At 41.3% G+C, this 107680-nt stretch overlaps 3 protein-coding genes, 1 long non-coding RNA gene and 1 pseudogene across 5 annotated transcripts; 2 read left to right on the forward strand and 3 right to left on the reverse strand.

Annotated features, from left to right (window-relative positions):
* Positions 1–11558: 11558 nt before the first annotated feature.
* Positions 11559–20651, reverse strand: LOC146623133 (metalloreductase STEAP4-like; annotated as a pseudogene).
* A 22906-nt stretch (positions 20652–43557) lies between these two features.
* On the forward strand, positions 43558–49983 carry LOC146623134 (uncharacterized). The gene is made up of 11 exons (XM_085365706.1): positions 43558–43785; positions 43974–44036; positions 45874–46299; positions 46506–46566; positions 47146–47281; positions 47506–47601; positions 47829–48121; positions 48410–48633; positions 48919–49119; positions 49234–49423; positions 49676–49983. Exons 1-11 carry the CDS (start codon positions 43684–43686, stop codon positions 49981–49983), a joined length of 2100 nt encoding a protein of 699 aa, XP_085221832.1. The 5' UTR covers positions 43558–43683.
* A 502-nt stretch (positions 49984–50485) lies between these two features.
* On the reverse strand, positions 50486–52601 carry LOC146623135 (uncharacterized). The gene is made up of 3 exons (XM_085365707.1): positions 52374–52601; positions 52123–52185; positions 50486–51771 (listed from the first exon to the last, which is right to left on the reverse strand). Exons 1-3 carry the CDS (start codon positions 52473–52475, stop codon positions 50659–50661), a joined length of 1278 nt encoding a protein of 425 aa, XP_085221833.1. The 5' UTR covers positions 52476–52601; the 3' UTR covers positions 50486–50658.
* Positions 52602–61019: 8418 nt separating this feature from the next.
* znf804b (zinc finger protein 804B) lies at positions 61020–107406 on the forward strand. 2 transcript variants are annotated; one of them, XM_085365710.1, is made up of 5 exons: positions 61020–61074; positions 61667–61978; positions 93721–93858; positions 101612–101742; positions 102602–107406. In XM_085365710.1, exons 2-5 carry the CDS (start codon positions 61826–61828, stop codon positions 106581–106583), a joined length of 4404 nt encoding a protein of 1467 aa, XP_085221836.1. In that variant the 5' UTR covers positions 61020–61074; positions 61667–61825; the 3' UTR covers positions 106584–107406. The 2 variants fall into 2 exon arrangements, with proteins under 2 accessions (XP_085221836.1, XP_085221834.1); XM_085365708.1 differs by lacking the exon at positions 61020–61074 and adding an exon at positions 61462–61506.
* On the reverse strand, positions 68758–70057 carry LOC146623137 (uncharacterized). The gene is made up of 3 exons (XR_014906573.1): positions 69810–70057; positions 69304–69459; positions 68758–68851 (listed from the first exon to the last, which is right to left on the reverse strand). It is a non-coding gene; the product is annotated as an uncharacterized LOC146623137 (long non-coding RNA).
* Positions 107407–107680: the final 274 nt, after the last annotated feature.

Here is a 107680-nt window from a genome sequence, read left to right on the forward strand (position 1 = left end):
TAATGGTTGGATGACAAACAATTTCTTGCAGATGAATGCAGACAAGACTGAGTGTTTGATTTTTTTTTTTTTTTTTGCCTGTCCCATTTTCTTCTTTAGCCATCAGAATTGTTGTCTGAAGACCAACATGGATACCCAGTGGATTTACTTTGCCAAACGGATCACCACGGCTCATCATCCAGGCTCCAGACACCCAGAGGCCCCAGAGTGCGAGAGCCCAAGGAGGACCACCGGAGGGGCATCCGTGCCACCCTCCTGGAAAGAGCTGAGGAGAGCCCCAGATGAGAGGTCACCCAGTAGCCACGGAGAAGAAGCCAGAGGGGGCTGCAGTGGCGTGCACGCCGGCTCTGCCAGCAGCCAGTTGTGCCAGAGTGAACTGAGCCGCAGGCCCGGAGGCCCGAGGGCCTCTTTTGCCCCGGAAGAGGCCTGACCGAGCAACAGGCACCAGGCCCCGCCAAGAGTGTTTAATTTTTGCCCCAGAGAGCATCAAGTCCCAAATTAGTCCACGTCTGGGTCCTTTCTCATCCTCAATAAAAGCTACCGCTCGGAATCTTGGGATCATTTTTGATCAATCTCTGTCTTTTGACGCTCATATCAAGTCCTTGACCCGCTCCTGTTTTTTTCATCTAAGAAACATTGCCAAACTCAAGACTATTGTATCCAAAGGCGAATAGGAGATGCTTGTCCATGCTTTCATCTCCTCTCATTTAAATTACTGTAACGCACTCTTTTCTTGTCTGTCTAAGGCTTCCCTTAATTGCCTCCAAGTGGTCCAAAATGCCACAGCAAGGCTTTTATCCCACAGTCATAAATTCGCCCATATCACCCCTGTGTTAAAATACTTGCATTCGCTTCTGGTTGAGTATAGATATCAGTTTAAAATCCTCACTTTTACATTCATGTCCCTACAAGGTGAGGCTCCCAATTATATCAGAGCTTCTCCAACCCTAGTCTCCAAACCGGATCCTTAGATGAACTGATAGTTGTCTTCTAACCATTCCACGGACCCGTTTGAAAACGAAGGGGGATCGCGCTTTTCAAGCCTTGACTCCAATATTATGGAACAGTTTACCTCGCCCACTACGCACCATCAACTCTGTAGCTACTTTTAAAAAACAGCTCAAAACACATTAGTTTAGACAGGCATTTAGGTAATATTCATGTGTAGCAAGCTGTTTTATTGGATGTGCTACTATACCCTATTTATATAGGGAGTGCAGAATTATTAGGCAAGTTGTATTTTTGAGGAATAATTTTATTATTGAACAACAACCATGTTCTCAATGAACCCAAAAAACTCATTAATATCAAAGCTGAATGTTCTTGGAAGTAGTTTTTAGTTTGTTTTTAGTTTTAGCTATTTTAGGGGGATATCTGTGTGTGCAGGTGACTATTACTGTGCATAATTATTAGGCAACTTAACAAAAAACAAATATATACCCATTTCAATTATTTTTACCAGTGAAACCAATATAACATCTCCACATTCACAAATATACATTTCTGACATTCAAAAACAAAACAAAAACAAATCAGCGACCAATATAGCCACCTTTCTTTGCAAGGACACTCAAAAGCCTGCCATCCATGGATTCTGTCAGTGTTTTGATCTGTTCACCATCAACATTGCGTGCAGCAGCAACCACAGCCTCCCAGACACTGTTCACAGAGGTGTACTGTTTTCCCTCCTTGTAAATCTCACATTTGATGATGGATATCCTGCTCTCCTTGTGTGTGTACGCTACACAATTCAGCAGTAGCCTAACTCCACTTGAAATAACGCGCGAAGTCAGGATGTAGCGTCCAACTCCTTTTAATTAGCAAGTATTTCCTCATGGAGTAAAAAGACGGTGGTGTCGATGGCACAAACAAAAGGCAGATGTCGCTGGATCAAATTTCCCCACATGTGATCCGCTAGGAACTAAACAAACATGGCTGACATCCTGTCACTTCCTGAAACTGGTTTTCAAAATAAAACGAATTTCAAAATAAAATTAGCTCATTGCAAAGAGCGCCTATATTGCAATAAATTAAGAGCGGAACACTCCCCGTCTGGTATCTGTTAAGATGCCATATATCAATATTCAAACCACAACATAACCTTTTCAGTCCTGGTTCTTTAAAACCATAACAACCTCCGTTATAGGCCTGAGGTACACTTTGGCCACTCCGTCTTTGATGACCCGGATCTCGATCTTGCGGACCTTTCCATCACCACCAGGGAAAGTGTTTGTTACAAGAGCCATGGGCCAGTCGTTCCGGCATGTACTATCATCTTTCATCAAGACAACATCACCTCTTTCGATGTTTGGGCTGGTTTCTTGCCATTTACAACGAAGTTGCAGTGTCTGCAAGTATTCGCGTTTCCAACGATTCCAGAATTGGTCAGCCAATCTTTGCACTTGGCGCCACTGTTGTTTATACAGGTCCTTCTCAGTGAATGTCCCTGGAGGAGGTGGAACACTCTTCTTCTGAGTGAGAAGCATTGCTGGGGTAAGTATCTGAGGGACGTCAGGATCTGAAGAGACAGAGACAAGCGGTCTGGAGTTGATGATGGCCGTCACCTCCGCCATCAGGGTGCACAGGACTTCGTGGGTCAAACTGGAGGAGGGAGTACGCATCAGCATTGAGTCTAGGATTCTCCTTGCAATTCCTATCATGCGTTCCCACGCACCGCCCATGTGCGAGGAGTGAGGTGGATTGAAATGCCATGTACATCCGCGATTGTTGGTGTATCTCTAAACTTCTGACTTCGACAAAACTTTTTGGAACTCCAACTCTTTGCAAGCACCAACGAAATTGGTTCCACAGTCTGAGTATAGGTGTTCAGAAGGACCTCGGATTGCAAAGAATCTTCTCAAGGAGTTGATGAACGAAGAGGTGTCTAAAGACTCTATCACTTCTATGTGGACTGCACGTGTGCTCATGCAAGTGAAGAGAACGGCCCAACGTTTACTCTGAGCAATACCTCCTCTTGTGCGCCTGGCTATCACGGCCCAAGGACCGAAAATGTCCACACCAGTGTAGGTAAAGGGTGGTGAAGTGCTTAGTCTCTCTTGCGGCAGGTCTGACATCTTTTGTTTCTCTCTTTTCCCACGAAGCTTTCGACAGGTGACACATCCGTGAAGAACAAACATCGCTTGCCGCCAACTAGCCATATGCCAGCAGCTCGAATGGCACCTTCTGTGATGGTACGACCTTGATGCTCGACCTGCTCATGATAGTGTTTGATGAGCAATGTGGATACATGGTGTTTGCCTGGCAGAATGACGGGATGCCTTTCTTTGTCACTTAAGTCAGCTAATGTCAACCTGCCTCCAACCTTTAGCAGACCATCTGCATCTATGATTGGGTTGAGTTTTGTTAGAGCGCTTCTCTTGGAAACATCGGCTCCCTTGGAGAGAGCATCTAGCTCTTCAAGGAAAGAAGCTTGTTGCACAGCAAGAAGAATCACTGTAGTTGCCTTGGACAACTCGTCAGCTGTGAGAGGTTTAGGGCACCAGTGCCAACCATTACATCCGTTGGTTCCTCGGCTGCTTGCCTTAAAAGAACAAACCACATGGATGAGTGTTGCAACTCCTCTCCGTATGGACTTCCAGGAAGAGAATTTTGTGAATCTCTCACAACCCAGCAACTTGTCCTTTTGACTTGTAACACAGGTTGTAACTTGTGGTCGTATCTCAACATCTGCGTCTGGGTTGATAAGCTCAAAGGTCTCATGTTGGTCACTGCTTGGCTGTGACTTGTATAGAAATGTTGGACCCGTGAACCAGTTGGTTCTGGTGAGCTGTGAGGCTTGACCGGACCTAGAAGCATGGTCAGCTGGGTTATGCTCCGTAGGTACATACCTCCACTGATTCGGTTGTGTGGACCGACGGATTCTCTGGACCCTGTTGTTGACATACACATAGAAACGTTTGGACTGATTATGAATGTAGCCCAGCACCACTTTACTGTCACAGTAGAAGGTGACTGCATCAATTTGGATATCGATCTCTTGAACGATAAACTCAGCAATTTCTACGGCTAGCACTGCCGCACACAGCTCCAGTCTAGGTATGGTAGGTTCAGTTGGTGGTGCAAGTCTAGCTTTTCCAAGAATGAAACCCACATGAACCTGGTCGTTTGCATCTGTTGTCTTGAGGTACGCCACCGCACCAATTGCTTTGGTTGAAGCGTCTGAAAAGATGCGTACCTCTTTACAACAGGCATTGGAACAGGAGGTGGTGGTATACGCTCGAGGGATATGAAGATGTTGCAGTTCTTGAAGCGAATTTTTCCATGTCTCCCAAACCTTACATTTGTCCTGAGGGAGTGGACTGTCCCAGTCAGTTCCATCTAAGGTCAACTCTCTCAGCAACGACTTGCCTTGAACGGTCACAGGAGCGACGAAGCCGAGAGGGTCAAAAAAACTGTTTATGGTGGAGAGAATCCCACGTCGTGTGAATGGCTTGTCACTGACTGACACTTGGAAGGTGAATGTGTCCCTTTTAACATCCCAACTCAATCCAAGGCTTCGCTGTGTGGGTACTGCGCTTCCATCTAAGTAAAGATCTTTAATGCCCTTAGCATGATCTCCTGCAGGGAAGGCTTTCAAGACGTCAACGCTGTTGGACGTGATCTTATGCAGTCTCAGGTTTGACTCAGAGAGAGATGCTTGGGATCTCTGTAGCAGAGAAATTGCCTCTTCCTCTGTGGATGTGGAAACAAGACCATCGTCTACATAGAACTCGCGTTCCACAAAATGTCTGGTGTCTGACCCATACTGCTGTTCTCCTTCCTTTGCAGCTCTTCTGAGACAGTATATTGCCACAGCTGGAGAAGGACTGTTGCCGAATACGTGAACCCTCATCCTGTATTCAACAATGTCCTTGCTGGGATCATTATCTCTATACCGCAGAAAGCGTAAGTAGTCTCGGTGGTCTTCTCTCACGACAAAACAATGAAACATCTGTTCGATGTCAGCCATGATTGCTACTCGCTCTCTCCTGAAACGAATAAGGACTCCCATTAGACTGTTACTCAAGTCTGGTCCGGTGAGTAGCACGTTGTTCAGCGAGATGCCATTGCATTGTGCGCTTGAGTCGAAAACAACTCTGATTTGGTCGGGTTTCCTGGGATGATAGACCCCAAACATCGGCAAATACCAGCACTCTTTACCTTTAGGGAGTGGAGGGGCTGGTTCTGCGTGATTGTTGTAGAAAATCTTGTGCATGAAGGCAATGAACTGGTCCTTCATCCTTGGTTTACGCTCTAGTGTGCAAAGTAATGAGAAGAGGCGGGTCATTGCTTGCTCACGATTGTTGGGCAAAGGTGGTCTGAGGGGCCTGAAGGGAAGAGGAGCCACCCAACTATTCAACTCGTCCTGAAAAACCTCATCACCCATTGTCTGCAGAAACTGTTCGTCCTCTATGGAGAAGGCACGCTTGTCATCATCCGCTGTTCTTGCAAAGACTGTGTTGCCGAGTGAGTCGTCGTCCATTGTAGTGCTACGGCAACTGTGTGAGAGTCCCTTGACTTGACTGGAGTTGACCGTTTGCTTGAGATGGATGTGGCTCGTACAAGGTCTGAACAATGATGACCTTCCGTCTTCCAGTATGTTCGTTCTATAACAGTGGACAATGGGCTTATGAACCTTTCCCAAACACACATCACCTACTAAGACCCATCCAAGGTCAAGCCTTTCAGCAAAGGGTGCATCACCAGGACCGTTGATCTGCTGCCTCACCTTGTGAACCTGGAGAATGTCTCTCCCAAGCAAAAGAAGGATCTTGGCATCATTATCAAGAGGTGGGATTTTGCTGGCAAGGCTCTTGAGGTGCGGGTGATGGAGGGCAGCTTCAGGTGTCGGTATCATCACGATTATCTGGTAAGTCATCACATTCGATCAGTGTTGGTAGCGCAAGGCTAACTTCACCATTTACTGCTTCGATCTGATAGCCATTTGCTCTCCTGCCGGAGGTTGCGGCTAAGCCAGCACAAGTTTTCAGGATGTAGGGGTATGAGCCAACTTCGATTCCGAATAAGTTGAAGAACTCTGACCTGGCTAGAGACTTGTTGCTCTGGTCATCGAGCATAGCATACATTTTGATGGCTTGTTGTGGGCACTCTTAAGGATAAACTTTAACAAGACATATCTTGGAACAAGATTTTGACCTAGTGCAATCGCCACAAACTTCAGTGCACAGAGGGCTTGCAACTGGTTCTGGGATGGTGTCCTCTTTTCCCGGCTCCCCGCCGTCACCTGTTCGGGGACTTGAGGCCTTGGTTGACAGTTGTGGTGGACCAGGATGAAGAGCTGTGATGTGCTTGTCACTGTTGCACTCATCACATTTCAGGACAACTTTGCAGTCTCATGCGAGATGAGATGTGGATGCACAGCATTTGAAACAGACGCCTTGATCTTTCAAGTACATTTTGCGTTATTCAATGGTCTTTAGCCTGAAACCACGGCATTTCTTTAAGGGGTGGGGTTTTTTAATGGATGGGGCAATGCTTGGATATATCCTCTCTAGGATCTGGATCACTTTGTGGGCCCTCAGAAACGACTTTGGTCGTATGAACTGAGACTGGGGTTCTTAAATTTGTGTGGCGTGAGATAGGCTTTTCTGTGACAGGACTGCTTCCAGAAAGAGCAAAGCTGGGATCGTTTCTTGTTTTAGCTTGATAGCAGATGAAGGAAGTGAAAAATGGAAAGGGGGGATAACCAACCTTGTAGTCCTCTTTGTATTTTGAGCCTTGAGTGATCCATTTTTCTTGCAGGTTGTATGGCACTTTTTTCCACGATGGGTTTGATGCCACGGGCGGTATCCAGGTATGCTAAGCCAGGCAAGTAGCCATCCTCTTTTGCTGAAAGTAGTTCCATCAATAGATCTCCAAGATCCCTTAACCTGTAATTGTCCTTGTTTGTTATTTTAGGAAAGCTGTCCAACTTCCTAAAGAGAGCACTTTCGATAACTTCTGGAGCACCGTAGCATTCATCGAGCCTGTCCCAGACCATTTTGAGTGCAGTATTTGGGTTGTCGATATGAACTGCTCTTAGGCGCTTGACATACACAGAAGATTCCTTCCCGAGCCATTTTAAAAGTAAATCCAGCTGTTCGCTTGCAGTAAGGTCCAAACCCTTAATGGTATTGGAGAAGGCAGATTTCCATGCTCTGTATGACTCTGGATGATCGTCGAAGTGGGTTAAGCCAGTGCTCACAAGCTCTTTTCTTGCCAGGTACTTCGCCATGTCCATCATCACTGAAGACTCTGGAGGGTATGTATGAGAAGTGTTGAGGTACTGAGGAAAAGTTAGCTCTGGCTTAGGGTAGGGCGTATTGCTCTTTTGTTCTTGCAGGAGTCCCTCACTGTTAACTTGGAGGCGACCATCTATGTCTGGCTGAGCTGATGGGATAGAGGTGTGAGCGGTTTGGTATGCATGCGTTACCTCAGAACTTGGTTGTGGCTGGAAAGGTGTGGGCCATGAGTCTTTCACGATATACTCTTCTTTAATGATGTACTTAGCCAATGGTGGAGGGCTCTTCTCAATGAGATGCTCTGATATTGAGAGATTGACTGGTTCATTGCGTTGGTTAAGCTGCATAGTTTGGTCTCTGATATAGTCGCTTACACGTTCATGTGTACTCTGCACCATAACTGGGAGACTTTTCCAACTAGGATGTGCTTCAACCTCTATCTCTGCTGCTGCTTCCAAAACTTCTGCTTGGGCAATTGCAGCTGCAGCTTCCTTTTCAAGATTTAAGGCTTCGAGATTAGCTTCTAATCTTGCTTTGTCGACTTTAATGCTGATCTCTCTCTGTGCGAAGGCAACACGTGCACGAGCAGCTTCTGCCTTGGCTCTCGCGTGTGCTGCTGCTGCACTGACGTTTGATCTGCTTGAATATCTGGAAACTGAACCAGTGCTTTTAACTGATGCTCCGTCTTGAGGAGGCTTTGGTTCTTTAAGTCTTGCACGTTCGGGGTGTGCTTCGTCCATGTTTGTTAACATAGCTTGCTGTCATAGAGTTGTTTTGCCAGCCGCTAACCGTCTTTTTACTATCCTGCGCTCCTTGTGTGTGTACACTACACAATTCAGCAGTAGCCTAACTCCACTTGAAATAACGCGCGAAGTCAGGATGTAGCGTCCAACTTCTTTTAATTAGCAAGTATTTCCTCATGGAGTAAAAAGACGGTGGTGTCGATGGCACAAACAAAAGGCAGATGTCGCTGGATCAAATTTCCCCACATGTGATCCGCTAGGAACTAAACAAACATGGCTGACATCCTGTCACTTCCTGAAACTGGTTTTCAAAATAAAACGAATTTCAAAATAAAACAAAGAGCGCCTATATTGCAATAAATTAAGAGCGGAACAATGGACCACAGGTTCTCAATGGGGTTCAGATCAGGTGAACAAGGTGGCCATGTCATTAGTTTTTCTTCTTTCATAACCTTTCTTGCCAGCCACGCTGTGGAGTACTTGGACGCGTGTGATGGAGCATTGTCCTGCATGAAAATCATGTTTTTCTTGAAGGATGCAGACTTCTTCCTGTACCACTGCTTAAAGAAGGTGTCTTCCAGAAACTGGCAGTAGGACTGGGAGTTGAGCTTGACTCCATCCTCAACCCGAAAAGGCCCCACAAGCTCATCTTTGATGATACCAGCCCAAACCAGTACTCCACCTCCACCTTGCTGGCGTCTGAGTCGGACTGGAGCTCTCTGCCCTTTACCAATCCAGCCACGGGCCCATCCATCTGGCCCATCAAGACTCGCTCTCATTTCATCAGTCCATAAAACCTTAGAAAAACCAGTCTTGAGATATTTCTTGGCCCAGTCTTGACGTTTCAGCTTGTGTGTCTTGTTCAGTGGTGGTCGTCTTTCAGCCTTTCTTACCTTGGCCATGTCTCTGAGTATTGCACACCTTGTGCTTTTGGGCACTCCAGTGATGTTGCAGCTCTGAAATATGGCCAAACTGGTGGCAAGTGGCATGTTGGCAGCTGCACGCTTGACTTTTCTCAGTTCATGGGCAGTTATTTTGCGCCTTAGTTTTTCCACACGCTTCTTGCGACCCTGTTGACTATTTTGAATGAAACGCTTGATTGTTCGATGATCACGCTTCAGAAGCTTTGCAATTTTGAGACTGCTGCATCCCTCTGCAAGATATCTCACTATTTTTGACTTTTCTGAGCCTGTCAAGTCCTTCTTTTGACCCATTTTGCCAAAGGAAAGGACGTTGCCTAATAATTATGCACACCTGATATAGGGTGTTGATGTCATTAGACCACACCCCTTCTCATTACAGAGATGCACATCACCTAATATGCTTAATTGGTAGTAGGCTTTCGAGCCTATACAGCTTGGAGTAAGACAACATGCATGAAGAGGATGATGTGGACAAAATACTCATTTGCCTAATAATTCTGCACTCCCTGTAGTGTTTTATTGTATCGATTGATATGCTTTTATACCTGTTTTATACCATTTTTATTGTTTCGTTTGATATGCTTTTATTCCCATGTGAAGCACTTTGAAAAAACTTCCAGTTTCAAAAAGCGCTATATAAATAAATGTTACTTACTTTACTAACTCTGCCTCTCTAAGATGCTCTTTTAATTTACTGACCTGTTGTTCCATTGTGAATAAAATATGGGTCATTACGTTGTTTGATCTCATTTTACAGTCCCAACGTTTTTGGAACTGTGGCTGTACAAGTCAAAGGCAAACCTCATGATTTATCTGTAAGTATCGGCTCAGTCAAATTATCATCTTCTGTGAGTTAAAGTTAAAAGTGTTGGTATTGCACACTCCTGTGCGCACAATTTCAAATATCTAATTTCTGTATGTGAATAGTAACTAAAATATAATGACGGCTGAATGTCTGTGGATGTCCAATTTTGCAGAATTTGTCATTTTCCGAAGTGGTTTTAATGAAGAAAAAAGGACCTAATGAATAATAAAAACAAAATCCTTTGCAGAAAAGCTCTCATAAATAGACCATAATTTCTTAATTAAATGCATTTTATTCTGTCACAATTCTGGGATACATAATTTACATTTCTGAAGTCCCCATGCTATTTTGTTATACACCTTTCATTTAATATCTAGTTGTACATTTCACAGGTGGAGCTTGAATGTCAGTGATCTCTGTATTAACCCACAATTTCTGCAGCTTATTTACACTCACACAGGTTTAAGCCTTCAAGGCTAGACACAAATAAAGTTATTATAGGTTTCAGGGCTGTCTAGGTGTGTAAAATTAAAGATGAGAGGAAATGAATTATGTAAGTTAGCTTGTTTCACAGCTATTCTGCTCTGCATGTTGCTACATCTTAATTCTTTCCAGAGGCAATACTGGAATAATGGAATAACTCACACACCAACACACGCACACACCAATGCACACGAACAGCAGGCAGTTTGGTAAAATCGGTTCACTGGTAACAGGAGGCTAATACAATAGGAGAGGATGTAAGGGATTACAGATTGTGTATGCAGATAATGCTGTTAGATGCTAGATAACAGGATGTCTCTGCCTAAATGTTCTGCTTTAGGCGAGAGGCACTGCGTTTTCTTTATATAGCACCAGAATTTGTCATGGCGACAGCTACTCCATCTTCTTCTTTCCTTTTTCTGTCTCTGTATCATTAGGGTTCTGCATACCAACCTCTTCTAACCATCCTGCACCTGTTCATCAGCCATCACTATTGAGTTTCCCATTTCTGCTCATCATCTGTTCAAATCTAACTGGATCTGCTTTCTCAGCAATTCCTCGGTAGTAGTGGGTATTTTGAGGGCAGCCTGCATGTTTTATTACTACCTACCTGCTTCAGCCGGGTAAATTTGCTGGTGACTGTAACACTGCACTAGACCTATGGTAGTAAAGGTGTTTGTGAATCTGCTTTTGACTACAAAATCTGTTGTTCCGCCCCCAAGTTAAGTGCTTCGTGTTTTTATTTTGTTTTTTCATATAATCTGCATGCAGAAATCCAATTAACTTACTCACCTTCATGCTGTGTATGTGCATCATAAGCATGTGTGTCTTAGTGTGCACTCTGGTGTGCTCTTGAGACGGAGGCAGGTACGGGTAGTGAGATATTTGTGTCAGAAAGCAGGGAGATCAATAACATCCTGAAAAGAGAGCAACCTCAGGGATACAATTGCTCCACTTGAAGGGAAAGGAGAGTGGAATACAGAAACTATTGCCTATGTTTATCAAAACAGTGGATTTCAACAGGGGATAGCAATCTATTTTTCAGCACATTTGGTGAAAAAGATACAACACAAACATCTGAAATGTGTTGGGGGGTTTCACTCAAAAAGAAAATACGCATTAAAAATATTTATATCAACAGAAGCATGTCAATTTGGCATAAACCTAACTTTTCTCTCAGTATTGCAAAGTCAGGAACAGGCAGGATCAGACAATAACTCACCACTGGAACCACTGGTCTTTCTTTTTCTTTACTTTGTGCAAAATCGAAACGATTGTTATGCTATTTCATTTTCCCTACTTTATGATTGTCTACAAATGAAAAATAATATAACATGTCATTGAAACATTCAGCAACCCTGGATCACATGTTAGTGGCTTTGAGTTCACCCATCTCATCCTTTAACCGGTTGCGTTCCCAGCCTTGGCGAATGCGCATGAGCGGACGGTTCACGCAGGGGAGGACGAGGACCAGCTTGAGCACCAGTGTTACCGAAGGAACAATTAGACAGAGCATGGAGTCCGGAGGAGTGTACCATTTATACGTAGATTTGCGAAGGAATTTATCCCAGGCATAAATGTAGCAATGTGCAGTGGAGAGAAAAAGAGTCAGGTAGCCCAGCGTCGACTGTGGGGAAAAAGAAACACACACACACACACACAATGGTAAAAATTAAAGATTAAATACAAAAGAGTTCAACAAGAAGACGATAAGCTTTCTGTTATCTGTTAAATAAACATGAAACTAGTGTTGAGTTTATTAAGTAGGTAATAAAAATTTTATTTCAAGCACTTTGTGATCAACATCACAAAGTGCTTTAAAATAAACTTACAGAGCATAAAAGCAAAAGTTAATCAAACACAAGTAAAAAATATGGGTTTAGCTTAGCTTAGCAAAAATACTGAAAATGTGTGGAACCTTTGTCCAAAGGTAGAAGGTTTTTTAAAAAAATCAAATTAACTGGTGAGGTTTAGAGGCGCTCAGTTTTGTTGTGACAGTATTTGCTTTCTCCTTTTGTCATGCTACTCTAAGCTAGGATAAGTCAACTCTAGGCTGGTACGAGCAAATTTACCACACAGACAAACTAATGGTATCAACTGTCTCATCTAACTCTGTGGAAGAAAGAGAATGAGAATGAGCTATCTCCCAAATTACCAAACTATCCTTGGAAATGCTTTATGCTGAATTTAAGACTGACATGCACAGACGCAGACATAATAACAAACAACCTAGTGCATAATGTGCCTCCATTTCCATGTTTTAGCATTTGCAATAAGGGCAAACAGCAGAGAAAGCAAACAGTGCTATTGCTATGGCGCAGTAATAAACTGTGCCCCTGTGTGATGACGATAAGGGATCTTGCACCTACTTGCACCTTATTAAACCAGTGGAGAGCAAATATCATATTACACAGTGTCCTAGCATTTTTGGATATTTGCTTGTATTCAGGGCTTTATATTCCCATGTTGACAACAGTGATCACAACTAGAAGCAAAAAGTAAGCTTATGTAAGCATATTATTGTTATTTCATGTCTTATTTCATAACTCTCCTCACTAGATCATAAGAATTAGTTTGACTTTCACCTCCATCTCTGAGTACCATTCGCTGTCTGAGGTCTATCTATGGACCTGACCTTTACACAAATGGGCCTGTGACCTGTATTAAAAATCTTCTCACTGGAGGATTATACCAGGTATCATAATTCTATTTAATGAATAACTTAACATTTAAAATCCTTGGCTAAAGTCTCTCTGTGTGCCTGTGTTAGGCGGCTAGTTAACTAGGCTCTAGGGAGACAAGTGCCAGTGACATATTGCTATATTGCTTTTACAACACTTTAATAACTGATAAAAATCTAAGAAGTTCTAAATGTAGATTATCTAGAAGGCTCTAAAATATGCCTTTACTGATATGAAACACGTGACTGATAAAGCATGAGAATTTAAAGGTGTGCATGAGAAAATGCACATTCACACACAGCACATACATGTGAAGGACTGTGCATTTTTATCTGCACTGACCTGAACAAAGCTGAACTCTCTCCAGCTGAGAGTGCCTCCAACAGAGGGCAAGGATGTTAGCCCCAGCAGGACAAAAAGAAAGAAGCCCAGGATTCCCAGTGCATATAATGAGTCAGTGCGCCATGCGCTGGTATTGTCAAAGTAAAGTGGAGTGGTAGTATTTTTCTTCACCTACAAGGAAGAGAGAAAAGTGGAGGGACTGTTATTGCAGTGAATGTTCTACATGTACATATAAGCTTTATTTAATATTTTTCTTTGTGCAGGATTGCAGAAACACTCCAATCAGTTTGCACCAGCCTGCTGCACTTTACCTCATTCAACACATTGGAGATGACTCTTTGTCTGTCAGAGTAGCGGGCAGGAATGATTAATGTGTAGATAGCATGGAGCAATGCAAAGCCTAGTGCAAGAAGACCCAACTGTTTCCTGCACAGCATCTAGCGATCTAGCCAATTGGGGAAACGCCTGGAACATAGGAAAATGAGTTAGGCACTTTACGCTGCAAAAATCATGCCCTTTTTTTTTTTTTACATTGTACCAGGAATGAAAATGTTTATGTTTGATGCCTGACCTGTACTTGGTCCCTCTGTAGAGCTGAAGGAACCCAGCTATAGCTCCAGGGAGGTAGCAGAGCGACAGCATAATGAGGGACACAACTGGAGTGATCTGACACATGGAAAATAAAAACACAATGAGAAATGTAAAATACCGTTTTACGAGCAACTAAACAAAGAGGAGCATATCTTTACCTTGTTGGCCAGGGATATCATTATGCGGTAGGAGATATCTTCATCATTTTCCACATATGCATAGATGATATCTCTAATGACCAAATACAAGAAAAAGAAGGCAGAGAGGCCGAAAGCCACGTACAAAGGCATCCTCCACTCTGGGAACAGCTGCAGAGGAAAGTCCTCCACCTCTTTAGCAGCTGACAGGGACCCTTTGTCCACAACAGTGAGGCCTAGTTTGGTGGCCATCTCTGCCACATCCCGTTTTGCTTCTCCATTGTTCCCACACAGGTACACCTAGGGCATAAATAGAAATAGTCTATAAATGTGTATTTCTCCAAAGGCATATAGAGCTTGTCACAAATATAAAATTAAAATTTTTTAAAGGTTTGAAAAATTCTCACTAAGCTTTGCACTGCAGGTTTTATCAAAGACTCCTGAAACAGGAATAAATGATGCTTTTGTTGGGGGCTTTTCAGCCGGCAGTCTGGTTCTCTAATGAGTATTAAGGCAGCAGGACAGCATATGTGCGACTGATTCAAAAACCTACACCTTCTGCATTCATGTCTGCAGGCAGGAGAATTTTTACCAGTGCAACAGCACGGACCATTAATCTATTCTTAGTCGTTTCTGACCAAAATGGAAGATGATGCGGTTTTAGCTGTCTGTGAAGTTTCATCGTGTCACTAATATTATCTTTTCTTTGCAGTTACAAACTGTATTAGTTGGTAAATTGATGAAAGCAGATTCTAAAATAATAATATGAATATTAACATTTATTAAAATTTTTCTCTCAACACTTTCTTATGATCTGTGTTTCTATTACTAATAGATGACTCACCTGATGCGAATATCTAGTGAATGACTGCACAGCTACACCTACATTGTGTGTCCACAGAATTACCCTTGTTTTATCTGTCACCCACCGCTCCTTCAGTTTTTTGGGAAGAAGCCCCTGAAAATGTATTACTAGGTAAGCACACGTGCCTACTTTATATACATATGCTGCTCAATATGTAATCCCATTCTAGATCACAGCATGGTGAAGCTTATTACTGCACTCACAGCTCTGTGATAAGACGATTAACTTGTTTGTAAAAGGCGAGAACTAACGAGAGCTAGAGAGTGTGTGACAGAGAGAGAGCAGTTTGACAGGCATATAGGAGAGTCAGTGGGATTGAGCAGTTTTCCCCAGGTGTGTGTGTGTAAGTGGACCGGGCAGCCAGCCATGTCTCCCTACATTACTGCACCAGGGGACAGCCGACAGACTAAATCTCCATCTGAATGTAAATGTGACAGAGCCACAGCCCCGCTGTGGATCTAATCAAATTGCTGGCTGGGGAATAGCACACACTTAAAAGCATGAGTGTGTGTGGATATATACTGTAACTACATATGCGCTGATAAAGAAACACACATTCAAACACACACACCCTCTTTTCTCTCACAGCTACCTGTTTTCAAAGAAATAGAACACTGCAGTGGTGTGTGTGTGTGTGTGTGTGTGTGTGTGTGTGTGTGTGTGTGTGTGTGTTTGGTCTCCAGAGGTTCGAGCATGTTTGTGTTTCTCTTTGTAGCCGTGAAACGGAAGCTGCAATAAACACTGGTCTTTCAACTTTGTAAGATCATGAAGTGTGCTTGTTTGTGTATTTTTACAAGCGCTGCCCTCATTTTCTCTCGCATTGTTATGGTAAGACAGCAAAATCAATAATCAGCAGCAACAAAACTGAAATCAATTGCTTCCCTAAATTTTGCACGGCGTATGTTGAAGCAGTCTCCTGTTATTAAGCAGTTCAAGAGACATTTTTTCCCATCGTAAAACAGAAAATGCTGAAAGCAGATGTTATTTTGTAGTTTGAAGTCAAACATTTCTCATGGTGATCAGATCAATTTAGTAATCTCCTCTTTCTGTTACTGCTTTGTTTGTATCTTTATTCTTGTCAGCCATAGCCTTCCTTAAGGCTCAGAAGCTTCCTGACTTTGTTTTGTCTTAAGCCAGCTGACATCTTTTTAACAGATCCCTTACTTCTACTCTTGTCTTACCTGTCTTCCTGCTAGAAGTCCATTCTGCAGGGCCCAGGTGGACAGGGTGTTAAGGCCTTTAACAACGGCTGCTTTAGGGACCAGCCTAGAGAACACACAGAAAGGACTTTAGTTGCTATTGTTTCTTTTACAAAGACGCCCAGGGGAAAGAAAAAGTCTCAAAACGATGAGAATCAATGTTTCCACTTCAACCGAATGGATACACAGCAGGCTCACCTGTCAAGGGAGCTGCAACCACTTGATTTGTTTCACTTCTTTAGGATTCAGTTTAGAGTTTTGATCTCTCATTTTCCAAGAGGTCTTTAGGAGCATTTTTCCACAACAATGTCATTCTCACATAGATTTGTAATAGGCACAGTTGCAATGAAAGAAAAAGATATCTTTGACAACAAATAAAGATTGAACAAAAAAAGGTTAGGCTCCCTTGGTGAACAGAAGGAATGACTTGCATGCACAGTGTATTCATGAATGAGAGACTCTTTTTCTTTTCCATACTTTTGAGGGCGTATGTTACCTCTGCAAGTAGACGGCATTTGCTTCCATGTACATGTCTTTCTTCAAGTTGCTACTGAGGTCCGCCAGCACCTTGAAATAAATCCATCAGCATTGATTGAGTAGAGAGAAAAAATAAAGTAGTTAGAATATTTGTCATTTATTTCATGCACATCCTTTTACAAAAATCATGTGAATGATTCCGTTAAGATGTGAACAGCAGAAAACACTGACATTACACACACATAAGGTGTGACTGGATAACGTTGTGTTTTTGTGTAGCACCTCTTGTCCACCCTCCTCACTCTGTGTATTCATTTCCCATGATTACATGTCAGTAGCCTCTGGTTCTTTCTCCTGTATTTTATGCTTTCTCCTCTCTCCGTACCTTTCTGGAGATGTGTCTCAATCCATAGCTGCTTGGTTTTGACCTGTGGTTACTGTCCCTGCAAACCTGCTCACTGTTTGTTATTTTTCAAGTGCTCATTTTTTTTTTCTCTCCACTCTCCTGTCACCCCCGACCGTTTCAGACAGACAGCCCCTCAGCCTGAATTTGGTTCAATCAGAGGTTCTTCCTCAAGAGGGATTTGTTCAGTGTCTTTCTGTAATACTGTAAGGTCTAGAGCCAACTAAACCGCCCTCAGATAACGTCACAACAACACACAAATAAATTACTAATAATTTTGTCTCTGATTTGCTTTCCTTAAAAGTTTTTGTTTCCACTTCAAATATTTCTAAATAATGGGCCATTTTGATCTGCTTGTGTTTTTAATTTCCTGAGTTATTTTTGTTTATCATGGGCTAAAATGTAATATTCCCACATGTAACTTGGCCATTGTTTTAAAATGAGAATAGTTATTATTATTAGTAGTAGTATTACACTGTGCTGTTGCATGGCATTAGTTGTTGTTAAGATTTAATCCTTAATTCATGCTGCAAATAAAAGTTACAAAGTAGCATAATCATCTTAGCAGGATTTAATTGATAAAACAATGCAAACCTAAAAGTAATCATTTTTTCATGTCTTTTGATCTGTAACAGAACTAAAGTAATGCTAATATTTAATGTTTTCTTAACAATTCAGAACATTTACTGAGGAAAATGTTGTGGTTAATGTCTTGAGGACAAACTGTTCCACAATCCAACTGAGTGCAGAGGTGTCAGAAGATGTTCAAGCGAAGTAATAAACTTCCGAGATCTTGAGATTATTTTATTTAAAAAAAAAATTTCACAAATCACTGTCAAGGATTACCTACATACGCATACAAAAGCCCATTTTCAGACGTCCTCTCTCCTGTCTTACGGCGGCACTTTGCTTTATCCAGTGTGAATATGTTTAAAGTATTTTGAGACTGTAATTGAAGCTACGCAGGCTCAGATTGACCAATGTATTGCTTCTTTAATCAGCTGTGCTAACACCAGTTAGACCTTTAACATAATGAACTTGCATTAGGTAATGCTGTTATCAAAATGAGTTACAATTAATCAGTCATTGATTGTCAGACCCATGATTTAGATAACATGTGTCTAAAAATTATTTCCTTGATATATGAATGACACAGCAGTTAATATTTATATGTTCTCTCAAATAACATGAATTATTGCTGACAAATCGCCATGATAATTCCGTGAAAATGTCATTTTTAAACTCTTGCTATCATGTTTCACATGTGGGAACAAATGTAATAACCTATGTGTACACAATATGTTAAATATTGTTTCCAGGCCAGCTGGCAAATGAAAATGTAGAAATGTTTATTCACAGAAAGAAAGAGAAAAAAAAGAGTTTAAAGGTGTTTAACACTTAGACCCCCGGAGAGCAGTCATTTTGGTTTTCTACCTTAGACCCCCGCGGAGTCATCATTTTGCGTTTCTACCTTTAAAAGCCGGAGAGCAGTCAGTCAAATGCTGGAGTCATTCATATGTATATTAGGTCGTTACCTAGGAATTCTGGAGGGAGGGGAGTGGGGGTGAGTGATTGAGGGGGTGGGGGAGTGGAGTGTTTCAGTTTGCCATCTTAGGGAGAAATCAACACATGTCCTTTGTATGTCCTTTGTTGCTGACATTTATTGATGAAAACAGTACAAAAAACCAACCATTTGTACACATATTTACAAATAATGATAAAAAGTGAGTGAGTACATTTCAACATTTTCAGCAATCACTCACAATCCTGGCACTGCCACGGTATCTGTCGTCTGCATTTACCACATGTGTACCTGTAGCAGTGAACACATCGCACAGTGGCCTGATTTTTTTTGCATCTGTGTTTGACCTGACACGTGGCCCTTTTTCCAGGGCTCGGTGTGGAGGGTTGTGTCCAAAGCAACTGATCTTTTCTTGCCTTCTTCGCAGCTACATGAGAGCGAGCCAACTCCCTTGCAAGCTCCACCAGGAAGTCCACCCGTCTTTCCTTCGTCCCGGTGCATGCTTGATACAGCACATGTGCATTCAGTGCTGCCATGTCAATCATGTTATAAAACACGGCGACTGGCCAGCGCCGTGTTCCTTTGCGGACAGTGTACTCCCGAACCATCTGGTCCATCACATCCACGCCACACTTTGTTTTGTTGTAAAGGGTGACAGTGTTTGGCTTCCTTTTGGTAGTGTTATCAGTCTGAACCACGCTGTGCATGCTGCTAAGAATATAGACTGTCTTCTTCCGTTTGGCCGCATACGCCGTCAGCGTGGCAGCAGAGGTTGAAAACACCTAAAAAATAAGATAAATTGTTATTTCCATAGCCCTTTTACACACAATGAAACACATAAACATAGAACCACAAAAGACCTGCAACATACCTGAGTGGTGAATTCATTGCGATCTGTCTGTCTAGTGGATTGAGGAATTTCCCTGCGAATCTTGTTGACTGTGCCGAGGATGGTGGTTTTCCGTCCAAGAAGTTTTTGCGCAAGTGAAAGCGATGTGAAAAAATTGTCCGTGGTAACATTTCTGCCCTTGTCTAGGAATGGTTCCATCAGCCTCATTACTACATTTTCAGAAAGTCTCTCCCCAGTGGGACGATTGGGGTCCTTGCCAAGATATGGGAAGACATTGCAAATGTACTTGGATTTTAGGTCGCAAGCCACCCAAAACTTGATCCCAAACTTGTCAGGTTTACTTGCAATATACTGCAGGAAACAGCACCGAGTCTTTGATGGGAAAAGCTGTTCATCAACGGTGATATGTAGACCAGGGTTGTAGCACGTGATGCAGTTGGTGACCAATGATCCCCACACACTGGAAATTGCAGCGAACTTATCAGTCTTTGCTCGATTTGCTCCATTGTGGCATCAATCAGACCACTGGTATAATGTTGAAATGTACTCACTCACTTTTTATTATTATTTGTAAATATGTGTACAAATGGTTGGTTTTTTGTACTGTTTTTATCAATAAATCTCAGCAACAAAGGACCTACACCCATGTGTGTTGATTTCTCCCTAAGATGGCAAACTGAAACACTCCAAGTTGGTGACTTTTGGAGATTTATTTCCCTGGATGATTGAGAATGCATCAAGATGAAACACAAAAGGAAGTTCACAGCTTTTAGCAGCTCCCCCACCCCCTCATCCACACACCCCCACTCCCCTCCCTCCAGAATTCCTACTTAACAGCCTAATATACATATGAATGACTAGCCAATTTAGCTTCCACTTCCACCATTTGACTGCTCTCCGGGTTTTATAGGTAGAAAGGTAGAAGCCTGGGGATGTTAAAGATTTAAAGGTGTATCTTTTTTTATTCCAATTTTAACTTTGGACTAACCTTTCTTTCAAGTTGAGGTGCCATCTTCTCCAGAAATTCATAGTGTTCTCTGTGAACACAAACGAAGATCATCTTGGCAGACCGGGCTGATTCTTCATGGGTCATCACCTCCGCAAAACAAAGGACAGAACATGTTTGAGATACGTACAGTAATGTTTCTAAATTTAAAAACTCTATTCAGTTCAATATAATGCCATAAGTCATACCTGAGCTCCCTCAGGCAAGGGGCCACAGCTGTGAGGTCTGCGGCTGCCATACACCACCCTGTAGCCGGATTGGAGCAGACACAGGCCCAGAGAGCGTCCTAAGTCCCCAGTCCCAAAGATACACATCAGCTCAGGCTCAGGGCCATCTCCCGATGCCAGTGGATGCAGCATCGCACCTTCTGTCTTCATGTTCTCTGATATTTCTTTTTCCACACTTATGATCACACACTGAGATTGGATGGTCAGTTTTAGCTGTGTATTTATAATGTTTTGGAATCTGACCTATACACTGCCTCTCCCACTTTGTGCGTGATTCTTCTTTTAACCGCTTTAACCTCTGTGTGACATAAGTGTGTGTAATGAAGTTATTATAGCTGTTTATTACATCTGCAATCAACATCTGAAATCGCATGTGTTGGAATGCAATATAACTCATATCTGTGTTTTGTTTTTTATGCAATGTGAGTCAGCATTTTATCCATGATTTCTTTTGGATGTATATTTAGTTTATTTTTATATTGCTTGTGCTCATCAGCTATTGGCTGATAGAGCAAGACTTTGAACTCTAAATTAACTGTACGGGGAGCCATCTGCACTCTGCAGCAGTAACATTAACCTCAGATTCGCACTTTTTTAACATTTTATTATTCTTAGAAACGCCGACTGCTTCATCTACCTAGTTCAGCCAGAATTTGACTTTTACATTTGGTAATAATAGTGCTGCCTTATTCTATTTCTTCTGTTTCCACTCTAGACATGATGCCATGTGGGAAATCCCGGCCCACAGATTCATTATCATTTCAAAACCCGCTGTTCCAACCAAACAACCGGGAAGAGAATTTCTGCAAATTTAGTGTTCATGTCCCCATGGCTTAAACATCTGCAAAGTTGTGACACGAACAGACTCAGTAGAGCAGAAATGAAGCTTGGCACATATGTAAGTGTTTTGCGTGTGGCTGCTTTGCTTTGTATGAATGCATGGGTCTGTTCGCAACTGTCAGTTGGTGTATATATGTGTGTGTGGTCGAGCGTGTGTGTGTGTATCTGTGCACTGAAATGGGTCAGGAGGATCGGAGCTGAACAGAGTCCCAGCTGTGATGTGAGGTACCAGGGGAGTTGGCTTTGTGTAGACAGAATGACTACCTGGCTATAGAAATGACACACAGCATCACATCAACTTTAACTATTTGCACAAAAATATACTCATCTCCATAAAAGCAGCCTCATTCAAATAACAATATACATACATATAGCCAGAAATATTTATGGCAGACAAGCAGCCTGTTACCTCAGGAGCTTTTACACTCAAGTCCATAACCAAAGCGTTAATGTCTACCAGGGGGTATATCGCAGCAAAATGAGAAACCATTTTATGCCTAACCTTTAAGGCATCCATTCACTTGTAGCACTGTTAGAATAGACCTGATAGCAGATTCACTCCAATGACTCATTTACTAGCTCTGCCTCCAGGACAACTCTCTTTTCACGTCCTCTTCTTTCTTTCTTTTTCTCTTTGCATCGCCACTTAGCCCTCTCCTCCAAAGTCTGCGTTCTTTCTGTGCACTCAGTTCCTAGTGCTCTCCCACCTCTTAGCCAAGCTTTCTCTAACTTAATAATTATTGAACCCACCGAGTAAATTAAACCTACGTTGGCTTTAATTATGCTGTCCAAGGCCATGACTGTCTATCCGAGAAAGTTAGGTAACCTTCAAGAATAGTTCTTCCCACCTAACGTGATCAGTTTAAGTTTTTCCCACAACTCTTTCAAGTAAGTATTTCATCATTAGTGACTGTAAATAGCTCTTGATATGTTTGTCTATATATGTGGTTGATTTGCCTATTCATGTTTTATAGATTCCAGAAAAGTGTGAAATTCTCACGTGTCATTCACATGGGGCAGCAAATATGTCCCTGGAATAGAAGAAGAGAAACAGAGCTGAAAGAATTCATCACTTTATACTCTTTTGAAGTGACTAAGCAAAGACAGTTAGTGGCAGTGTTGCCAAGTCCGTAATTTCCCACAGAACTGGGCTACTTTTGAAGTCTTGCCACAGGGTGAATTTATGGTCCACTTGTTGGGTAGACCTAATTTGCATGAAAATTACACGGATATCTATAAATAACCACACATAAGTTACATGAAACAATGAATTTATACTCAGACCCTGCTAAATCAACCGCAGATCAGATCAACATGTAAACAATTCCAGCTACATTCAACCACGCACAGTATGCCATAATTGCCGCACAGCGTGGGCACTAAGCTAGTTTTGTCACAGTCGTGTCTAAGGAAGGGAAATGAAAGAATTAAGCAATTCCAGTTGTATTATTGATATCAGTTATTATCAGTTTGATTACTTATTGATTTTCTTATAGATTCTCAATGAGTTCTCTCACTTTGAGAGTGACCATCAAGCAGCAGATCAAACACATTTGTGCAAATGAATTGCATAATGTGGGTCAAATGTTTGCACATGTTGGAGGTACTTATTCTGATCAGCTTTGAGGTTGTTGCTCAAAAAATTATTTAAACACAAAACAGTAATAGTGAGTAATTCAGTAATTTACTTAATTAGTCAAAGGAAAAACTGGTTTTGTTACCTGTTAAAGTTCAGGGTCTGGCTGCTGGGCAGGGGTCAGCTTTCACTCAGCTAACTTCACTCTGGGTTTTTGGCTAGCTTAGCATTAGCATGCTGTCTGTGCAGATGCTTGCAAAGACTCAATTTTATTTATATAGCGCCAAATCACAACAACAGTCGACTGTTCTTCTGCGCATGAGTGGAAATCCTTCGCAGCCAGCAACGGGGAGTTGGCAAGGCCATAGGGTTGCCAACCGTCCCTTAAAATACGGAATCGTCCCGTATTTCGAAACAAAAGTACACGTCCCGTGTTGAGCTAATAAGGGACGCACTTTGTCCCGTAATACAGTGAGAATCAAAAGTAGTCTATAACTTTTAATGGAATTAACGCTTTGTTTGAAAACATAATTCCCAGCCCCTCTCCTGCTTTGTGACCAATGAGCTGACAGCACACTTACGAGTATGACAATTCAGATTACCGCTCATCTCATTGGTCAAGGAAAGGTCGCTTACGGAGAAAATACCGGAAGACAACAGATGACCACAACAAGAAGCATGGCCAACAGGGAAACAAACGCCGACACTGCGGTGCAAGTCTCGGACGACAGTACACCTAAAGCTGGGCAAACACTGTGCGATTTTTTCAGTCACGTTATTCAGCTCCTGCTCAAACTGCACGATTGACTCGCAGGGGTTAGAAGTTGGTAGGTCACGATGCAGGGTCTCACACTATACCGCCCGATGCTCTGATGCGACCTGAGTGCTCACACTGTGCCTCCATAAAATGAAGGTTATAACAGAAAATCTGTCGCGCTCTCTCTCTCCGTCTTTCACTCACACAGACACGCACACCACCACCATCAACTTTGCTAAATTGCTAATGAAAAACATTGATCGGGCAGCTGTGATTGAGCAGCAGTGTAGATCCAACTATTTTCACGGTTGTTGTGTCGTGATAATTTCTGAGGCCACATCGAAAAGGCTCGGATGAGCTTTCCAAAGTTCTACAAGTTGTACCTCCATCGCTTGTGTCCAGATCACACGCTGCACTGCCGTGTTGCGGCGTCTTTTTCGCCGACATTTGTGTTTGCGCGTGAGCAGTGTGACAAACTGCGGTGACACCCTCCCGACCAAGCGATTGATGATCGGGAGCTGGTCGTGAGGTGTTAATCGCGTCTCGTTACCCCACGTATACTACACGATACACGACGCACGATGAAGGCCAAAATCGGGCACGACTCAAAAATCGGCTCAAAATGGGCCAAAAATCGCACAGTGTAAGCCCAGCATTACACTCACACAGACACACACACCACCACCATCAACTTTGCTAAATTGCTAATGAAAAACATTGATCGGGCAGCTGTGACTGAGCAGCAATGTAAATCCAACTATTTTCACGGTTGTGTGCCTCCATCGCTTGTGTCCAGATCACACACTGCACAGCCGTGCTGCTCCATCTTTTACACCAACGTTTACGTGTTTGCGCGCGAGCAGTGTGAGCGGCTGTGGTGAGACCCTCACGAGCGATTGATGATCGGGAGTTGGTCGTGAGGTGTTAATCACTTCTCGTTACCCCACGTATACTACACGATGCACGATGAAGGCCAAAATCGGTCCGATCACTCAAAAATCGGCTCAAAATGGGCCTAAAACCGCACAGTGTAAGCCCAGCATTAGAGCAGCAATGTTTGTTCAGAGAAAGGGAAAAATGGGAAAAGGAAAACACCTGGCTGGAAAAAGTTAATATGGGCATGTGCAGTGAATATCAGTGCTATGTGGCCAGAAGTGTGATAATATAATTTATTTTGTGTAATAAACAACTGTAAGGATAGATGATTACAACAAATAGATGACTAATACATAAAAGTAATACATAGATGAATAATGATGATGAGTTAAGATGCGTAATCATGGGAACAAGCGGGTTTACAAACAGGAACAGCTGATTAGCATTAAGCCAATTGTACTAAATGCACTAAATGTGCACTGTTACAAGAATGTTTTTCTTTCTATTGCTTTCTATTAATTTATATAATTTTAAGTTAAGCAGGACAGAGTTCTTTTAAAGAAAGATTTACTTTTATTCTCAAAAGTTAAGCATGACAGGCTTCTGTTTAAGAAGGAGACCTGTTTTATTGTGTTAATGTTGTCATTTTGAGCTAAAAATAAATGGCTAAATGATCATTTGTTTCACATATGTTCATATCACAAAGAATACACATCTACTTAAATCAAATTCAAGTCAAATGGTTAAAAAATTAATTTCACACACAAAAAAAGAGCTAGAAAATTCACCACACTGGGAAGGGTGAAGACAACTGGGTCGCCCGGCCCTGGCCACGAGGTGTCCCTTATTTATTTTTCAGGGAGTTGGCAACCCTACGAGGCCAGCTCGCACCGGCATCTGCAGGAAGAAGACGTGACTGAAGAGGAATTCGCTGTCGTCCTAGGAAGGACAGCATGCTCCCCGTGAGCTCGAGAGTGGTACAGCACCTTAAGAGCGATGTATTTCCCTTGGGTGGGGGGGATGCCGGAAAAAGGTTATCACAGGACGGTTGGACAGCGGACCCAGCAAGGCCACCACGTGCTGATATTTCATGTCGTCAGCTGAAAAGCCACGGGGAGCAAACTGAGCTTCAATGTGCACGAACCACGAAGGAGGGTCATGAAGCTAAAAATCCAGCAGCTTAACTGCCACAGCAAAAATTTTAACGTGCAGCTTTGTAATCACTTTCGACATAAATGAAGACAGAAAACTGAAGTTGGGCTAGCTGGTATATAATGATGTGCTGCGTGGTGGCTAGCTACACAGCTATGGTTAGCACAACATAAACACAGTGAAGCTTGAGGATGAACGCTAAGGTTTTTCCACTCAATAAAAGTTAACCTGAGAGTTCCCGATGATTAGGGACAAATGTAATTGCATGGCAGGATGCTGTAAACGGACCAAACTTCAGTCAGGAGAACAACTGCAATACAAGGTTAGTCATTAATATACTGCTGCATGGGCTGGGCCATAGGTACATTGTAAGGTTTTAAAAACTGAGCTTTAAAAATGAAAACTGATGATAACAACCGAGAGAAGTCGACAGTGGTCACTGACTTTTTTGGGGGGCTTTTTCACATTAAATAGAACAAAATTCAAAGCATTAAACAGGTTAAAAACACAACAGCCTTAATAAACGCAGAGTAGTTTGCACCCGGAAGCAGGGTTCATACGTCATCACTTAAAGATTGGATATCCCAACTGCTGTGGATGTTTTAATGCAGTGCAGTTGTTATTATTAAAACTTGCCACATCCTGTTTATGACAGTTAAAATAAATAACATTCATATACGAAACAAAATTGTCTCATGTAAACTGTCTGTTTTGTTAAATAGGCCTATACTACTGTACTTTAACATTGGTCATAAGGGTGGTACTTCAAGAGCCATATAGTTTATGAGGTGGTACACATTGTAAAAAGTTGAGAACCACTAACCTACACCAAATGTTATACGGCCTATAAATAAAATTGACTTTACAGTCAACACAAAAAGGTTCAGATATTTTTCATGGTGCATGCATGAGATATATCTTTATTTCCCCCAAATTAATTTATGTAACACAATTCAGTGGGCTACATATCGAACTCAGAGGACAGAAGAAACAAACTGAAAGCAGCTGATTGTAGCACAAGTGCAAGCGGAACCATAAGTGGAATTAGCAGGCAGGCCAACAATTCCAAAGAACTGAACTACTCAGAAACAGTTCTCTTAAGAACGTGAGAAACCTCAATCCCTTTCATGTTCTGCTAAAAACATGACAGTCGTATACAGAAGCAAAACTGAAACACAAGACTCAACATTTTTTTTATATAAATCTTTACATATGCAGACCTAAACATTTTAAAGACAGTATTAATGTGTTATAAAAACAAATGTGTTATGCAGCATTGCTTGAATATGGCCGTGCAGGTAGTCTAATGTAGTGTAGGGAACTTGCCGCGCAAATTTGCGGTAAGACGATGAAATTTCACAGGTCTTTGCTGCCTACTGCTGTCAGACAGTACAGCGTGGACTCTGCAGACGACCAAACACGCGCAGACAGACAGACAGACACACACACACATTGCATACACAATTGTAACTCTCGCTATGTCTCCCTGATGTGCAATAGTGCCAAGTGCAATTTTCCCTATGTAACAAATTATTTTATTCTATTTTGCACAGTATTTTATTCTTTTTGTATAGTACTTATTCTATTATATATTTTATCCTTTTCTTTCTTTCTTCTTCTTTTATAGTATGTTATTCTGTTTATCCTATTCTTTCTTTTTTCTTTTTTTTTCTCTAAATTTTTACTGCCATTGTACTTTCTGCCCTGGCCAAGAAAATTCCCATGCGTAGAACTAATAAAGGTTTATCTTATCTTATCTTTAGTACCTTAGCCACATGTATACCAAATAAAGGACACTGTGCAAACTTAAAGATAGTCTCAGTTGGTATATGGTTATAAAATACATAGAGTAATTACACATTCATGGCTCATGCTTCAGGTCTTATGATTCAGAAAAAGGTTCCAATATTGTTTGTTGTGGTGGTTTAAGTTCAGCCAGTTCTGTGAACTTTTAGAGGATTTTCACAGATAAAAATGCTTTGCCTCTAACAATACCTAAAGTGGTAAGTAGTTAAACTGAACAAATCAGTAAACCTAGGTTATGCGGGTGGTCAAACCAACACTGTTCCTTAGTTTGGAACTACAGTGGATACTCATATTACTCACTCATCCATCGCACATTAGCCATGGACATCTGGATTAGAACTCCAAAATTCAAAACCTAAACCATACAAACTCACATTGCTGCTGAGTCTCACTGATATGATGAAATGTCTCAGACATCCATTGGAAGAAGTTAAACTAAACTGTTGTGTTGTCTCTGTTGTATGACAAAGCAAGCACACGTAAACTTTTAATTGCATTTTTAAGGACAGTCTTTCTGCTGCAGACAGATTTTCTAACCATGTGAGTATTTTGTGCTTTTTCAAAAACATCTTGCAACATTTAACCGTAATGCGCTCTGGGACATGTTTACATCGAGCATATGCTGAGCCTTCAATTTATAAATGTCAGGGTAGAGTTGCAAATTACAGCACACGTGAGAAAGCACATTCAGATTCTTCCAGTGTTATCTGTCACTCTGCAGTGCATTAAAAACATGCGTATAATAGTGAGCGTTGAACATTTGTTTTGCCAGCTTAATGGACAAAAATAAAGAATTCACATTTGCAAGCAAGAGTGAATGGCTGTGGTGGGAATTACTTGAGATTACAGCTGTTTCCAGGCGTCATGAGGCACGCACAATGAGGGGCAGTTGTTAAAGACAGTTTTCAGTGAGAGTGCGCCTATTATACATAGTGCCATGGTGTTACAATGAGCAGAGAACAGCCTGTAAGATAGATGAGTTCTAAGAGATTTCTGTTATGGCAATGCATTACATATGAGATTCATATTGAGGCTCTGACTGAGCTCAGGTTTTGAGGTTGTTGAAAAAGCAGTGGAAAAAAAGTGGTAGGAAGACAGACACACACTGGCTATACGATGAGACACAAAGACAGAAACATAGGGAGCATAGCAGAGAGACTCAGGCACAGAAAGAAAGACACCAAGAAGAAGAAATTGAAAAAAATTGTGTTTCAGTAGAACAAAGATGCTTGTTACAACCAGTTTCCCATAAGTATTCCCAGAAATATTCTATAAATATTCCATTACCAGCTTTCCAGACAGAAACACTTGGGATGTTCATTATGAAACACTTAGAGTAGGTTTAAGGAGAAAAAGAAACACTTTGAATGAAAGTGCACCCTATTTTTTTTAGATGTTTGTCTTTGATGAAGTTGCTGCTTTAGGGCTGTTGAGATAAATGAATAGTGCGTGTCCTTTTGTATAGCATGTACACATATGGTGTGGGTGTTCTGTTATGGGTTATGTTTGTCTGTCCAGCTCAACATGTTCACTGGTGTAAAGAAATGTTCATGTGTGTAAATTTATAGTCAATATTCCATTTTTATCATGTCTACAACAGGCCTACATGCATTATAGAAGCATCTCAACTCAGAGAGCCTCATCCCCTATCTCTGCTTTAACAGGATGAGCCCTGACTGTATGTTTGATGTTCAGAATCTTATCTGGCAAGCCAAGCGTCAGAAATCAGAGGCTGGGAGGAGCTGCATGAAACTGCAGATTTAGAGATTTTCCTCTTTCGTCCGGCACACATCGCTGCTGAATTATATGGCCTTGGTTATTTCAGAACTCAGGCTTTTTAAGAACAGAGGGGACTGGGACACTTTGAAAATATCTCCAGAAAGACAATGCTTGCATGGGATTGTCTTATCCTCTCCTTGGATAGCAAGCTTTGATAATCTTTTTGCCTCGTTTAACTTCTTTTCCTCCCCTCCACCCTGCGCCGTTCTTTGTGTGATCCAAGATAGAAGAAATTGAACAGTCTTTTTCGGTTTACATGCTGAAAAGGTTGAGATTAAGATCTCCAATGTATCTGTGTCATTCTACATAGTCATATCTCCACAAACAGCTGTGGTCTGCAAATAGCATGCATCCCCACTGTTCCTCCTTTGTGGCTGAAGGGAAATCGACAGCCCATTATGAGGCTGAGATAGGCCTAAAGAATTTTTCGCCTCATCTCCTCAGCCATACCTCCAGTCAAGTGAAAGAGCTGACAAGGTAGGAAAAAGCTGACACGGAAGTCTAATTCTGTAATGATGAAAACCTCATAGTCATCAGAGGTGCAGGTTCCCTACTCTGTATTTTTTAACGCAGGTGGTGTGCTGAGGGAAAACGACAGAGAGTCAGGAAGCATGCAGTATGCTCAGGTTCACAGGCAATATGGTTGTGAATGGTGATGAGGCAAACTGTTGTTGCTAGGTACAGTTTCACAGCAAAGCTATAGTTAACAAGGCGACAAGAACGTTCCTGACAGCCAACGATGGCATTTGTTCTAATTTCCTTTCAAACTACCCTCTGGGTCGCAATGCCTAAATGAGGTTACTGATGATTGGTGCAAAAAATAATTATGAGCCAACAGTCCTCTTAGATCAGCAGCATGGTAACCATGTTTGTGTATGGCCCTGACTGGCAGTCAAGATCATAGCTAGATATCTATCCTTTTTTCCATGTAGAGTTATATCGGATTAGTGACTTTTTTTCCCCGAGTGTCTCATCTGTTGTTGTTTGTATTTATTGATTGATTGATTGATTGATTCTTTATTTTGAACATGTTGAAAAAGTACAACAAAATAGAATTAAAAGAGACAAATGAACAAAGCAAAACAAAAGGAAAACGAGCGTCTCATCTGTTGTTGTTTGTATTTATTGTTTTATTATCGTGAAAAGCAACACAAAGCTGTGGCATTTGTTTGTGTATCCTTTTAATTAATAAGGTCTCTTTCAAAGAAGGTTAAATCTCTGCTTTCTCCGGTATGTGGAGATGATAGACAATTTCCAGGTGATATTTGAGCTGTAGCCAGGAATGACTGCCTGGAATTGTCTTTTAAAATATAAAAATTCTTGAATTAATACAGACTTGTCAGTTCTGGTGTTCTCTGGCCAGCATTCATGCCACCCACATTTTTCAATGATGAAGACATTTAAGTACAAAGAAAGTTCTTGCTTTGAGCACCCACTAGAAACTCAGAGCTAGATGGATGCCCAGCACTCATCAGACTAGAAAACAGAAAACCAAGAAGGACAGGGGGCTTCAAAAACAAACAGAAATACATAAAATAGATGTAAACACACAGCAAACAGATAAACAAAGTCATTTTCAGATTTTTTTTAAGGGGAGTTGTTAAGCATCCTTTATTCTTTTAGTTTGATTTGTATCAGTATCCACACCATAAGCAGGAAACACAGGCTCTCAGTGTATTTCAAGGTAACTTTATTGTGCTGTGGAACCACCACAATATGTAGCTTAAGGGTGTGAGAGAATCTCAGATACACTGACTCAAATACAGCAAACCACAGTATAAACTGATGTTTAGATTCATGTTTGAACATTAGTTTATAAAGTGTGTTTTTCTTCCTTTCTTTACCTCCGGCTGGTCGAGTCATATGGTCTTGCCAATCCTGGTTTTGCCAGAGGGTTCTTCCTGTTAAAAGGGAGTTTTCCCTTCCCACTCTTGCCAACTGCTTGCTCAAAGGGGCTTCTTTGAATATATCGATGTTCTCTATATTATGCTCTTTACCTTACAATATGAGATTCCTTGAGGCTGTTGAGATTTGGCCCTATATAAATAGAATTCAATTCAATTTGATTGAATTGAATTTGGAATTTATGTTTTAGATTTATTTTTTTGTCTCACTTCATTAAAATTAAGCTTACATAAAAATAAGAGACTTTCCCTTCTTTGTAAGTGTGCACACTTACTATGAAACATGAATGTACTCATCAGTTTATACTGTGTTTTATTTGAGTAAGCGTATCAGCTGATATTTTGTCACACCCTGTTAGCAGCGTTTTGTTGTAAGTCCAAACCACACTACAACAAAGTTATCTCGAAATATGCTGACAGTCTGCAGTTCCTGTTTATGGTGTAGAGAGTGCACACAACCCAAACTAACAGAGTAAGAAAATGCTTAAAAATCTCTCTAAATCCCTTGAGATAATCTGGAACGGCCTTTGTTTATATGCTTGTTGAGTGTTTACATCTATTTTATGCATGTCTGTTTGTTTTTGAGGCCCTCTGTGCTTCTTGGTTATCTGTTTTCTAGTGTTATGAGTCCTGGGCATCCATCTAGCTCTGAGTTTCTAGTGGATGCTCAAAGCAAAAGCTTTCTTTGTACTTCAATTTCTCCGTCGCTACAAAGAAAATGTGGGTGGCAGAGAACACCAGAGCTGGAAAGTCCACTAGTGTCCTGTTCTCTTCAAAGATGAGAGCAGACTCACACTGAGTACATGTGACAGACATGAAAGAGACTGAAGACACCGCTGCAAAAATAATGCGGCCTTCAAAATCATCCAGCATAACTGGTTCGGTGGTGGATCAGTGATGGTCTGGGGAGGCCAATCCTTGGTGAATGTCAGTCAAGCTGCAAGGTGCTCGGCTGTGAGCACAGGTCCTGTTAAAGGTTTCTTCTGACAGTTTGGTCAGAAACATACACATGGATGTGCTGCCCTTAAATTACCCCATCTCTGTCTGTCAAATTTATATATATATGTCTGTGTGAGAGAGAGAGTGTGTGTGCATATGTGCGTGTGTTAATATGTTATTCCCAGTAATTAACAACTATTCAGCCTTTCCATGTTTCTAGCGACCCTGGAGAAAATACAACTGTACAAACTGTCAGCGCTGATAAGAAACACCAGATTCTTGCGCATTCTGCAGTCCCGTGTAGGTTTTTAATAGAAAAGGAGAATTATTCATTGTCTTCTCAACAAATCTGTTATTTCTACAAAACTGTACTTCTGATTGCCATTGCGTATGTTTCTGTGATGTTCTATTGTGTTTCCAAATAGCAGATGGCTTGCTGGCAGCGATAAGAAACACGCATTTAGCAGGTAATGAATAAATAAGGATGATGATTGGGGAGTAATATCTAATATTCATATACTGCCAAACTGCCATAACAAAAACAACATTTCTTCACTTATTTCCGTGTGCATGTGTGTACAAAGAGGCCTGAGTGTCTATCATTCCAAAGAATTTAACTTGCTGCGGATGCATAGATAACATTAAATGTAAGACATACTTGTTATCCGCATTTGTTATTTTATGAAGCTTGCTTAGTACTGAAGTGCAAATTACAAAAAAGTTGTTAAGAATTATAATTCATGCAAATAAGCCTATGGCCTTTTTCAAACTCTGAGCATGTGTAGCATGAAAGTCTGTGATGGACAGAAAGATGGTGCATGTCCTTGTCATGCAGGAAGATATATTTTGAGAGAAGCACAAATAATTAATGACTTGTGGCAATCAAATATTAGGGAATTCAGGCATGAATCATGAATGAAGTGTGTATGTGTGGATAGGTGTGTGGGTTTGTGTGTCCTGAGGTAGCGTCCTTGCTGCAAAGCTGTGGGAAAATTGCAGAGCTTGCAAACCTGAAATGGCAGGTGTCGGCAGGCTGAAAATCGCACACTGGATGATGCATTGTGTGCGTGCGCCTGTTATTTTGTATTACTGACATTGAGGGAACCTGCCTCCTCATGACATAAATCATTCAATTCTGGATGAAGGTTAGAGTGAGGTTAGGTTTTGGTTAAAATTAGGTTTAGGCAAGTCACGATTAGTGTTAGAGTAGGTCTTCTAGTAGGAACCCGTGTGTATGTTTGAGAGAATGGAAAGACAGAGTGTGTTGATGCAGGGAATCGACACACTCGTACTGTGTGTGTATTTGATGAGGAAAACATGCTGTAGAGAATATTTTGCTTTAAAATGAAATCTATTCAGGAGTGGTGCAGAATCATGCAATTCAAATGTGTAATACCTGCAGTATAATCATATGAGTGTGTATTTGTGAAAGAGCGAAAAAGAGACAGAGAGTTAAGGGGAGTGACAGTTTGTACAGCAAGTGCAGGTTAATTGCTGTGTGACCATGCTGAGAGCAGTGAACTCTGACATGCTTGGAGTCAGGCATAGTCCTTTCTGATTGGCTTACAGAGAAAAAAATCTATAATTACTCAGAAAAGCCTCGCTGATAGCCTTCATAATCAGCAGAAAACACTTCAGAACACATATATAAGCAAGGCACAGGCACTCACAATGTTGACAGGGCCACAGCCCCATTATTTTTGAAATAGAGTAACATGACAGACATTAGTTTCCTTCTAAATTCTAATTACTTTTTCACCTTTTCTGGATAGATTATAACCTTGCCACTGGACACTGTAAAGATTTAGACATAACCACCTTGACCCACTCACTGGTTTGGACCGTCCAGCTGACTGTGTCAGAACACCTATCAATCAGTGCTGCCACAACCTTAATGCCAGTTTCTAGATGGATGATTTTTTTATATATTTTGTTTTAATCACAAAACTCTTTTATACCAGGCTGTAAGCTGTAGGGATGTTTTTCGGTTTGTTTTAAATTACTGCTGCCTTAGATTTATTTTCAGTGCTGTAGGTTGCCCTCTGTCTCACACTGGCGAAAACTATAATGCTAACAATCACATATGTGTGGGACAGAGTCCTCATAATTAGCTTCATCTCTACAGAAGTGAATATGGTGAACAAATATTTCCCAACATGTCAAATAATTTATTTGTGAAAGGAGTACCTTTGTGTTAAAAGAGCACGTGCTTTATTGTGTTTTTGCTAATGTGTCTGGGTGTGTGTCCGCACGGTCCTAAAGCCATTAATCCCTCCAGCTTTGTCCAGGTCACGTATCGTGTCAGGTACCCATGGAGATTCAAAGAAGGAGCCAGTGGAACGTCTTTGTGTCAGCAGACGAGTATAATTAGACTTCCTGAGCTATACAATGACATTTAAGTATCATCCTTTTTTGGTGTGTGTTTCACCACAAAAAAAGAAAAAAGAAAAAAGAACAGAGTTAATGATCATATTGTATTGTTCTGCCCTATTTTCATGTGTACAGACACAAACACTCACAGTAAAAAAAAGCCTCAGAATGTGATTCACCCTTTCTATAGCATGTCTGAAGCTGGTCATAATCTTACTTGACAGGTTATGACAGAAACTATGACAAGATATCATATCACTGTGGCCGGCAGACCCCAAACACAGACAGCCAGACTGCACTCGATACTAAACGGATGAGGGAAAATGCAGCAAATTTTATTGTCCTGTACGGTGACGTTGTGCTCTGAGCAGAGTGCTGCTATGCCACACCGTGTTGCATTGTATGGTAATTTTTCATACTGTATTTGGTAATGCTCTGTGCATGTTTGGGGAAATTGTTTTCTATTGTGTAGGATTTTTCTTTGTCCTGCAACCAATTTAGTCCTGCAGCTGACATGACCCAAGGACTTCTGTAAATGTTGATGTTAGCAAGACCCAGTAGTCCTGTGTGTAGCTGTACACGCTTTCTCTTTTAATGTGTGCGTGTATATGTGTTATCGTGTCTGTGCGCCTCTTTTGGCATTAATGCCACGGAGGAATGTGTGAGAGCTGTCAGAGAACATCAGGTTCCTAAAATAGACACTTCCCTTGGGAAAAATAGGAAGAAAAAGAGAGAGAAATGATAGAGTAGCTTTTCACAAAAGCTAGCAAAAAGCCCAGAATCAGGAGGAGAGCCAATGATTAATTATAGATTACAAATTATAGTAAAAAAGCAAGTGTATACATGCACACAATAAATTCCCACGCACAAACATACTCATATTTTACATCTACATCACAATACGTCCTAAATTTCTAAATAGATTTGAATACAAAGCACAGCAGTAAGTTCATTTTGAACTTTACAAAACAGCTGAAATACTAATATAATAAAGTAGGAGGTAATAAAATTCCTTTGACTTTAAACAACTGACTTGTAAAAAAAGAGGAAAAGGAAAAGTTTTTCCAGAAAGTATTACTCACAGTATCAAAAATATAAACAGGTTTTGGCATAAAAAAAACATACTTAAAGCAAAACTTTGAAGTGGACAGCACTTTATAGTATGAGCCCTATAAATTCAGACCCTACTTTAGAATTGAGCAGTGAAAAATTGGTTAAGACAAGATATTTACAATTTATACTTAGAGGAATTTAACTGCATGTCTGACACTGCCGAATCGACCAGCCATCCCAATGTGAAAATTACAGAGAATAACAGCATAATTCTTGGACTTTTCACTATACTTTGCACTGTGCTGCATGTCGTAAAGAATAGATCACGTCATGTCTGCACTATTATTTTAATCTGAGCCAGAGGTCTGATCATTGTCAGCTTTATGGCCTTCCTACTGACAAAGACATGACCTATGGCCTGCCCTGCCCCAGAGTAAGACACTTCTGCAAAGAGGCGATGCCAACAAGTTTCTCTGAGTTACAACAGTAGCTTTGTGATTGTAATAGATTAACCGAATGCAAACTGCACTTCACTAGGTAAGGACCACAATGTCAAAAACAACTAGACAGTGTTTAATGATAGAGAATGAAGAATAGAAGGTGAGCAACAACTTAGGCCTGAGTCATTAGTTTGGTGCTGGTATTAATGAGGATTGTCAGCAGCTGTCAGACCAGATAGATCCCCCTAATGTGTAAGGAGGAACATGGGGTAGGGGTACCATCTGTTTTTATAAATGGATGGTTCATTAAAATATGCTACTTTACTCTAAAAGAAACAGTCAAATTTAGAAGTTTTTTTATAATCAGTTTGGGGGTTTTCTTAGTAGTTTCTCTGAAGATAAGTTTTTATTGTCATTGCACAGTCATACCTAGTACTGTCCCACGTCGGCATTACGCACAACACAACACAGTAACTTAACTTAATAAATAAAAAGAATGAGTGTATGTTTATTGCACATTATTACTATTATTGTTGTTGTTGTCTTTGTTGTTCTTGTTATTGCCCCCATCAAAAAGTCGAGGGAGGTAGCCAATCAGGTAAGCTGCTAGCTTTGATTAGGGCTATTGCCCTGTTGTAAAACTGAAACTGCCCATTTGAGATCACAAAGGGTTGTTGTAAATTAAGAAACATGAGTTTGACAGCAGTGCAGTAAAAGAATGAAAGTGATTTTGCTGCTACAAGCTTTGTCCTTCTGTTGACATTTTTTTTCTCCTGTATGAAGCGGTTTCTCGTGATGTCATAACACGCATTGTCCAAGAGTTGTAGCTGTCGGTGGCTAGGGAAAAATGTGCATTCCTTGACCAGGTGGCAAGTGGTTTCTTGGGGAGATGAAGGGAGATGTTCACAAAGAGACTGCTGCACCTTCAATGTAACTTTCGACACTGGCAGATTGCTGAAGTGACCCATAGTTTGTATTGTAATCCTGCAAACAGTGTCTAACTAGTAGCCAAGTGCTTTTAAAACTTGAAAGTGTGGGGGAAAAATTACGTTTTGCCTTAGCGCCACAGCAAAAAACTTTGTTTCACACTTTCTATAGTTTCACTAGGGTTCTGCAATTAATTGGCGAGTATTTGCAGACAAGTCATCAAACTACAGGTGACTGTGGAAATCTGCCAGCCATCAAACCCAGAAAATATTTGGACATTGAATAGTTGTTGGCTGAAAAATCTAAACTCTCAACTGGCTAAATTGTAACTTCAACATAGTGGCACGATTGCGTCACAATTAGTCCACGATCATTAAAAACGCAAACTTATTTTGAATCAGTGAATGAATATGTATGATGGAGCAATCAACTAAAATTAAAATGTATTGAAATTCTAAATGGGAAGGAGTGCTCTGAAACAGATAATGATAATAATCATTATCATCATCATTTGGGTTGCTTACCACGCCCTATTCAAAGCAGTTAGGGATGACGATTACTTAGTACACTCTCAGGAATTGTGTAATCCATCACTGTAAGCACTAATTCAGCACTATTTTTGCAGAACCTACAAAAGCGTGATAATGCATCACAGGCTCTTCTCCTCTGATTTGCATGTAAATGAAAATACCAGTCAATGACAAAGAGAAAAAATTGTGTCAACGTGATGTTCAAGGTGATGGATTAGAAAACTCGATACATTTCAGGTGTCTGCTTATTAATTATCATATTATTAAAAAATGAAAAGAACTATGACACTCTCACCCCCCAAACAACAACAGCAACATTTGCAAAATGTTATTTACTTTCATGTAAATATAAAATATTTAATTAAAAAAAAAACAGTGGTGTTGTCCTTTAAGATCATCTGCTTTGGCAGCCGTTAAAAGGCGGGCCTTCTTTTATAGGGAGAGTGGTGAATAAGCTGCAGTGACTCGTGGGTCAAGTTAAATATCAGGTTGCTGAGAGTGAGTCATGGTTTGGTGACAGATTTCATAATGCTTTCCTTCACTGTATCCTTGTAACAGAGATTTAGCTGTTTGGAGATTGTTGTTTGAAGGTGCGTTCAACATTCTTCATGTGCCCCTCGTGCTTGCCCCTCGGGTCTTTGCCCTATCAGGTCGGTATTTTCCTTTTTTTTTTCCCCCATACTATACCAACACTTTGTCCCTGAAGTTTTAGGTCATGTTATTTTCTTCTGCTTTCAACTTCAGGATCCCCCCATAAGTATAAATTATGCAAAGGTGATTTTATACTGTGAATATTTGGGAGAGATGTTTTTAAAATGACAAAGATTATTCCGCCACTGCAATAAAAGACACATGAAAGATAGATATGTGGTGTGTGTGTGTGTGTGTGTGTGTGTGTGTGTGTGTGTGTGTGTGTGTGTGTGTGTGAGAGAGAGAGAGAGAGAGAGAGAGAGAGAGAGAGAGAGAGAGAGAGGGAGAAAGGGGAATCAATCGTTAAGTCATCACACTACTCTATCAGGCAGTTGATGAGAGAATAGAAGCCCCCTCCTATCTCCGCCTTTCCACAGCAACCCTCTGCTTTCCATACAGGAGTGGTGGATAATTTAAAGATAGACCGATTGCACAGAAGAGCAAGAGGGCCGCTGAGACCTCATCTCTGTTCTCCCTGCTCTGACATAATTAAAATAGTAACTCCATGAAATCCTGCACAGGATTCTTCCAGCCACACTTACTCCATCAACACAAATCATTTCTCCGATTTAATAACTCCGCTTAACAACACAGAAAAGATGATCTGTGAAAGAAACACAGTATTTTATGGACACAGTCATGGCAGCCATTTAATTGCTTTGGGCAGGTTATTGAGAGATTCACTGTCTTGCCGTGGTCTCAGTTTAATCAATGCATGATTCTTAAGAGAACCGTTCCTTGAGTTATGCACTGTACTGCTGTACTTATGACAACCACAAATTGTGTTTTTGTCACTATTCATGTTTGCATGTTACCTCAGAAGACTGATTCTTTTGAAGTATAACTGATCACAGGTTGAAATAAAACTGCATATGTAATGTTTCAGTTTCTTTTAGGTATAAAATGAACTGGGTTGCTGCAGGGTTACAGCAGCTCTTTTTGCAGGGCGTTTTTCTTTTCCTGTTTTTTTTTCTGAGGATGTAGGTTATTTTACATTGTGAAATAATCTGTTTTATTTTCTAGGTATGACAACAGCAAACTCACAAGGGGTGTTTTTAACATCGTTTTGAGGAAAAATCTTAAAAGATTTGACTATTTTGTGTTTTTTTTTTTGGAGGGTGAAAGAGTAGCCAAAGACTAAGTTCCCTGGTGCTATTTTTTTCTTTCTTCCTCTTAGTCCCTGGACCATTCTTGGTCACCTAGGGTGGCTCTTTTCAGCCTCTTAGATAGACAGATCAATTTTGTCTGACACTCAGTTCACTTCATGTTTTTTTGAGTATCTTCCTAGATTCTTTTCCCCTCCCTGTCATACCGCTACCATTCCCAGTTTGCCTCATTGTAATCCCTCGATGTCTCCCTGACTCTCATTTGCTCTCTCTGCTTATTTTCCACTCTTTTTCTCAGTCTTTGGATGTACTTCCTCTTCTAGCCTTGAGGTGTGTGTGTGAGAGAGAGAGAGCAAGAGAGAGAAAGAGAGAGAGCCCTACAAGAGCTTTTCTAAATCCCAGGTAAGAGCAGAGCTTTGCTGTGGGAGAATTTCATTTCACCGCCTCTCATCTTGCACAGAGAGCATGAGGATAGGAGTCTCCCCAGTTATGAATCCAATAACCATTATCTGTGTGTACCCATGTACGTTTGTGTGTGTGTATGTGTGTGTATGTGTGTGTGTGTGTGTGTGTGGGGGGGGGGGGGGGGGGGTGGCTGTGGCCTGTTTACAGGATTGGAGGTTATTCCCATAAACTCAAACTGAAGGTCAAGAAGTAAACGGAAGAGAAAGACAGAGAATAACAGTGGCTATGTGTGAGCTGCTTTTGAACTCAAGTGTATGAATGAGAAGATCGATGACTGAGCATGTGAGGGGTGAGATTAAGGGGGCATTATGACACAAGGCCGTTGACAAATAAGCAAGCTTGATCTTACACTTATACACATACACACAAATGCACGCTGCAGCTGAGTGGAAACGAGTGTATTGAGTTAGAGAGATGGGGTCAGCTCTAAATCATTACAGGTCACCGTGGCAGGGTTGCTACCAGATTAGATTAAAGTCCAGCTGATAGACCCAGCCATGCACATTAAAGGCCACGCACAAACATACACACACACACGCTTGTGCATAGAGTAAACACAGAAGTGGAAACCCTAGCACATTAATCACTGTAAGCCTGGATGTAATGTGCTGTGATGGAGCTTTGGTTTCTTGTACAGTGAGGCAGCTTCCTGACCCCTGATCAGTAAACAGCCGTACAACAGATAAAAGCAGCATCTGTCCCAGTGGAGCAGACTGTTGGGAAACCAGCCTATTAGGAAGTTGAAGAGACTGATTAGATTAAAGCAGGCTGAGTCGGGTCACTGTACTGGTCCTCTGGCTCCAAAAGCTTTCACCACTGGGATGACACACTCCAGAGCTAAGATACACAGATACAAGCTTGCGCTGAATTCTCTGAGAAATACAATTCTTTTGTTGAGATTAAAATGTGTTTGTGCGTGCATCTGGATGGAAGAAAGGACAAAATGAATAGAGGAGCAGCTGCTGTTTATCTGCATGGCATCTCTCCTTTTAAGCACAAGCATAAGAACAACACTATAAAGCTCCCTTGGTGGGCTATATGTTACTGCAACATACTGCTCTCTGCACCAGCTGCACTTCTCTGTTTCGAAAGAACAACAGAAAGAAAGATGGAAATTGTTTCTCTCGTTCCTTCTGTACTCCCTGTCTTCCCTTATAGACCCTTTCTATCGCTTTCTAGTGCAGCAAAACGCCAGTCTTTCTCTCTTAGGTGGTGGATGTCTGACCTTCAGTGATGAATTCACCATTTGCTGCCAAGTGGATCTTTAAGTGTGTCCGTGATTCACATGACCTCACTTCCTCTGACCCTACTAGGCATTCTTTGGCGTGGCTTGCAGCCAAGCGCAGAGGGGCACCAAGCCAGGCCCGATAAGGGCTTCTCCAAATCAGCTTGGACCGCTATGATAGCTGTCCTCCTTACTCACTCCACTCTGTTCTAACCCCCCTTTTCTCCTCTCCACCTATACAATTACTGATGTGGGGTGGCGCAGCCTCTGCGCTCCCTAACATCGCATTTAATCTTAACTGTCATTGCTTTGAAGTACAATAACTGTAGATGAGAGGACTCTTGAGTGTGCTCCCCTGTTTGATTGAAATTGGCCGTGTGTGCTTCCTCCGTGTGTTTCACACTGTCCTCTGGGACGAAGCAACGACCCATCAACAGACCTTATGTATTATTTACACAGTACCACTGATATTCCAATAAATAACCTAAGTGCCATTCTAAACAACTCTCTACTGTCGCAAACAAGAGAAACATATTCATGTGCTTTCAGGCAGCCAGACACAGCAGCATCTTTTGATGTAGTGAATAGCATTTTGAATAGGGCTCCACAATGCCGAACAGGTATGGGGTTGATCGATGCAGTAAAAGTTCATGGCACACATGCAGTGACTTGCAAACACAAATAACAAAAGGAGAGAAATTTACAAAACGGGCCGGGAAGCCAATGGATGTGTGTCCGAGCAGACACACACTCAGGACAGATAACGACCCATTCTGGATTTGGTTTTGTGTATGTCTATATCAGTGCTAACTCTAAGGCCATTACTTTCATCTGCAGGAGAATATATGCTAATTAGCTTCCAGGGAGTAAGCCAGGGGAGGTGAGAGGGCTGCAGAGGGGGAGTAGGGGGCAAAAGAGGAAAGTGGAGGTGCTGGGAGGATTTTGTGAGATATGTGAAATGAATTTCTGGTGAAGTGCATTAAAAACTACATCTTCAAACTTTTACCCACCGGAACATGGCAGAAGGAGCTTGAGCGAACGTATGCAAATACAGATGCAAACGCGCAGTGAGAAACTAAATGAAAAATATGCGCAAATAAACGTACACACTTTCTACAAATATGTATGAGTGAGAGTTGTGGTCTCATTAATAGCATTGGAACAGCAGCACACCTTAATGATGCCTATCTTTCTTAGTGCATCTGCCTCTGACATGATTTCACATCGACTGCGGGGCCAGCAGGGTTCAAGTCAGGACAGAACACTACTCATACTCTGACCATATATCACACATATCATCCTTTACCAGAGAGTGACTAATTGACCACCGCCCATGATATCAGGTCCGCATCTAAGTCAGGTTGTCAGCTCAGCCAAACCAAAGTCTGGCCCTTGTCCCATATTTTACCCTCCCCTCCTTTTTTCGGGGTTCTGTCTCAGTGGGCGCTTTTGAAGAGATTTGACTAGCTTCTTATTTCCTATTCTCTCTCGCTTAAGCATGAGTCTACACCTACTTTGCTCAAGCATGAAACCATACCTAAATATAAATCATTCCCCTTTCTTTTTCTGTCATTCTGATAGGCCTTCCACAGGCCTTCGAATTTCTTCTCTTTATTTTCTCCACCACTCCAATTCCGTTTTTCTGTCTCTCATATTCTCCTTTTCTTGCTCTCCACCTTACACAAACACAAGTATAATAAATTGTGGCAGTGGTAATTACATAGAACCCACCAGTAAATTTCACTTCCATTTACATTTAGATTAAGGAATATTTCATTCCCATCAATCTGCAGTGAAAGACCAATGTGTGCATGACTTTGCCCATATGCAGACGCAACTGGGAACTGGGAATTTTTTCTTTACCGCTGAATGTATTTATTATTATCTGTGAGCATGAGTGTGTGTGTTGCCACTTACAGTACCTAAATGTGTGCGCATAAACTATGCACTTGTATGGGGCGCCGTTTGTAAACTGAAACATGCCGAAATTAACAGCAACATTTTTCCACATTTAGCTCTAAATCTTACAAAAACATGTTTTTTCGAGTCATTTTTTACAACATTTAGTATAATATTTGTAACTTTTCAAAACAGGATTTTAAATGTTAAATCTAAATGCTAAATGTTAAATGTAAATATTATATTTAAATGTAAATGTTAAATGTTAAATGTAAATATTATATTTAAATGTAAATGTTAAATGTTAAATGTAAATATTATATATAAATCTAAATGTTAAATGTTAAATCTAAATGTTATATATAAATCTAAATGTTAAATGTTAAATCTAAATGTTATATATAAATCTAAATGTTAAATGTTAAATCTAAATATTATATATAAATCTAAATGTTAAATGTTAAATCTAAATGTTATATATAAATCTAAATGTTAAATGTTAAATCTAAATGTTATATATAAATCTAAATGTTAAATGTTAAATCTAAATGTTATATATAAATCTAAATGTTAAATGTTAAATCTAAATGTTAAATGTTAAATCTAAATGTTAAATGTTAAATCTAAATGTTATATATAAATCTAAATGTTAAATGTTAAATCTAAATGTTACGGGAAACTAAATATTTAGCTAATATGCAAATTTATTGTACGGGTCAACGGAAATACCAAAATAAAAGCTTCAAGAAAACCTCCCGCGCTAAAGTGTGCCGGTCGCGGTCAGGTTCTGTGTTTGCGCTCCTCTTACGGTCACTTTTGACTGCCATGAGCTGCTTCGACTATTCCCTACCAGCATGTCCAGCGATTTAGCTGAAAACATTGGAAGAGCCGTTTTGTCGGCCATCCAACGATTCAGCGGTAATGCACCCTCGACCTCACAAACGCCGCAGCACTTGGTAAGTTTATTGTATAGCATTTTGGACGGGTTGATAGCAGTGTTAGCAAAACTAGCAAAGCTAAATTACTTAGCTAGTCCTCAATTATTTCATTTGGTAGGCAGCAGACAGAGATCGAACATCATACAACTCTATTTATTTATTTGGTAGGTAGGTAACAGTCGTTCTTGATGTAAATGTTTCCTTAGGAATCCAGCAATGCACCTGGACCAAGTAGACCTGCCGTCTCCACTGGGATACCATACTGCTCGGTAGGCCTTCTTACACATATCATTTAATTCATTTATCATGAAATTTCCCCTTGTGGGACTAATAAAGGTATGTTATCTTATCTTAGCTGACTGGTTTTGATATACAGTCAGGTTCATAAGTAGTTGGATACAGACACATTTTCTAATGTTGCTTCTGTACATTACCAGAATGAATTAAAAATGAAACTACTCCAATGCAGTTGAAGTGCAGACTTTAAGTTTTAATTCAGTGGGTTGGACTAAATGAATGCATAAAAATGTGAGAGGGAAAAATTAATTTGTAAACACAATCCTATCATTTCAGAGGCTCTAAAGTAATTAGACAAATTAAATAACTGAAAATAAAATGATAATTTCTATTACTTTATTCAAAACCCTTTGTTGGCAATGACAGCCTGAAGTCTTGAAGTCATGGACACCACCAGATGCTGGCATTCCTCCTTACTAAGGCTCTGCCAGGCCTTTACTGCATTGGCTTTCAGTTGCTGTTTGTTTGTGGGCCTTTCTGTCCTAAATTTAGTCTTCAACAACTGAAATGTATGCTCAATTGGGTTAAAATCCAGTGACTGACTTGGCCATTCAAGAATATTCTATTTCTTTACTTTATTAAAGTCATGGGGTGCTTGGACTGTATGTTTTGGGTCATCTTCCATCTTTATTATTAAATGCTGCCCAATCAATGTGACTACTTTTAGCTGGACTTAAGCAGACAAGTATGTATCTGAACACTTTCAGCTGCTTCAGTCCTGTGTCACATATTCAGTAAACACTACCAGTGCCACTGGCAGCCATGCACGCCCAAACCATCACACTGCCTCTGCCATGTTTTACAGATGATGTGGTATGCTTTGGATCATGAGTCGTTCCACCCTTCTCCATACTTTTTTCTTGCCATCATTCTGGTAGAGGTTGATCTTGGTTTTATCTGTCCAAAGAATGTTTTTCCAAAATTTAGCTGGCTTTTACTAGATTTTTTTTTTTTTTTTTTGTTAAGTCCATTCTAGCCTTTCTATTCTTGAGGCTTATGAGTGGCTTGCACCTTGCAGTGAACCCTCTGTATTAGGGCTGTTCGATATGACGATATGAAAACATCTATCATTTCATATTATACGCTATCATTTGTTCTGTGGTGTCGCAAAATAAATTTTACGTCAATATTTTTCATCGTTTTGATGGTCACTGTAGTGGCTGTATTAATTTCTTAATTTTCTTTTTTCTGTTATGTTCTCTTTGACCGCATGTTGTCTGTTCACAGTAAAATTTTCAAAATGCAAACACTACGTCTCAAATCAATTCCAGGCCTTTTATCTGCTTAATTGGTAATGACATCATCATTTTAATATGGATACCCTAAATTAAAGCTTAGTCTGCACATCATGTCCATGATATAATTTTGATTGGAATATGCTTCAGTAAACGGGCAACAAAATAAAACTTGTTAGGGTCCAAATACACACTGACCTAATTGCAGGCCTTTGCTACTCTAATTGAGTGCTCAAAGCACTTTATACAACAGATCTCATTTACCCATTCACATGCACAGATTAATACAAGCACTTTTTCTGTCCAACATTCGCACACAGTCATAGTCGGATAAACTCATTGGGAGCTCTAGATTAGAGCACCTGGGAACTGAATCACCAACTTGACCAACAATCACCAAATGCTAATCTACAAGATACAAAAGGTTCAGTTTTCTGTGTAATGGGTAGACAATAGTAAGATGGTCTGAGTCTACAGTTTGTTTGTTTGTTTTTAATGAACAGATAACAGAAACCTTACGGATGTATTGTAATGCATAGGTGTCTATCTGTATCTGTGTTTGAATTCATTTCAGGTTCCTCTTCCATCAGTTCCTCAAGCTCATGCTACGCGCTCACATTTTGTGAGAAAAAACAAGACCTGCAAACACTATACAAAAGATGTTGTGTGCTTGCCCTTGTCTTCAACATCAACGTTTCTCATACCGAGAGGAGATTCACGAGCAAAACTAGCACAAGATGGCCTTATTGGGAAGATCTCCTTTACATCTGACTGGTCTGAAGCACAACTTAGAGAAGAAATAGCAGCAATCTTCAGAAGAACATTTGCACTGTCAACTGGCCAGACATTCCCTTTTGAGTATTTGAGTACAATTAGAGGATGTAAACGACTAATGAAACCAAATGTTTCTAGCAGTTTTCTTTGGGGTGGCCAAGAAGTTGGCTCGATTTGTTCCACCACCTGCCTCTATATAATGGCAGGGATACAAAAACCTGCACAGGTAAACATTTTATATTGCAGTGCAGAAATATTTATTGTCTAAAAAGTGAGTCTGTTCCCTTAACATAATTTTATTAATTGTATTAATTAATATTGCAATTTCAGCAGGTGTAAACAGTTTTTAGTGCAGCCATGTGCCTCTGTGTTACCAGTGATTTGGTGCAACTGTATTTGATTTTATGTAGAACATGCTTTCTTTTCCCTCAGGAGGAACCAGAAGAGCTGTCTGATAGTGACTTTGAAAGTCCAGTCTGCCGGAGAAGACGAGGTATGTGATGTGAATGAAAACCTAGTGAGGTTCTAAGCTCGATGACCAGTTAGATTTTGTTACTGCAGTGCGTAATAATTCCTGGGGGGTTTGTTTGATGAGAGCATCGTTAATTTGTCCGATTGGGGCGATCGTGGCTCAAGAGTTGGGAGTTTGCCTTGTAATCGGAAGGTTGCCGGTTCGAGCCCCGGCTCGGACAGTCTCGGTCGTTGTGTCCTTGGGCAAGACACTTCACCTACCGCCTACTGGTGTTGGCCAGAAGGGCCGATGGCGCGATATGGCAGCCTCGCCTCTGTCAGTCTGCCCCAGGGCAGCTGTGGCTACAACTGTAGCTTGCCTTCACCAGTGTGTGAATGGGTGGATGACTGGGTGTGTAAAGCGCTTTGGGGTCCTTAGGGGGGACTAGTAAAAGTGCTATACAAATACAGGCCATTTACCATTTTAATGTTTACGAATTATCACAGGTGATTACAGCCAAGGAGGAATATGTGCCCAACTTTCACTTAAACTAATATAAGGATATATAAAGGCTGTTAACATTATGAAGCAAGTCATGCTGACCTTCTTTCCTTTGTTCAGTGCATCATGCGTTGTCTACAACACCAGGTGAAAGTGAGGCCAAGCATCAGGAAACAGAGAGCTGCATTCAAGAGAGTGAAAATGAGGGACAGGCAGAGGGACAGCAGATGTTTCCATATAATGTGGCAGAATTTGTGTAAGCTGTTGTCTAGGGGTTAAAGAAATCCTTCATTTTAGATGTTGTTTAGGATATTGTTTTGATGCAAGTTTCCAATTTGCATGTTTGGGGTTTTTTTGCTGAATGACTGCAACTTTAGGATTTACATTAAATTTTTTTTTTTTTTTTTTTTAATGATGTAGTGTGAGAAATTCTTCAAGGCTGACATGTTTTATGATTTCTAATATCTCTTATCTACTTAGCCCTATTTTTCTGGAGGAAGATGAAGCTCTTGAAGAGGCAATTCAGCGTAGCCTCCTAGAAGAGTCTGATAGACAGAGTGAAGTTCATATTTCAAGGTAAGATTTGAAAGTAACCTTTGATAATTGAATATTTTATTTGCATCTTTACTTGCATCATTTTTTTGCAGTTACACAATTACAAAGGTAATTGCTCATTTCTGACTAATTTAATATGGACTATCACAACATAATTATATGTTGTAACTCTGTGCACTTCAGTCAAATGTACAGCAAATTTCCATTTTTCCCCAAGATCTGTTTGTCATTGTCCCTTTTTTATATAGGTCTTTTAAGAAGCTCAGCAAAGAAGAAATTGAAGGTCTTCTTAGAGCTCATAGTGAGAAAGTCATTACACCAGGAACAAGACAACTCCATATCAGTCGAGCCAATGTGTGGTCGACTGCTTTGCGTCAGTTCAAGAGACCCAAGTTTGCAGAAAGCTGTGAGATGCTTTATGTCACATTTGCAAGCGATGAACATGATACAGAGGAAGATGCTGCTGACCTTGGGGGGCCAAGGCGGGAGTTTTTCCGTTTACTGGTGAAGGCCATCTTTCAGGACAGTGGTGCTTTTGAAGGTAATAGGATTTCACAGTCAAACTAACTAACTTACTTACTTACTCAAGGCCTAAAGGCTTGTTGACGACACTCGTTTTTATAATGTTACAAACGCAACAACCACCTGATCTGAACATTGTTTGACAGAACATTAACAAGTTAATAAATGACTACAGATAATAAATCTGTTATGTTCTGTGTGTCTGAAACAGTAAAAAAAAAAAAAAGTAATACATTTTTGTCTGTCAATCTCAAGATATCAGTTTGGGGTCTGTACAGAATATACTTTTTTGTGTGTTATTTTTCAGCTACACCAAATGGATGCACACTGAAATTTAACATCCTACACTTGCAAAATGGAGTATATCGAACCATTGGCAGGATGTTGTCCACGATAATAGTGCAAGGTGGAGAAGCACCTGCCTTTCTCTCTCCACATGTAGTAGACTACATTGTGTCAGGAGACATTCTTCAAGTACACCTAACACCGGATGATATAGGTGACCCTGAGTTAAGAGAGAATCTGAAAAAGGTGAATTGCAATATTATAACAAGAATATTGTAATATTTCCTATATTCACAAGTCTTCTGGTCTTCTTTTATAATATATAATAAATACACTTTTGGTTATTAGAGGCAATTCCATGTATTATATTTTCAATTTGTTTCCTTTTTGTTAAAAAAAAAAAATATTGGTGAAATACAGCCAAATAAACCAAAACAAAAACGTTTCGAGTCCAATTAAAATGAACCATCTGCAGTATTTGTGTACACTGGTAAAAAACAAACATTTAAAGTGTTTTTCTTAAATATTTAGGTTGTAAATGCAACAACTCAACATGATTTGGAGGAAGCAGTCAGCTGCTGCGACTCATGGCGATATCAAGTTGAAGGTCTTCCACTCACAGTCACCATGGCCAATAAAGATCTGTTTGTGAAAAATGCAGCTCTATACCTTGCAGTTCTGCAACGGCAAAGCTGTTTCGATCAACTAACTGATGGCTTGTCCTACTATGGAGTGAGATTTATATTTTTTCTGTATCAATTGGTCATTATTTTATAATCATTTAGAGTGAGCTACTTTTTATATTTAAAACTGGAATTTAACCATTATTTAAACTTTTCTGTCTAGATTTTATCACTCCTGAGAGAGAACCCCAGTTTGCGTGTTCTGCTTGACCTATCGGGGGAGGACAAAGATCTGACAGCCAGTTTAATTGCTGGGGTTCTCAGGCCAAGCTATTCTGTCCTTGGGAGCAACAGAAGAGTTAGAGAGGAGCTGATGGTGGTCAAATTTCGGGAATTTCTCCAGTGTGTCGAAAGTAAGCAGAAATTCACATAATGTAGTCTGGCCATGAAACAATTCGGGACACTAAAGTAAAACTTTGTCTTTTTATGTCACATGCGCGCACACAAAACAGGAATAAAGATGTATGATAGCTTACAACTGACAAGCAAGGCAAAGACAGAACCTCTGTATTTTTTATAAAAACATTAGCCATCATTTAGTTGTTAGCTCAAGCTTTAACTATTTTAGTGTCCCCAGGTTAACGGTGGTTTTTCTTTGTTTTTAGATGAAGAGCTGAGAGACTCACTTGGAGAAAGGACTCTTACCAAGGATGAAGAGGCATTTGTGAAGGCTTTGAGGCCTGGTCACATCTTGGCTTTTGCCACCGGGAGCAGCAAGGTTCCAGCCATAGGTTTTCAACCAGCTCCTAAAATAACATTCATTCACGATGAAAGCAAACATCTCCCGATTGCACACACATGTGCAAATGAGCTTCAGCTTTTTGTGAATGAAACAACAATGGCTGATGATGATGCTTTTCATTACTGCTTCTTAGTAGCACTCATGAATGGAGCTTTATTCAGCACCATCTAAACATGTTCCAAAAAAAGTGAAATTAAAATGGTGGGTTTGTTAACTCTAATCCTGTTCATTAATTGTAGTTTCAAGTAACTTTGCTTCATACAAGATAGTTGAAATGTAATAATTTTCAAAGCTTCAATAGATTTATAAAAATGCTAACTCTGTATTTTCAACGACAAATCAATAAAGTCACTGGTGTAATACAATAATTTTATTAAGCTTTTCTTTTTTAAACAAGGACACTTCAAAACAGTTTATGCACAGAGTATACTAAACATGCTTTGTAGAACAAGCCAGGATTACTTAGACATCTAACAGCAACATTTATTAAGACTATTGCAACTTTACAATGATTAAAACAATACTGTAGATAATCTTGTGAATTGATTTAAAGACTGACTGTTCCGTGTTGATAATTTCCACTGTTATACTGTATTACAGTGTGAATTTGATCTTTACTTCAATCTGAATAACTGGTTTTACCCATAAACTAAAAGTGGTTGTAGCCTTCTGAATAGCCTATGAGTCACTGTCAGTCATTAACTCTGAGTCCTTATGTGGCAGGAGGCATCACTGCTAGAGGGGAGGGGCTTCTGCAGTAGTACAAAAACTGCATTTGCTGTACAGCATTTAAGAATATTAAGTGTCATCACTCTTTAGAACATCACTGGTATCCTGTGGTTGAGGTCACACATTTACAAGTTTGTTAAAAATATACTGCTGTGTTCGTTGAAACAATGTTTTACCATTATTGTTGTCTTCTTCAAAAGGGTGAATGCTTGTATATAGCTCTTGTAAATCGCTGTCATTTAATGGGACAAACCTACTTTCAGAGTTTGACAAGGAGGGTATGGAGACCTCTGCTGTAGAAAGTTCTGGGTTGTGACGATGAGACACATGAGTTCCGCAGGCAAAAAGCTGGATGGGAGTTCTATTACCTTCAGTGGAAACAGAGTGATTGTTATATCCAGCTTTGAATTCCTTCAAAGTGCGGTTGATTCGTGGTAGAAACACATAATGAAGGCAAAATAGGTCTGTTGCATTTTCTAAGTCTAGGATACCAAGTGATTCCAATTCATAAAATATAGGTGCATAAATGCGGCTACAGTTGTTGTTTAAGTCTCGGTTGAAACGCTCAATCCTCTGGTTGTGCACAGAACTTCCCATTAAGACAGAGCTTTCACCCCTGCTTGCTCGCATGTCCTCCCAAATCTGAGCATTCTCTCCTCCGTGATCAGTCCTGATATGCAGGGGTCTGCCAAATTGTCCAACAGCTGCAGTAAAGAGGGCTTTCACAGTCTCAGCTCGATTATTGCTGGAGCACCGAAGAAACATCAACATCCTGCTGTATCCATCTATTGCACCATGAACAACAAACTTCCAACGAATCAGTTTGTGATTTCCATCTATGTGCCATATGAAATTTGGATGAGGCACAGAATATACTCGCCGAGCAACTGCAGTTCTTCTCCTGGATAGAACACCAGCCGAGTCCACCCTCCGCAGTGACTTTCTTACGCGCCATCTTTGAACCACTATGTTTTTGGAACGCAGATGACCCATCAGCATCACTTCTCCAACATTTGGATGTTCAGTTTTTATCTGGGACACTATCTGATCTAACTCATGGTCACTGATTACATTGAATTTTGACTCTGAGATATTATAGTCTTGCAGTAACTTATACAGAGTGGGCCTGGAGATGGAAAGGATAGATGCAGCTTCAGTAAAAGATGTTTTCAGGGAAAGAACATTTTCCAATTCCTCTTTGGAAATCTGAAGCCTTCCTTGGTAACCATCCTAGAACACGGCACAGAAAATCTCAATGAGCACAATTCTATAACAAAAGATGGGTAATTTGAGGCAATTGTACTGTGACAGATTAGCTAGAGTAATATTTTATCAATAGTTTTAAAATATGAAAGTGAGCAATCAAAAGACACTTCAGAGCAAAAACAGTAATAAAATATGACGTAAAACTTGTGAATGTTGTTGGTGGTGATGTGACACTGCTAGTGATGGACCCCTAAGAAGATGAAATGTATGTAGAATCAGAATCATTACTTTGACAGGATTTAATTTAAGGTGACATATTACACCAAAGAAAAAACAGAAATTAGTCAGCTAAATGATATGTGTAAGAAGGCCTACCGAGCAGTATGGTATCCCAGTGGAGACGGCAGGTCTACTTGGTCCAGGTGCATTGCTGGATTCCTAAGGAAACATTTACATCAAGAACGACTGTTACCTACCTACCAAATAAATAAATAGAGTTGTATGATGTTCGATCTCTGTCTGCTGCCTACCAAATGAAATAATTGAGGACTAGCTAAGTAATTTAGCTTTGCTAGTTTTGCTAACACTGCTATCAACCCGTCCAAAATGCTATACAATAAACTTACCAAGTGCTGCGGCGTTTGTGAGGTCGAGGGTGCATTACCGCTGAATCGTTGGATGGCCGACAAAACGGCTCTTCCAATGTTTTCAGCTAAATCGCTGGACATGCTGGTAGGGAATAGTCGAAGCAGCTCATGGCAGTCAAAAGTGACCGTAAGAGGAGCGCAAACACAGAACCTGACCGCGACCGGCACACTTTAGCGCGGGAGGTTTTCTTGAAGCTTTTATTTTGGTATTTCCGTTGACCCGTACAATAAATTTGCATATTAGCTAAATATTTAGTTTCCCGTAACATTTAGATTTAACATTTAACATTTAGATTTATATATAACATTTAGATTTAATATTTAACATTTAGATTTAACATTTAACATTTAGATTTAACATTTAACATTTAGATTTATATATAATATTTAGATTTAACATTTAGATTTATATATAATATTTAGATTTAACATTTAACATTTAGATTTATATATAACATTTAGATTTAACATTTAACATTTAGATTTATATATAATATTTACATTTAACATTTAACATTTACATTTAAATATAATATTTACATTTAACATTTAACATTTACATTTAAATATAATATTTACATTTAACATTTAGCATTTAGATTTAACATTTAACATTTAGATTTAACATTTAGCATTTAGATTTAACATTTAAAATCCTGTTTTAAATATGAAAAGTTACAAATATTTTACTAAATGTTGTAAAAAATGACTCAAAAAAACATGTTTTTGTAAGATTTAGAGCTAAATGTGGAAAAATGTTGCTGTTAATTTCGGCATGTTTCAGTTTACAAACGGCGCCCCATACAAGTGCATAGTTTATGCGCACACATTTAGGTACTGTAAGTGGCAACACACACACTCATGCTCACAGATAATAATAAATACATTCAGCGGTAAAGAAAAAATTCCCACACAGATAATTGTATAAATATTTGTATCCTAATTTCATACTAATATATGTCAATTTGAATGCACTGTACGGAAATTTGATTGATAATGGGGCAATATTGTATTATCTATGATTTACTATCGTGTGACAGCCTCAGAGACACATTCAGCTTAATAATAGAGTTTAGAGTTTCTTTTTATCATTTATCAAGTAAGCAAGCAAGCAACAAAGATGCCAATTACACTAATAACAAACGATCGATGTGAATCAAATGTGAATGACGTGATCTTAGCCTTGACATCACCTTAACAGTCAATAAATGTGGTCATGAATTTAGATTAGTGTTTCGGAAAAACAAAACAAGGCAACTGTGAATTCAGAATACCAAGTTAACGGAGAAGATGGTTTGGTTACTGCACGTGTGATGCTGAGCCATGGTGAGGCAGAATCATCTGTGGATCAGCATCAAGCTGAAGGGTGATGAGCAAAAGTTGCATCCAGAATGAAGGAGTTTTCATACTCAGTTTCTGTGAAACAGAAAATGTTCAGTCCTTTAAAAAAGCTTTGTACAACCTTAAAAGGAGATATTTTTGACAGTTGGCTGGTGTTGAATGTTCAGCTGTGTGTTGACACGGTCTCACAATCATCCCTGGTGCAAATGTACATGTTTGCAACAGTGTAGCTTAACAAACTACAAGACCTCTGCAATAATGTCCTCTCGACAAACGAGAAAGTGGAGCTCTTTGACCAAAATGAAATCTTTGATGAAAACCAAGCAGAGCACATCAGCACAAACAACTCTTACCTACTGTCGAGCACAATGGTGGAAGCTGATGATTTCTGCTTGTTTTGCAGCCATGAACTCTTCTGTATTCCAAACTATTTAAAGTCAAATGTGCAAACGTCTGTCTGACAGCTAAAAATTGGTCCATATTGCTTCAGTTTATTGCTGCTAAAGGTGGTTCTGAACGTTATTAAATCATGAGGCATACTTATGTGGACTCTGTGCACTCCTGTGAAAGTCTTGTTTTTCACAGGACTGAATGCAAAAAAAAGCATCTGACAATCATACTGATCTTTCTACACAGGTGGCAGTGTTGACTTCTTCCTTCCTGCCCAATAAAGAGTCAAAGGTGATTCGTACAAATGTGGCTTTTGGGGTTACTTCTAATGAAACTATAAAAGAAACCAGACCTTAGATTAATAGTTATACTGGGGACATTTTGGGCTCTTGTTACTACTATTACTACTACTATTACCATTTTGATTCCTATGAAACCAAACATCACAGGCTCATATTTAACCATTTCCAAATTATTCAATTTAGAATAATAAAAGGAGAGCGAAATCAACATCTCTCTCTGTCTGTAGCAAAGGAAATTGGGGCCCAGAGAGAGACATCTCAAAGATATTTTTAAATATGGCCACGTTTTTGTTGTAAAGTTCAATGTGTTTCAGTCTTATTGCTGAAATTCTTAAAAGTTTTGCTTCAAGAAAAGGTGCTTCTCCTTTTCTTTGTCCAGTCTTTGTTAATCCAAAGGTTATTGATGGTCATATATCTGTGCCAGAGGATGGCCTGTCCCTGGATTTTGGAGGTTAGGTTATTATCTCCATAGCCTCCATGCTCACTTTTACGGTGAATTGAAAGGGTCTTTGCTTGAGAGTGACAGCTGCACAAAAGCCTAGAAAAAAAATAAGTAAACAAAGCAAATTCAAAAAGTATTCAGGACATTATCACCGGTAATATTGCATCAGTACATCATTATTGAGATGCCCCTAACTCTATTTTGGTTAATACTGTTTCTTCCATATGAACATTTATATATTAATTTAAACCCTCTCCACAATTGCATGAAATGCCTAGAGCTTCGTTTAGCGGTCTGTCTGCAATTTAGATCAGAAAGTATCGGTCTATTAAGAGCATGGAGAACATCTTCTATTAAGATGTCTTTATGTTTATCTGAATTTCTTCTGGGTGCTGCAAGCGATTACCAACAACATACAGTGCGGTCAGAGCGACTCACAGATGATGGTGTGTCTCAGATAATAGCTCAGGTATGTCGTGTTCATAAACTGAGTGCGGCATTGGAAAAGAGCTTCGGCTTGCCTTGAACTGTGCAATATTTAGCTGTTAAAAGAAATCACCCTTAACCACCCCCTCTATGGAACTCTGGTCTTGTTTATACGAGTGGTACAGAAATGCTTCTGTCAGAATATTTATCTGCCTCCACACGTACACAAATTTTTTGCTCAGTATTTTCACACTGATGCCACGGTGGGTGTTTAGAGGAAACCCACTTCTGGTGTCCCACACACACAGACATACCACGGGCACACAGGCGCACACTTAACCAACACTGGATCATAATGCATTCAGAAGCAATCTCATCCGCTGTGCATAAAAGACAGCAATATGCGCCCAAAAGCTAACTGTAATATTTCAAAGGTTTATAAGGAGAGAAGAAAGCGAGGAGGGGGAAAAAAGACCCAGAGGCAGCAACAGGGGGAAATAGATACCACCACGAATTTGCCTTCTCCCTCTGCTTCTCTCTCTCTCTCTGTTTCTGTCTCACTCACTGTCTGCTACTTGCTCCAACTCCCCCACCCGCCTCCCTCCTCTCAGTATTACTGCATCATTTCCAACAGTAATGAGTGCACCAGGAGCAGGGAGAGAGCAGGGGAGAGGGGAGGTACTTCAGGGAATTAGAGTGTTTAAAATATACACATTGGCTTTCCTCTTGTGGGTGATCAGTGCAAATAGTCCCCCCCCCCCCCCTTCCTGCACATATGCCCACTATTACCAGCAGGTAGTGAATCAGTGCACAACACCTCTGCATACTGTGCACCGTCTGATCCCCAGCATTACTGTTAACATTATTAATAACCGCAAAGAAGCTTGTTTATCAGACACCATTTTTAAGGGTTTGTATCACTGTGTTGCACTACATTATTGTTTAGGTTACACTGTTTTGCTTTCACTGGCACTATAAGACGTAGAAAATGCATTACTTAGCAGTGCTTAAGTGTGTAAGACATTAACTAAACCTTTTGCTAGAAGACAGCATGAAGGTAATTTCCTGTGTGAAATTGGTTTCTTTTTTCGTGTGTCAAGGAAAAAGTATTCCCAGGCAGTAAAGTGGTTTAAAAAAAACAAAGAAAGAAAAACACCGGTTTTAGTAATCAAATCCTTTACTTAAGTTAAAGTATGGATCTTTATTGAAAATATCTGATTACAAATAAAAGTCCTGCATGGCAAAAGAAAAAAACACTACTCGAGTGAAAGAAAATAAGTGAAAGCAAAATGTAGTTAAAATATTAAAGCAAAAGAACTATTCTGGTGCCTGTGATTGGTACATTATTTTACTGAAATGACATCATTGGATTATTATTGGAGGAAGCATTAGTGTGTAAGCAGCCTGTTTCATTTCTAGCTGCTGGAGATAAAATTAGTTTGAGCTGCTTTATAAACAGATTTATTTATTTGTTTATTTATTTATTTATTTGAATACCAGATAAATCTAAGAAGTTGGGAGGACTAATGAGAGAGGAGAGCAGAGGCACAAAATTTGTTTTCATTTTATGGACTTTATGTCCAGTCCTTGATATTTTAATTAGATATCTGACCATTCGACCTTTTATTGAAACAAAACCATGCAAAAAGCTGAAAGGGCAAAACAAAGCAGCATTTGGTGAACCAACTCACAGACATCTGAAATGTGGCTTTCATTAACTACACACTGCTTCTTTGTACAATATCAGAAGCCAAAAAGGTGGGAAACTGAGTTTAACCATGTGTTGTTTTGTATTTTTAAAAGTTATTATAGCATCTATTATGTAAAAATGTCTATAGGGACTAAAACAGACTAATAAAAGACATGCAGATTTCTCTTAGTAGAAGGAAGAAGTAGCAAAAAAGAGTATAAATAAAAAGCACAAGTACCTCAAAACTGTACTAGAGAAACATAATTGGGTAAATTTACATTGTTACTTCCCAACTCTAGAAAGATCACACACTCTGGTTCATTCAGATTGGCATTAGACACATGTGAATGAACCAAGTGCGAATATCTGCTGGCATTTATGGTCATGTGAAAAAGAAAAGATTTCACATGACTGAGGAAAAAACGAAGGACATCCAAAGGAACTAAGGGGGTAAGTTGTTCCAGGTGCTGATAACCATTAGCTGATAATTAGCAAGTGTATCCATCTCTATAAAAGCAGAAGATTTGGCAGTTTGCTGGTCTGGACATAAGCTCACAATCATCCCAGAAGTGGATGTCTTAGCAGATTCATCCCAAGGTCAGACTATGCAATGCTCAGAGAATCTTTTAAAAAAATAATCCAAAATCTACGTCTCTACAGGCTTCAGTTAGCGTGTTGAATGTTAAAGTTTGTGACAAGAAGACTGAACAAATATGGGTTGTTTGGAAGGGTTTCAAAAAGAAAGCATCTTCTCTCTAAAGAGAACATGGCAGCACAGCTTAGGTTTGCAAAGTTGCATCTGAAGGAAAACACAAGAACAGTGTCCTGGACCCCTGACAGTTGGTATGAGGTGCTTGTGCTGATATGCTGTCAGTGTGATAAAAGGCCAGTTTAGGACTGATTAATGTCAAACTTAGATATGTTTGGTACCAAACCAGGAAGCATATAAATTTGGGGGGTGTTTTAGGTTTTTCCTTATCCAATGTTACAAACATCCACTATGAAGGACACTTAAAAATAAAGCCTCATATCACAAATATATTTTACTTTGTTTTTCTGTGCAATCACACAACTGAGTGGATTGGTAGATAGGTATACTGGACACGTTTTGCCGTTCTGATTTTTTTCCTGTGCTGATTGCAGTATTGTTCTTGAAGACCCAGCTACATGCTGAAATGCATCGGTCAATTAAAAAACTTCAAGTGCTGATGGAACGAATGGCTGGAAAAAAGAAAAGAATTAAAGTGTTGAAATGGCCCAGTCAAAGTCCGCACCTCAACCTGATTGAAATGGGACCTTAAGAGAGCTGTGCTTAAACAAATGCCCACAAAACACAACTGAACTGGAGCAACATTGTTAAAAAAAAAAAGAGCAGGCCAAAATACCTCACAGTGATGTGAGAAACTGATAAAATCATACATCATTAATGCTGCCGAAGGTGACTCTACAAGCTGCTGAATCATGGGATGCATATAGTTTTTCACAGGGCTGCAAAGACTTCTGCAAAAACTTTATTTTTCACATGACTGTATGTGTTCCTGGCGCCCAGTCAGTTTTATTGTCATTAGGGGGTTGTGTTAGTATTATGAGCAGAGGCAGCTGGAGGAGAAAATTGCGACAGCAGCATGATGTTTGAATTTAGACTGCAGAGGAGGTAGGGAACAGGTATTCTCATAGGGTTTTTTGCAGCCACATACTTACATACATGTTCAAACACTTACTGTTGACCCCAGGATGTTCAGAAAATAAATTGTTCACAGGGTTAGCCTCACAGCAGGAAATGAGATTCATTTGAATGAGCAGAAGAAACACTGCTGCGATAGGGAATGTGCATGCAAACTTGAACACTGGTGGAAAAATTCACGATTAGCCAACACTTCAGAAATATTGCCTACATGAGCCCAAGTACATACTCCTTTAAAAAAGGAAAAAGCATAGGCAGACACAGACATGATTTATATCATATAATTATTTTTACTGTCACCATGAATCACCAAGTTTATAAGAACAGACATGCACAAGACTTTATACGAAGTATTACACAAACTGAAACACGATTTCTGATAGATGTCGTTCATAAAGAGATAGAAAAATGTGAATTTAATGATTGAAAACCTTGACATAACTTAGATGCGTTATGTGCAAGCAGCCTGTAAGTAAAATCTAAAACATCTTCCATGGTTAGTGCTTAATCTGGAGACCAGAATGTGCCTCAGAGAGAATCAATAAGGTTTAATTTAAGTTTTGCTTTGGAAAGATTTTTGAATAAAAGTTGTGCCATAAAGAAGTCCCAAGGTTAGGTCTGTATCACAGAATGTATGGCCTCCCATTGCTTATTATGTTGATGCATGCATCAGATTAAAAACAGAGGTGGGCTGTTGTAACCAAAGATGAACCAAAATAGATTGTTTGCTTGTCTGCTGTTACTTAATAACACAAACAGACACCCACAGAAGCAAATCTCTGCCTGTGATACAGGCTTGCACTGGGTGGGTAAATGTAATTACCGATCTATCAGCCAGCCATGCCGCAAGCACTCAATTGACCATTATGGAGTTCCAGAGGACCAAAGAGCAGCATCACACTCTCTCGGACTATAATGAACTTAAACCAAAACCCAAGTGCATCTGAGACCAGTTCATGTAATAATGCTCACACATGTTCAGGAGGGCTGAGAAGTGCAAGAAAACTGGCCTCTAGGACTAGAAAGAAACTTATTGAAGAGGAAAATGAGTCGAGTGCAGAGCCACAACAGTTTGACAAAGAGTAAGAGGCTGCTGCGGACATAATGTTTGCAAATCAAGAGCACAAGGATCAACCACAGTTGTGTGCTACAAATATGTGGAAGCCCAGATGTCTCACAAAGAGTAGATTTTGCTGCTGCTTTTAAACTGAAAGTGAAAACGGATTTTTTGTGTTGTTCGGATTTCGTCATTACATATTTGTTGTCCTTAAAGCTTTACTTACCCCTGCGTTAATAACAGCAGCAACGGCAACAATATAAAGACTGTCAAAAGTTACACGATCAGCATCTGAATCTGTCGGTTTTATCATTTATTGCAAAGTAGAAGTTGCTTAAACTTCGTCGTGGGTGTATATTACCATCCACCCACACAGAAAACACGAAAAGCGAGCAAAGTGGACTTCACTTTTTTTAAACGCGTCCTTTGGTGTCCTCTTTAGTGTTTACCTCTAAAATCCAGAGCTGTCTGCAGCGCTCAGGGTTGACGTTGAGCACAAAAGGCACCCTAATCCCAGGCTGAATATGCATGACGCGCCGTGCACTGCTGTGGGTGTTCGCGGTTTAATTTCAGCACCGCGTTAAGGAACAGCGCCATACGCCGCTGAGACACACCGTGAGCCTCAGCTGCTGCTTGTTCCAGAGCTGCTCTTTGACGGCAACCGGCGCAGTTTGACAGGCCGAGCCGGGGAAATACGCTTTTATCTGTAATCAAATCATCAGCCCCGAGATTGCAAGTGAGAGAGATTTCCTCTCCCCCACCAGACGATGCCAGGATCTTATAAAACCATGACGCTTTAACTTTCGCGCCTTCAGTGTGTGTGTGTGTGGGGGGGGGGGCATGAGAGGGAGAGATGGACGTCAACACGGGTTGCCATCGGTGGGTTTAAATCTTTAAATCACATGAAGGATATACAGTTCAAAATAGATTCTCCCATTTCCTTGTTGATGCGCACAATAAGAATTAAAGAAAAGGGAAGAGAAGCTGGAAAAAAGAGAAAGTGCGGGGGGGCTTCAGTTCGGAGTTACTCAAGCACAACATGCACTGAAGTGATCCCCGTCCATCCCAGACCCACGCGGACACGGACTGCATATTATAGTCTACAGCAGACAGAAATCCGGTCCGGTGCAGCCCCCTAGGAGAGAAAGCAGGCACACACGCACGCACATACAGATCGCGGGGGTGAGGAGGGGGGAGAGAAGAAGAGAGAGTGTGTGTGTGTTTCTGAGAAAGAATCTGAGCCACTTCCACCTGCCTGCGCTGGAGAACGATAATAACAACTAGCTCTGCTCTGGATGGATTTACCGTCCCTCCCTCCAAGCATCGCGGAATTTCATTCACAAGACAGGTGACTGTAAACCACTCTGCCAATAAATATAGAGCAGAAGGGAGGGAGGGGGAGGTGTGTGTGTGTGGGGGGGGGGGGGGGGGGGGAGACAGAGAGGTCAGATGTTTTCCCTTTCTTTTCTGTTGGAGGTGCGTGAAGAGAAGGCGCACCTGCGAGAGTGTCTGCTGCACTCTTCTTTACTGAGAACTCAAATTGGGGTGCCGCTGTTGCTGTTTGGCTGAGGCTGCCTGCACTTTACAGACTCGACCAGTGGACAGGGGGGGGGGGACGGGGAAGAGAGAGCGAGAGGAGGGGTGAGCGAGAGAGGGGGTGTGTGTGAAACAGAGACTGGATGGATCCCTCTCTTCCTCTGGCACTCCACAGGCGCTCATTCATTTATTTAAGCCTGGCCGACGACAGCATGCCAAACGCAGACTCCAGCATCAGAGCTCGGTCAGTAGGCTCTAGCATCCTCATCTATGAAACTGTCTCTCATTCTTTTTAGTCTTTTTGTCTCTTCTGTGTTCACGCATTTACACGAACGCGCGCATCTAAGAAGCAGGTACAGTCTTAATAAACAGCAATTCTCCTCTCTTGTCTTTTTCTCGCGCAGACAGAGACTTTCCAACAGAGGACAGCAGGAGTGAGACCCCCCTCCTCTTCTCGCACCGCTCCGACAACGTTCCTACCTGCACAGCCTCCCAGCAGGACTTGACTTGGCGCTCATCGGACACCGCCGACACCCAGGACCAACGTGGGAAAAAAAACATTTATGGGCCCCAAACCTCGCGAGGCCCCCGGGATGGCGTGCAGCGCGTGCTACTACCTGGTTATCAGCTCCACACACCTGAGTAATGGACACTTCAGGCGCGTCAAGGGAGTCTTCAGAGGACCTCTGTGTCCATCCGCAAACAGTGACTCACCGGTAGGACAGCATACAGGCTCTGACAGATTTCTCTAGATGTGTGTGGGTTTGAGCAATCAAGTTTGAAAGAGTTCAAGTGAAGTGTTTTTTTTCCCTCTATTTTTGGAGATATGGGATTTATAACATATGTAAAGTTAAGTGATGTCATAGGAAGTCCAAGTATAGGGAGGAAAATGTGTGTGTGTGTCCGTGTGTGTAAACTGTGGGAGAAACACTCAAGTGCCCAGCAGACCCAGCCGTGCTGTCATACGGTACTGAATAGGTGAATATTTCTGCAGAGGATGATAATTTCCTGAGCCTTAAGGAGATTTTTTGATTTGGGGGGGGGGGGGGGGGGGGGGGGGGCAGGAGATGTGAATATTTTAAGCTTAGGGAAAAAAATTGGTGTATCCAACCATGAAGCCATTGTCCCTCCTTGCCCCCTTCTCCCTCTCATGGCTATGGGAATTAAACGAATCAAATTACATTAGTTCTTTGAGGAGGAAATGAGTTGCCCTGACAAAAATAGGCCTAATTACCTGGGGAGTATTTGTACGTGTTTGTTTTCTCTCTCTCTGTATGTGTGTGTGTGTGTGTGTGTGTGTGTGTGTGTGTGTGTGTGTGTGTGTGTGTGTGTGTAAGAAAGAAAGAGAGAAAAACCAGTCTAGGCTTGTAGAGTATAGTTTCCTGACCTTTCCACGCTGCTCATGATTCCTTTGAGCCAAGAAACTGGCATTCAGTTGTAAACTGTCTTTCAGTGTATTTGAGGGTCTGTGCATGTTTGTGTGCACACCTGTATGGATAAAGGAATATGTGTAGTAGAAAGGGTTTTTAAAAAAAAAAAAAAAAGAGTAAGAGTAAGAGAGCAATGAAAACAAGGCATAGAGAGAAGCAAAAGAAATGGCAGCAAATGTAAATATGTATGTGATATTTTAGACCGTGTGAATTAGGGTGGTCTCTGCATCTCCATATCTCTCGCCGTTTGTAGCCTACGTTTTGCGTTTTGTGTGTTGTACATCCAGGAGCTGCTCCAAGGGTCTCTGGTAATCACACATTATTCATGAGCTCTTAATGTGAGACGAGACAAACTGGCGGAGCTGATGACAAGTTTGATGAGAAAGGAGGAAAGGAGCAGCTGGTATGTGTGTATAAGTGCGTGAGTGTGTGTGTGTATGTGTGTGTTCATACTGAAGTCATTACCAGTCTGTCATGTTCGGCCCGCGTTCACTGTGTGATGGGAATGAGCGAACAGTGTTGAGCAGACACAGTCAGACTGGCAGAGATGGTGCAAGGAATATTCTTGCAAACTTTTAAACACACGGAAATGATTTCTGTGCGTCTGCCACACAGTTTAGATTCAGCATGCGCAGCACATGTTTCCATTTCTACAAATTAGGGCTTCTTCTGTTGTATTTGATCATTTCTCAGAACCCTCTTATCTTCTTGTAAGATCATTAAACACTCAGTCTTTATTGCTCCTGCAACAAGTTTAACCTCCTCCCAGAAATCACTCTAAATTCTCAAAGGAACTCTTACTTGAATTCATTTGAAGCTTAATGACTATTTTAGGCATGTCTATATTTTTAGACTAATGAATGCATAGGCTCCCGGGCAGCCATTCTTTTCCAAATTCGGCATGTTATGAAGAATCGTTGAACTACTTGTCACTTGTTTGGGATAAGTAATCCGTTAGAGTGTAGTATGTCTTTTAAAGATTTGTCAAACTTTCATGACACACATAGGATGAGCTTACAGTTGTTTCCCGCACACCAAAATCCGTTAGTATCCTCATCCTTAGCATTGAGAAAGTACGTGTGAAGCAGTTTAATACCAGATTATACATTGGGTGCAATTGGCCTAAGTATAAAGGATATATTGTATCCAGATATATGTTGTGTAATATCAGAGTAATTTAGAGGTTTCTGGAACAGTTCTGGTGCAGTTTTACCTTTTTCCAAGTTGTATGGAGGCGAGGAAAAACTCTAAAGAGGTCAAAGCTCCTGCAGTGGTTACGTAGTATATAGAACAACTTTACTGCGTGAATGACGCATATCACCTCCCAGGCTTCATTGGGGTTATTATGATAAAGGTTTAAAGCTAAGACATATCAGATGGTGGCAAGGATGTGTTCAAAGTTGCTAACTAATCAGTTTTATATGAATTGATGGACACGTGGGCTATGCTGAGATCTCTGCTATGTTATAAAGTAAGACTCAGAGTGAAAGTTAAAAGCAACATAATGTCTTTTACCTGCACCCAAGCACAGAGGCTCTGTCTGGGTGCCCAGTCACTCAGCAATAAAGACAAAGAGGTGCGCCTCTCTCCCCGAGCGACTGCAGAACAATATTGGAAACAGATTTGTCACGAGGTGGTTAATAAGATAAAAAAGTGGAAGTAAAATGTCATTAAAACGTGCTTTGAGAGAGCAGCACTCAAGCTGAGATTGGATACATTTCCACATTTAAGGAACAGATATCACATCACAAAATCAATAAGTAATAAACAACAACCCATTTGATTCTCTTTTCAATAAAATGCTAATAAGCTGTAGGTTTATATGTGTATATACAACAAACCTAAGCCATTATGATATTGGGAGTTTTCACCCTTTTGAAAATTCACATTAAAATAGAAACACACAGGTGCGATCCTGGCAAAATGCTACTTGATTTATACCATATGATAAAAGCAGAAACAATATGAAAACAGCAAAACTGCCATCATCATTTTATTATTCACACCTGGGATTTACCTGATGTGATACGGCATCATGGCTTCAGCATAAAAGCCCCATGATTATAAATAGTTGAACTGTTACAGTGAACCATCAAAACAGATAAGACACTGAAAATTAGGAATCTCTACAGGCCACATTTCAAATCTGTAACCCTTCAAATATCATCAAAAAGAAGAAATCCCATCAAAGAAAACCATTCAAGCAAAAAACATGAGCAGCAGCTGCTCTGAAGATTCCCTTTCACCCGTAGTATACAGTAGATTCAAGCGTTCCTGACAAAAAAAAAGAAGAAAGAAAGAAAAAACATTGAATCCATAGCAGCTTACAGGCTTAACTGTAGCTGACCTCCATGTGAACAGACAGAGACAAGTAAAAATAGAAGTTAGAATTTTACTGAATACATTTTTTAGACTACAAGCTCTGTTTTTCAGGTGTTATTCATGGTACGAAGGACATCATTTACCTCCAAGGCCATGTCCAAACTAATGAACATAAATCTACATGTGGAAAGTTCAGCAAAACGCTGGCCAAGCATGTTTAGAAGGTCAATAAAAAAACCTCGCTTTCAGATTTATCCATATTAGTTTAGACAAGGCTCGAGCCTGTCAGCATGATACAGAATCTGCGGTCGTGGTCAAGGAGTTCAAATGTGACTGCCTGCGTTAGGTGAAAGTTAGCCCTTCAGTCAGGAACCAGTGAATTGAACGCATCTCTTCAAGGTGGTTAAACATGCTGAGCAGCATCTTTTGCCCCCGTCCGTCCTGTTGTAGGGAACGCCACGCCAGGCAGAACAGCAGACGCTCTTTGATTTAGCTCAGATCAGTTGACTACAAAGGATTTTACAGCTGGGATTTGTCAGGAGTAACTTCTTGTGTCTACACTTTGATAAGGCGGCATTAAGCAAACACTGGGTGCCAATCAATGCACACATTGCCCCCTTTTTTACCACAAAAAAAAGAATTGTGTTTGTTAAAATCCTTTTGTTTTGTTGCTTAGTTAGCATCCACACAGTGTAGCATGGGAGATCTAGATTGGGATTTTATTTATTACTACTTTATTGCTACCAATTAGTCACTGCGATAGGCCCCTTGGATGTTTCTAACTTTCGGATCCTGCATGTATATTAGTACTTAATCATCACTGATGAGTCACTCCTAAATCTCTTGTTAACACCTCAAAGGTTTTTTGGTTTTTTTGGTTTCGGCGTCAACATTGAGGGAGGACAGCAGGAGCGAAAAGGTGTGTGCAAAGAGGACAAAGTCATGCATGATGCTTCTCTCAGTTCCAATGGATCCAAACTGTCTTTCTCTCGCTTTCCTTTACACACACACACATACACACACATTCACGGCTATAATATTCTACTAGAAGTGGGGGTGGACTGTGTGTATGTGCATACTTACTGTTCATCCCCTGAAGACCACTTTGATGTATATTTCACTGCCGTTGCAGGAAACAGATCACTGGCTATCCAGCACGGTGTCAAAGTGAGTGCCAATGCGGCAGTGTGTGTGTGTGTGTGTGTTTGTGACTCCACATTTGCTCCCCCCTGTTTTCATTGATTCCACAGGGAGCTGAACAGTGTTTATGTAAATGAGGTGGCATTTAAACATATGCCCCGAACAATTACCTTGAAACAACTGTTTAGCTGCACAAAAACAGTGCCGTGTTCAGAGCGAGCCAAGTGGTTAGCTTTAAATATTAAGCCATAATAAGGGGACAGAGGTGAGATGAGCCAGCCGGTTGGCTATTTAGCTTGCTAGTTTTCTCGTGGACGCTAATGCATTCCACAAGAATCTAACCCAGGGGCCTTAAATGATGATCATAATAGTAAGTGATCCAGCCTCAGTGTTAAAAGGACTCAGACACTCAAAAAAATGAAACGTTGACTTTAATTAAAATTATTTTGTCAACAGGTTCCACGAAATTGAATTATGTTAGTTTAAAGCAAAAATCTTTAGTTCATCTAATTTAAAAAAACTACTTAAGATTAACAAGACATATTTAAGACTAACTAAATCAAGTTATGTTGTATGAACATAGATGATATATTTTCAGGTTAGATAGTTTAGATTAGTTACTTCAACACATTTCTTATTTGTGGCAGTAAAATGTTAAATTTAAGTTAGATTAATTCAAATATTATATTTTCAGCCACCTTGTGCTTTATTAATTAGTTTTACATAAATCTATTTTGTCAACAGGTTCCACACAAATGAATTAAGTACATCCAACTTATTTTTTAAAATTTATTTTATTGCCAACACATTCAGTGAGCATTTGTGTAAACCCAGTCCAAAATAAAACACAACAGCTCATTAGGGTTAGTAATTAACAGTATGTAGACAGATGCAACATCAAGACTTTAAATTAAATGTCTGTATCTACCAGAAATAGAAGAAAAAAAAAAAAAAACGCATTGAAGATCACATAACACATTGATAAGATGACACTTGAGTTATGCACATGTGATGCTAGTAAGGTCTGTGAGTGTTTTTTTCTTTTAGTGTCTAAAATGGATAGCAAAGTTGCTATTTGCAATGATTGCTTAGGGTCAGTCCAGTAACACAATGCCAATGAAGTGCTTTCCTTTAACAATGCAAAGTGAAGTGTCCACCTCAACAGCCACAATTTAAAAAAAAAAAAAAAATGTAACAACAACAACAACAACAATAATAATAATAATAATAATAATAAATAGTCCACTGATATTAGCAATCAAAGAAAATTACATCACCATCCCAAATAAAACTTTAACAAAACATGCCAACATTATGGTCTAACAATAAAACAGCTTGTCAGCGTTCAGTTTTTTTGCAACAGCACAGCAGTAACCATTTAACACTCGCCACTGTCAACATTTATTTTACTAGTGTTTGGGCAAAAAACTTCAGATGTAAACATTTTAACATGGAAACAATTGTTCGTCTTTAAAAGTCCACAAAATATACATTCATCCTGCATTCCCAACTTGGATGATCTGATATCCTCGTGTTGGTGTTGTTCCCAGACCATCATGAAAATGTTGTTCCAGGTTCAACATTGCAAGTGACCAATCACATTGTTGTGACGTTATTCTATTCCAAGCCATTCGTGCATTTATGAAATTCCAATGTTGCAAGGACAATATCAATTCTGCTTACTGTTTATTAAAGGGTTACGGTTAGGGTTAGGGTCAGTTGATCGGCGGACAGAGGCGGTTTCTCGCAGCTTAAGTACAGTTTTTTGTTTTACGCCGGTTTTTCCCGAAGTCGCAAAAGTATGACGTCACAACATTCTGATTGGTCACTTGCAATGTTGATCCTGGAACAACATTTAGTATGATGATCTGGGAACAACACCAACACGGGGATATCAGATCAACCTCCTAACTTACCCTTATTTTTAGTATGTATTGCAATTACCTTTACAATGCACACAATGTAACACAAACTGAATATGAACATATTTCCACCTCATAACAATATGCCTTGAACGCTAATATACACACCACCCTTCAACATTTCTGGTGCAGTATCATCTCTCAATTAAATCCTTTAAATCTCAATACTTTTGATTGTCTCTTAGCTTTCAGTCTTGAGGTTAACTGAGATTCAGTGCATATATCCCACCCATTAAGAGTGCACATGCAGAGGCCAGGTCTTCCAGGTCATGCAGGACACACTAGATGGTTATACCCACATCGGCTGGAGGAGTGCTGGCATCAGCTCTTTCGATGGTAAAGATAGCAAGGGTAATTTGTTCCAGCTCCCTCTGAACAGCTGTAGCTTAGACACAAAAACATAGAAAAATGGCATCCAGTTTTAAAGAAAGAAAGAAAAAGGGCCAAAGCTACCCTTTAATGACGTAAACACAATATTAGGAACATGCACCCCAGTGCGCCACTATTTCAGACTACAGATTCAACGATAAATATAAATAGTTTGGGTATACAAGAAGATTTCCCAAAACATTTAAACAGGTTCCATGCAAATTACAACAACAACAACATTACAACATGCAACAACATTAGTTATTCAAAATTTGGTTTAATACAGATAAAAAACTAAACTAAAATTACCAACCAATTATTCTTTGAAGAGGATGCTTGGGTCTTCATTCAGGTAAAAAGGTAGTGCCCTGAGGACACACTCCCTCCCCTTTTCAATGGTTTCCTTCTGTAGAGAGTGGCAGAGATACAGGAAGAGAAAACAGATATACTTTAGGATGACAGAAACTCACATTATACGCAAAATGAATGACATATCCACTGCACAGATAGACATGTACACAAGACCAACTAATCATCACATGGACATGAATAGTTAACCTGTTGGGCAGGGTTTCCACCACATTATATATGTCCATAATGGAGGTAAAGACAAACTAATACATCATCTTTTTTGCATTCAAAACATAACATAAAAACATTCACTTCTGGTTTAACCTAAATCAAGGGATCAGATTTTACATATTTTTAGGTAATTTAAATTTTCCAACGTTTTGAGTACCAAACTTTGTCTTGCTTAATATAAATGTAAGTGCACTGTGCAGCTACCATACACTAGCTGTTTAAATTTGAAAATGATCTTATTAGCCATAATATTTTGCTACCAACAGAATAACGCACCTGTGTGGCTGGGGCCAAAGTTTGTCTAATTTTCTTCCCTGCAACGCCTCCTTTTTTCTTGAAGACTTTTATGAGCTGGTCAGTGTATTGGTCAAGTTGTGTAAAAAGCCTTGGAACATGTGCAGCAGTAGTAATCCTCACATATTCTGCTTCCACCTGAAAATATGTCAACAAACACAACATACTGTACTGTAAATATACATACTATATGTACACATATACAAACTAAAACTAATGTAGTAAGACCTCATTAAAGCTATAATTTTAACACAAACATTTACACAAAATGCTAATGGAGCCATTACAGCTTTTATTGTTATTTATCAAGTTCCAAAAAATATTGATCACAGCTGATCTGAAAAGAATTTCATGCCTCAGGCCCTTGAACTGCAACCTTTACCATGGTTCAGATGTGGAGAAGAAATAACAGGGGCATGGGATGGGTCACAAAAGAAAACTTAACTTATAAAACAGTTTTGTTTTTAAAAGTATAACAGTTCACATACCACATACAAGCTCAGCAATACCACATACACCACATCAGTATAGGAGGGAGCAGGTAAAGGCAGGATCTGAGATTTATAAAGAAAAAAAATAATTAATTCCTTAATTTCAAGAAGCAAATTATTGTTTGAATTACAACTAAATAAAATACTACTCAGAAGAAAAGCAAGAGATTGACACGGCCATGTGCTAACTTTCTATAGAAGCAATTATCACCAGGTCTGTCGACCTCCATTGTCTGTCCACTCATATGTCTTGAATAATTTTATTAAAAAAATTAAGTGTGTACTTTCACAAACTGTAATTTATAACTACATTGATATTAGGGTTGCCAACTCCCTGAAAAATAAATAAGGGACACCTCGTGGCCAGGGCCGGGCGACCCAGTTGTCTTCACCCTTCCCAGTGTGGTGAATTTTCTAGCTCTTTTTTTGTGTGTGAAATTATTTTTTTAACCATTTGACTTGAAGTTGATTTAAGTACATGCATATTCTATTCTTTGTGATATGAACACATGTGAAACAAATGATCATTTAGCCATTTATTTTTTAGCTCAAAATGACAACATTAACACATAAAACAGGTCTCTTTCTTAAACAGAAGCCTGTCATGCTTAACTTTTGAGAATATAAGTAAATCTTTCTTTAAAAGAACTCTGTCCTGCTTAACTTAAAATAATAGAAAACAATAGAAAGAAAAATATTCTTGTAACAGTGCACATTTAGTGCATTTAGTACAATTGGCTTCAGTTGAGGTATTATTTCAGCTTTTCTAATGCTAATCAGCTGCTCCTGTTTGTAAACCCGCTTGTTCCCATGATTACGCATCTTAACTCATCATCATTATTCATCTATGTATTACTTTTATGTATTAGTCATCTATTTGTTGTAATCATCTATCCTTGCAGTTGTTTATTACACAAAATAAATTATATTATCACACTTCTGGCCACATAGCGCTGATATTCACTGCACATGCCCATATTAACTTTTTCCAGCCAGGTGTTTTCCTTTTCCCCATTCTTCCCTTTCTCTGAGGGGAACAAACATTGCTGCTCTAATGCTGGGCTTACACTGTGCGGTTTTTGGCCCATTTTGAGCCGATTTTTGAGTGATCGGACCGATTTTGGCCTTCATCGTGCGTCGTGTAGTATACGTGGGGTAACGAGAAGTGATTAACACCTCACGACCAGCTCCCGATCATCAATCGCTCGTGAGGGTCTCACCACAGCCGCTCACACTGCTCGCGCGCAAACACGTAAACGTTGGTGTAAAAGATGGAGCAGCACGGCTGTGCAGCGTGTGATCTGGACACAAGCGATGGAGGCACTACTTGTAGAACTTCGAAAAGGCTCGGATGAGCTTTCCAATGTGGCCTCACAAAATGATCACGACCACAACAACCGTGAAAATAGTTGGATTTACATTGCTGCTCAATCACAGCTGCCTGATCAATGTTTTTCATTAGCAATTTAGCAAAGTTGATGGTAGTGGTGTGTGTGTCTGTGTGAGTGAAAGACAGAGAGAGAGAGGGAGAGCGACAGATTTTCTGTTATAACCTTCATTTTATGGAGGCACAGTGTGAGCACTCAGGTCGCATCAGAGCATCGGGCGGTATAGTGTGAGACCTGCATCGTGACCTACCAACGTCTAACCCCTGCGAGTCAATCGTGCAGTTTGAGCAGGAGCTGAATAACGTGACTGAAAAAATCGCACAGTGTCTGCCCAGCTTTAGGTGTACTGTCGTCCGAGACTTGCACCGCAGTGTCAGCGTTTGTTTCCCTGTTGGCCATGCTTGTTGTTGTGGTCATCTGTTGTCTTCCGGTATTTTCTCCGTAAGCGACCTTTCCTCGACCAATGAGATGAGCGGTAATCTGAATTGTCATACTCGAATTGTCATAAGTGTGGTGTCAGCTCATTGGTCACAAAGCAGGAGAGGGGCTGGGAATTATGTTTTCAAACAAAGCGTTAATTCCATTAACATTTATAGACTACTTTTGATTCTCACTGTATTACGGGACAAAGTGCGTCCCTTATTAGCTCAATACGGGACGTGTACTTTTGTTTCGAAATACGGGACGATTCCGTATTTTAAGGGACGGTTGGCAACCCTAATTGATATGTATAACTCCGCTAGGAAACATGCTGTATTTACAGACCATTTTTACATAATACAGATTACTGATAGAGCAGAACAATGGTGTCACAGTGGCTTTCGCCCTTGACTTTTTGGATTTTAAATGTCACTTTATGCTATCCTTGCTATCCTATTCGATATTTCCGACTCTCGGATTACAGAAAAGGAATCCCAAGAAAGCAAATGGAAAAATAACCCCTTGAAAGAATAACCCCATGAACCCCTGTAGCTAATCCCTTAATAAAACAATAAAAATGTTTCTTACACAGTCCACAAAATAAGCATGTCCAGGACCCAGTAAAACTAATGTAAAACAAGCACACGCAAACGATATAACATGTCTTGTAAGACAAACGCAAAATATAACCATGCTGGACATATAGATACTACACAACATAGTCAAAGAAAAAAGTGGTCTTACCTCTCAAAGAAACAGCAGCTTGGCGCCAAAACAGCCTTTTTCAGTTAAATTTGAAGTCTTGCGCATGAGCAGGCACAAGCCGTGAAACCTTCTTGTTCTGCGCGGTTTCATTACAACTGTTTTTGCATTACTGCCACCTTGTGGATATACAAGGTATATCGATCCTAATTGACTTAACTTAAATGTTATGCGATCAAGTAACACATTAGTATTATGTACGTTGAATAATAGACACAATTACGTAGACTTGATTAGAAAAACATATGTTAACTTAACAAAAACATATATTTTAAGTAAAATGAAAATAAATAATTAATATACACTGAACAATCCACCTCATTCATTTTTTTGAGTGAGAGGATCAAGGTGGTAATTGCGGTTCAGCAAATGTCAGAAAGAAAAAGAGTTAAACGTTAGCTTGAGATGAAGAAATGTCTGTGAGAAAAGCTCAAGAGCAGCTGTTGACTTGCTGTGTTGTCACAGCTGCGGAGTCAAGGCTCTCTTTGCTGCAGTCGCTCACACAAAGTCTAATGTTATTGCACACATACACGTGCACACGCACCAAGTCAGCCATTAAGTGGCATTAGAGCCGTTTGAGAGTGAGCAGGTGAGTGCTGCTGAATGTGAAAGTTCTGTATGACTGGACCATTCCTGCTGACCACTGCAAAGTGCTCCCACTGATCACCGCTAATGTCCTCCATCACAGTTTACGCTCAACACTCTGGAGAGTGTGTGTGTGTGTGTGTGTGTGTGTGTGTGTGTGTGTGTGTGTGTGTGTGTGTGTTGGAGAGAAAGGTGGATAATTGGGACAGATGGGTGAGATAGGATGAAAAGAAGGAGGAGGGCGAGCAGGAGAAAGAGACAGTTGGCATCGATTTTAACACTCTCTCAAGCCTTTATTGACATTTCATTTAGCTAATGAATTCATTAGTGCTTCATAGCATAATAACCTCTACTTGATAACCAGGATGATTCCCCAGAGGAATAGTGCTGCCTATACTCTGCTGCTTCTCTATTTTCTGGCTCTTCCAGTTTGATTCTCAGCTTTCTTCATTTTATTTTTTTTTATTAATCCACCTTAGCTTTTTTTCCTTCTACCCTGCAAGTTTCTTCCCTGTTTGTTTGCATTGTGTAGCTTGTAAATGAACCCAGCGTCTGAGGTGACATAACCTGCCAGTCTCTTAACAACAGCGCAGCGTGCCCTCAGGAATGGAGAAATGAAGGAGATGCAAGATGTTTGAGCATCCTCAGCCTTTACTTATCTGTAGGTGCCTTTGTGCTTCTACTCCTGTGTGCGCGCTAGCTTTGTGGCGCTTGTTCATTGGAGATGGAGATGATCTTTATATATTTTACTGACAAGTCTTTATTTGTGCATCTTTGACTTGCTACCTCCTGACACACACACAGATGTACACACACGCACACACAGCTTTGACTTGAATGAATTCAACGACCATTTGAACTTCCACAAAAAAAGTATTTTTCAATCACAAAACGTTTGATGATTCATCCCCGAGAGATTGTATTTTTACACATTTACAACCTTCCATTTGGACTAAAAGTTCTACCTGACCTCTTTATAATTTGGAAGAATTTATTAACTCCAGTTTGGGTCCGATGTCTATGGCTTCGAGGGCAAAGATGCCTGCAGGGCTGATTTAACCTGCAAGGGCTTTGCGTAGGAGTGTGCGAGCATATCTAGAGGGCAAAGAGTGGCTGAGCGTTTGGTAATAGTTGTGGTAAAAGAATAGCGAGGGCCTCTCGTGCTGATTTTATAGCCACAGGATGAGCAAGCATCTTTAAAGCACAGATCTTGGCATTATACGCATGTTGTGGGAAAGACACGAATTCTGTAGACTCATACGTGTCTGCTCACAGGCACAGCAGATGGCCAAGCTCTCATTCTGTATATTACCTGGGGACAGATGTTTGTCTGTGTGGTCATTAGTGATCACAGCTTCAGATAATCACCTGGAGACACACCAGCACATAAACACACACTCACGTACAATTAGTGAGTGTTTGATAATTACTGGATGTTCGATGAACCATCTGGAACAGAAGCTCAGGCGGAAACTGAAAGACACGCTCATAACAAAATCATACACACAAATACCCAAATCATAGTAATCAAACGTGTATCATTGAGCTTGTGCTAGAAAAAAAATATATATGTGAAATTGCAAAAAATAAACTAAGACAGGTGAGAGAAGAGAAGATGAAAGCATTTTTGCTTCACAGTCATTAGGATGTCACGTCTCATTCTGGGTTCGGTCTTATCCTCTTTAATTCCCTTGACATGATTTTCTCTGCAGTATAAACTTTGCTCCCCGCCCACCCTCCCTTTTTTCTTTTAAACTATAATTTGCAGCTAGCTTTTGTCTTCCCCTCTAACCATTTCTCTAGCCACTACCTTTGCTCTCAGCCCCTTCTCCCTGACACACCTCTTATATCCATCTCCTATTGCTTCTCATCTCATCTCTGAAGCCCATTCATTTTTTAGCAGGTCAAAGGTTCATCTGTTTAGGCGTTTGAATTGTGTGTGTATGCGTGTGTGTGTGTGAGAGAGAGAGAGACAGAGGAGGAGCGATAGGTATGCTGTGTGCGTGTTTGTGTGCATATCTGTGTACAGTATGCCTGTACGGGAGCGTGTGGGTGATGGGAGTAATATTGCAGTAGCAATATTGCTGAAAAATCCTTCAAGGGACGAAAGTGCAGAGAGGGTGCGCTTTATTTGATGGTCGGTTTCTCTGTTCTTCAATAACCTCCGTTTTACTCCTCTGCCTTTTATTCTGCCACTCTACCTGGATTCATTCTTTCATATAGGTGATGTAGCTGCAACTCGCTAAATACAGCCTGCATATTTGCATGTGCATTGCCTTACAGAAATTTGCACCTGCACTCTTGATTACCTGCGTGCGTTTTGGCTGCTGACACGGAGGCCAGGGTTAAGAGCAGCTCAGACAAATTAATTATCTCTCCTCTGAAGAAGGGATGACTCACTGAAAGAGAGGCTATGAACCAGCACCTCCCAGTTGAGCAGAAGCCCTGGAAATTCTCCCAGCTTAACGGGGACCAAGGGGCTCCTTCTGAATAAAGCAACTTGGATTTCTTTCACAGCTTGATCTTCACATCATTTTTTTTCTCCACTTTTCATGTGCATAAGGGTGATTTATAAAAATAACTACGACTGAAAGAAATCGAGCAGGCACTTTGCATTTAGAGATCAAAGTGGCAGAGGAATTTTAATGCATATGAACAAGTTTTACTTCCCTGGATTCGTTGACATAAGATCAAGGCTTTCATGTTGTGCTTTGCTGTGCCTTGAACAGAATAGGCTGTTATGGTGCACTGCGATCTATGTGACTTATACTGGTGTACTGCTGGTATGCCAGTATAGTCACATAGATGGCTCAAAGTCATACCACATATTAAATTAACGGAGTGACTTAGATTACTGTAAAACATATGAAATTTAAAGGTTTCTCCATTGTCTAGAAAATAGGGATGTAGTGCTCTGCTATCAAGTTGCTATGATGGCACATGTACAATCGATCTAGTACAACATGGTTAGAAACCTTTACTTACTGAAAAAAGTCATTGTTGGGATCAAGGATTCAGAACGTTGAAAAGGGTATTACTGAGCTATTACCTTTCTTTTAAAGTCTCTGTGAACCTGATAAAATCATAGTACAAGCAGGGCAAAAATACATGTAGTATTATCATAACATCATATGAAAGTCCATGTGTGTTCATTCTTATGTGCTCTCATGTTTATGTATTACAGCAGATAGGACCTACTAGGACATTCTGATAGTGCAGTCGGTCATGCATCAGTAACAGTGCATCGAATTATATCAGAGTTACCTCCACCAGCAGCGTGAGCCATGATGCAGACACTAATAATTCATGCCGTTTGCTTGCGTCTTCATATCAACAGTGATGGAGCAAACAACCCGCCGTAATTATCATGAGCAGCTGTCACGGCGAGTGAGAGGAGCCGTGTGGAGGAAATGAAGGGGGATCCAAACGCAGGCAGTAGTGGAGAGGTGAAGGTGGTTTATTGAACACAAAATGAGGACAAACAGCAAATGGAGCTCGAACTAAACTATACAGGGAAACAGCTAAACTATAGCGCAGAAACCAGAACATGAACATGAAGCAGGGCGAGCAGAAGCAGACGATGGTTAACAGCAGGGTGAACACACGAGCGAGACACGGTGGTTACACAGACGGACCAGCAACTACAATGACGGAGGACACGACTTAAATACACACAGAGAAACACGGGAATTACACACAGGTGGTGGACACAGCTGGGAATAATCCGTAAGACGAGACAGAGGTAAAACTGAACACTCACATAAGACGCAGACCTTCACAATAAAACATCACACGCAGGCTCGACATAGAGAGACAGACAGGAAATGACATATGAAACTAAGCCCACATCTTAAACCCAGACAAACAGAAACATGGAACTCTCATAATAGACATCATATTCATCACCATAACACGACAAGAGAACAAGAACACAATCCCTGATGCAAACTTAAATCAAAACACAATAAACTCAAAATACTGGGTCCAACGGACCCAGAACCGTGACAGTACCCCCCCCCCCCCCCAAAGGGCTGGCTCCCGACAGCCCCAAACAAAAAGCACAAGCACCAAGCCAGGGCGGGCGGAGGGGGCCCAGGAAGGAGGGCCCGAAACACAAAAAACCAGGAGCACGAGAGTCCAGAACCAAAACACGACTGTTCACTAGTCCATAACACAGTCAGGGGGCCGACCATGCACACAGCAATGGCGGCGACGGGCAAACAGTTCTGGGGACCGACCGTGCACACGGCAACGGCGGCGACGGGCAAACAGTTCTGGAGGCCGACCACTTGGAAGGTAGTGGCGGCCACCGAGCAGGTCCGGAGGACGGCCGCGATGCCAGCGGCGGCGACGAACTCTTTCCGGAGGCCGTCCCCGAAGGCCATGATGCCATCTTAGAGGCCCGGAAAACGGCCGGCAGAGGCGAGGCAGAACGGGTCGAGCTGGCTCCGACGGCGGTGTGGCAACCGCAGGATCAGACGAGGCGGGACCAGACGAAGGCGGAGCCGAGGCCGGACCAGACGAGACTGAAGACACGGAGGCCGGACCAGACGAAGGCGGAGCCGAGGCCGGACCAGACGAGACTGAAGACACGGAGGCCGGACCAGACGAAGCTGAAGACACGGAGGCCGGACCAGACGAAGCTGAAGACACGGAGGCCGGACCAGGCGAGACTGAGGTTGAAGCGGAGGCCGGTCCAGGCGAGACTGAGGTTGAAGCGGAGGCCGGACCAGGCGAGACTGAGGTTGAAGCGGAGGCCGGACCAGGCGTGGATGACGGCGACGAGACAGAAGCGGAGGCTGGACCAGGCGTGGATGACGGCAGCGGGACGGCTGCGGAACCTGACGGCAGCGGGACGGCTGCGGAACCTGACGGCAGCGACGCTGCAGGAGGTGATGTGGAGATGTGCTGGCTGGGTCCTCCAGGACCGTCAGCAGGTGTGAGGATGTGCTGGCTGGGTCCTCCAGGACCCTCAGCTAACGAGGCGTGGTGCTGGGTGGGCTCCTCGGGCCCTCCAGCAGACGACACTTGAGGCTGGCTGGGTTCTCCTAAACCCCCAGCAGACGACACTTGAGGCTGGCTGGGTTCTCCTAAACCCCCAGCAGAAGACACTTGAGGCTGGCTGGGTTCTCCTGAACCCCCAGCAGACGACACTTGAGGCTGGCCGGGCTCCTCAGGCCCTCCAGCCGACGAGGCAGGACGCTGGCTGGGTTCACCTGAACCCCCAGCTAACATGACTTGAGACTGGACGGGCTCCTCAGGCCCTCCAGTGAAAGCAGTCTCTGAAGCAGCAGGTACAGAGACCTCTGCCAGTGTGGACACTGGCTGGGACTGAGCAGCACCGTGGCTAGACTCAGGCAGCAACAGTGGGATACAGTCCTCAGAGGGCTGGAAGTGTTCCCCAATACACTCAGCAGAGGACTGAGGCGGACGGGTGAACTCACTTGAGCTCTCAGGGGGTGCTGAGAGCCGAGACTGTTCAGGTGAGTTCTCCGGTGAGGCTGCTGGTGCTGGTGTCTTGACCTCTAGGGGTCCAGAGTTGGCTGGTGACTGACACCCAGCCTCTGGGGAGGCCCTAGAGGGAGCAACTGTCTCTGAGATGGCCAGCTTAAGTGAACCAGCTAAAGTTTGTATGAAGTGTGTTCCCTGCTTGTGATGAGGCTTCGAGGATGATGGCTGGGTTAATGAGTGGGCAGACAGCTGAACTGGTGGCAACAGAGCTATAGGCAGTGAAGCGGCTACAGACTGAACTGAGGGCAGCTGGGCTACAGACTGAACTGAGGGCAGCTGGGCTACAGACTGAACTGAGGGCAGCTGGGCTACAGACTGAGGTGAAAGTAAGGATGGAACAATATGGTCAGAAAAACCAGTTTCAGAAAGGTTTATAGCTTTCCCTGAAGGAACTGACAGAGACAAGAAAGCTTCCCTGACACTTAAATTCCCTATGTTCGTAGTGCTAGGCTCAGCTACTCCGGGCATGGGAACAACAGCGTGAACATAGTCATTAGCACGAAAAGTCGGCTCAACAAAGGCAGTCTTAGGAGCAATGGTCATGGGTGAGACGGAGAAATCCTTATCATGTTTAGAGGAGACACAAAAAATAGCTCCAGAAGAAATAGACCTAGCATCTGGGTAAAAAGGAACAAAAAGAGTGTCTGCTTCACCCACCACAGCCGACTGTTTTGACATCCTGAAGTCCGGCTGTGGGGTGCCGCGCCGGTGACGCGAACGTCGCTTCCTCCCTGCCGACTGCTCCGGCGGGCCGGGCAAAACCTCCGGCGGGCCGGGCAAAACCTCCGGCGGGCCGGGAAAAACCTCCGGCGGGCCGGGCAAAACCTCCGGCGGGCCGGGCAAAACCTCCGGCAGGAGAAGCTGACGTGACTGTTCCGGGGCGGCCGTAGTCCGCTGCTGCTGGACAAAGTCTGTGGATTCCCGAGCTCGCACCACCCCCCGGGCTTTATGCAGGTTGCAGATTAAGCCTGAAACTCCCTTAAGCTGGCAGAGGTAGGGATTTCCTTCCAGGATTGCCTCGATGGCTTTTAACCCCACCACTCTTGCCCTTGCGTTGGTGGTGTGGGTTACCCAGTCCATCAGGCGTCGGATGCGTGCGAGGTCGCTCTCTCCAGACAAAGCTGCTGGATCCATCTTGTGGCTGGTCCGTACTGTCACGGCGAGTGAGAGGAGCCGTGTGGAGGAAATGAAGGGGGATCCAAATGCAGGCAGTAGTGGAGAGGTGAAGGTGGTTTATTGAACACAAAATGAGGACAAACAGCAAATGGAGCTCGAACTAAACTATACAGGGAAACAGCTAAACTATAGCGCAGAAACCAGAACATGAACATGAAGCAGGGCGAGCAGAAGCAGACGATGGTTAACAGCAGGGTGAACACACGAGCGAGACACGGTGGTTACACAGACGGACCAGCAACTACAATGACGGAGGACACGACTTAAATACACACAGAGAAACACGGGAATTACACACAGGTGGTGGACACAGCTGGGAATAATCCGTAAGACGAGACAGAGGTAAAACTGAACACTCACATAAGACGCAGACCTTCACAATAAAACATCACACGCAGGCTCGACATAGAGAGACAGACAGGAAATGACATATGAAACTAAGCCCACATCTTAAACCCAGACAAACAGAAACATGGAACTCTCATAATAGACATCATATTCATCACCATAACACGACAAGAGAACAAGAACACAATCCCTGATGCAAACTTAAATCAAAACACAATAAACTCAAAATACTGGGTCCAACGGACCCAGAACCGTGACAGCAGCAGCATTCCTGCGTTTAGCAGATTGGAGATGGCAGGCGCTCAGCTTAGCATTGTGCAGAAATGCCCTGGCTGCGTGCTGCAGGGATGGCAGGATCACAGTGGTCTACGAGCAGCCTCCAGCTACGCACTAGGCCTTGGCTAACGGCTTCATGGGCAGTGTGCCTGTTTCCTCTGTCTGATTGTGCATGTATGTTTGGCATGTTTGTGTTTCAGCATTTTTGGACAAGCCGCCCCTGGGGTGGGGGGGGGGCTTTCTTACCCTTGCTGTGAGGTATATTCTTACCCTGTAGTACTGGATTAGTTTCAACAGTGAATGGGAAGACATGGAAACAGCAGGAGTGGAGGTGAATGGAGAGGGGAGGAGAGGAGATGAAGGGAAACCCTACAACGATGAGAAGAAATATGTTGGTGGAGTGCGTGTGTGCCTGCATGGCGTGGGTGCTCATCAGTTTCCCTAAGATTCCTCTGCCATATAACCCAGAGGCAAACTCAAACTCTGTAAGATCTATTTCTCTCTGCTTGTTTTTGTCTCCTTGTCTTTCACTCTCTCCTCTCCACTTACCTATGCATTGTTATACGATTGTTTAGCTTGAGTGCAAAACATGGTTGTCTTTCAGGAAAGGCAACACATGTTCTGTGCAGTCCATGGGATTTTGAGCATATTGTCTTTAATCACTGGGTATTGTAGGGTTGCAGCTGTTGAGTGCTATTGTCATGTACAGTATAACCTTTATGAATCTGTATTCACAGCTCAAATGAACTTGGCTCTTCAAGGTATGACACAAATGAGGTTTTTTGGGGAGGTTTTTTTGCAGAAAGCATTAAAAATTGTATGAGCCATGCCCATCAGAGAGCAAGCCAACATGTATGAACTTTGTGTATTTGGCTGTTTGTGGGTGTGTGTTTGTGTTTATGCGCAAGAGTGTGAAAAATAGCAGCGTGTGATTTATGTAAATGAGTGTCATCGGCCGAGGAGAAGGCAGAATTCCCAGGCCTGATGAGTGGCTTAATGATTCATCAGCCTGGCTGAGGCAGGCATCAATAATGGATGACAGAGTGGGTCATGCAGGATTGCTCGCCCCTTGATTAAAGTGCTCCACAGCTAAACGCCTCACTTCCTCCCTCTTCTCACCCTACCTTCTATAAGGATAAATACAGAAGTGTGCGGTACATGCACATGCACACACACACACACACACACTTGTGCATGTGGTCACACACCTCTTCCTCAATCTCTTTCTGTACAGCTTAATGTCATCTCACCTCTCACATGCTTAATAAGCTCTCATCCCCTCCTCATCTCCACACTCTGTTTCTTTGGTCTTAATCCAATCATAGTGAGTAAAAGAGGCAGAGAAAGGGGTAGAGAGCGAGAACAAGAGGGGGGAAAGAAGAAGATGGAAAGTGCAGGAGAAAAGAAGAGAAAAGCACAAATTAGGGCTTTATGATTTGTACAGAAATGGAAACCTTCTCTCTGGAGATAAGACGGGAACATAAATGTTCCTTCTTTACCCACAACACACAGAGTGGAAGGAGCCATTCTGCCTCTGTCTCTCGCTGTAAGCTCTTTGTGGGTGTGACAGGACAAATCTCTGTCTATTAGGGGACATAAACCTCTAAACCCTGAGCTACACGGCCATACATACTAATGCAGCCGTACTGAGGGCTGGATACAAGTTAGGAATGATAGCACGGGACACCCAGAGAAAGAAATGAATGTGGCAAGCAGGATGTTGAAAGCAGAGAAGAGAGTCCTGGCGGGATTTCAATCCTGGCCAGCTCCAGGTCTTAACTGCTACAAAATCATATAGCACAGCAAAACCAGCTTTCAAAAAGTTGGACTGTTGTGCATGACAGAGCAATTCACTCAGCTGGCGTGTAAGTCCCCAGACAGTCTCCAATTTCAGCCTCTGATCTGTAGTATCTCTAGCCATCCATGCACTCGCACTGTAATGTGCCAAAGAAAAGATCACTCACTTATTGGACACACTCGTGTTATCCTCTGATAGCACAAATGAGCCAACACACATACAGTGAAACACTCACCTACATGAAAACTTCAAAAGAATCCGGAAGCACAATGTCTGAAAGAAAGCAATCATTCCTCAGCGACTCTTTCCTCGCGCGTACTCGCCACTCATCTTTGCAAGTTTCTGACTTGGCGAGACTTAGTCGAGCATTAAGAGTAGTGCGTAATCTTCGATCATATTAATCCTCTCCTTTAAATCTGTCACTTCCCAAACTGATTACCTTCATCTCCTTAACTTGTCTTTCACTCTAATCTGTATCATCGCACTCTGACAGATTACAGCCCTTGTTTGATCCCTTTAACAGATCCTCCTCAATCCCCTTTGAAGCAGTCAGTCAGCTGCCTTGTCTGGAGTGTGATTGACAGCACACGAGTATAAAGAAAACGTGGGTGTGTGTGTCTGCTTTATGTTTGCAGGTCTAATAACTTAACAGTGCTGTATATCCATTTATCCATGCAGAGTCTTCAGTTGTGTCTGTAATTTAAATGTCAAGAGTGTATCGTCCATATATTTCTACTTTTTTTTCTTTCTGCTATCTGGGAGGAGAAAAAAAATTAATTTTGGAAGTGACATTTAGCAAGAGAGGAGAAAAGCCTAATAAGCCCAAGGTTTGAAAGACATATGACTGACAAGTGTTTTTAGTGCATAAAGAAGAACCAATAAGGAGGAAAAAATTTGGAGGAAGAAAAAATATAAATAAAAAAACTGACAGAAATGGTGGGTGGAGCAATCAGAGAGAAAACAGTGAAAGAATAAGAGATCATCACATCTCACCAGTCTATCCTTCTAAAGCTCTTCTGATATCATTTTCACCCCTCAGAGCAGCTTTGGAGAGAATCAAAGAGGAAAACAAGAGTTGCCAAAAAAAGAGACGGCACACAAAGCATTGACAATATACGCATTTAGAAACAGCAGAGATGACGGGTAAAGTTCAGCTCACCCACCATTGTTCTCACCATCCTTTGTCTCCCTGTAATTGGTATATGATTTTCGCTTTGATGTGCAGTGAAAGAACAGGAAGGGAATCTTTGTCTTTTTCACAGAAACAAATGCAAGTCCTTGAAGAGCACAGCGAGTAAGTGAGAGGTAGGATCATAAAAAAATACATTCAAAGCCACAGTGGAGACCACAGTTTGTAGAACACCTGGGTATTCCAGGAATTTACATGCAGGCGTTCACGCTTTTGTGTTTGTGTCTCCCAAAGAGCGCAAATTGAATTCACAAAAATCCTAGAAAGCACCTATGGGTTATGTTTGTTCAAGTGGCGAAAATGTCTTAAGATGTCCTCTGCTTTTTGTGTCTGTAAGCTATGCTCTACCCGAGTGAATCAGTTTAACTCATGCCGCACAAGCCAGAGGCTAAGTTCACATTGTATTCAGGATAGTATGAACACAGAGAGATTGAGTTAGGAGGGTGGCGATGTTGAGAGGTGGACAGATTTTAAATGTGGGCACAGAATAGGATTGATCAATGGTAGAGCGCTTGAATAACTCCGTGAAAACAAGGTAGCCCTGTTGAATAGGGAGGAGAAATAGAGAGAGACAGAGGGGATGAGGGCAGGGAGGGGTGGACACATCAGCAGTGGGAGCTTTTTGGCCTTGCATTGTGATGGACAGGGAATTAAATTTTGATTGCTTGCTGAGTGATCGTTTGGTTGGGCCTTGTGACTAATCATAGATTTATGGCTTCAACAGGAGAGCACTGCAATTTGTCGATGCTACAGACTCCCTACTGTAGCCCGACACAAAAGCAGTGCAGCTATTTTGAGGCTTTTGAATAAAGTTCTTTTATTATTTTTTTCCACTTCTTTTATGTTTGGGTGGTATTGCCTTTAAATCTATCAACAGAATATATATTCTTACAGATATGTTCAGACCAGTTTTTGCTTACAGCTGTAACATTGTTTAGAAATGTGTGAAAGCCAAACATACAGATAGACTGAAAGTATTTACATAGTAACAAATTCTAGGCTTTCTGATGTGCATTTTAATAAAACATAGACTGCAAAACTAGAATACTTGCTTCCAACTAGCTTGAAAGTCAAAATTTGCTATGGCCACTTTTATTCTTCAACACAGCCTGAACTCTCAAGCTTTTTTCATCATTTCTTTAAGTAGCTCTCAGGAATAGGTCTTCAGGCTTCTTGAAGGACTTTTAAAGCTTTTCTTTGGCTGTTTGCTGTCTTTTATTCTGCTCTTTGTCAGTATGATCCCACACTGCTTCAATTATTTTGAGGTCCGATGCCAATCATGACTGCAGGTGTTCCACTGTGTGTGTGTTTTTTATCCAGGTGTGCGTTTAGTGCAATGGCAGTGTGTTTTACATGATGCTGTCAACAATCAGGAGACTCTTTCCAGATGACATTGCATGATAGATCAAAAGCTGACAGTATTTTTTGTTGATTATTCAGTCCAGTTCTGACATATGACATAGAAACTGAACATTTAACAGTATTTCCTGAAAACCGTCTTTTGTCTGATCATTTCCTAATAACATTTACATTTACAATAATGGATTACACAGAGGTACGGAAAAGATTTCATCACAGCAGCTGTCTTTCTGAAAGAGCTGTAATTGAGTTTAAGGATATAATTCATCCACTGTTATCTTCTTCAGTGCCTTGCGCCAACACAATTCAGAGCAGCTATCTGAATGCTACTCCCACAGAGGTTGATTATCTTGTTAATATTTATACTTCTTCACTGCATACCACTTTAGATACTGTAACTCCTCTGAAAAAGAGAAGTACCTGATTTCCTAGTGTAACTCTCAAACACTCACCTTAAAGCAGATAACTCGTAAGCTGGAGAAATCATTTCTTCACAAATAAAATTCTAACCATTAGAGAAAAACTTGCTCATAATCATCTCACAGATGTAACATTATGTACAGTTAACTTCAATAATTACTTCCTCCAAACCATCAACGTGTCTTTCAGACCTCATTCCTACAAGACTGCTCAAGGAAGTCCTGCCATTAATTAATGTTTCAATCGCAAATATGATCAACCTATCTCTAATAATCGGCTATGTACCACAGGCCTTCAAGTTGGCTGTAGTTAAACCTTTACTCAAAAAGCCATCTCTAGACCCAGCAGTCTTAGCTAATTATAGGCCAATCTCCAACCTTCCTTTCATATCAAAAATCCTTGAAAGAGTAGTTGTCAAACAGCTAACAGATCATCTGCAGAGGAATGGTTTATTTGAAGAGTTTCAGTCAGGTTTCAGAGCTCAGCACAGCACAGAAACAGCTTTAGTGAAGGTTACAAATGATCTTCTTATGGCCTCTGACAGTGGACTCATCTCTGTGCTTGTCCTGCTAGACTATTAGAACAATTAGAGCACGCTGTAGGTATTACAGGTACTGCACTGAAGTGGTTTAAATCATATATAATGAATAGACTTCAATTTATTCATGTAAACGGAGAGTCCTCTTCACACAATTATAGAGTTCCACAGGGTTCCATGCTAGGACCAATTCTGTTTGCATTACACATGCTTCCCTTAGGCAGTATCATCAGAAGGCATAGCATACATTTTCACCGTTATGCAGATGACACACAACTTTGTCTATCCATGAAGCCAGATAACACAAACCAATTAGTTAAACTGCAGGAATGTCTTAAAGACAAAAAGACCTGGATGACCGCTAACTTTCTGCTTCTTAATTCAGATAAAACTGAGGTTATTGTACTCGGCCCTGAAAATCTTGGAAATATGGTTCCTAGTCAGATGCTTACTCTGGATGGCATTACCTTGGTTTCCAGTAACACTGTGAGGAATCTTGGAGTTGTTTTTGACCAGGACATGTGCTTCTATATTCAACTTCAATATTCCTTCAATATTGAACAATTATGTAGGACTGCTTTCTTCCATTTGCATAATATATTCAAAATGAGAAACATCCTGTCTCAGAGTGATGCTGAAAAACTAGTTCATGCATTTATTACTTCTAGGCTGGACTACTGTAATTCATTATTATCAGGAAGTCCTAAAAAGCCTCCCATTGATCCAAAATGCAGCAAGAGTACTGAAAGGTACGAGAAACAGAGAGCGCATTTCTCCTATATTGGCTTCTCTTCATTGGCTCCCTGTTAAATCCAGAATTTACAATCCTGCTCCTCCTATACAAGTCTTGAAAAATCTTACTGACCTTATACTACCCTATCCAATCACCCCATTAGAGCTCTTTGCTCTCAGACCACAGGCTTACTTGTGGTTCCTAGAGTATTTAAAAGTAGAATGGGAGGCAGAGGCTTTCGTTTTTAGGCGCGTCTTCTGTGGAACCAGCTTCTAGTTTGGATTCAGGAGACAGACACCGTCTCTACTTTTAAGATTAGGCTTAAAACTTTCCTTTTTGATAAAGTATACAGTTAGGGCTGGATCAGGTAACCCTGAATTATCCCTAGTTACATCGCAACAGGTCTAGGCTGCTGGAGGATTCCAGTGATGCACTGAGTGCTTCTTCTTCAGTCACCTTTGTCATTCACTATGTGTTTATACACCTTTCTGTATTTAACTATTTGTTATATTCATCTCATAAATAATAACATATCATTGTTGGGGTTTTCTCTGTTTTCTTTGCATTATTGTAGGGTGCCGTAAAATACTTACCCTACTTACTTACCTTACAATATAAAGCGCCTTTGTTGTCATTTTGCATTATATAAATTTCATGTGTAATTTGTCATACCTCAGCCTTTTCTCCTCGTTTCCCTTCCTTAAGAATGGGTTCATCCACCGTCCACTGAGATCATTTCTGACGGTGTCAGATGGGCCAGATGCATCTCTCAGGTCCTGTGTCAGGTCTTTAATGGATTTTTTTTTGTTTCTGAAGGACATGATTTTCAGATACTGTTTATCTGCATTAGATATTTTTTTAGGCCTCTCACTTTTTCTTTTGTCCTCCACTTCTCCAGTTTCCTCATTTTTTGTGCGTCTAGACAAAACAGAGGTTCATTGTTATTGTGAATATTACATCCAATGTGTAATTAAAACTGGAATTTTATCCTTTCCCATTTTTCCTCATTCAAAGTCCATAGAGAGACCATACAAATGTGTTGTATATATGCTATATGTGTGTAAATATTTACTGGACTGAAATAGCAACAATTAAAAATAAGAATCAGATTTAAGAGTAAACATAAATGTCCATGTCAGCTACAATGGATGCAAAGAAATTAAGGATTGAATCTATTCTTTGTTTCAGAAATGGCAACAAAGGGGGCAGGAGAAATAATCAAATAAAATCTCTCGCTATTATTTACTTATTCAGTTTGGTTTGTGCATGCAGCTCAGCTTAAAAGGTCAGAAGGAGCGGTAACAATTTGTTATACTTCACGGTACTCACTGATGATGTCATGGTGTAGAGGATTGTGCTTTAGATAGTTACAGTTTACACACACACACAAACAATGAAATATGGCACACCTGACAGAAGTTTACTGGAATACACATTGTGCTTTTATTTGCTGGAATCTCACTTTGTGAAATATTTTAGCCTTTCTACTTTCTCTTTAACAGAAGTCGCTGGTAGTTTGAGAGATTATGAAACTCACTGGTACTAAAACATCTCTCCTTTTGGCTGTGAAAAAGCCCTAATGACCATATGTATGGTCAACACATCTGTGATTTTGGCTGTGGTTATTCCATCTACTTGTTTTGGCCATACCTCTAACTGGCAGTAACGATCTGGAGTAAACAAAGATATACAAACACACGTACAAACAACATCAGACAGTTGCGCACAGACAAAAACACCGTAAAGCCTGGGCGTAGATTTTTCCACAGTAAATGGAAAAATGTTTGGGTAGCACAGAGCACGCAGGCATATTAAAGGCAGTCAAGGGAGATACATCGGGGCTGCAAATATCAGCTCATTAACGCTAAGCTATCCTGCTTGGCATGCATGTTTGTGCACAAAAATGTCTGCCACTGAGCTTTACAGGTCATTACAGTAATGAGTAATTTAGGCCTCGGGTCAACAACTGTCACCGGCTACCGAAAAAAATGCAGGAGTGTGAACGCATCTGACGGAAACACGTCACAGGAGCGCTTTAGACACAGGTAGAGAGAAAAAAGAGTGGCAGATTAATGTAAATGATTTGAGAGAGCAGAGCGAAGCACAAGGCAAAAAAAAAAAAAAAAAACTTGCTGAATTATTTTTAATTTCAATTCATTTTTTTTCTGTTCATTGCCGTTGCTAAGTTAGGGTGATAATTATAGCGGAAGATAATTAAAGATTTAATTGGGCTTGATAAAACTTTTGGAATTGTTTATTGAATTGTTCTCAAAACCAGAGGTAACAATTAGAAGTTCTGTAAAGTCACATGTCTGTTTGTCATAGTTTATGCTTCTCACCTCGTCTCCTTTTCATCTCTTTACCGCTGAAACATCTAAAACCTCCAGAACAAACGAGAAGAAGAAAAAGATTTCAGCCAGTAAGAGAAAGAGAGAGAGCACTTTTGGATATCATGCTTCATATAGGCCATACACACATTCATGTGAATAACAAACAGGAGCATCAGCTGATAACATAGTGATCAGTCCTTTTATATAAGTCAATTAAAAGAACAACAGCACATTATTGAAAAATTAAAATATACTCTCTAATAGTAAGATTAAGGCATCATCACAGATGGCATGCATAAGCGAAGCGAAATTAGCAATAACGAGAAAACTGCTAATTGGCCTGTATTTTGTATGCTCTGTGTCTGCAGCTGCTCTGCGACGGTAAATTCTATAACAATAGTTTCTTCAAAGTTGGTCATACTCATCAAGTTTTTACCATATTTTTTCCTCCACCCCCTGCAGTAGAAGTTCTCTTCAGTGGAAGTTAATATATATGAACAGAGAGAATCTGTTTCTATCAGTTCTGTGCTACAAGGCTCGCTCTCGCTCTCTCGTCGTGGATTTATTATGCATGCACGAGTGTTGTTTCGCCCTATTTTTTGGATTTCACACTGAACCGGGATTGCGATTAAAGCTCGTGTTGCAGTGCTGTTAACAATTATCACATCTGATCAGTTACATTCGAGTAGGTCCGAGCCAAAGTGCCTCATAATTTTGAGGAGATGCAAAATTTGCACTTGTTTTCCAATACTGTTCAAGTGCTCTCCACTCAGATTTGTATCTATTCCCGTTCATTTTTAAGCACACTGACGAATATACAGAGAAAGGGAGAGGCAGAAAATAAATAAAGTGAAAAAGTACATGAAATGCTTCCGAAATTTGCAGTAATACAATTACAATATTTTTATATCAACATCTCTGTGTTGGCTGTGTGTATATCTCAGGGTGTCATGTGGTAAGTGTAAACATATTGCTTTTTTATTTGGCCATTCCACTTCTTTAGTCAAATAAAAAGGTGTTTCTTATCAAATTTAGTCTACAGTTTTAACTAGTGGGGCACAAAGTAGGTGCCAGCTTCAACAAATGCCAATATCCTGACCAAATGTCCAACTGGGTTATTAACAAATAATAACTATGTACAACATAACATCAAATAGCAACTTACAATAAAGCCTATTAGAGCTCAGCACATGCTCACAATCTGAAACAGCTGGTGTTCTTAGCACACACCCTAAGCAGGGCCACCATTAGGGAGTTTTCCCACTAAAATGTCATTGCAGATTGGCGAGGGATAAAATCTGTGGTCCCCCTTTGGGCCCGGGTCCCCAAGCAGCTGTGAATAGGCACGCCTATTCACGAGACAGTGTGACTGGCTTCATCCCTCGATCCTTATCAAAAATGAATGTTTTTCCTTCGACCGTGCTCCACTTGGAAACTTCCCTGGCAGTGAATTCATCATGTCCTTGGAGGAGGTCATGATCTCTCCGCATATGTCTCACCCAAACAACCACTTTTGTTTTACATTAGATCAAAGAAGTGAATGGCTCTCAAAATAATGTTACAGTATAGCTTTAATATAATACCAGCGCAAAAGCCTGTAACCGTTCTTCATTCTATCACTGAGTTGAATCTACAAGAATGTTGTTCAATATTTAATTACAACTTACAAGAAAGTGACCAGTGAGGAGGGAGAAACAATTTAGCTCGAGGGCAGCAGGCAGGGAATGAGATTTTAATTCTTTATTATAATGCATTTGATTAAATCATAACAAACTGTCACGTCAGTCACGCAGACAACAAATTGTAAACGACTACAGACTATTTCTCCCACTGTTTACCACGCCGAGCATAAAATGAAAGCTTCAAGTAAAGTGTTTTCAGCCCGAGTTTTCTTTGATTTTTCAGAATACATAACCACTCATACACTCTTACACAGACACCACATAAATTTGTTTTTTGACTCAAAATATTTGACTATCTTATTGAAATTAGCTCAAGTGGCTTTCAAAGAGTCATATTTAAGTTATAATATATTTCAGAGATATGCCACCAACTCCATTTTGTATTTTTAAAGGGTCCTAATTATTCTGCAAGAAGTTTCTCATTATGGCCTGCATGGTTTGCTGCTGTAATTCAGCTCAGTCAGTGAAGTATCCTATAGCTGTCTTTAGCTGGAAATCTTATTAATTAATTACTTGAAAACCTCATAAATTCATCCAGCTTCCTCTTTGTCCTTGACATGGTTCCACCTGAGTTCAATTCAATGTCAAGATGTAAGAGTTACATTATGACACTGATAAGCATATTATCATATGGTTCTTTGATTTATGGTGCTGTTCAGCAGTCTTGAAGGTCAACTCAGAGATGAAGAATTTAAAAAAAACAATGTAGTTACAGTTATTTAAAAATCATCTCCACAAGCCTCAGTGCAGCATGTTCACTGCTAATGAGCATTTTTTGATTTTATATACCATAGTTGTCATCAAAAAGAAAAAAAGGGGCAGTCTGAACTGTAATGATGGCAGTGAATCAGAAAAGGTGCTGCCACAGTTTAAATCTCTAGAACTCCCAGACGTTCCCAAAAGGATATTCATGTTTGGGGGCATTTTTCATGAATATATTGTATATCATTAGTTTGCAGTGCACATATTCTCAAATGCTGACAAACCACGTCTGTAAAACACTTTAAGCGTGACCTGTTCATTTCCACAGCAGCTCAAAGACATTAAACTGTGTGTCTGAAACTCTGGTCATGGTCCAAAACGACTCCTATTTGTGGCACAATTTCAGTTATAAAAAGGGATAAATTGGCACTTCTCCTACAAACTGTGGATAAGCGCAAAGAAAAAAAAAAAAAAAAGCATGGAAGCTCACAGCTCTGCACAAACACTCACACGCATAATCATGCAAACAATCAATGTCCATTCAGGTCTGCAGATACATCAGTTGTGCTTATTCTGCAAACAGATTCATGCCAGTGAGGTAAATTGAGGTCTAGATTAATTTGGCACCAGTATATCAGGTTGACACATTATGTGTGACTGTGCATGCATAAGTGTGTGTATAAGAGGGGACTAACTATGTAGAGGTGTTTCTATAAGAGTGCCTATAGTGGAAACTTGTATGAGATGTGAACATTTAAACCAAATGAAAGCTAGCGCGCTTGATTTCAGCATTCAGAAGAAAAATGGGCAACCTCTTGCCAAGACGCTTCTGACATAAACAAATGGCCTCCGAGTTGGCCCACGCACGCACACTTAAGTGCACGTTTCGGCTATGATGCGTTCACACCTTTTCTCACGTCTTTCTATGTATATTTTTCTCGTTGTTAAAAGTAATTATCCTGACAGAGTCAGAGAGGTGAGAAGAAAGGGTTTGGGAAAGGCAAGCGCACAGAAATATACAAAACCTCTCATGTACACACATCCACTGACATTCACTTACACGGTTCCTATGTAATCTTGCATAAGCCATACAGTTGACCAATTCACAGCATTCATTATCTCAATCTTATCACACCGGCAGCGCTCAAATGAGCACTGCTCCGGGTGATTGGATCATTTTCTTGCAGTGACTTAAGCCCGCGAGGCAGATCAATACCATGCACTCTTGGAACGTCACAGGATCAATGTGTATTAGTTACCTTTGTGTTGATTTTAGTATAGGAGAGTCCTACCACCCTGTCCTTCAGCCTCCCTTACCCTTCACACATACTGGATAAATTCCTGCACAGCCAGAGGAAGAGCAAGTTATTTTGCAGGTTAATGTATGTGAGTAGAGTACCTGGATGTAGCAAATAACGCTTAATGATGATTGTTACTGGCAATAATAACGCTGAGGTGCTTGTGAGAGTCTGTATGTGTGTTTGTGATGCAGGCAGGGGTTATTTCTCCTCTTGCCTGCACTCTTATCCTCCCCTTCTTTTCCTCTCACCTCTGTTCCTGTGTGCAGGCATATTACGGAAACAAATTGGGGCCAATAGACTCTGTCACTGCCTGACCCGGGACTCAAACAGAAAAAAAGAGGATGCCAGAAAGGGAGAAAAAGGCAAATAGAGAGGATGAAAGGGAGTGGGGAGTGTGAAGTGAAAGAGAAGAAGAGTGATTTGAAGGAGGAGCATAAAAAGGAGGGACGGAATAAGTGCTACAAAAGAGAGGGAGCGAGAGATAGAAGATGGACAGAAGGAAAAGAAAGAAGCAGAGAGAGAGAGAAAGAAGTGACAACCTCAAATTAAATTCCCATCATGTCAGTGTAGAACAGAATTCAATAGTGTTTATTGGCAGCCCCTAGCCTCAGGGAAATTACATTCTGAAGCAGAGCATGGCATGAATGCACACACTCCTCAACACACACACACACAGTCACACACAAGGAAGCAAACACATCTATTGTACACAACACTGTGCATGTATTCAGACCATAAAAAAGGCCCTCTGGCTGATGTGAGCATGCAGACAAGCGATTTACTCCCTAAGATCCGTGTGCCATTTGCATAGCGGTTGTGTATCTGTATCTCTATCCATGTGCTATTTACCTGCATGTCTCTGTGTGTATTTGTCTGTACAAAAAGTCCAAGTTGTGCGTTTTAGATGCTTAGGGGTTTTTTTTGTTTGGGGGGGGGGGGGGGGGGGGGGGTGTCATTTGTCAAACATCAGTTTCCTCACAGAGAGATTCAGACTATTTGCCATTTTAGCACATACACAAGTTTCTATTATAGCGGCTGTATTAAACGTGTCCCCCGGCTCAAGTTGCCATGAGCACAGGGCTTTGTCCAGCCTCCAGCAGTGGCAGCAAAGGCATCATGCATTAATGGCAAGCCGTTTAACAGTTTTATGCAGAGCACATGCGGAGGCTAATATTGCTGATTTCTCTGGGATGCAGATTTCCTCTAAATGGCTAACAATCTTCCATTCTTGATCCCCCCACTCCCCACTCCCTGACTCCTCTTGCTCTCTATCTCTACCTCTCTAACCCTTTATATCGCTGTCTGTTTATGCCTCTAGCTTGAGTCTTTCTCATTTCTCTTTCCCAATCCGTCCAACACGTTCACTCATTCTTTCCATCTCTTTCTCCAGGAATGCACGGAGAGGGCTTTGGGTTGCTCGGTGGAGGATCTGAAGGCTCTTTTCTACTGTGAGCTGTGTGACAAGCAGTACCTCAGACACCAGGAGTTTGACAACCACATCAACTCCTACGACCATGCACACAAACAGGTACACGAGATGCACACATACACACTGTGTAGGGACACAAAAACTAACACACGGGTTCTCTCTCTCTCTCTCTCTTTTTTCTTTTTAACCGTATTTTCTTGTAGAGTTTGGGTGTGTTAGTATTATGCGTTTTGATGGAAAGCTGCTTTACATGTCCATGTCAGTCTGCCCATTGGGCACAGTTTCTCACCAGGTAACAGTAGGAGAGTGACAACCGCATCATTTCTTACAAGCACACATACTGAGGTGCCACACTTCAACTTGAAGAAAGCACACAAGCAAACACAAACAGCCTATACGCACACACCCAGCACTCCAATTATATTTTAGATTTCCAGTTGAACAGGCTGATATAAAATTAAATAGCCCACATTGATCCAGCACAGGGTAATTGAAGTCGTAGCACCTAAAGCAAATATCCAAAGACGCTATAATAAAAACAAGATAATAATAAAAAATGAGTCTCTAGTATAAATGCTATAGTAGAGTTAATAAAGTAACTGTGGTGCTGTATATACTAGACATACACAGTAAATAAGTATTTTGCTACAACAAGTTTTATGTTTACAGATATTAATAAATGGGTCATTTTGTCTGACAATGTGCGTTATAACTTTGCAAACTGGGCATGAATCAAAAAAGGTAATATTAATGGGAATTATCGGAAAGTAAAAAGTTATTCACAAAGCCTTTCTTATTGTGTGATGGCAAATAGGGACATTGTTATGACCCAATAGAGTTGTCAGTGATCTGACAAATGTTAAGAACTTTATCCAAGCAGCATGTAAAAACCAGGGCGAAGTCCAAAATTTTCTTGTACTTTATCTTGTTTCAAAACTTCTAGATTTTCAAGCAAAAAAAAGGGTGGGGGGTCATTTATCTACCTATTGATTTTTATCTCAAAGAAGTCAGACTGTGCATTCTTTGAAATACTGTAGCTCAATAGCAATGCCAACAGATGAATACTCACTTATAGCACCTTTTGTAAATGATCACATTTCTAGTAAAAACTCTACTCGGTTTACAAAAAACACTCAATCGATTGCAATCCACACAGCACCATCACCACAGGCTAAACACGGAAAAAGTCACCAGCATCATCACTAATGGGGCAACTTTCACTGACTGACTGGCCGGCCCGCATAGCCGGAGTTTTCCCCTCGAAGCTGAGAGGTTTGCTGGATGAAGGTTTGAAGCAAAAACAGCATGTTGTTTATTTTCAGTTAACACATCAGAAGCTGTTCAAAATACATTTTTCAGATATAGTTTAGAGAAATATTTGCAGACAGTGAGGTTAAGATAACAAATATTGGAAAGTTCGGTGTTCTTGATGGTGTCTTAGTTTTGGTATGCAGCTGAGATTCTAGGTCTGTGTCTTTGGCTGGCTTTCATTGTGTTGCACATATCAGAAAATCACCGATAACAGAAGTAACAGCACACTAATTTGGTCATTTGGAATCTAATGTCTCCGTGAACCAAATAGGGAGAATGATTTAGCAGAGCATTAAAAGCAAAGCAAATCTCCTAATTTTAGAAATAAGGTGATAGTACAGTGTGTAGTATGAGTGCTTAAAAGGGTCTCCAGGAATTTCCAGGAAAATTTCAACATAGCTTCTGAGTTATTACTGCATGAAAAATAAAATGACTATTTTAAACAAATACAACACAGTATTGCAGATGTACACCAGGCTTGTAAGCCATAAATTCATGATAGAATAGTTCTTTTTTACCTCTAGGCCAAATCTCAGAGCTGTTGATTTGTATGTCACTGGTACATAAAAATGCATCTAAAATTCACTTTATTCCTCAGCTTGTACTTCCTCCAAAAAGAAAAATATTCAGTACCAAATAACACAGAGCTATTAGTCATAGCTTAAGTATGATTCCATTATTCCAGTTTGGACAAGATAAGGCCAATGGACCATTAGAAAAAGCCTCAGCAGCAGGTTTTCTTCTGCATTCTGCGTTCACATCCATTTTCATACACAACCTCCACTCTGGACTAACAAGCTGTAGGTTCTTCTGATAGCTCATTCTCCTACAGCTATCTGTTGTCTTGCCAAGGCGTACACTTGCACGCGCAAACATACAGACATGCACTTACCCGTGTACACACTCATCTTCAAATGCAGGCAATTTCTCAAACAAGCCAAGCCGCTTCCCACTTCTGAACACCCACACTATGTATCATGAAATAAACATTAAATAAGACTGTTCCTCCTCTGTCATTGTTCTTTGAAAATAAATTGAGGCAACTGCAGGCCAATGTTAATGCTTTGTTTTAGCCAGCGGCAGGCACATGAAACGAGCTGCATGAGGCACTGAGCTGACAGTAGCCACTGGCGCTGTAGGAACACACGCGCACACACACAAGTACAGAAATGCATGTACACTCTGCCCACAGAGCAGACAACAGATGAAATTCTAGCTGAAGACAGTTTCCCTGCAGGAGTATTGGCTTTGGAGAATGGAAGCTGATTGCTTTTGCTCTGTCTTCTTTCGCTGTCATCGATTCAGGGATAAACATGTCTGAATACAGGGCTTTATCAGCATTTACTGCTGATTACAGAAATTGCTCATTACAACAGAATTACACTCCCTTTTAAATAAAAGGCAATCAGCCCATTAGCATGGCCACTCAAATGCTACCTAAGAATACATCATCCTTCATTCTAGGGCCCTAGTGGATATGAATCAACTCTGACTCATCCATAGTTGCCTCAGCCTGAGCACTCCTCAACACATCTAAAGGAATATTGATCGAAGCTTTGACAGACGCATTGAGCTTCACATAGGGTTGCCAACTCCCTGAAAAATAAATAAGGGACACCTCGTGGCCAGGGCCGGGCAACCTAGTTGTCTTCACCCTTCCCAGTGTGGTAGCTCTTTTTTGTGTGTGTGAAATTATTTTTTAACCATTTGACTTGAATTTGATTTAAGCAGATGCATATTCTTTGTGATATGACCATATGGGAAACAAATGATCATTTAGCCATTTATTTTTAGCTCAAAATGACAACATTAACACAGTAAAACAGGTCTCTTTCTTAAACAGAAGCCTGTCATGCTTAACTTTTGAGAATAAAAGTAAATCTTTCTTTAAAAGAACTCTGTCCTGCTTAACTTAAAATTATATAAATTAATAGAAAGCAATAGAACGAAAAATATTCTTGTAACTGTGCACATTTAGTGCATTTAGTACAATTGGCTTCAGCTGAGGTATTATTTCAGCTTTTCTAATGCTAATCAGCTGCTCCTGTTTGTAAACCCACTTGTTCCCATGATTACGCATCTTAACTCATCATCATTATTCATCTATGTATTACTTTTATGTATTAGTGATCTATTTGTTGTAATCATCTATCCTTGCAGTTGTTTATTACACAAAATAAATGATATTATCACACTTCTGGCCACATAGCGCTGATATTCACTGCACATGCCCATATTAACCTTAACCAGAGGGTTTAAAAAACAAACCAGTGTTTACATACCATATCTGCTTCTGCCGTGGCCTGGGGTCCGTTCTTCGTACCTCGCTTACTACATCCAAGATCAAATGACACATCCAAGATCAAATCATCGCGCTAACTTTGAGCTCGCTATTCCGGTTCTCCGAACACACCTGTTGTTGACGATTAGTATAGCTGGATGAAGTAATGTGAGATCACTGGGTGGCTTAACAGGGGCTACGCATCGATAGTAGAAACATTGATCGGCAACCCTTTGATTGGTCGGCGAAAATGTCGAAGGAGCGCGCTCGGTATTCTTCGGCAGCAGAGCAAGAACTCTTGATTGAGGGATTTCAGGAGTTTCAGAGTTTAATTAAAACGCAAGGGAACACTGCAAAGGCTGCAAAAGCAAGGCGAGAGGGCTGGCAGAAAGTTGCTGACAAATTAAACTCGTAAGTAATTTAATAATAATAATTATTATTATTATTATTAATATTATTATTATTATTATTATATAATATATAATAATAATAATAATAATAATAATAATAATAATAATGGATTGGATTTATATAGCGCTTTTCAAGGCACCCAAAGCGCTTTACAATACCACTATTCAGTCACTCTCACATTCACACACTGGTGGAGGCAGCTACGGTTGTAGCCACAGCTGCCCTGCGGCAGACTGACAGAAGCCAGGCTGCCATATCGCGCCATCGGCCCCTCTGGCCAACACCAGTAGGCAGTAGGGTAGATTTATTATATTATATTACATTATATCCTCTTTCACATTAGAGCCACGACAGGGCCCACTAGAACATGGGAACAAGTAAAAGTGAAATATAAGAATATTCTACAGAATGGTAAGATTTATCACTTATATTGCTTTTAGTCTCTTGCAAAGAGACCCTGAAATAATCTGTTTGTTTGTTTATAACAGCAACCAAGAAAAGGGCAGAGCAAAAAAAGACAGGTGGTGGTCCTGCACCCCCTCGTCAACAAGTTGGTTAAGTAAATAATACCCTCACGGGAATATCGATATCTCTCTATGAGCGCACTGTCGCGCTGAGCTAAAGGATCCTGTCTATCCCGCAATATACGCTGAATTCTGAGGACTCTCCTTATCAATCTTGCACCTTCCGCAATGGGTGGCTCGCTTATACGGACAAGACATGGCTGCGACAGGCTTCCCAAATCCACCTTCGCTTTTATAGCCGTGGTCTCTCATCAAGATTACACGAAGTAATTTACAATTACTACTCTAAAATATGAATTACATCTGAAATAATCAAATACATGAAATAGAATGATTAATAGTACATTTCCATTTTTTTAGGAAATGACCTGTATGTATCTGTATGAAATCAATAAAAGGATCAAGTACTGCATTAACTTTAGTTACATTGATAATATTTATTTATGGTAAAACAGTGGTAAAATATCGCTGTTGCTTTCGTATAAATGAAGCGGACATACCTGAGTGGCCGCGATCTAATCCTGTTTACATAAAGTAAACCTGCTCCCGAGCAGGTTTACGCTTACGGATCTGTTGCTATGGCAGCAAGTCCCGGATGAGCTTCGGAGAACCGAACGATCCAAGATCATGCGAAATCGTCAACAATCAAATCCAGCTAACTTACTTAGCGGGGTACGAAGAACGGACCCCTGGTGGACAAGAAATTGGTTAAGGGTTCCCTGAGCTTTCACGCCCCTCATGTTCTTCATGTGCCCACCATTAGAAGCATGCCTATGGAAAAAGTGCGCCGGCACACAGTGCAGTGCGCTTTATAGGTGTTATGGTGACCTTTTCCAGCCAGGTGTTTCCCTTTTCCCATTCCTCCCTGTGCTTTTGCAGCCTTTTTTTCTTTCTCTGAGCGAACAAACATTGCTGCTCTAATGCTGGGCTTACACTGTGCGATTTCTGGCCCATTTTGAGACGATTTTTAACCCCTGCGAGTCAATCGTGCAGTTTGAGCAGGAGCTGAATAACGCGACTGAAAAAATCACACAGTGTCTGCCCAGCTTTAGGTGTACTGTCGTCCGAGACCGCAGTGTCGGCGTTTGTTTCCCTGTTGGCCATGCTTCTTGTTGTGGTCATCTGTTGTCTTCCGGTATTTTCTCCGCAAGCGACCTTTCCTCGACCAATGAGATGAGCGGTAATCTGAATTGTCATAAGTGTGCTGTCAGCTCATTGGTCACAAAGCAGGAGAGGGGCTGGGAGTTATGCTTTCAAACAAAGCGTTAATTCCATTAACATTTATAGACTACTTTTGATTCTCACTGTATTACGGGACAAAGTGCGTCCCTTATTAGCTCAACACGGGACGTGTGCTTTTGTTTCTAAATACGGGACGATTCCGTTTTTTAAGGGACGGTTGGCAACCCTAGCTTCACAGCACATAGCAAGGCTTGCATGTTGGAGAGCAGGAACATCATTTCCTGCAGTTGGGGACATGACATCAACTTTGAAGACAAAAGTAGCCACTTTTAAAGTTGAAGTATGTCTGTCCTGTGTATTGAGCCAAAATGGTACTGTGTGCAATATTTGATTTGTCTCTAAATATAGTTTCAGGTCTGCCTGCAGTAGGACATGGTTTAAGAGAGAACAATAACCTGGAAGAGTGCAAATGCGGCAGGAAGCAGGAAGTATTTATCCTCATATATTTCATCTATTACAGACTGCTCTCTCGCTCAGGCATTGCCACTGACATTTACAGTACAACAACTCTTTTTTTATAGCACAATGCAGTGCAACAAATTTTTCATCCTTAGGCCTGCTGGCTCCATTCACAGTTGTTCATTATGAATGCCTCCGTGCTTGAACAAGATTAATATTTCCCATAGAATACCATTGGCATCACAACGACTCAGGGCTTTTTGATGTACACTAGCATATGATTGCTCACATCTGCAGACATTCCACAAGAACTTAGATAGTGTCTTTAAGGAATACGAACCGCATGAGTGTTGATTCTATGGTATATACCTAATGCTGTCTTCAGTGAGCTGACATGGATGCTAAGCATTGAGTGATAATGTAAAAAGACACCAGCTTGTGCAAGACTCAGCTGGGATTAACCTGAAAACTGTCCGCTCCTGCACAGCATCTGGGTGTGAAAGAGAGTGACTGTATAAATAAATCTGATGCGTAAGAGCCTAATCTGATGCATGCGTGCGTGTGTGCATGTGTGTGTTTGAGTGTGACACATATTGCGTGGATGGATAAGATAATGGTATAACATAATCTAAAAATGAGGGCGGTGTAATCCTGTCGCAACTTGCACTACAGGATAGGAGTATATATTGTAAACAACAAATCTTTGATGCGTAAACTATGGAGCAGCTGAGATTATGAGAATATGTGATTCAATAAAAAGGGGAAATAGGATGGATGGTGGTGCACAATACTGCAGCTATCCCCAAACTCCCGAGTCCCTCCTTACCCTTCAGACATGCACAGACAAAAAGAAAGACACCAGCATCCGTGCACATATACCTGCCAAGCATGGATAAAGAAGGGATTAAAGTGTGTCAGAAAATGGAAACTGGAGAGAGGCGCATGAATCATTGTTTCCCCAAGAGAACTGGTGCACCTATGGCTATAGACATATAAGTTCATATAAATACACACATGTGTAAAGCTGAACTAATTAATAATTATCCTGTAATATAATGGAGGTAAAGACCAACCAGTTTGCTTACAAAGTGCCCACAGACACACACAACACAAAAAGCAGTCTAGAAGAAAATGTCAGGCCTTTACAGCATTTAATCTTGTGCCTTTGTGTTTGGTAGTGTGTCATTCTAACATCATCAAACAAAATGTCTTCTTCCCTGTTTCATAGATTCAAAAGTACCTCTATTTGAGCTGTGATAACTAATAAACTGAATCTATGGCACACAGTAGGACTGAAGGGCGCTAACCAAAATGAAAAATGTTGCTCTAATGGTTCAGAAAGAGCAGCAGCATCATGAAACTGCCTATTCCGCTCATCTCAACCACACATGTAATCTACTATTCACTAGTTTTGGTGTTTGGTTTCAAGCTGTGTGTTGAAGGAAGGGTCCTTTCTTGAAGACTGAATGGAGTTAATTGGACATGAGGTTTGGAGGAGAACATCTGCAAACACTGCTGACTGATGTGTATGATCTGAAAGACAGCTGCCTGCAGAGAGCTTCCTAAAACTAACTCTTTCTTACTTCTCCTCTTTCTCCCACCCTTGCATCTCCCCTCTCCGTCCACATATGGATTCTGTCCCTCTCTCCATCCCTCTTTATCTCTTTATTGCCATTTCCTGCAGAGGCTGAAGGAGCTCAAGCACAGAGAGTTTGCTCGTAACGTAGCCTCAAAATCATGGAAGGACCAGCGCAAGCAGGAGAAGGCTCTTCGGCGTCTGCACCAGCTCGCACAGCTGCAACAGGAAACTCAGCGGTGAGTGGGAGGAGTGTGTATTCGTGCATGTGGCAGCATGTGTGCAATGAGACCAGGGGCAAGAGTCCTGGGGGAGGGGGTCAGAGTGCGTCACATCCAGTCAACAATTCGTAGGCTTGATGGATGCGTCCACAGATGTGAGAGCGCTCAGCTGGCTTAGCTAGGCCACAGGTCCACAGGTGAAGTAAATATATCATGAAGACACACTCTTGCTGACACTCGGAGCATCTGATTCATTTGTAGGTGGAGGACATGAGGTTTTAGTGAAAAATTAGCAGCAGAATAACCATGAGTAAATAAAATGAGCAAAGTGAATTGTGAGAGGAAACTTGCTTCCCGCCTTGCTCACGTAAAGCAATCAAAACAACTAATACAATAAGACAATACATCATGCAATAATCAACTTGATTGCAACTATTCCCTGTGCAATTAAATGTGTTTCCTATAATCAGGTAGCAATATGTGAACAGCATTACTGTGACTACCAATAGAACGCACCTTTCCTTTCCTTCTCTTCTTGCTTTCTTTCTTTTTCCTTGTTAGGTTATAAAGATAGAGTCTATACTAAAAATTTAGGTCCCTTTCCTTTTTATATACTCTGCCATCTATTAGTCTAAAACTCTATCGATTTCCATATTATTCAAACAATTAATGTTTTCATGACTGCATTAAATTTAAGAGTAAGTGTCGTAACAGCAGCTTTGAGCTGTGGTAGAAAAGTTTGCATTGTTGCATAACCTCACCCAAAAACGATGCCACAGTAAGTGGCTTTGTGTAAATCTAGAGTGATGCCAGGAAAACTTAGACAAGTATTATCAGCTAAAGTCACATATGCTTGTCCTATCACATCTCGTTGCAGAGTCCAAAGAAGGACCTATGGCCTAAGACGCACAGTCAGAGCTGTGAGTCAGAAGCGTGATAAAGATGTGACACAAAGAGACCGCAGCCCTAAGGACAGACCTGAACCCTTGTGCCAGCCCCAGCGATCCACTTCTACACAGCCCAGGACAACTACTGTCAGCTACCCGTCAGAAAATCTGTGCAACTCTGTTTCCCAAGTACCACCGGCCACTGCTCTAGCAGAATCCCCACTAGTGACTGAGACAGCCGATACAAACACTCCTGCAGTGAGCCCCCAGTCTTGCCACAGCCTGTATCCTCAGCTGCCTCTCTCTTCACAGGGGAGAGTGGGAGGCAGACTTGGAGTATCCTTCTGTTTCTCACGCAGGGGGCCTAGGCTGGAGCCTTCTGCCTCTGTTTTTTCAGACCTGGAGGAGGAGGAGAGAGAGAAGAGGGAACAAATGAAAGAAAGGATAAGGGGAATAATTGAAGATATTGACAGGGAAATTGAGGTAGCAGATGAGAGGAAACACAGCGCAAGTGAAAAAAAGGATAAGTCTGGCACTGACAGTGTCTTACCAAGCGACATGCACCCGTTCCCAAGAGAGGCCATAAAGGAGGAGGAACAGATTGAAAAAAGAGACTTAGTAAAAGAACACTTTCCTATTTCCACATCAGCACCTGATAATCAGAGTCATGATTCGCTGTTCTCAGCGTCTCAGGTGACCGTATGGGGCATAGGATCAGCAGTAGCACACACGGATACCAAACACACAGAAGGCAAGTCAGAGGAAAAGCAAGAAACGGAGAGCGAGCGGGAGGCGAGTCAGGATGTGTGTGTGCTCGGGAAGGATGGCTCTACCCGTCTGAGATGGCCTGTCAGTTTGCTTAAGTTCACCAAGTCTCAACCACACATCTCCTACAGCTGCAACCCGCTCTGCTTGAACCTTCAACGGCCAGAAAAAGTCGCAGAGGATCTGAAGGACTCACAACAAAATCAGTTGTGTTCCCTTTCAGATGAATCAAAACTACGCGTACCAGCTATTCTTAAACCAGACACTCAATCGTGTTTACAAAGACAGATAAGACAAGAGTTGAGAGCACACAGGGAGAAAAAAGCTGCGGAAATTTTCAAAGCAGAGCAACATATCGATGTGGAGACAGAAGCACACCTGTTCCTAAAGAACAAAAACCTTTTATCATCAGAAAGAAGACCAGAAAAAGAACGATGCATGCTAAGTATGGAGAACTGCATGCGGGCAGCTCCCCATCCATTTGACCCCACTCATAGTGACAGCTCTGACACAAACTTCCAGAATCCTCTGGGAGGCAGATTAGAGGGTGCGAGAGGGATCAGGGAGAAAGCCATCACAGCCCTGAGCTGTAAATTAGAGTCTGTCACCCAGCCTGGCACACAGGAGATGTGCATCAGTCCATCCAGGTGTGAGTGTGGGAGTGAGACAATGTGCAAGTGTGCCAGTGCTCCACAGCCGTATGTGGGTGTCTCTGAAGTATCACACAAAAAGAGGAAAGCCAGCACAAAGAAACACAAGCTGGGGAAGAGAAAGATGGCTGAGAAGGAAAAAACTTCAGACAAGCGCCAATCAGCAAGGTGCAAAGTGAGGAGTGTTATCTCTACAGTCTCCACTGGAAGAGAGAGGAGAGGAGAAACTGGAGGGAGATGGGGAAAGAAAAGGAGGCAAAGAGAGACGAGGATGAGGAAGGTGGGGGGAGCAGGGAGCAGCTGTCTCCTGGGGAGATGTGAGGCTGAGCCAGTATCTGTCTCTGTCAGGAAGAGGAGGCCTCATAGGAGCCACAGCACTGAATGCCAGTCACAGCCAGACAGAGAGCAGGCAGAACACTCCAGCGTCTACTCCCATCTCAGCAGACACACAGCAGACCGAGACACCGAGAAGGAGGGAAAGCGAGACGGAGACGCGGCGACTTTTCCCTGGCGGTCTCACTTCTCCTTACATTCCTTCTCACCAGGATGTAACTCAAAGCTGTTTTGGGAAAGGGGTCACCATAGCAACCCCAGGAGTTTCATTGACTGCTGTTACCCTGACAACAGCTGCTGTAACAGCTCGATGAAAAAGCGAAAACTCCTCCACGGGGACAGGAAATTCATTCATAGTAAGAGGAAGAGTTTGAGGCATCGTGAATTCTGGGAGGAGAGGGGGAGGGAAGCACAAGGGCATTCAGGTGGCCGAGACAGAGGCCTGACTTCAGGTACAGAAGAGTGGGAGTGGATGAGAGGGGCCTGTCCTGGAGGTAGTGAGGAGGTGAGGTCAAGGACTGGGTGGAGCTCGAGGAGCAGAGCAGTGGAGTGGGATAAGGCTGCAAGGTTTAGCCCCAGTCCTAAGCGCTGGGGCAAAAGGCGCAGACATCTTAGCACTGAAGATGTCGACTGGGATAGATGGACATGGGGCAGCAGTGACAGCTGGGAAGACAGGGGGACACACAGGTCCACATCAGGCTCCAGGACAGGAGCTGACAGCAGAGACAGTCCGGGCGGTGCAAGGATATGTGCAGGCACCAGACGCTCAAGTTCAACACACTTCTCGAGCCCTGAGTGGTGGACAAGCAGACAGACGTACAGCTGCCAGAGTGTGATCAACACACAGGACAGCAGATGCCACAGCCCACGCTCTTGCAGCCCTTGTAGCAGCACCAACATGTCTGAGCTGAGCTGGGAGTGGAGCAGGAGTAGCACCTGCTCAGGAGTCACTATGGATGGGTTGACAGTTAGCTCCTGCAAGACGTCCTCGGGGGCTGCAGAGGCCAGTCAGCAGGCAAAAAAGCAGAGCAGCCTCACGTCTATTTCATCTGCCCTCTCCTCGAGCCCGTTCACACATTCATCTCCCAACAGATCCACTTTTTCACCGACAGTTCCAAGTGTCAACACACATAATTGTGACCGAAGTCTTTCACAGCTAAAGGATTCACAGTCTAGCCAAGGGCCCTCTGCCTCTGTCAACACGAGGGGCCCAGGCGCAACCCTTTCAGCTTTATCCCCCAGTAAGTTACTGCTACAAAAACCATCTAGGTTGCTTCTGCCCCTTATAGGAAAACTACCTGCAATTCAGCGAAAGGCTCAGAAGAAAAAGGGGCTGCTTGAGAAGAGTCAGGAGAAGGAGAGAGAAGAGGAAGAGGAAGCTAAGAGTTGTGGCACAGATCCTGGAGCAACCACTAACAGTCAGAAATGCTCTCCAGTTGGGTCAAATCCCAGCAGCATGCCAAATGCCTGCCCATCACAGATTAGAACTGACGATGAACAGACAGGTGGAGAGACAGCGCCGATCAGCTTTACCGCTGAAGAGATGGACAAATATCGTCTCCTGCAAGAGCAGGCAAGAGAGCACATGCAGAAAGTCCTGGAAAACATACAAGAAAACACAGACAAAAACACGCAGGCAAACTACACACACAACCTGCAGACAGAGAACTGTGGGAATTCAGAGGAGCAATACTCATCTCCGCAGCCTCAAGCCCAGTTAATTCACACAGACACGATGCATAAGCAAGTACACCACACCCTCCAGGTCAGTCTCCCACTTCCACACGTCAACCCACAAGAGAACTTTAGTCAGCCCATAGCTCTGGGTGTCCCAAACCTCACCCCACTCGCACCATCTTCCCCTCTCTCGAATCTCCATCACATCATTTTACAGCACACAGGCCTATCCATGCCCCCTCACTCTTCCTCGACTTCCAGCTCACCCCCCTCTCCTGCCATCCACCCACAGCCAGTTCCACTTCCTCACCCCCTCACCCCTCGCCACCCTTCCCTCCCTCATCATGTTCACTTCGCCCCTTTCTCCATCTCCTCCCTGTTTCCCTCCATCCTGCTATCACATCCTCCCACCCTTCTCCTTCCCCAGTCGCCCACTTTCCACGCAACCCCAATCTCTCCACTCTCCCCAGTAGCTCTGCAACCTTTGAATCCACAGCCTATCATGGACAGATCGTGGCAAGTGAAGTTTCAACAGAAGGCGTTATGATTTTGAGAGTGGGTGCCATGTTTATTAATCTTTCTTGGCAGCACTGGCTTGTGGGAGAGAGAAAAGAGGAATGTATGGTTTGAAGAAAGGCCTGCTATTTGAAATCGGGATGTATCAGTGCTTTTAGTAGTATCAACTCCAACTCTTATTGCACATATGCCTTCAGACACAGATACACACCGAGACACACATGCTCGTTCGCATGCATACACACAAACAGCCAAACTATTGACTGTTTTCAAATGAGAATTTGTTTCTCCATTTAGCCTTTGCTGTGTTTAAACAGACAGTGAAAGAACAGACTTTGATCCCTTGCTTTTTCCATCATTCCTCATTCACAAGCAAAATAAAGAGAAAGGTGCACCTGCTATTCAAAGACAAGCTAAGCTTGTGTCATCTTCTCTCTTTCCTTCTGAACCACAGACAGACCAGCTGCCTTTTGAAGTATCCTTCATGCCAGGGACAGAGACAGTGATAATACTCTCCCCTTATCTCCATTTCATACAGGTTATCTGAGTTAGAGAGTGACTTTCAGCTAACATAAATAATGCTCCAGTGGCCGGTGAATATGGCAAAGACATTTTAACCTTCTTGTGGACTGTATGTGCGGGTGTAAGGTAATTCTGATGACACACACTCATTCACAGCAGGAAGAACAACATCTAATTTCCATATCTGACACGTGTAAAGACCTGCTTTCTCTCTATAGTGTAAATATTCTGACAGTATATGATAATATTAGAATGATGAGAAACACCAAAATAAAATGTGAATTTAACCTTGACCAGTAGTACAATGCTTACCCCACACTCCATGGCTTCAGTGATAGACCTTTTACACAACCTTCCATGTGTGACATTAAAAACTGTTTTTTTTTCCTCCATGAAGCATTTAACAAATCAGTTTGTAAGACAGAAATGAATGAATCTGATAAGTTACAATAAAGCGTGAGTGAAAATAAATGGGCTTTCATGCTTTTTTTTTCTCCCCTGTCTCATTCTTGTTAATAAAGTCCAAATTAAGAATTAATACTGCATGGTTTTTCTGCAGTGGTTACATCTTTCATGCAAGCCTTTGTCAAAGAGTGCACATGGATG

This window comes from Diplotaxodon limnothrissa, linkage group LG11, assembly GCF_057381915.1.
Source record: "Diplotaxodon limnothrissa isolate DT_005_m linkage group LG11, D_limnothrissa_male_GT1.1, whole genome shotgun sequence".
NCBI lineage: Eukaryota > Metazoa > Chordata > Actinopteri > Cichliformes > Cichlidae > Diplotaxodon > Diplotaxodon limnothrissa.

Bases quoted from the DNA above. Each gene is read 5' to 3' on its own strand.
- LOC146623134 (XM_085365706.1), top strand. From the start codon at position 43,684: ATGTCCAGCGATTTAGCTGAAAACATTGGAAGAGCCGTTTTGTCGGCC. The intron at 46,567-47,145 runs GTATGTGATGTG...TCCTTTGTTCAG, and splicing joins AGTCTGCCGGAGAAGACGAG to TGCATCATGCGTTGTCTACA. The intron at 47,282-47,505 runs GTAAGCTGTTGT...TTATCTACTTAG, and splicing joins TATAATGTGGCAGAATTTGT to CCCTATTTTTCTGGAGGAAG.
- LOC146623135 (XM_085365707.1), bottom strand. From the start codon at position 52,475: ATGTCCAGCGATTTAGCTGAAAACATTGGAAGAGCCGTTTTGTCGGCC. The intron at 52,186-52,373 runs GTAAGTTTATTG...ATGTTTCCTTAG, and splicing joins CACAAACGCCGCAGCACTTG to GAATCCAGCAATGCACCTGG. The intron at 51,772-52,122 runs GTAGGCCTTCTT...GCCGTGTTCTAG, and splicing joins CTGGGATACCATACTGCTCG to GATGGTTACCAAGGAAGGCT.
- znf804b (XM_085365710.1), top strand. From the start codon at position 61,826: ATGGGCCCCAAACCTCGCGAGGCCCCCGGGATGGCGTGCAGCGCGTGC. The intron at 93,859-101,611 runs GTACACGAGATG...CATTTCCTGCAG, and splicing joins ACGACCATGCACACAAACAG to AGGCTGAAGGAGCTCAAGCA. The intron at 101,743-102,601 runs GTGAGTGGGAGG...ATCTCGTTGCAG, and splicing joins CTGCAACAGGAAACTCAGCG to AGTCCAAAGAAGGACCTATG.